Raw genomic sequence first — 144,179 nt, forward strand, 5'->3', positions numbered from 1 at the left:
TTGCTGCCTTTTCATAGGCTCTGGCTGGTTGCAGGAGGTGTGGCCATTGTGGTGACAAGTCTCTCAGTGGTCACCCCCACCACATAAGGATGGTTAACATCATTTTCGCTAGATTTAAAAAAAAAAAAAGCAGCAGAGTTTTCAAGATTCTGCAGCAAGTGATTTCAAATTTCATGGCACATTTGTAACATGGCCACTTATCCTAGAATTTTATAGAGACAAGTACACTTCTGCTTGTCGTCACAAAATAAGTTTTAAAATTTGCCTGAAAATGGGCTTACAACTAGGGCAGTCTTGTAAAATTACCTTCTTAAGCTATCTAGAGTTGCCAAACCAATACAGGAGCAGATGTTAATGTATGTACCCGTAATTTTTAAATGCATACATTGATTAGCAGAATTTATAATCTACATGCGTGCTTCACTCAAATTCCGCACTTTTACACACCAACTGGCAAACTTCATATTACGGTGTCGAAGCATGTACTTTTCTGCTGGGGGGAAATTTATAAGGGGCCATTTATATATGAAAATGACTTTATAAAATTGCCTTTTTAATATCAGGTAAAGTACCCATAAATTGTGGCTTGAAGGTGACAGGGAGCCATTGTAAACTCAACAAGACAGGTAAGTTGACATTGGCTTCGCAGTCATGTTGTAAAGTCCTTGCAGGATCGACCACTTAGTAAAAAGTGCTGTCCTTGGATTATCCACTCTTTATTTGTAACTTTTCCATGTAGATGACTGTACTGTGAAAACACTGATACAAACTCCTTTTTTTTTTATCCTCAAAGAGCCCCTAGTTTATAGAACTCATCTGTATGCTATTATTATTGTGCTAAGCCTCTATTGCAGGGGTTCTCAACCCAATCCTCAGGATATACCTAGCCAGTCAGGTTTTCAGGATACCCACAATGAATATGCATGAATATATTTGCATACAATGGAGGCAGTGCATGCTTATATATCTGATGTATATTCATTGTGGGTATCCTGAAAACCTGAGTGGTTAGGCGTGTCCAGAGGACTGGGTCGAGAACCCCTGCTCTAATGAATGCTCAGCCCACTCCTCGGGACACACAGAGCTGATCAGGTTTTTAGGATACCCATGATGAACAGGCACAGGCTAGAATTACATACAATGGAAGCAGTACATGCAAATTTATCTCATACATATTCAGTGGCGTTCCTAGGGTGGCTGACACTCAGCGTGGAATGCCGATGCGCGCCCCCCCGGGTGCAGCGCGCCCCCCCCACCCCCCGGCAAGAGGCCATCTCCCCCCAGCGAAAGGACACCCCCCCCGGGTGCATTTTTACCTGCTGGGGGGGTGCTGCGCGCCTGTCGGCTTCGCTCGTTCCATGCTCCCTCTGCCCCGGAACAGGAAGTAACCTGTTCCGGGGCAGAGGGAGCACAGAACGAGCGGAGCAGACAGGCGCACGGCACCCCCCCCCCAGTGGCATGCACCTGGGGCGGACCGCCCCCACCGCCCCCCCTTGGTACGCCACTCTGCATATTCATTATGGATATCTTGAAAATCAGACCGGCTGGATCTCCCCTAAGGACTGGGCTGAGAACCCCTGCTATAGTAATATGGAAGATAAGTGTTTTTTTTTTTTTTAAAGATGTTATTTCACTGTTTCTTTTATAAGGAATCATGTAAATCACAGCAGAATGAACAGCCATCCAGTATTTTCATTTAAAAATGTGATTATCCTTATTATGCTCTTGTAGGTTTCAATATAACATTGTACTTTTAAGTCATAATTAATCCTAGGCATATGGGGGGAATTCTATAAATGGTGCTCAAAATTCAGTGTTAGAAAAAACTGGCGCTATGCATGATTGCAGAAAGGGTGCAATCAGCAGGGGAAGATCTCAGCAGGTGTGTGGCAGAAGGGTAAGAATCCTGTGGTGGAGGCGGAGCTACAGGACTATCTGCTCAGTGTTGAGTGGTGATCAGCTGGCAGGTTGCAAACAATTTAGTGCAAGCCCCAGTGGTATTCCTAGGGGGGCTGACACCCGGGGCGGATCGCCGATGCGCCCCTCCCCCGGGTGCAGCGCGACCCCCCCCCCCCCGGTGCACACCGCTGGGGGGGGTGCCGTGCGCCTGTCCGCTACGTTCGTTCTGTGCTCCCTCTGCCCCAGAACAGGTTACTTCCTGTTCCGGGGCAGAGGGAGCACAGAACGAACATAGCGGACAGGCGCGCAGCACCCCCCCAGTGGTGTGCACCCGGGGTGGACCGCACCCACCACCCCACCCCCCTTGGTACGCTACTGGTAAGCCCTGATCAGACTGCAGCAGCTTCAGAGCCAGACTTGGAGCGATGGTGAGAGGTTCAGCTGCACACACTAGTGACTTTTACGCTCTCGCTGACTCAGTGTGCAGCACACGAGGCAGGTTCTGCACACAACACTAACTCAAGAGTCACAACACGAACACACCAGTAGATTAGGGGACCTGCTTGCTGTTGGCACATGCCTGTGTTGGGCCTGTCTCTGAGCTTAGAATAGTTTTTTTGGCATCTCAGCTTTCCACCATTACTGCTGTGGCTCAATTAAATATTGTGAAGATACAATGCAGTGAAGAACAGATTGTTGTTCTAAAGAATATCATGAATGATTATGAGGCTAGTCTAAACAATGTACAGGTGTTAAATTTGGTTACTTAAGCATAATTATGCTTCAGGGAGGAAGCTAGAAATTTGGAGAACTCTGTTAGAAAGTGTTGTGTGTATGTTATTAATGTTCCTAACATACCAATGATCTTCCCCCAAAGGCAGAGGTTCCAAACCTAGTCCTGGAGGCACCCCAGCAAGACAGGTTTTCAGGATATCCACAATGAATATTCACAAGACTCGCATGCAGTGGAGGCAGTGTATGCAAATCTCTCTTCATGACTAGTAATTGGTATTTATTATTTTGGTTGATAAACAATTTACTTCAACTTACTATAGCAGAAGTGTTAGTTTAGCATAATTTTAATAAATATGTGTGAATAGTGCTCAGTACACCCCCATCATTCCAAAATTGGAACAAGATGGCTATTGGATGAAAACCATAGCACCCACAGCAACTATAATCAGTTATTCAAATAAAAATAAAAATTCCACTTATCGTTATAGTCGACCAATAATGATAAAGCCGATTGCTTGGATCATTCTCAAAACTTGCAAACGTTCTTGTTCCAGGTACACAAAACTCTGCAGTGGCCGGTATGTTTTGGGAATTTTTACGTATGACATTTTTGGAAAGGTTTTTGTTAAACTTACACTGCTGTGATTTTCACAGGTTGATCTCCTGAAGAAGCATTAAGTGAAACATGGCCAATGTTTGGAACAAATGAGACAGAGACACAATTGTGAAAACCAGTTAAAGACTATCCAGCTTATTTTCGAAAGAGAAAGACGCCCATTATTGCTACCCAAATCGGGAGATGGGCGTCTTTCTCCCGTGGGCGAACAAATCGGTATAATCGAAAGCCAATTTTGGTCGTCTTCAACTGCACTCCGTCACAGGAACGAACAAAGTTGATGGGGGCGTGTCAGAGGCGTGGCGAAGGCGGGACTGGGGCATGGTTATCGGCCGAGGAGAGATGGGTGTCTTTAGCTGATAATCGAAACAAGAAGGGTGTTTTTAACGAGAATTTGGTCGGCTTTATTTGGACCCACTAGCTTGTGTTACATGCTCACAATGTTGGTAGTTGGTAGGCTCTACTCCCATGGTGCTTTTCCCTCTGCTTACTGGGTCAGAGTGTGCCCTGTTTTGTTTCCAGTAGTCCATGAGGTAGTGGCCATTTTTGTAAGTCAGTTTTAGATCCCTTTCATGTGTTAGCCACGTTACAGAACTTAGTTCTTACCTTGAATGTTGCTGAAAGAGGGCATTGTACACCATTCTGCCAGCTCTGACCTACTGCTCATCTCAGTACCAGGGAGACTGTTTGCCAGTGGGGCACAACCTCTGATCTGCAGTTAACTGTGAGTAAACGTGCTTATTCCAATAAAGGACGTTTTCGGAGACATTAGTCTTCAGGTGTCAACAGGTGTGCCAAGATTATACAGCAGCAACAAGTCCTAGAGACCTGCGTGTATGCAGGTCCCTGGAGCACTTTTAGTGGGTACCGCAGTGCACTTCAGGCAGGCGGACCCAGGCCCATCCCTCCTACCTGTAACACTTGTGCTGGTAAATGGGAGGCCTCCAAAACCCACTGTACCCACATGTAGGTGTCCCCTTCAACCCTAAGAGCTATGGTAGTGTTGTACATTTGTGGGTAGTGGGTTTTGGGGGAGGGGGTTGGGGGCTCAGCACCCGTGGTAAGGGACCTATGCATGTGGGAGCGTTGTCTGAAATGACCTCTAGGGTGTCCAGTTGGTGTCCTGGCATGTCAGGGGGACGAGTGTACTACGAATCCTGGCCCCTCCCACGACCAAATGGCTTGGACTGGGACGTTTCCGAGCTGGGCGTTTTTAGTTTCCATTATCGCTAAAAAAAACAAACGCCCAGCTCAGAAATGACTAAATCCATGGCAATTTGGTCCGTACAAACCATATTTTCGAAGCGGAAGATGGATGCCCATTTTTTTTCAAAAATATGGTCTGTCCCACCCCTTCACATACCCATTCTCAGACATAGACGCCCATGGAGATGGGCGTTCGCATTCGATTATGCCCCTCCACGTGACTTGTGATCACGGAGGAGAGTGGTTTTACATTGGTTTCTCCGGAGAAGCTGGGAGGGGGTTTATTGTGCAAATGCCAGTTGAAGGACTTGTGGAGTCACTTGAAGGATATGTAGAGCTGTATTACAATTTGGAATTGGTGTGTTTGAATTATTTATGAACAACCATTGTTTTTTCATCATGTCAAGATCAAAGGACAAGAATTTTTTCATTACTCCAAAATCGGAGAGAAGTTTTTTTTGTGGGTGACTTGTTCTGTATTTGGACAAGCCTTTGTAGAGTTTTGTTTACCTAGAACAAGAACGTTTGCAAGTTTTGAGAATGATCACTGAAATCAGAAGAGACAGTGGATAGAGACATTTTGATATACATATATCTTCAGGCACAATAAGAAATCCTTTCTCAGAGAAAAGAATGCTCTAGGTCAAGAGATCATGGGTTGAAACTTGGGGGTGCGGGGGGTTCCTCTTCATGGATGCATGGAAACAGGTTCCCAGAGGAGGTGGAGAAAATAGAAATGGTAACAGAATTTAAGGAAGAATAGGAAAGCACAAAGGATACTGATTCCCTTATTACCAAAATATGTAGGCCAATGTTGGGCAGATATCTACAGTCTGTGCTCTGGAAGTGGCGGGGTCAAATTAAGATAAAGTATGCTACTTTATCCAGCGAGAATAACCCTGCACATCTGTGTGTTATGAGGAGAGGTTAAGAAGGCTAGGACTCTTTAGCCTGGAGAAAAGGCGGCTGAGGGGTGATATGACAGAGGTCTACAAAATAATGAGTGGGGTAGAGCGGACAGATGTGAAGCGTTTGTTTACGCTTTCTAACAATAATAGAACTAGGGGACACAAGATGAAATTAGAATGTGGTAGGATTAAAACAAATCGGAGAAAGTTTTTCTTTACTCAGCGCGTGATTAGAATCTGGAACTCATTGCCAGAGAAGGTAGTGACGGCAGCTGGCCTTGCTGAGTTTAAAGGGGGTCTGGACAGATTCCTGAAGGAAAAGTCCATTGATCGTTATTAAATTCTGGGCTTTTGCCAGGTTCTTGGGGCCTGGATTGGCCGCTGTCGGAGACGGAGTGCTGGGCTTGATGGACCTTTGGTCTTTTCCCAGCGTGGCAGTGCTTATGTACTTATGTAGGGGAAAGACAGAGCCTGAGTTGGGTACATAAGTATTGCCATACTGGGACAGACCAAAGGTCTATCAAGCCCAGCATCCTGTTTCCAACAGTGGCTAATCCAGGTCACAAATACCTGGCAAGATGTCAAAAAGTACAAAACATTTTATGCTGCTTATCCCAGAAATAAGCAGTGTATTTTCCCCCAAGTACAATTTAATAATGGTCTATGGACTTTTCCTTTAGGAAGCCATCCAAACCTTTTTAAAGCTCCGCTAAACTAACCGCCTTTACCACATTTTCTGGCAACGAATTCTAGAGTTGAATTACATGTTGAGTGAAGAAAAATTTTCACAGATTCATTTTACATTTATTACATTGTAGCTTCATCGCATGCCCCCTAGTCCTAGTATTTTTGGAAAGCGACAACAAACACTTCACATCTACCCATTCCACTCCACTCCACTCATTATTTTATAGACCTCTATCATATCTCCCCTTAGCATTCTTTTCTCCAAGCTGAAGATCCCCAGCCTCTTTAGCCTTTCCTCACAGGGAAGTCATCCAATTACCTTTATCATTTTCATCGCCCTTCTCCGCTCCTTTTCTAATTCCACTATATCTTTTTTGAGATGTGGCGACTAGAATTGAACAATATTCAAGGTGTGGTCGCACCATGGAGCGATACAAAGGCATTATAACATCCTCATTTTTGTTTTCCATTCCTTTTCTAATAATACCTAACATTCTATTTGCTTTCTTAGCCGCTGCAGCACACTGAGCAGAAGGTTTCAACGTATCATCAATGACAACACCTAGATCCCTTTCTTGGTCAGTGACTCCTAACGTGGAACCTTGCATGATGTAGCTATAATTCAGGTTCCTCTTTTCCACATCCATCACTTTGCACTTGCTCACATTAAACGTCATCTGCCATTTAGATGCCAATCTCCCAATCTCGTAAGTCCTCTTGCAATTTTTCACAATCCTCCCTCAATTTAACTACTTTGAATAACTTTGTGTTGTCAGCAAATTTAATTACCTCACTAGTTACCCCCATCTCTAGGTCATTTATAAATATGTTAAAAAGCAGTGGTCCCAGCACAGACCCCTGGGGAACCCCACTAACTACCCTTCTCCATTGAGAATACTGACCACTTAACCCTACTCTTTGTTTTCTATCTTTTAACCAGTTTTTAATCCACAGTAGGACACTACCTCCTATCCCATGACTCTCCAGTTGCTTCTGGAGTATTTCATGAGGTACTTTATCAAACGCCTTCTAAAAATCCAGATACACAATATCAACCGGCTCAACTTTATCCAAATGTTTGTTCACCCCTTCAAAGAAATGTAATAGATTGGAGAGGCAAGCTTTTCCTTCACTAAATCCATGTTGGTTTTGTCTCATTAATCCATGCTTTTGAATATGCTCTGTAATTTTGTTCTTTATAATAGTCTCTACCATTTTGCCTGGTACTGACATAAAACTTTTTAAAAAACCAGCGTTACATTGGGCACCCTCCAATCTTTTGGTACCACGCTCGATTTTAAGGATAAATTACAGCTTTTATCTGTAATAAAAAGGAACCGACTATATGGACCTAATGGTCCTTACCTGCTGATAAATTCTATCTAATAATTTTACAAGCTAATGAATCTGAATAGTTAACATGAAGGATGCTCACACTTATCCCCTACCAAGAGCTAAAGTTAGGGTGACCATATAGCTAGCTCTCAATTTGTGCCACTGCAGAACACACATAGAGGGGCATTTTCAAAAGAAAAGTCCAAGTTGTGATTTGGACGTCTTTGCAAAATGTCCAAATCCAGGGGCAGGGAAAACCGTATTTTCGAAAAAAAGATGGATGTTTCATTTCTAAAATACCTTCAGAGACATCCAAATCCTTAGATCTGGATGTCCCTAGACTGGACATTTCTGACTTTCGGTGATTTTCGAAACCAACGCCATCCATGTCAAAAACGTCCAAATGCAAGCCATTTGGAGGTGGGAAGAGCCAGCATATGTAGTGCACTGGTCCCCCTGACATGCTAGGACACCAACCGGGCACCCTAGGGGGCACTGCAGTGGACTTCATAAAATGCTCCCAGAAACCTAGCTCCCTTACCTTGTGTGCTTAGCCCCCCCCCCCCCCCCCCCACACAACTGTACACTCACTACCATAGCCCTTACGGGTGAAGGGGGACACCTACATATGGGTTTGTAGTGGGTATTGGAGAGCTCGCTGTTTCTTCCACAAATGTAACAGGTAGAGGGGGTATGGGCCTGGGTCCACCTGTGTGAAGTGCACTGCAGTACCCACTACAATTGCTCCTGGGACCTTCATGCGCTGTCATGGACCTGAGTGTGTCATCTGAGGCTGGCATAGATGCTGGCACGAAAAGATTTTTTTTTAGGGTGGGAGGGGGTTAATGACCACTGGGGAGTAACGGGAGGTCATCCCCGATTCTCTCCGGTGGTCATCTGGTCATTTCGGACACCTTTTTGTGCCTGATAAGGAAATACTCCTGCTATGACTACAACACAAACTCAAATGACCCTCCCCCCATACTTGAAAGTATTTTTTCCCCAGTAAGAATGAACTTTGAGAACAGCAGAGCATGTGATAATCATACCATCACGATTCAGACAAGTACATTACTGTGCCCATTTCAATTATGCTATTCATTTTTAACACGTTTGATTTAGTTTATTATAAAACCATCTTTCTGTGTGAACAGAGCAGCTCAATTTACACAGGATTAGCTTGTGTTTAAAAGTTTTGGTTTTATGTATCACAGGACTATTAAAGATGGCCAACCTTTAGCTTTTTCTGTTTTAGAATGAAGTTAATTTGCAGATCATGTGTACTATTATGAAAACAAAATTGCAATACACTTTTGAAGGCATGTTTACAAATATGTGGGTGAACTTCACAGGAAAACAGATTAGATTTGCAGAAAGGAGATGGCATGGTGTGCATTAGAGTAATAAGACTGCTATAACCAGTACTGATAGAATCACTGAATTGTCAGGAACCTTCCACACTGGGGAATACAATTGTACTGTGGTATCTGTCACCACCTAGTGGTTTATTCTGAAACCATGTTAAACAGAAGTGAGAAACGTTAACAACTCTTACCATTGTCTGTTTCTCCAAAAGAAAGAAAATAGTATGGTAAGAATTTTTTTTGTTTGTTTGTTTGGTCTGGTCTAGGGGTTCTCAAGCCCAGCTCTTTTCACTCACAACTCTGGTTCAAAGTATCCACAACAAATATGCATGAGGATAAGATGATTTCCTTATGAGCAAAGGCTGAAACGGCCAGGGCTCTTCAGCTTGGAGAAAAGACAGCTGAGGGGAGATATGATAGTGGTCTATAAAATAATGAGTGGAGTGGAACGGGTAGACGTGAATCGTTTGTTTACTCTTTACAACAATACTAGGACTAGGGGTCATGCAATGAAACTAGAAAGTAGTAAATTTAAAACAAATCTGAGAACATTTTCCTTCACTCAATGTATAAACTCTGGAATTCGTTGCCAGAGAATGTGGTAAAGGCGGTTAGCTTAGCGGGGTTTTAAAAAAGGTATGGACGGCTTCCTAAAGGAAAAGTCCATAGACCATTATTAAAATGACTTGGGGAAAATCCACTGCTTATTTCTAGGGTAAGCAGCATAAAATGTATTGAACCTTTTTGGGATCTTGCCAGGTATTTGTAACCTGGATTGGCCACTGTTGGAAACAGGATGCTGGGCTTGATGGACCTTTGGTCTGTACCAGTGTGGCAATATTTATGTACTTATGAGATAGATTTGCCTGCAATCTAGAGAATCTGATTGGCTGGTTTTGTTCCATGGAATGGGTTAAAAACCAGTGGTCTAGCCTATGATGAATCAATATAACAGGTGGCAGCTTCAAGATTTTTAAAAACTGTAAAAGCAGAACAAACAGCTACATGAAACAGCAAAATTTGTCAGGTACATGTGATGTGTGTCTAGTTTAGAAAATTATGAGCGCTTTTTTGCTTTCTGGGATTATGATACCCTAACTTGAAAATAGTTCAGAAAGCCTCATTTAAAACTTTTGGCGGCCTCTGAATACATACCTGAGAGACACATTTTTTCCATTCTGGTTTCCTTCACCTGCCCCTTCCCCCACCACCATGAATATGGGAGTTCAGTGACCAAAGGACTTTCTTTAATACTGGATTAAGTGTGAAGGACACAATGGATACCACCAAATAATTATCACTGAAAGTCTTAATTACAGATGTGGTATCTACAACTATCTTGAAATGACTTTTCCTGTACATAAAAAACTAAGGGGGTCTTTTGCTAAGCCATGGTAGTGTTTTTATCTCGCAGTAGAAATCAGCTGGCAGTAAACGCTGAGACACCCATTATATTTCTTTAGGCATCTCAGCATTTACCACAAGCTGACTTCTACCACAAGCTAAGTAGAGGAGTGTGGTAGCCATGTTAGTCCACTCTTAAGGTTATCAATAGAAATCAAACAAAATAAAACATGGAAAAGAAAATAAGATGATACCTTTTTTATTGGACATAACTTAATACATTTCTTGATTAGCTTTCGAAGGTTGCCCTTCTTCCTCAGATCGGAAATAAGCAAATGTGCTAGCTGACAGTGTATATACAGTAAGTGAAAACATTCAAGCATTACTATGACAGTAAAATAGATACCATTGGAGATTCTACATGGAATGTTGCTACTATTGGAGATTCTACATGGAATGTTGCTATTCCACTAGCAACATTCCATGTAGAAGGCTGCGCAGGCTTCTGTTTCTGTGAGTCTGACGTCCTGCACATACGTGCAGGACGTCAGACTCACAGAAGCAGAAGCCTGCGCAGCCACATTGGTGATCTACAAGGGCTGACTTCTACATGGAATGTTGCTAGTGGAATAGCAACATTCCATGTAGAATCTATAGAAATCAAACAAAATAAAACATGGAAAAGAAAATAAGATGATACCTTTTTTTATTGGACATAACTTAATACATTTCTTGATTAGCTTTCGAAGGTTGCCCTTCTTCCTCAGATCGGAAATAAGCAAATGTGCTAGCTGTTTGATTGATTTTGTTTGATTTCTATTGATAACCACAAGCTAAAAATGCTACTGTGGCTTAGTAAAAGGACCCCTATCATATCTAGTGCAGATATCATTGAATAGATTTTATCTTCATTTAATCCCAAATAAGTACACAAATTTGATATTTACACTAGAAATCACCTTTTGCAAGTAGAAATTCCAGTGGTAAACACCATTTAACAATACAGTATTAAAAACCAAAATACAAATGTAACAAGCCCATTTCATAATCCAACCCTTCACCCCTTCCCTTTCATTTAGGCTGGAGCAGGACAACATAGCACTTATCTCAAATACTAGCAAATGAATTGCTCTTCTCTTCCTCAGTATCCAAAGTGTTCCCCCCCCCCCCCCCCCCACTTCCATCATTAGACCTCACTGAAACTTTTCAGTTCACCCTTAAGTGGCAATCCATCGCCAGAGCCAGTGGTGGGAGGCGGGGATAGTGCTTGGCAGACTTATACGGTCTGTGCCAGAGCCGGTGGTTGGGAGGTGTGGTTGGGAGGTGGGGATAGTGCTGGGCAGAATTATACGGTCTGTGCCAGAGCCGGTGGTGGGAGGCAGGGATAGTGCTGGGCAGACTTATACGGTCTGTGCCAGAGCCGGTGGTTGGGAGGTGTGGTTGGGAGGTGGGGATAGTGCTGGGCAGACTTATACGGTCTGTGCCCTGAAGAGCACAGGTACAAATCAAAGTAGGGTATACACAAAAAGTAGCACATATGAGTTTATCTTGTTGGGCAGACTGGATAGACCGTGCAGGTCTTTTTCTACCATCATCTACTATGTTACCCCTGCTAAGCCAGACTTTATAGCAGTCTATGATAAATCTAAGTGGTAGGAAAAGCATCAACCAACACACTTTTCAATAGCCCTAAGGAAAAACCTTCCCTCCCCACATCACAGCTAGGCAGATTTTCCTTCAACCCTACTGCCTCCTCCTAGAGTTTGCCACCCTTTATGGCAGCCTTTGATGTCAGTGGGAGTTACAAGAACTGAAGCATCAGAAAGTACATAAGATTTATAAATTATAAATTGTAAAAATAAGTCAACAATGTAAACCAATATTTGTATAAAGTCTTTACCAGATGTTGCACAAATACATTTTTTTCTCATGCAAAATGTCAAATCTCTGCAATTCAGCATTTCTCTTCTTTTGTTTTTTATTTATGCAATTTTAAACAAATTTACACAAGCATCCACTTGTTACAGAAATATCGAGGGAAATATTCAAAACTGGAAAAAAATCCCCAGCTTAAAAAAAAAAGATTAAAAAACAATAAAAGTCCATATGATGAAATCTTTCATTCTTCCTTAGACACAAAACAGGTGCAAAAGTGGTATCACAAAGGAGGACATCCCAAAGCAAGAAAAATACAGTTCTTGTGTTTTATGATTACAGTTATACAATTTTTTTTGTAAAAGCACTCTGTGTTGTCAGCATTACACTTGAATAAAGTTTACCAATTCATTGTATGCCCATTAATTGCATAACATACTTCATAGAATGGTTATTTTTGGAGATACCACAATGTCCGATTCTACTACTCTGCTGTGATCAATACCTACTTGTGGTGAGTACAAGTGGTTAGGGTGGTGGACTTTGGTCCTGGGGAACTGAGTTCAATTCCCACTTCAGGCACAGGCAGCTCCTTGTGACTCTGGGCAAGTCACTTAACCCTCCATTGCCCCATGTAAGCCGCATTGAGCCTGCCATGAGTGGGAAAGCGTGGGGTACAAATGTAACAAAATAAAAAATACAAGTTTTATCCCTTTCTTTCCCCCTAGTCCCACACCATTAATCTCTACCGCTGACAAAAGAAAAAAAATCTGGTGACCTCATATTTAGCCATTGAATTTTACAAATGAGCATTTTTATAATATATAAAAAATCAAATTAAATCCATACATTCTTAATGGAAATCTCCAATACTATACATTTTATTTATTTATTGCATTTGTACCCCACATTTTCCCACCTATTTGCAGGCTCAATGTGGCTTACATGGTACCATCAAAGGCGTTTGCCCAGTCGGTAATACAAAGTTGTATAGTGATTGTATGAGGTATAAGTGGAGGGTCGGAATGGATGAAGATTGCTTGATGTCTTGTTCGATCATAGTCATGCTGTGTTGGTAGGTGAAGAGGGTTACGTGGGGTCGTTGGGGTAGGCCTTTTTGAAGAGGTAGGATTTTAGTGATTTCCTGAAGTTCAAGTGCTTGTGGATTGTTTTCACAGCTTTTGGGAGCCCATTCCATAGTTGTGCGCTTATGTAGAAGAAGCCGGCTGCGTAAGTTGTTTTGTATTTCAGTCCTTTGCAATTTGGGTAGTGTAGGCTTAGGTAGGATCTTGACAATCTGACTTTGTTTCTTATTGGTAAGTCTATAAGGTCCATCATGTATCCTGGGACTATGCCGTACATAATTTTGTGGACAGGTGCAGATTTTGAAGATGATCCGTTCTTTGATTGAGGGCCAATGCAACTTTTCTCGGAGGGGTTTGGCACTTTCGAAGCATGTTTTGCTGAATATCAGCCTGGCTGCTGTATTTTGGGCGGTCTGGAGTTTTTTTAATGAGTTGTTCTTTGCAGCCCGCGTAGATTCTGTTGCAATAATCTGCATGGCTTAGGACCATTGATTGTATTAGGTATTGAAAAGTTGCTCTTGGGAAGAAAGGTTTTAATCATTTGAGCTTCCACATTGAATAGAACATTTTCTTTGTTACAGAGTTTACTTGGCTCTCGAGGGTAAGGTTGTGATCGAGTGTGACACCGAGTGTTTTCAAACTGTCCGAGGTAGGGAGGGTATGTTCTGGAGTATTTATGGCTGTGGGTTTGTATTTGTTATATGGAGAGGAGAGGATGAAGCGATGTGTTTTTTCGGTGTTCAGTTTCAGTTGGAATGAGTTTGCCCAGGAGTCCATGATGTTGAGACTATCGTTGACTTTGTTGGTTATTTTTGTCAGATCATGTCTGAAGGGGATGTATATTGTAACATCATCTGCGTAAATGAATGGGTTAAAGCCTCGGTTGGATGCATCTGCTCATCTTCCTCCACATTTGGGTACCCTTAAAAAGGGGGGGGGGGTGAGGCAAGGCTAAATCAGATATCCACAATCATATTTAATATGATATTTTAAAAACATCTGTGCTTTGTAATGAGCAGGTCTACCTTTTCTTCTGGTGTGAATTGCTTCTCAGTATGATAAGGGAGCAGTAGCTTGCAAACACAACTGTGGCGGCTCTAAATAGAAATAGGTTTTGGGGGGGAGGGAAGCCAAAGTGACATTTCTGCACATCCCAACCCCCTTTTCCCCCACTTCTACAGTATGCATAAAAGAAACTCTTCCCCTTCCAAGCCAGTTTCCACTACTGAGTAAATCCGCCATTATAAGTGATAACATCATTCAACAAATTCTTTTATGTGGGTGTGGAGTTTGGATTCTCTACCGAGTTGGTCAGAATCTCAGTATAAGTCCAGTTGTGTATTATAAACTCCATATTCCCCAACAATGAAGCTTTAGCCTCCTTACAACTCATCACACAAAAATATTCAAATTATCACCTCAGGGCCAGCAAACGCTCCTTGTGTGGCAACTCTAATTGGATGTGGAGATCCATAGTCCTGAGCATTATTAATTTTCAGGCTACAAATTACAACAGACACTACATGCTAGCAGAATCCTTCACCTCAAGTCACAGGAGCAGAACATGACTCATACTTGATACTATGGAACTGGGAAAGTTAGAGTTAACATTTATATTTTAAAATGTTAGAAATTGTCTTAAGCGAGAAATGCTAGCTTAGCTGACCTTACAGGAAGGCCAGTAAGTACAAATAGAAATGTTTACTACAGACCTCTCTATCTATATTGACAAAGAAAGGCCTTTAGATAAGAGAGGTTAAAGAAGATCTGAAACTGACCAGTATTTGTGATGTCTTCTTTTGGAAAAATAAAGCATATGGTGTGTTTAATTAAAGAGAACAGGTTAAAATGTTAGTCTAATATTAAATCTAGTTGAGAAATGCTACGTAACAGGTTTTTTACTTTGTATTATACCATTATAAATTTAGACTTTTAGCATTTGATTAGGTTAAGTTCAGCATTCTAAAAAGATGTCTTGCTGATGCTGTGGAATTCTCTGTAGATGGATCAATAACCCCATATGTGGTTGAGGGTATAAATATAAACACTTGGGTTGCCAAACTTCAGAGAGACTTGAAAGGGGAGAGGCTTCTCTCCCCGTCTTCCCTCCTTGTTGCAACAAGATATATTATGCAGCTCTAATAAAAAGACCATTTTTATTGATCTCGTGGTATGAATTTTATTTTTACAAATTTATGTATATTCCACAAAACAGGGGGCCACATACAAACAAAATTTGAAACCAGAGATACTTGATTCTGCATGTCATGCAATACCACAGAAATAGAAAGAGATTCATATCCTTCTGTACAGTGCAAATTAAAGCAGACAGATGTAAATTCCTCAACACTGACATAATTCAAATCTCTAAACTGAAAATAAAAGACATTTTCCTACCTTTGTTTTCTGATTGGGAACAATCTGCTTCCGCTTCCCTCTTAACTGGTTCCAGGGCATCCTCTCCATTTGCTATTTCTTTTCTAACTTCCTGGCCTATGTCTGTATTTGGCACCGATCTTTTATGTTTAGCTTTCTTCCATTTTTTCTGCCTCCTTCTCAAATGTATCTAGTTTTCCATCTCTCTTCCCTGCCATCCATGTGTGGCATCCCCCCCCCCCCCCCTTCCCTTCATGTGCCGCATGTCTTCTTTCTTCCATTCCCTTCATATGTAGCATTTCACTCTTTTCCCTTCCCTTCATATACCGTATCTCTTCCTCAGGGCATTTTGTTTCTCCTCCTTTCCACCCGTTTCCTCCCACGGGTCTAATCTTTCCCTCTCTTCTTTCTTCTCAGGTCCCGTACCTCCCTTCAGCTGCGACTTTACAAACCTGTGGTGATTGTTGGCAGCAATTAGATCAGACCTTTCTCTGGTTGCTCTGCCACATTCCATCAACACAGCAAAAGAAAGCTGCGACATAGGGAAGGATCCCGGGGCTGGACAAAGGAAGGTTTAATCTAATCACTGCCAGCAGCTATCACGTTTGTTAACTCATGGCTGAAGAGTGAAAGACCAGACCCAAGGTAGGGCGATGATGCTGACCTTGCCTAGAAAGTGAACTGATTCTGGTTGGGGTGATAAAGGAGTGGCAAGCCAAATATTTGGGGTGGCAAATGAGAACCCAGTGACACACCTATGCCGCCACCACCCCCATCACCAACAAAAAGTATATTTAACGCATAAGTGTTATGCAGCATAGAGACAATTGGGGGATAATTATATAGAGCTTGTACTATATATGAGCCGTTTTACAAATAAAAAAAGGGCTTTCATAAAACTATGCAATCTGTGTCTAGGTGCTTTCAGGGCATAGAGTTTGACCAGAGATGATGGGGTTGCTTGTAGATGTGTACTTCCTAAAATGACCCCAAACATATGGCTCTTTTGGGAGGATGGCAAGGAAACCATCGTTGGAAAGTCATATACAGTATATTGTGCAGTGTTTACAAAAATGCATAGGGGACACTGCATGCATCCAGGAGAAGGGTTTGTGGTTTGATGAGACAGAAAGCGAATGTTTTTGTTCTTAAAGTGAGTGGAGGAGTGGCCTAGTGGTTAGAGCACCGGTCTTACAATCCTGAGGTGGCCAGTTCAAATCCTGCTGCTGCTCCTTGTGATCTTGGGCAAGTCACTTAACCCTCCATTGCCTCAGGTACAGACTTAGATTGTGAGCCCTCCTGGGACAGAGAAATATCCTGCTTACCTTGAGCTACTACTGAAAAAGGTGTGAGCAAAACCTAAATAAATAAATAAGCACTATATATAGCAAAAAACTGTGACATGAGATCAATTTATGCAGCAAAACAAAAAAAAGGAAGTCCTATACTCCAGAAGGAAACAACAGCAAACAAGGGGGTTGAGTATAAACACGTCAGTCGAAGTGCAATTCAACAAACAGCCTTTATTAAAATGACCTGACACAGTCACCGGGTTTCAGCTCAACAACCTGTGTCAGGAATCTAAAGGTCAACTTACATAAAATATTGACATTAATAACCAACATATGTAAATGATATTAATAACCATAGATACAATAAGTAAAATAAAAGTCAATTGCATAAGAACATAAATAATTAGCACCTTTGTTAAAAAATATAAATGAATAGTACATTAGAAACAAATAACCAAAACATAAAACAAATGTAAGTACTTATTAAATAACCACAAAGATGTGTAATGCATTAAAAAAATCCAAATATTAAACAAAATACAAATGCAATTCATAAAAGGAAAAGGACATACCCAAAGCACTCAGGATGATGTTATAATGGAAACAGTTTCAGTCTGGGAAGTAACAAAGTAACCTGTATTATTTGTGTTAAAAGAACAAACATGAAGAGATAGTATATGAATGGTGTGCGTGGTGTGTGTGCAGTCCCAAAATTAAAATGATAAAAACTTCCAATTGTGAAAAAGTACATCATTGAAATGAAATAACATGAAGATGAATGGCTAGAAAGCATTGATAAACTAGTACACTTCTTTTTGTCACCATTTTCAACATTTTTTTTTTGTTTTTGATGTTTTGATTGCAGTATGCTTTTTTTACATCACCATATGTATACTGACATATCATAGTTTACTTTTTACTTCGTTGTTTCATCTCTTGGCAACTTTGGTTTGTATGCAAGCTCTCCATCGCTACCGCTCACTTTTTCCTTTTCAGTGCCATGTTTAATGTTGTTTTCACATACGTTTCATTATGGCTATCCATGTGTCGCACGTCAGCACTGACGCACTTTAAATAGCTGCCGGCAGTGAGCATTTTTGGATGGTTATATGGTGAGTAGTTATAACATTGGCATTCACAATTCCCATCTGCCACATTCATTCTCAAATCATTCTACAAAATTACTACTTCACACAATTTCAATTCGAAATTGGTAAGACCTTGGCTGCAGCTTTATTAATAAACATCAACTCAGAAATACACAACTTGTCATAAACTTCAAACACCCCTACAGGTAGACTGTACTGTAACGCATTAGCTGTACCAATTACTTCCCTTCCATAATAACTCCCATCCCTCCCACGACCCGCAGTGCCACAGGGTCATGCCCCAATCTCATGGTGGTGACCAAAACAAGAACAAAAACTTTTTAGGCCTCCGTTGGGCCCTAAATTTGACAATTATTCACAATAACCAACCTAAAAATATTTCTTCCCTGTCAAAAGCCTGTCTGCCTTTAAAATAAGTCTCCAATAAATCTTGAATATCACTCAAAAATATATCAACCTCAATATCGGATAAATACACCCCATTCGGGCGATACAGCCCAGGGCAGTCTCGTGACGGCAAATCAAGAGACAGAACTATTCCCTGTAGAGCGATAAGAAAACAAACTGCTTCAACATTAGCCTGTTTTCTCAAATGCTTTATCGCTTTAACTTTTTGAGCATCTTTCCACACCAACCTAGGTACAATAGTAGACCACACCAAGCCTATGAAAGGCAAATAGCAAGTCACAACAAAGTTCTCTTAATCAGTCGTATTAATCAGTCGCATCAACTCCACCTCTTTAATATAACACAAATCACTAACCCCACCATGAATTACTATTAATTCAGCAGAAGAAAAGTGCCTTGCTTGCAGTAACAAAGGCAGAAGTTGTTCCCACTACATGCCATATAGACCAAGCCATTGAATCTGCAAACCAAGCACAGCTAATCCCAAATTACATCTAGATCTCTTCTCAGCCATTCACAATGATCAACTGGCAGGACATCTGGAAAAGAAGCTACAAAATATGAAATTAGTATGTGTTATGTCCAACTCATCCACTTTCACATATCTTTTAAAGCAATTAGATTTCCAATGACCCAATTTCTTTAACTTAGCTGTAGGACCCCCACCTTTTGAACAGCAACAGAAGCTGCCCCAATACAAAAAGAATGGGTCCCATAAACACTTGGGTACCTACCTATCACACTTAATCCCTTCTTCAGAACAGATGAAAACTGAATGCATGACTCAAATATTCTCTTCCTAACTGCACAGGGCAAAGAGAAAAGGAAGGTGCATGCTGCAACACAACCCAGTTCCCTTTTCCACACTGATCAGTCTTAGATCTACGAATATAAAGTCATATCTTATGCTTTTCAACCACTACATCATTCGGTAGCAATCCAGACTCCCCCAATGCAGTTTTACTAGAAGCACCTAACTCTCCCAAATGTCAAGCTTCAAAAAATGCTACTGTAAAAGCCAGTTTAAATAAACACACTTTGAACAGTGAAAAACACACTTTCTCCATTGACTTAATAAGGATAATTAATAACTTATAACTAATTGGTTGTCAAATGAAACTAACTGGAGCACGCTGTTGACAATGCACATAACCGCTTAATATCTTTTGAGTTATAAACTTTGTGGTAAAGTTACCAGCACCTTGCAGCTGAGAAATGAAAGCTGCACATGCTAAAGACTGTCGTACCACACCATACGACCACTGTTTTGTCCTAGCAAACAAAAAAAAAAACAAACCTACAACACACGATACTGGAATAGGAAATTGAAATCCCAAGTTCTGATTGTGTAAAAACAGCAAAAATTGCTTCCAACCACTTTTGCAAGCCTTCTGTGTATTCTCTGCCAATGAATTCCTTAACAAATCATCAAACACTTCAGGAAACGTCTCCATAACTCCTGTGGCATAACCGTTGCTGCACCATCTGCTGAAGAAGCCAATGCTCTGAAACAAGCCCACTATAAATGAGAAAGAGTCTGCTATATCATTGTGCACACCAAGAATTTGAGAAGCAGAGATCAAATTATTCAGTTTCAGACATCTCATCACAAACACAGCACCTCTACTAACAAAGGACAACATGCATATTGCTGCTGCAAATTCAAGTCACTATTCGTCACCATAGAATGTTGTCATATAGTCATTCCATTGAAGTGTGATAAAAGAGTGAGCCAGACTCTCAAATCCTCCCATACACCCTTAGTAATACAAACTAAATGATGCTTCTTTTTCAAACCTTTCAATAACACCTAGCAAAAATACTCTCCCCAAAGGGATCACCTGTGCAACAAAACTAAAATGCTCTATATCTGACTGAATATCTTTCAAAGCTAATTTCTTCCGCTTCTGAGTGTCTGCAATAGCCTCTACTAATTCCTCCACTTTTTTTCTTCAGTAACCTTGACTCCATACACACTGAGTCAAGCTCTATTCCCAGAAAAACCAGCCACAACATGGGCCCTCAGACTTCTCATAGTAACATAGTAAATGATGGCAGATAAAGACCTGTACGGTCCATCCAGTCTGCCCAACAAGATAAACACATTTTACATGATATGCGATACTTTCTATGTACAACTGAGTTTGATTTGTCCTTGCTATTTTCAGGGCACAAACCGTAGAAGTCTGCCCAGTGCTCTTCTTGTACAAAAAGTTCTGAAGCTAATGTCGAAGCCCCTTAAAATTTACACTCTAGCCCATCCATATCTATTCAGTCACAATCAGTCCCCTTTCTCCTTTGCCAAGGGGATCCCCATAACTCTCGATATACATTGCAAAGCTGATAACTAACTCGGCACACTGAGTACTAACTAAAGAGAGAATTAGTTTCTACAAAGCGGGGAGAGCACCCCTTCAGGAAAAACAGGCCATTTGGACAGATCTGAAACTGTCTTTCCAAGCATGCCTAGTTTTTCAGAGTTTTTTTTGTCTGCAGCGTGGTGAGCATCCACCTCTCCTCTAACCTGGACCAATCATAGGTGCTGCATATATGCTGGAGACTTGTAATTGGGTATTTCATATGTGCTGGAGACTTGCAATTGGTGTCCTTGCCATACCTCTTCTCAGTAAATTACTTTTGTAACAGGATATACCAGGTATCTGAGTTGCCTTAGAACGGTGACCATCAGAGTTTGTGACCAGCCAGAAATTCCTGCATGTGGCTGATAGGAAAAGAAAGATGGGGGATGGGAAATAGTACCACATATCTGAAGTAAAACATTATAGCTTATAGCTAAAAATTATAGACAAGACTCACCAGCATGAGCTTCTGACACCAGTTTGACTCCCTCCAACTGCCTTGTCTCTCCTTGGGTGAAAGTAGGATCCAGTCTACTAACGGCCCTAGACCCTTCCTCCAAAGGCCCAGCCACTGCATCCTCTTTATAACTTTGGCCATTAGTGCCTTGCACCTCCCTCCCTTCCCTATTCATTTTTCCCTTTCTTGCTTTTGAAGCCCTTTGAAACTTTTTCATAGATTTGCCCAAACCTTCATTACTTTTAGCAATTCTTTTATTTACTTTACCTTTCCCATTCCCCCCCCCCCAACTTCTTTTCCTCTGTGACTCCCTTTCACCTTATACTTTATAAACCCCCACAGAACTTTTCTTACTAGCCCTTTAAGTAAATCAAAACAATTGTCCTTTCCACCTAACTCCTACAGGAAACCCCACAGCCTACAGCAATTTCCTGCCTCTTCTTGTCATAGAAAAACAGCTCCAGGAAACTTTTACTGCTGCACAGGGCTCAGCACTTACTGCCTGCCACCTTCCTGTTTACCAACTACCTTTCCCCCAACATTTCATTCAACGAGCACCTTACCACATCACTTTGTGTTTTGACGAACCAACAAAATTTAAAACTCCAGACCTGCCCCACTCCCCAACAGGGATTCCCTACAGTACTGCCTCCAAATCCAGATCCAAGGCTGAAGTTAAACAGGTCAGAACATGTATTATTCCCTACCACCACATATAACCTCAGTATGAGGCAAGTTCCCTTTTAAGTTTGTCGGCACTTCACATATCTTGGCATTGTATTTTATTGGTGCATGCTTTTTTTTTTTTTTTACTGTTATGTTTACCATAACACATTTTGGCATGTTCCATTTTTGCTTTAGAGCACTGGTATACTAGTTTATCAATGAGGTCTAGCCACTTTCATGTTATTTTATTTCATTTACATATTTTTCACAATTGGCAGTTTTATTATTTTAACTTCGGAACTGCACACACACTATCTTTTCATGTTTGTTCTTTTTAACACATTACATACAGGTTACTTTGTAGCCTGAAGGTGTTTCCATTATAGGATCAGCTTGCTTGCTTTGAGTATGTCTTATTTAAGTGATGGTAAAGACCTGAACGGTCCATCCAGTCTGCCCAACTGTCACATTATCAATTCAAAATTAAAATCAACAATGAATGTGAGATTATGAAATGCATTTGTATTTTATTTGGATATTTATTGTTTTTAAAGCGTTATACATCTTTGTGTTTATTTAACATGTATTTACATTTGCTCTTTTTATATTTTGGTATTGTTTCTAATGCACTATACATTCTTGCAGTTACTTATTATTTACATGTGTGCCCTACTTATGTTCCATTTGTATTTTTTAACAAAGGTGCTAATTATTTATTTTTCCTATGCAATTGATTTATTTTAACTTATTTCTCTATTTATATGGCTCCAATTGTATTGGTTTATGGTTAATGTCATCATTTTACATCCATTGGTTATTAGTGTCAATATTTTATATGCTGCCTTTTAGACTCCTGACACAAGCTGTTGAGATGGAACAAGGTGACCATGTCAGGGCATTTTAATAAAGGTTGGTTGTTGAATTGCACTTTAGCTGATGTGTTTTTACTCCACCTCCTTATTTGCAAAGATCAATTTATAAACATGTCTTCTCTTAAGTTTCCACTACCTTAACAAATGGTGTACACATCTCAAATTAATGTCATAATAGTGGGCTATGAGGAAAAATACACATTTTCAAAACAGAAAAAGATCTCAAAGATTATTATTAGCATGTAAATGTTTGCATCTGTGTGTTAATTCTTCTAATCATAGATCACTTACATTTATTTAAGTCACTGAAAAATGGGAGGTTTTTCAACTTGCATTAAAAAAATGTGCAATTTACCTAATCAATCCATATCTCAAAGTAAAAGTTCTAATCTTCTTTCAGGTCCAACTCAGAGTGGGCTAGAATTTCACAAAGCTGCTTCAAGGTTGTTTTAAGGACCAAATATTCATTTTCAAAATCTCTACTTGTGACATAACATAAGCATTGTCATACTGGGACAGAACAAAGGTCCATCAAGCCCAGCGTTCTGTTTCCAACAGTGGCCAATCAAGGTCACAATTAAATGGCAAGATCCCAGAACTGCAAAACAGATTTTATGCTACTTATCCTACACATAAGCAGTGGATTTTCCCCAAGTCCATCTTAATAATGGCTTATGGACTTTTCTTTCAGGAAATTATCCAAACCTTTTTAAACCCTGCTGTTTTAATCACATTCGCTGGCAACAAATTCTAGAGTTTTAATTACATGTTGTGTGAAGAAATATTTTCTCTGGTTTGAATTTACGACTTGCCTCCTAGTCCTAGTATTTTTGGAAAACATAAACAAGCAATTCACATTTACCTGTTCCACTTTAATCAGTATTTTATAGACCTCTATCATATTTCCCCTCAGTCATTTTTTCTCCAGGCTGAACAGCCTTTGCTGCTTTAGTCTTTCCTCATAGGGAAGACATCCCATCCCCTTTATCATTTATCACCCTTCTCTGTACCTTTTCTAATTCTACTATATCTTTTTTGAGATGCAGTGTCTATCAAACTGTTTGAAAACATGTGGCTGTGGAGCTCTTTAGTGTCAATGCTAATCGATGTGCAAAGCATAGCATATCTGCTTCCTAACACCTCCCCTACAGTAAAGCATGATGATGACAACATTATGCTGCAAAGATGCTTTGCAGTAGCTGGACAGGGAGGCTTGTGGCGATTGAGGGATGAAGAAAATCTGCCCAATCTGCCACAGTCAGGGACTAGTGAAAGAATCATTCTCCTGTTGAAAGGTCAAGTTTAATTGCAAGCTTAAAACAGCAAAGGTAAGCCCAGTAAGAAATGAGTGTCGAGCGGCCCAGTGGAATCCCAGATCTGAAACCAACAGAAAACATGTGGCAAGACTTGAAGACACCAGTCCACAGATGATTTCCAGTCAACTTGAAAGAGCTCGAGATGTTCTGCCAACAAGAATGCAGAGCAGGATGGTGCAGTTGGTAGATGCTTATCCTAAATGATTCATGATTTTGTATTACTGCCAAAAGGGGCTTCCATCAAGTATTAAGTCAAAGGGGATAAAGACTTATGCAGTCATGAGACTTTTAGATTTTTTTTTAATTTACTTTTGAATGTTTATGTTTAGCACATTCTGTACTGTGTGAAAAACTGTGCAGACAGTAGAAACTCTTATTTTTAATGAATTCTGAATTATGTTTCCAGTCAGCAAAATGTGAAATATGTGAAAACCTTTTACAAAAGTGCTACACCTACTGCATCCAAATGGAACTCAACTTCGGCTACCAATGAAAGGCATGTATAGTGTCATTAAATTAAATGACCCCTAAAAAAAAAACCTTACTGTAATCAGCCTTATCCAAGTTCTTCCAGACCCTCTGTGCAATAGCCTGTGTTTAGTTATATATATGATACACAAGTTTTCTGAACAGTCCACAGCTTGTCAGCTGGACAACATGCTTGCAAGTGGAAAAAACATTTAAACAGGAGAAATGTCACAAGATCTTTCATCAGGCTTGTGATCTCCTCTGTTTAGCAATTAAGGATTACTTGAGTAAATGTATTCCTTTATCATGTATTTTGAACTTTAAATGGACATAAGTGTATACATTCAAAATGCCCTAATAAATTTATGCACATTCATTATGAGTTCATCCTCTTCACTGGGTTTGACTGCAGTGTTGTGTGAACCATCTTAAATAGCAGCTACTTGTATAAACATGAGTACAAATCAGTTCCCATTATTCTAAATGGTGGCTATTCAAAGACTGGAGGTTGCCCTCTCTATTTACACTTTTTGTACTTAAGCAAAAATTTTAATAAAAGACAAGTCACAACTAAAGTTTCTCTTTTTAATGTGGAAATTATTTTCAGAGGGATAATGTAAACAAAGTTCAGTGTAAATCTGCATAGTTATTTTTCATTAAGTAGTTTTCAATTCCATGCTTGCCAGCTGAATGTACTGCAAAAAACGAATGGATTTTGTAAAAGAAGATAGATAGCCCTGGAAGGCAATCAGAAATACTAGGGCTCTAACTGCAATGGTCCCCAATCCTAAGTAACTCAGAATTACAGACAAAAGATAAACTTATTTGACAGTGTAAGATCCAAAGGAGAGTTTGTATCATTTAAGACCCATTCATTGTACTACTGGGATAAGCTGAAAGATGACCATACTGGATATGTGCACATTTCGATTTTTCACATTTCTAGACAAAGTCACAAATATAGCAATCTAGCAAGAAATATTAAAACCTGCATAACAATTGAAAGTATACTCAGAGAAGCTGGAAAATTGCATCTCAGACTCTTGCCGTAGGAGCAATACAAATTTATCTCCAACAAATATGCTCAGTGAGAAAAAGGCCTTCTACAAACAGTCCCAAAACATTCTAACTGTATTTTAACTAGATCATGGTTGTTTTCAGGCATGTTAAACAAATTAAGCATAAAATAGTTTACACATTGGCAAAGCAAAGACTAGACAATATTCCAGCATTCTATACTTCCACAGGCCAAAATAACCGCAATTGTTGAAGGAATCAATATGCAGAATTTACACAGCCCTACAGTTCTGTAATGGGGTACCCTACCACCTTTAAAGGAAAGGGTCAAAAAGACTGACATTATCAAGCAACAGTGTTATCCTAGCCCTTGGTTCTCAACTATGTTCCTGTAAAATGGTATCTTTCCATTGTCCTTAGGCTCCCCATTTGCCTTTAAGACAAGCAAACGCAGCAAAAACACTAACTTTTGAAAACTATTTTTAAGTGCTGAACCAAAGACCAGTTTACAAATGTGATGGAAAGGCTCAATAGGCAAACTGGTCAGTTTCTGCAGAGTCTACTGGGACAACCGATCTGGAAAGCCACAGAGCTGACCATTTTGCACACTAGGACTTTTCCAGCATTTAGTAAACTAGAAACAGAAGCACAGAATGGGTTCCATGCTTCAAAATACAAAAACAGAATATTTAAGAACCCAGAATTGTGTTCACTGGGCTTCCTCCGCTTGTTCTTTTAAAAGGAGAAGGGTAACTCACTTACAATGCAGGAATGCTAAGGAAGAATTCAGGCAGAGTATGGACCACTACCTAAAAACTACTCAAATTTTACACATTTTAGGTACAAACTTTGGAGTATACAACCCAATACCATAGCTAATATGGATATGTGAAAACTAGTTTTCTTGGGGTAATAAACCTATGTAGGTACTCATCAATATTCAGACAGAGAAAACATGCCAAGTAAATTTCTTAGCCTTATTCAATTGGTGTGGGGGTGTTGAGGAGGGCAGACTTGAAATTACACTTAAATTCTTTAATATTGACTAGACCATTCCCATAGGTTACAGTAGCATTGCATAACATTTTCTAAGGCTGTCACTTTAGTTTTACTCATGGATTCTTAAGATGACATTTTCTTCTTGCACTCTACAGAGCAGAAGACCATTTTTTCAACTGGCATGAACTTCTGCCCAATCAGACACTTGTTGCAGCAGGAGCAGAGAAAGCATTCAGGTGTAGCATGCCAGTGGAAGCTGTTGTAACTCACACGTTGCACTTCTGGGTCGATAGCGTTATGACACCCTTGACATAGCTGAATAGGTGGAGGACCAAAAAAAATATATGAATGGATACATAGATGCAACTTTTGTTTCTGGTTAAAAACATACTGATACTATTCTTATAGGTCTGACTTTTCAATTTTAGCATTTAAAGACTCAAAAGAATGCCACAAGTCAGTCAATCTCAATCTCTGCACCTTCCAAAAACCAAGAAGATCAGAAATGAGCAGGTTTCCTTTGCTGACCCCTTTCACTTTTTGTCACATGCTTACAGAAAAACACACACTTCCATACAATCTCTTTGTATTAGAAAATGTTCATTAGTTGAATAGTATCACACTTCTGCATCAGGCATCTGAAATTGGTAATATTCATGAATATTACCAGATCCTACAAATATGCAGCATACTTTTAAAATATTTGCTCAGGAATCTGGAAACATATAATTTAATGAAATTTTGCTACTTATAACATTCTATTACTGAAAACAAGGCCACAAGCATAATGTTTTATCAGTAGATGTACAGATAAGAATAGGAGGGGAGAAACAGTGGGACATTTACTAAGGTGTGTTAGAATTTTTAGCTGGCACTAAACGCCGAGACGCCCACAGGAATATAATGGATGTCTCAGCATACTGCTCACAATGCAAAGTGATTGCACAAATAAATTCTGCCATTGTAAATATGAATCACAAGCGAAGACTAATCTTTTCTCACTCAGAATGCTGCATTTAGCAACTCCAAGTAAGGACTTTATTTGTTTACACTGTCACAATTTTCCTTTAAAAAAAAAAAAAAAAAATCTGTGTACTGCCTGCTGCTACCCAGTTTTTCCTAGTGAGATAATCTTGGGCCACCATAAAGGGTGTCCTACCATGGGAGGAAAAACAATGCTGAAGAAAAGATCTGCATGAGCTGCCATGTGGGAAATGAGGGACAGACTTTACCATCTCACCCCACAGATAGAAGTGTCCTTGCCTCATTGGTAGAAACTATGCTACTCGATACTGATCATGGCTCGGCCCCTCCACTGAGGTCACTACAGGTTTCCATAAAGGACAGCCTGCCATAAGTGATGGGTTAACAACTTAAGGTGAACTGAAGGGTGTTTTCACTTGGGGAACACTGAGGTCTATAGATGAAAATGTTGAAAGGGCATTTTTCATTGTTAGTGGTTGGGGAAAGTGAAGAGCAGTTATTTGATTTTATTTAGATTTTTATTTACATAGTGCTACTCCACCCCTAGTAAGAGCAGGCTGGAACTGGGATTATTAAGATTGTATGTGTGTTAATATTGTATTTGAAATATTAATATTGTATTTTCATTTTAATGCTGTAAACTGTTAGTCTATCAATCTAAGCAAACAAAAGGATGTAGTCTCACCACAATTATAAAATGTGGATGGGAAACAAGAAAAAACAACAGATGATGGAAAATATTTCATCACACCAGTCTTTGGTGCTTATTTGAAACGTGCAGTCTTATGGCATAAAAGGAGTCCATGGCATCAAGTAACACCAATCCGTGACCAGAAAAAAAAATGGTAACTTCTCAAACAAAGCAGAAACAAAGGCAGGGTGCTGGCTCACAATGGTGCTGTTTTGCGGTAAAAATAGGGTCCCGGGTTCAGAAAACAGAAAGAGAAACTGTGTGACATCACCGGGGGGGGGGGGGGGGGGGGGTCTGTCAGATATGTGACGGTAGGATAAATCGAGATTGTACTGTATTCCTATTTATATCTGATCAGTATAGTAATATTTATTTTGCATACAGTTTTACATTTTGGGCTTTGATTTTTTAGTATTGTTTCAACCTTATGACTTGTTATTTGTATATATACTTATGTTGGTTTCTATAACATATTTATTTATTCACACATAAATATATATTTGCTTATTTGTACTAAACCACGTTTTTCTTGTTGGATGTTCTGTTGTAGTACTGCTGACTCCTGACACAGGCCAAGTACCAAAACACGGCTGTGCTGAGTTTTCTGTGCCATGGATTGGTATTACTTGATACCATGGACTCCTTTATGCCACAGACTGCATGTTTCAAATAAACATCAAATAAAGACTGAATGACGTGAAAGACATCTTCCTTGATCTGTTTTTCCTTCCTTCCCATCCACAGTCTATCAATGTAAAAAATAAAGGAAGTTTTCCCTTGCAGTATCTGCTTTCACCTGCCTGCCCTTCAGTATTTACTATCATTACACATCCTTGCTCATGTGTGTGTATCCAGAGACCGTGATGGATAGCTATTAAGGAGGTGCATTTATTAGCACTCTCAGTGCATGCACAATTGATTTAACACACTTTAAACCTACGATGTAACATACCTACAACTGATTTGCACATGTTAAATGTAGACACATTTTAGAACTTTAATAAAACATGTGACATGTCAATGAAGATTTTCCAAAAGTGAACAGAAAATGGTTTTCCTGTGCAAATCCTTAATTTCTATGATGACAACATAAGAGTCTGCTGAAAATCTGTGTTAAATATCTACCTTAAATTTTGCTAATTCCTTTTGAGGTGGCAGTAAGTGCAACAGCACTAAATTCAGCGGTCATAACAGCTAGTACACAATAATGACCTGTGCGTTAGCCGTCACAGTCAGCCACTTATTCACCTGCCCAGTGTGGGTTTGTGCTGTCTACCACGTGGTAAAACTCACGCTAATTTTACTCCCTACTTTCTCTCACCTCCTACTTCAGTTATTTTTTTCCATCTGCATTAGCAGATTAAACACAGGTGGCCTTTATCTTCAGTTACAGACTTTTACAACTAGGCAAAGTTTAATTTAAAGTGATTTGATCCAAAAGAAGGGTTACCTTTGGAAGCTAATTAAAAATGTATTAAGTAGTCTAATAAAAAGGTACCATTTTATTTCTATTTATTACCTTCAAATGAAATATAAAACTCAGCTGTTAAGTCAAATCAACAGTTCTTTATATTGTGCAGCTGTAATGTCCAACTCATTCTTTTAGTATCTGTCATCTCTCATTGATACCTGGAGTTGAAATGCTGCAAGTTGAAATGGACTGTTTATCAAAGTTTCCAAATGTGGTAGCAAAAATGGATACTCTTTAGACATGTGCAGACTTACTCTCTTCAGGAAGGTTGCCGATTCAAATGTGAGCAAATTGATTACAACCGAGGGGGAAGTGACGCCACCGAGAGCAATGGCCACTCGAGCCCTCCCCCCACCCCAGCCCTATTCTTAATATCATCCCAGGCATCAAACATAGCAACAGGTTAACTTTTGCTTGAGGGCACTAGAAACATTTTCTGGAGAGGTGCTATGGTTTCTAAAGCAAAAGGGAGTAGACAAAGTTCTCCTCTCTGAACACAATCAGAACCTGCAATCCGAGACCGCCAATATGACTAGCCATCAAGCAGGAGAGGAGCTGGTAATTGCAATGGTTCCCATGCACCCTTCCAATAGTGAATGATTGTATCAGTCACTAATGGTTGTTATCTGGCTCTTCAAATAGAGCTTCGGGACATGCGTCAAATGATAAATCAGAGGCAGTTCTATCTAGCTCTAGAGCACACACTTATTCGCTGGACTAGTGGTCTTTGGGTGACAGGGTCATATTGAAATCCCCCTAGACTCCTAAATTAGACTCCACAGCTCAACAATACTACAAACATTTACTACTGATTTTCTTTTTGTAAACTTATAAATAAAAAAGTCTTAATAAAAAATAACCCCATTGCTAAAAATGCCTGGACAGAAGGGCTTTCAATGAGTTTCTATAACATATGCACCACTTGCATGAACACCCAAGCAGTATATACTTTCTATTCTATACCCCACGCCTCTTACTCTAGGGTAAGGGATCTGGAAACCTGGGATCATATCTGCAGAAACAGAACCTATAGTGTGGTCTGATCACATGAGCCTTTGGGTCCTCTGTAAGGGGAACTACCAAGATTGTAAGCTCCAATTATGGAGATTCAATGAGAATATATTTGACAAGGACACTAATACAGGACTTCAACCAAGCTATTCCTGAGTTTTACACCTGATGTATCTCTGGGAATGGCTTGGGACAGCTTTAAGGCATTTGTCAGAAGGTGTTTTCTCATGTGGGATAGCAAACAGCAAAAAGAACGGGAGTAGCGGGATCAAGATCTCAGGAGCAACACTCAGCATCTTGAAGGTCAATACGCCCATGATCCCAAACCAGCTTTACTCAACAGATTGTGGAAACTCCATAAGTCTTTGGGCTAGCAGAGAAGATGGCGTACGACATGCATAGTTTAAAGCGGGTGTATTTTAAGGAGGGGAATGGGGCTAGCAAGTTATTGGTTCACTAACTGAAGGCACAGCAAATGCAGATGATGACACTGGGTATGGAAACCCCTCCAAGATATTCCTCTGAAGTACAAGCCTCAAAACTTGAGATGTGGTAATAATTGGATCAGGCTTACTTATCTGCTCTCATGGAGGATCACAGCCTCTCTTTAGATCTGGAGATCCAACAAGTTGAGGAAGTGCATGATGCTATATGGTATCTCAAGCTGGGTAAATCTCCTTGCCTGGATGGTTTGATATCTAAACTTTTAAAGAAAGACTTTCTCTGGTCTACTGGCTCCCTTTCTGACCTCGGTCTTCAATCCTTTATGCTGGAGGTGGGTATAATTTTAACCTAAACCTTGGAAGGACCCTAATCTTTGCAGCCTAGACTGACCAATTTCCCTCCTTATTAGCCAGTATCCTGGCTAAGAGACTCAATAGATACAGAGGGCACATAAGATATCTGAGAGTCCCCATTAGCCCAGGGTATGAGGACCTACATAAATTATGGCAAACTACTGTAAGATCTTTCAGTGGACTTGGATAGATGGCATGAACTTACACACACATGGTTGGGGTGCATTGCAATTACTAAGATGATAGCCTTCTCTAGGTTCTTATAGTTATACCAAAATCTTCCTCTCCCAATACCAAAGCAGGCAATAGATAGATTACAACAAACTTCTCTCAATCTGAAGAAAGCGCCCCCCTCTCCCCCATGGGCTTCCAGGCTGGTGCTAATGAGGAAAAAGCAGGTTGTGGGAATGGGAATACCAGTCTCTAAAATATACAAAATCCCTCCACTGCCAGATACTGTAAAGCAACACAAAACCTGCAAATAGGATACTCAGAAACTATATAGCAAACAGAGCCTGTGGACAGCTGACCTACAACACGTTCAACTGGGTCATAGGGAAGCAGAAATAGGGACCAGTTACAGGGATTTCTTAAGATTGCTGGTCTTCCCAGCTTGCAGACAGCAATTGTTGTAAAGTAAACAAAGGCTTGCTGTGTACACCAAATTTTTTGTGACACACCTCCCATCTCTTGGAGACATACTGGTTGAGACCCACTTGTCAAGAGCACGTGTGCGCTAGTAGAGGTCACTGTTAAAGCACAGAGACACATACTGTATGTTGCCTTTATAAAATAAGCGCTTTGCGGACATTTCATACGGAAAGTAATTTTCTAACAAGTGGCCTAGTTTAGAAATAACATTTTCTTGCCCTTTCAATCTGTGTCATGTATATTTATAAAGCACTAGTGATAAGCTGATAGAAACTGTGGCTAGATTGAAACTATGGACATTTATGCTTGCTCAGGGGCAGGAGTAAATGCTTTTGCACTGAATGTGCATGCAAATCGCAACTCCATCCACGCTTAGCCCAAACTCCAACCCAAAATAACCTACAACATGGGTCAACACTTTCCTGCTGTGCGTTCTTTCAATGCACATAACCTATTGGGTAAGTTTATGAAGAAATTATAAATCAAGCCACTAAAATGGCAAGAGTATTCAACATTAACTTTTTTTTTTGACCTTATCCCATGATCCTCTATTCTTACGCTTTTATGATCTTGGAATGTATCGGTCATTATGGAGAGAGTGTAGGTACTTACCACAGCATAATTCTTTACATAACAAGGCTTGCAAACAGGCTTATCATTCACCATGACGTAGATCTCCCCCGCCAGAACACAGTCGCAGTCAAAACAGCAAAAATGCTTCAGGTGCCAGTTCTGACCTTCTGCCTGTGTATACTCATTGCTGAATATTAGCTGAAAAGATGAAAAATGTTTTCAACTTACAATTTTTTAAAAATGTCCTTCTTAATGGTGACCATTTTGGTAATTTCTTTGTGTTCCACTGTTCATAAAAATATTTTTGTGAAGGTAAGCATAAGCCCGGCTCAGGGAGTGAAGAGTAATAGTCAGTTTGTAAATTAGGAAAAAATGTGCCTGAATATACTTTTTAGTCTTGCACACTGAAATCTTTCAGAAAATGTAGGATCATTTTTTTCATTTACTCAGATCACACATGACTAGAGAGCAACAAACTGGGATAACATGTCACAGAAACCATTACTATGACCATGTGATTCAGCATAATCATTTCTAATCCTAATGGACTACATAAATGGAGAAATTATGCCTTACCTGATAATTTTCTTGTTAGTCAGCAACATTGTTCTAAAACAAAGAGGTGTTATCCCTTCCTACCAGCAGGAGGAGGTAGAAAAAAAAAAAACCTGAATTCTTCCAGTGACATCACCAGCATAAGCTAAGATGCTCCCTAGAAAAATCCAGTATGTATCTGCACAACAGTGGTGTCTAGACAGAAATATTTGGGGAGGCAGTCAAAGCGACATTACTGCACATCATGTCTCTCCCTCTCTACCTTTCCCTTCTCTTTTGTGTGTAGTATGTCTCAACCTCAACACAACACAATCAAAGATCGTACTGGACAATTTACTATCCTCTTTCCCTTGACCCATGACGCCTGATTCACCTCTATCTCATCTGACCACAACACAATCTTGTATTTGTTATCAGCCGAAATGGCAAACGCCTTTACGGTACTTTGTAAGCCACATTGAGCCTGCAAATAGGTGGGAAAATGTGGAATATAAATGTAACAAATAAATAAATACCTTCCTGTGCAGCATGTCTTTCCTATGATAGTGTTCCTGCTATCACCATCATTTTCTAATATATTAAGGCAGTAAATGGATTTGGGACATCGGAACGTAAATTGTTAGAGGTTTATGAATCATTTATTGATAAGCAATGCTTTACTTTAGATAATGAAAAATTTTTGCTAATCATTTGTATTTTAGTGGACTGGACCCAGATGTAGTGTTTCTGCGAAACATGCCTCATGTCGGCTATTGGTCCTGCAACTATTAAGCTAAGCAGCATTTATGCACTTGAAATATATACAAAAAGTTAAAAAATATATTTTGTACTATGAATAAATGTTTAAATGACCAATGAGGAGGCAGGACAGCCAAGAGTTGTTTGGCTCTTGTGAAGCAAGTCACCACCGAGGTAAAAAATGTTAGCGTGTTTGTTGCCAAATTGAGAAGTATAAAAATAGTATATTAGCGCTGGGTGTATATATGACTAGTTTTATAACCTGAACCCCTGCTGTTTGAAGATTATTTTGACCAGTTAATTAGATATATATTTTATCTGGACCATATCTACTGCTACCAGTTTTTACTTTATTTACTTAAAATCTAGTGGAGAGGAGTAGCCTAATGGTTAGGTGCAGTGGGCTTTTAACTGGCTATCTGGGTTCAATTCCCACTGCAGCTCCTTGAAACCTTGGCCAAGTCACTTAACCCTAGATTGCCCCAGGCACAAAAACCTTGAGCCCTCTAGGGACAGAAAAAGTACCTCCATATAATGTGTACATCTAGTAGTGCTATACAAATGAAATCTTCTAGATTTTCAACATAAGAGAGCCTCGCAGGATCAGCTTTGCTTACCTCATCGCAGCCAGCACAGCGTGGTTTCTCGCTGTCGCAGTAGTGCCTGCCACAGTACAGCTTCCCGCCCTTCCAGAAGTAGATCATGTCTACAAGCAGCTCCTTGCAGACTGAGCAGATGAAGCATACAGGATGCCAGAGTTTGTCATAGCCAGCCCGCTCTGCATACACTGCAGGATCACCCTCTTTCATGTTCAGTTTGCAGCGGTAACAGGACTGTAACAAAGCAGGTTCGCTTTAAATCACAAAGCACATAACTTCTTAAACATAAATGGAATCATCATGTAACTTGTGATCAGTTTGCTTCTCTGAGAGGCCCTTTTTACTAAGCTGCGGTAAGCACTAATGCATGCATAACACTTTTAAAAACCACTACGCTCAGGCATCCCACAGTAGCTTATGGAGCTGCGTGCACTTCTAAAACCCCTGCCACACTATGTGTATTCAGTACATGCTGACCTAAGAATTTTAATTAAGGTTTAACAAAATGCTAGTCAGTCATTTTGTACTGGAGCAATTCATTTCTCCCTATAAGGATGTGATTTTTCAAACAAAAAATGACCTTGTTCCTAGGGTACTAGCATTAGGTGTTTGGACAAACTCAGGGCTTTTATGTAGGGAGTACTCTGAGGTACCAATACTTGCACCTTTTCCACTGCATGCTAAAATAGACCCACTGACCCCAAATATTAGAGCCCAGGCTTTGCAACCCCCCCTCTCCAGAGTAGCTGGCATCTCTATTTAACACAATGTGGAATCCCACTTTAATTCTGTGTTGCACGTTTTCATTAGTCCTAGTAATCATCATCAATCTTTGGTATGTTATGTAGTCATCTAATGACAAAAAGTTCACAAAAGCCAAAAGATCAAATCTGAAAATCTAACAAAAATCCTCTCAACAGCACATGTGCAATTACACTGAATGAGGCAAATATCTTACAAAAAAAGTGGAGAAAAAAAGGCCTCAGTAAAGCCACTCAGCCAACCAAAGTTTTAAAGCTTAAGCCTCATTCAGCTTAATTGCACATGTGATGTTGAGAGGGCTTTTGTTAGATTTTCAGATGTTATGTAGTCACACAAGAAAAGTACCACCAGTGGTCCCCAAACTCCAGGCCTCATGAACCACCAAACCAGTAAGCTTTCCAGCTGAACTGTGATGAATTTATAAGATACTTGTATACATCTGATCTGTGAACAGAGTTAAATCTGCAGCCTGTTATTAGCCAGAACACCATACTAAGAATCACCGATATAAATCAGCAGAAGACAAACAGATTTACTACCATATTTTGCACTAGTCCCCGTGTTGCCAGTGATCCAGTTTTCAGATGAATTTCTTCAAGTATGCTTCCAAAACCCATGTTAACTGAAAGAAGTTCCTATGGCTTATAAAATTCTTACCAAGTGCCTTTCAAGCATATGAAAGGCTTTAAAATCCTTTAAACAGCCAGATAGCAAGAGACGTCCAGCACTAACCAGTAGTAATATCCTGCAATTTTAAAACTTTCAGAACCTGAAAAATGGATTTGTTCAGATCTAGTAAAGGGTATGATACATACCTGTAGCAGTTGTTCTCCGAGGACAGCAGGCTGATTGTTCTCACGACTGGGTGACGTCCGTGGCAGCCCCCACCAACCGGAAAGAAGCTTCGCGGGACGGTCGGCACGCAGGGAACGCCCACCGCGCATGCGCGGCCGTCTTCCCGCCCGTGCGCGACCGCTCCCGCCAGTTGAATGACTAGCAAAAAGATGAAACACACAACTCCAAAGGGGAGGAGGGAGGGTAGGTGAGAACAATCAGCCTGCTGTCCTCGGAGAACAACTGCTACAGGTATGTATCATACCCTTTCTCCGAGGACAAGCAGGCTGCTTGTTCTCACGACTGGGGTATCCCTAGCTCTCAGGCTCACTCAAAACAAGAACCCAGGTCAATTGAAGCTCGCAACGGCGAGGGTACAACAGAAATTGACCTACGAAGAACAACTAACTGAGAGAGCAGCCTGACCAGAATAAATTCGGGTCCTGGAGGGTGGAGTTGGATTTACACCCCAAACAGATTCTGCAGCACCGACTGCCCGAACCGACTGTCGCGTCGGGTATCCTGCTGGAGGCAGTAATGTGATGTGAATGTGTGGACAGATGACCACGTCGCAGCCTTGCAAATCTCTTCAATAGTGGCTGACTTCAAGTGGGCCACCGACGCTGCCATGGCTCGAACACTATGAGCCGTGACATGACCCTCAAGAGCCAGCCCAGCCTGGGCGAAAGTGAAGGAAATGCAATCTGCTAGCCAATTGGAGATGGTGCGTTTCCCCGACAGCGACCCCTAGCCTGTTAGGGTCGAAAGAAACAAACAATTGGGCGGACTGTCTGTGGGGCTGTGTCCGCTCCAAGTAGAAGGCCAATGCTCTCTTGCAGTCCAATGTGTGCAACTGACGTTCAGCAGGGCGGGTATGCGGCCTGGGGAAGAATGTTGGCAAGACAATTGACTGGTTAAGATGGAACTCCGACACCACCTTCGGCAGGAACTTTGGGTGGGTGCGGAGCACTACTCTGTTGTGATGAAATTTGGTATAAGGAGCATGAGCTACTAGGGCTTGAAGCTCACTGACCCTACGAGCTGAAGTAACTGCCACCAAGAAAATGACCTTCCAGGTCAAGTACTTCAGATGGCAGGTGTTCAGTGGCTCAAAAGGAGGTTTCATCAGCTGGGTGAGGACGACGTTGAGATCCCATGACACTGTAGGAGGCTTGATAGGGGGCTTTGACAAAAGCAAGCCTCTCATGAATCGAACGACTAAAGGCTCTCCAGAGATGGCTTTACCTTCCACACGATAATGGTAAGCACTAATCGCACTAAGGTGATTCCTTACTGAGTTGGTCTTGAGGCCAGACTCTGATAAGTGCAGAAGGTATTCAAGCAGGTTCTGCGCAGGGCAAGAACGAGGTTCTAGGGCCTTGCTCTCACACCAAACGACAAACCTCTTCCACTTGAAAAAGTAACTCTTTTTAGTGGAATCCTTCCTAGAGGCAAGCAAGACCCGGGAGACACCCTCAGACAGACCCAACGCAGCGAAGTCTACGCCCTCAACATCCAGGCCGTGAGAGCCAGGGATTGAAGGTTGGGGTGCAGCAACGCTCCGTCGTTCTGTGAACTGAGAGTCGGAAAACACTCCAATCTCCACGGTTCTTCGGAGGACAACTCCAGAAGAAGAGGGAACCAGATCTGACGGGGCCAAAAGGGCGCTATCAGAATCATGGTGCCGCGGTCTTGCTTGAGCTTCAGTAAGGTCTTCCCCACCAAAGGTATGGGAGGATAAGCATACAGGAGGCCGGTCCCCCAATGAAGGAGAAAGGCATCTGACGCTAGCCTGCCGTGTGTCTGAAGTCTGGAACAGAACAGAGGCAGCTTGTGGTTGGTCTGAGAGGCGAAAAGATCCACCGAGGGGGTGCCCCACTCTCGGAAGATCTTGCGTACCACTCTGGAATGGAGCGACCACTCGTGCGGTTGCATGACTCTGCTCAGTCTGTCGGCCAGACTGTTGTTTACGCCTGCCAGGTATGTGGCTTGGAGAAGCATGCTGTGCTGGCGTGCCCAGCGCCACATCCCGACGGCTTCCTGACACAGGGGGCGAGATCCGGTGCCCCCCTGCTTGTTGACGTAAAACATTGCAACCTGATTGTCTGTCCGAATTTGGATAATTTGGTGGGACAGCCGATCTCTGAAAGCCTTCAGTGCGTTCCAGACCGCTCGGAGCTCCAGGAGGTTGATCTGCAGATCCTTTTCCTGGAGGGACCACATACCCTGGGTGTGCAGCCCATCGACATGAGCTCCCCACCCCAGGCGAGAGGCATCCGTCGTCAGCACTTTCGTGGGCTGTGGAATTTGAAATGGACGTCCCAGTGTCAAATTGGTCCGAACGGTCCACCAGCGCAGTGAAGTGCGGCAGCTGGTGGAGAGGCGGATGACATCTTCTAGATTCCCGGTGGCTTGGAACCACTGGGAAGCTAGGGTCCATTGAGCAGATCTCATGTGAAGACGAGCCTTGGGAGTCACATGAACTGTGGAGGCCATATGACCCAGAAGTCTCAACGTCTGCCGAGCTGTGATCTGCTGGGACGCTCTGGTCTGCGAAGCCAGGGCCAGGAGATTGGCGGCCCTCGCTTCGGGAAGATAGGCCTGAGCCGTCTGGGTATTCAGCAGCGCTCCTATGAATTCTAGAGACTGGGACGGTTGGAGATGGGACTTTGGGTAATTTATCACAAACCCCAGCAGCTCCAGAAGTTGAATAGTGCACTGCATGGACCGGAGGGCTCCTGCCTCCGAGGTGTTCTTGACCAGCCAATCGTCGAGATATGGGAACACGTGCACTCCCAGCTTGCGTAGGTAGGCCGCTACCACCACGAGGCACTTGGTAAACACTCGTGGGGCAGAGGCGAGCCCAAATGGCAGCACACAATACTGAAAGTGGCGTGCGCCCAGGCGGAATCTGAGATACTGTCTGTGAGCTGACAGTATCGGTATGTGAGTATATGCGTCCTTTAAATCCAGGGAACATAGCCAATCGTTTTTCTGAATCACTGGCAGAAGGGTGCCCAAGGAAAGCATCCTGAACTTTTCTTTGACCAGGAATTTGTTCAGGCCTCTCAGGTCTAGGATGGGACGCATCCCCCCTGTTTTCTTTTCCACAAGGAAGTACCTGGAATAGAATCCCTGCCCTTCCTGCCCGGGTGGTACGGGCTCGACCGCATTGGCGCTGAGAAGGGCGGAGAGTTCCTCTGCAAGTACCTGCTTGTGATGGGAGCTGAAAGACTGAGCTCCCGGAGGACAATTTGGAGGCAGGGAGGCCAAATTCAGGGCGTATCCGCACCGCACTATTTGGAGAACCCACTGGTCGGAGGTTATGAGAGGCCACCTTTGGTGAAAAAATTTTAACCTCCCTCCGACCGGCAGATCGTCCGGTACGGACACTTGTAGGGCGGCTATGTTCCCGTGGATCCAGTCAAAAGCCCGTCCCCGGCTTTTGCTGTGGAGGCGCAGGGGGCTGCTTAGGCGCACGCTGTTGACGGGAACGAGCGCGCTGGGGCTGTCCCTGTGCCTGACGAGGCCTTCGGGCCGGCTGGGTGTACCTACGCTTTGCAAAAGAATAGGGTGCAGCCTGCCGTGCCCGGGAAAAACGCCCACCAGTGGGGGCGGATGCTGAAGGCGCCCGGTGGGAGAGCTTGTCGAGAGCGGTTTCCCGCTGATGCAGTTGGTCCACCATCTGCTCGACCTTCTCACCGAAAATGTTATCCCCCCGGCAAGGGACGTCGGCCAGTCTCTGCTGGGTGCGGTTGTCCAGGTCAGAGGCGCGCAGCCATGAGAGCCTGCGCATCACTATACCTTGGGCCGCAGCACGAGATGCCACGTCACAGGTGTCAAAAATACCCCTGGACAGGAACTTTCTGCATGCCTTCAGCTGCCTGACCACCTCCTGATAAGGCCTGGACTGCTCCGGCGGGAGCTTCTCGACCAGGTCCGCCAGCTGTTGCACATTGGTCCGCATGTGGATGCTCATATAGAGCAGGTATGACTGGATGCGGGTCACGAGCATGGAGGATTGGTAGGCCTTCCTCCCAAACGAGTCCAGAGTGCGAGACTCCCGCCCCGGGGGCGCCGAGGCGGTATCCCTCGAACTCCGTGCCCTCTTGAGAGCAGAATCCACGACCGCTGAGTCATGGGGCAATTGGGGCCGCATGAGCTCTGGGTCGGAGTGGATCCTGTACTGGGACTCTGCTTTCTTGGGAATGGTGGGGTTAGTTAACGGTCTCACCCAGTTCCGGAGCAGCGTCTCCTTCAGGACATTGTGCAGCGGCACCGTGGAGGACTCTCTAGGTGGTGATGGATAGTCGAGGACCTCGAGCATCTCGGCCCTCGGCTCTTCCACAGAGACCACGGGGAAGGGAATGGTGATCGACATATCCCGCACAAAGGAGGCAAAGGAGAGGCTCTCAGGAGGTGAGAGCTTCCTCTCCGGTGAAGGCGTGGGGTCCGAGGGAAGGCCCGTAGACTCCTCTGAGGAGAAATATCTAGGGTCCTCCTCTTCCCCCCACGAGTCCTCATCCTCGGTATCGGACATTAGCTCATGTAGCTGAGTCCTGTACCGGGCCCGGCTTGACGTCGAGGCACCGAGGTCTCGGTGTCGTCGAGCGGTGGACTCCCGCGCCGGCGGGGACGGAGCTCCCTCCATCGACGTCGACTCCACCTGCGTAGCAGTCGAGACCGGCACCGCAAGCGGCGGCGGTGTCGACAGCTCCGGCGCCGGGCTAGAGCTCGCCGGCGCCACAGTCATCGGCACAGCCTGGCGCATCAGCCCTTCCAGGATCCCCGGAAGGATGGCTCTGAGGCACTCGTCCAGGCCCACTGCCGGGAAAGGCGGTGGGGCCGGTAAGGGTGTCGGTGCCGGAAGCTGCTGGGAGCCAGGAGACGGCACCGAGGTGCCGGAACCCCGACGCGTCGGTACCTCCACAACCGACGGGGACCTCTCCTCTCGACGATGACGCTTCGGCGTCGACTCCTCTTCAGGATGCACCGAGGGCGTCCGGTGGCGACGCTTTTTGTCCTTCTTTCGATGCACGTCACCGGCGCCGGAGGGCATGGAGGAGGAGGAGGTCGATCCCCCTCGGTCTCGAGGCACCGGGTCAGACAGGGTTCGGTCCCGTGGCTCACGAGCTGAGGGAGTGACCGGGGCCGACTGCCCACGCGGCCTCTCAACCCCACTCTCACCGGCGGACCGGCGGGCCGACGGGACCTGTTCTCCTGGGGTCGCTGCCATCGGTGCCGATGTCTCAGGCATCGATACCGGTACCGAAGAACCGGCCTTCGATACCGATGCCGTCGAGGTCGACGTCGAGGGGCCGGCGCAAGTTCCAAAAAGACGGTCCCGCAGAACTTGCCTCGCAACCTGAGTCCGTTTCCGGAGACCGAGACACAAAGCACACGACTTGAAATTGTGCTCCGGCCCGAGGCACTGGAGGCACCAAGCGTGGGTGTCGGTCTGCGAGATCGGCCGGCCGCAGCGACCACACTTTTTAAATCCACTCGGGACCTTCGAGGACATCGACGGAAAAATCGCGTCGGCGAAGTCAAAGTCGTCAATGGTGGCTAAAATCACACCACGAAAAACCAAACGACCGAGCGACCACTAGGCCGCAACGTAGCGTCCCCGCTGGAAGCGAGGGAAAAGGGGAGCGCGTGCTCCACACGCGCAGTCTTTTTTTTTTTTTTTTTTTTGTAAAAAGAAAAGGTAAATTAAATTAACGAAGCGCGATCCGTGTATACGCGATCGCAAGAATCCGGCGGCTGAAGTAGAGAGAGCGGCAAAGCACGACTCTCTCCAGGCGCGGAAAAAAAGGAACTGGCGGGAGCGGTCGCGCACGGGCGGGAAGACGGCCGCGCATGCGCGGTGGGCGTTCCCTGCGTGCCGACCGTCCCGCGAAGCTTCTTTCCGGTTGGTGGGGGCTGCCGCGGACGTCACCCAGTCGTGAGAACAAGCAGCCTGCTTGTCCTCGGAGAATATATAATACTATTTTAACAATTCCATTTCAGAACTGGTATGCAGTCTAAACAGGTATCTATTAAAAAGTGATAATGAAATAAATATTGCATTTCCTAAGAAACTACGTTAATATAACAAATCACCAAGGAAAAACAAAAAAAAATATTGAAATCAAAATGAGGAATCTGAAGTTTGGTCAAGAAACCAATTATCTTAAGATGGGGCTACTATGCTGCTGCGATCGTATGAATTATAATTCTATGCTTGTAAATCAGCATGCCAACTAAATCCTGCCAGACATCTTTGCAGAGTTTGGTGCCATTAAGTGTTAGGAAACTGTGTAGTATATTGGAGTTTTAATTCTCTTTATAGCATCAATGATTATCAATGCAATAACATACTAATGTACATTTTCTAATAATCAAAATAATGATAGGACATCAGACAAGCCCAGTGCATCAAATTAAAAGTACAGGTTTTATCTCTATTAAATAAGATCCAGGTCTGCTATGCAATATACTACTTACATATTGGCCTTCCTTTGGAGTTCCCAGTTGGTCACCCAAAGCTCCAATGGTTGCAGTGGTACTTTTGTCCCCATCGCTAGACTTGTTCTTTTCTGCAGGCCCATCTACCTCTTTAGGAAGCTTGACATCACCTACACCAAGCACCTCATTTTTATATTTCTTCACAAACTGTTCCATCTGCTTCACCTCGTTGGGGGACAATTCATGGCACTTGGAGGGGTCCTGGTCGTGAGCAGGCAGCTGCTTAGCCAACTGCTTCTTCCTGTACTGAGCTCCTTCTGAACCGGCCACGGGCTGCTTCTCTTTTGGAATCATTTCCATATAGCGTTTAGCCTAGTATAACAGGGATTAGCAGCATTAGACATCAGATGCCATTCCAATTAGTGAATCCAAATTTTTAAACAAACAGACAAGCTGAAGCAGCCTAGGATTTTATTTCTGAAGTTAACAGACCAAAGAAACGTCTCTTCTACATTAATATTACAGTCAGCCACCACACTTGAACCAAGGCAAAGGAGTGTTAACCTAGCTTCCCCATCCCCCCAATCATTTTTAATTAAATGTGCTCTCTTTTTTAACTATGACTATATTTCGGATTTCCTACTACTTAGGGATGAGCAAGATAAAACCCATTACTGCAATAAAAAAAAAAAGCCAAAGTAATAAAGCTAAAGTAATACCTAATTGTAAGAAAACAGCCTCCCCCAAATATAAAAATACATCACTAGCAAAAAAGCACAAGCAAAAAAGATAGCACATGACAACTCTACAAGAGTAACTAGGCAAGTAAAAAAAGATGGATATTGGACTTTAGCACAGCAGAAGCAGGTCAGATCATCCTCCTCCTGTTATATCTCATGCTGAATTCCTACACACACAGTCAACAGGTTGATGTTTTAAGCAACATGTCTTAAGAGTCTTATCCTCTGCTTCTGTATCAAAGTGGATACGTTTGCCTTTTCCTTCTTCTAACCCTGCATCTGACCCCTGTGCTACAGTCCTTACCATATACAGTAACAAAAACCACACAACTCATGAATGCTTTCTTTGGCACTGAAGCAAGACGGATTATGCAGCTTTCATCAATGACTTAAGCCATCCTAAAAAAGCATTGGGTTAAAGGAATTTGGAAAACCTTCATAGACAAGCCATCAAACTGTTTAGATTTTAGTTTTGTATCACCTCCAATCAGATGTAATCTGTTGCAGGACAACATGTGGCCTTTTAGAAACTCCATTTGATTTTTAAATCATTCAGAGAAGAATTTGGGAATGAGAAGTTGTGCAGCTCAGCAGACTTTGTTTGAGGACAGCATATGGCAAGAGTTATTTTTCTTGAAAACTCGGACAAATTAACTGGCCATGAAATAATGACTATTTTTGAGCATTTGAAGTGGAACTAAGGGTCAATCAAATTGTAGGAGATACACTGTTAGTCCAAAAACGTATCTGAAACTTTTCAGTTACCCTCTTGTAGGTCAGTGAAGAAACAATGCAATTATAGTGCATTTAAATAGAATACAAACTGATCCAGATTTTATGTTGTTTGCATGTGTTAGTATAGCTCAGTGAAAGGGGATGGAGGAAAGAGGTGATGAGATTGTTTTTACTAAGGCCCTATACTTGATAACGTGTGAGAAAACCAAATTTCTCTATCTACTTCTTTCATGTCATTCTCAAAGTATTATTCTAATTTCAAACACTTTCAGTTCCTGTGTGCTCCTGAAGTTTCCTTTAAACACCTTTATCATAAAAGGTCATCAAGGGACCTTTTTACTAAGCTGCATTTGCCGCTAACGTACACCTACTACAGCTTAAAATAACTTACCGCAGGACACGTGCACAGGCGTCCTGCAGAAAGTGTGAAGTTAGCGTGCGCTAATCTACACACTAAAAAATGCTTTTCTTTCTTGGAGGGGGTGTGTCTGTGGGCTTTCCTGCACTAATCAGTTAGTGTACAGTAATGTAACTGTGCTAAGTGATTAGTGCAAGATTATCGTGTGAGCCCTTACCACCTACAAAATGGGTGGTGGTTAAGTGCTCATAGGATATATATATATTTTTAATGTCCACAGCGCATGGCCATTAATAAAAAAAAAAAAAAAAAAAAATTGGCTATTTTACAGCTGCAGGAAAATGGTCTTACGGGCCCATTTACTAAGCCATGTAGATGGCTACACGTGCTAAATTGGAGTTACCGCCCGGACACTGCTTGGCCCTTGTGGTAATTTCAATTTTGGCGTGCGTCCACTTCACGTGTCCGAAAAATATTTTTTTTATTTTCTGACACCATTACCACCCGGTTATCATGCGAGACCTTCCTGCTAGGCCAATGGCTTGCGGTAAGGTCTCAGACCCCAAACGGACACGCAATTTTCATTTTGCCACACGTCCATTTTCGGCATAATTAAAAAAAAAAAAGATATTTTTTTGTAGGTGCACTGAAAAATAATTCTGCGTATGCCCAAAACATGCGTCTACTCTACCACAGTCCATTTTTCAGCGCACCTTAGTAAAAGGACCCCTTAGTGTGCAGGAAAAATGTGTGCAAGGGCGCTCTAAGGATACTTTTTGCCACAGCTTAATAAAAGAGACCCTAAGAGTAATTTCCCTTTGAGAAGTGTACTAGCTGTCATTTTTTTGTTGCTTTTTTCCTGTAATATTTCGTTATGTCTATGAAGATTGATGTGTCCTCAAATTTTGCCTTTTTTGTCCATTGTAGTATCCTTCTTCACATTTTTTTGCATTGGACCATATATATATTAAATATATAGAGAAGCATGAATGTAACCTATTATTTTGAATGTCTTTCCCATGTGGGTAACTCTAGGAGTTTGTGTAACTACAACTCGCATTGTGGCATCTAGAAGATTTTGGGTCATTCTTTGAAGTTTACATCTTTTAAGTTTTGATTTCAGGTTAGGTGGTTGACAGAATGTTAGAACTGGAGACAGGAAGGGAGGTAATTTTCTTTAAGTAATCCATCCTCCAGAAATGGAGGTTGAAGAAATTTTTATAAATTCATTAGGTTTACTAGTTCTGATTATTTGTTACAAGTGGTAGAAGGAAACGTTGTGTCTTACTTGATAACTTTCTTTCCTTTAATCCTATCAGATCAGTCCAATGGGTTGTGTCTGTTTACCAGTGGATGGAGTCGGAGAATGAAAAGCGGTTCAGAGCATATACTCTGCCATGCAAATATTTTGAATCAGGAGACGTGCAACATACAATGTCAATGCAATACTTCTAAACCGGTTTCCCCTAAACTAGGGTTCAACACTCTGTACGATTTAAAAAAGTCCAAATCAGCCTCAAAGCAGTTTTCTGTATAAGCTGAAGTTTGAGATATCTAGAACTTAACCCTAGATTATTTACTATTATTAGCATTTGTATAGCACTACCAGATGCACGCAGATCTGAACACCTGACATAGAAAGACAGTCCCTGCTCCATAGAGCTTACAATCAAAAAATACGGACAAACAAGACAATTAAGGGTCAGGGAAGTACTGGGTGAGAAGAAACAAGGGGGGGGGGGGGCAATTGAGTAGAGGCTAGGAGCCAAAAGCAGTGGTGAAAAGATGGGTTTTCAGCATAGATTTGAAGACAGGTAAAGATGGAGCAAGATGTACAGGCTCAGGAAGTCTATTTCAGGCATAAGGTGCCGCGAGGGAAAAGGAACGTAGCTTGGGGTTAGCAGTGGAGGAGAAGGGGACAACAAGAGAGATTTGTCCAGTGAGCGGAGTTCACGGGGAGGAAAGTAGGGAGAGATGAGAGTGGAGAGGTAATGGGGAGCAGCAGAATGGATGCATTTAAAGGTCAGTAAGAGAAGTTTGAACTGTATGTGGAAGCGGAGACGGAGCCAGTGAAGTGACTTGAGGAGTGGGCTAGTAGTCTAGGTGAGGCAAAATTATCATTTGGACAAGAAGCGAAAAAGCTTCCAAAGTAAAACGTGAATGTATCAGTCTCGGCTGTCTCAATTTGAATAATGCTTTCTTCTATAAATTGACTTGAAGGCCATAAGAATGTGCTGAATCCAATATAACCCCCAACATACGAGATTCAGTTTCAATAGCGAGTATCTTATTGTTGCCTAATACCAGGGAGGAAGGCACCACTACATTAAGTCTTTTGAACCACAAGATCTTTGTTTTACTTGGATTTAATTTCAGTTTGTTCATGGATGCCCAATACTGAATCCTATTAATTCCTGAGCTAACAATATCAGGTATCTCCCAGTGCCCAGGGTTCATCGCCGCCACCTCTAATGCTCTCTTGGGGGTGGGCTGGTCCTAGACTGGCTCTTCAGCAGCTGGAGGATGCCCTGTATGAGAGTGTAAAAGGTTTGAAATTAAGATCAACACATTCTACACTGCTTGCATAGTGGTGCAGCTGGCCGTCAGGAAGCAGGGACAACTGGGGGCAGTTATTGTTACCTGGGAGACATGTCTGAAGTGTAGCACCAATGAGATGACAGCAAGGAGCCCTGGAGGCAATGATGTCAGAGGGGTTTGTCCCCTGAGATGGTGGTCTGGCTATGGGCACACAGGATGGGTTCTGGGCCTGCTTGAGGGCCCAGGGTAAGCATGCGTTTTAGTAGGTAATATGGCACTATTTATTTATTAGGATTTATTTACCGCCTTTTTGAAGGAATTCACTCAAGGCGGTGTACAGTAAGAATAGATCAAACATAAGCAATAGGCAATTACAGCAGTAAAAATATTCAAACAATGAAAAGTATGGCATGGAGGGGCATAATTGAAGGAAAACGCCTATCTCCATGGGCGTTTATCTCCGAGAACGGGTCCGTGAAGGGGCGGACCGAACCGTATTTTCGAAAAAAATAGACGCCCATGTTTTATTTAACAATGTGTGAGCTGGGCGTTTTTGTTTTTCAGCGATAATAGAAAATGAAAGCGCCCAGCTCAAAAACGAATAAATCCAAGACATTTATTCGTGGGAGGGGCCAGGATTCGTAGTGCACTGGTCCCCCTCACATGCCAGGACATCAACCGGGCACCCTAGGGGGCACTTTTACAAAACCAAAAAAACAGGTAAAAGAGCTCCCAGGTGCATAGCACCCTTCCCTTGTGTGTTGAGCCCCCCAAATCCCCCTCAAAACCCACTGCCCACAAGTCTACACCATTACTATAGCCCTAAGGGGTGAAGGGGGGCACCTACATGTGGGTACAGTGGGTTTGGGGGGGTTGGACGACTAATAAGCATTAAGCAGCACAATTGTAACAGGTAGGGGGGATGGGCCTGGGTCCACCTGCCTGAAGTCCACTGCACCCCCTAACAACTCCTCCAGTGACCTGCATACTGCTGCCAGGGAGCTAGGTATGACATTTGAGGGTGAAAATAAAAATGTGTGAAACATTTTTTTGTGGTGGGAAGGGGTTAGTGACCACTGGGGGAGTCAGGGGAGGTCATCCCCGATTCCCTCCAGTGGTCATCTGGTCATTTAGGGCACTTTTTGGGGCCTTATTCGTGAAAAAACAGGGTCCAGGAAAAGTGTCCTAAATTCTAGCTAAAAACGCATACTTTCTTCCCATTATCAGTGAAATGCGCCTATCTTTGTTCGGCAGATAACCACGCCCCAGTTCCGCCTTCGCCAAACCTCTGACACGCCCCCATCAACTTTGTCCGCATCCGCGACGGAGTGCAGTTGAAAACGTCCAAGTTCGGCTTTCGATTATACCGCTTTATTCGTTTTGTGAGATAAACGTCCATCTCCCGATTTAGGTCGGAACTTGGGCGTTTTTCTCGTTCGATTATAAGCAGGATAGTATACTACTTACAATGTCAACATAATAGAACATTTTGATTGATAATGAAGGGTAAAGCAAAGATGGAACATATAGATATGTAAGAGAGTAAGAAGAGTTCGAAAGTAAGGTAATTTAAAGAAAGTTGAGCATGAGATCAGAGATGGTTTAATATAATCTCAGCTAGGATAGGAGTGGATAAACATGTCCTGCTGCAGTACGTGCAGCCCGTTTCACACCTTGTGTTTGTGAGTGAGACTAACAAGTCAGTTACTTCTTCCATTAAAGGCCTGGTTGAAGAGAAAAGATTTCACCTGCTTCCTGAAGTAGAAATAGTCTAGTGTTACGTGGAGCCTTTCAAGCAGTAAATTCAAGAGCGTGGGCGCTACTCCGGAGAAGGCTCACTTGCAGTTATCACATCAAGTAATGCCTTTTGGAGAGGGTGTGGTTAATGAGTCCTTGAAAGGGCCTTAGTGTCCTTGGCGGTGTGTTGTTGCATGGATGGGGCCATTGTTTCCCTTTCTGTCAGGGATGTGGGTATGTGCATCCTCATGTCTATGCGTCCTACAGCTGGCTGGAAGATGGCAGGGGACACTGTGGTAGCCGCAAATCCTTCTGGTCACCTTGGTTTGGGGGAATCTATCTGTGGGGTACTGATGCTAGCTGTTTTAAGGTCCTCACTGATGGTGATGGCTGCATATCACCCCACGACTTGTGGCCATACTTTGGGGGTGCACGGGGGGGAGGGGATTGTAGGCCTATAATGTGGAGATTTCAGGGGCCCCAGCTTGGGCCTAGAGGATGTCTCATAGGGCAGAATACTGATCTTTAGAGAAGACAACTGTACATCCAATTAGTGTGGGCTAGGAGGCTTGAGAGAACATCCATTTGAGGCGCAAATGATGCTGTGATGGCCCTCTATGGGCAGTATAGTGTCCTTCTTGAATACTCCTTTGTCAGATACATGTCTGGTGTAGGGGTTAGGGCTGTGTTCCCTGAATGCAGGGGGCGTGGGTTTGATTCTCACTGTGGGTGTTTGGGGTTACTGTTTTATTTCCCCTGCCATAGCACCTCCGATGTGCTAGGTAGATGTGTGTGACACGCTGGGCACTTTTGTATTGGTCTCTGGAGGTTACTAACCAAACAGCTTCACCCCTACCCCCTTCCTTTCTATGTTATCTCATAGGGTAGGGGGTTGGCGCCAACACATTCTAGTAGATATGGGGGCTGCGGGCACTATAAAAAGGGTAGCTGCATAACCAAGCTTTGATAGGGGACAGAACTGTTATAGGGGTGCTATGTTTGTGGTACTGACATCATGCCCTGAGGCACTCCTGCATGCACCAGATTAAGGCAGGGTCCTTACCAGAGCGACTCAAGGTCCCATGTATTCCAAAGTGTCTGCAAAATGCATGCTGGAGACAGGGGTCAGGTGATGGGCCTTCTTGGCATCACAAACATTATTTTTGACATGTTGTGCAATGCTCCTCGCATAGGCTGTGACAGATGGCAACGGGGGGGGGGGGGGGGGGGGCTGAAGGGATGGGTATGCATTGCACAGGCACAAGTGCTGCATGAGCCGAGGTGGCTATGGGGCACAGGATGGCATGGCGGCCTGTGGAGCATGTGTATGGGCAGTGGGGTAACGCAGCTGTGCCTTTGGGTGTCTCAATGTACTTGAGCTGCTGCCAAATGTTCCCATCACTATGTAGGCATGGGGGTCCCAGGTAAATGCAGCCCCATATTTTGTCTTTGCATGGTTAGTGAATAGGCCCCATAATTACTTGTCATTATATTAATCTGCACATTCTGATTTCCACAATGTTTTTATTTCTCTAATGAAAAAGCAATAATGTATTGCAACAACAAAGGGACCTCAGTGCCTACGCGTATGGTACTTGTACATCAGTGGTACTGTGATCCGGTGGGGGTGGGGGAGGGCACGACATGACAATGCTTCACTCACCTTTAGACTGCTCTTATGGATCTTCATACCCACAGGGGGACACTGTGGAGTGGGAGGTGGTGGTGATTGAGTATTTGTCTCTAGTGCCTGAGGCACAGGAGAACCAGTAGCTCTGTCTTGTCCACCGAGAAATTTGGTTCCCTTCTCAGAGAGAGACACAGCTGGGCATTTTGAAGAACTTTCCTCCATGTACAAAGGTATACATGCATGTTTTATAGGTAGTTGTCAGATATTTTTGGAACACGGGGACCAGTACCGCCGTTGAATGTTTTGCACAGGGTATTTTCAATTGGTGGAAATGCTCATCTCCAAACATCTAGAAACTTTTCGGGATGTCTTCTTTCAAAACTTTTTTTGGGGGTATTTCTGAATATCAGAAAATGTTTAGTTTCTTCTTCCATTATGGACTTTAACATTTTACGATAAACATTTTTCCATTTGGACGTCATATCGAAAATGCCCCTCCACATCTGTTAAAGGTAACTATTTACATATTTAGGAATGTCTCCCTCCAATTGTGAAATACAAAGGTTAGAGTCAGATGTTAAGATCAGAGCTGTAAGAGATAAAAACTCAGTAGTGGAAACATGGTTTTAAGAAAAAAAAAAAGGGGGGGGGGATGCAAAAAAAGACATACCAACATACTGATAGTGGCACGTGAAATAACCCTTCAGTGTAGGAAAAAAGGTTATTAAATAGGGGTGGGCAATTAACACGTTAAAATTAACACACCTAGTTCATTTTCATGTCACTCTATTTTTATTTATTTATTTTTAACACAGACCCTCCTCCTCCTCCTCCCTCTCCCCCCAAGTTTACCTTTACAGCATGGCTTGGAGCTCTGCTCAGCTTAGCATCCTTATCCCAGTTTCTCTAATGCGCCCCACACTCCCACGATGCTTTTACTTTTACAACCGAGCTACGACTTTCTACTACCTCGCTACCTCAATGTCTTTGTCTTTCCCTGTATGGCTGGGCTCTCCAGATACCTGTGCAGTGCAGGACGTTGGGGAAGTCTCATGGGACTTAAAATCGCAAGACTTCCCCAACTTCCTGAATGGTGCGGCTCAAGTATTTGCATAGCCTGGCCATGATGGGGAAGACAAAGACTTTGAGGCAGCAAGGAAAGAGAAAAAGTCCGGAGCTCAGCTGTAAACACAGGGGGGGTGAGGGTGGGGGTGGGAATGAGAGAAACTGGCACGGGGATGCTAAGCTGAGCAGAGCCCTGCAGCAGCCATGTGCGCCCCTCCATGCTGCTGTCCTTTGTGCGCCTGGTGGGGCCACTGGTGAATGGCATGTCGCTGGGCTTCATGCTCAGTCTGCTGTTACTTGGGTGGAGGAGCCATGTGGGGGTGCAGAACCTGAGAACAGAGGACTTACTGCAGCAGGGAGGAGGCAGCAGACGCAGCCAGAAAGCCCAACGCCAATCCGGTGGGTCTGGGGTCCAACAACAGCGAGAGCTGGGCACTAAGGATTGTGCCATTCAAGCTGCCCAGCCCACAGGTGGCTCCCTCAAAAAAAATCTATCATGCCTGTTTTAGAAGTAAATGCCAGGGGAGGGGAGAGAGAAATTGGGTGAATGCTGGGGAGGCTCAAAAAAAATGAATAAAAAGAAAAGAACAAAAAACTGGAATGGGTTACAACAATATCAGAAAAAAAAAAATCACTTGTGCTGCTTTTTTCAGTGTAGCATTTTCAGTTTAGTATTACATTTTGCTTGAAACTTCCCCCTTTTATCAAGCCACTCGGCAAAGCCAACACAGCCCATTCAAAGTGAGTGGGCTTTGTCAGCATTACCGCAACAGCAGCTGTTAGCAATGCTTGATTAAAAGGGGGCCTTTAGTTTTTTTACTGCCCAAAACGCATGCAGTCATCAATCACGATTAAAATTCTTAATCGTTCCCATCCCTAGTATTAACAGATCAGAAAAACCTTTAGGCAGGGGAAGTAGGGCTTGCCCTATAATCAGTGGAGAAAACTGGCAACTAGGAAGTATTGTACCTTGAGATATGTCATCACTTTCTCAGTTTGATTAAATGAATCAACTGAATTATTTTTGAAAGTCAGCTATAAGCTATTTTTAAGTTTAACAATTAAAAAAAAAAAAAAAAAAGTCTTACCAGAGCCTGATTTTGGACAGGAGGAGCCCATTCATATGTGACAGTATTAATTGAGACATCCTTCTTGGCTACCACTGGATTTGTCAGGATCATCACATTGCGCTTATATGTAGGAATTCCATCTGTTTTCAGTTTTGCAATAAGAGTTGTATATTTTGTATCTTCAAAAAGTTTCCCCACTTTCCGATCGTCTTCATTACTTGAGAGAATATCATGCTCTTCTTGTCCACATTTGCAGTTTCGACATATTTTTCTGGGAGTTAAGAAGGAAAAATCAGACTGACATTTCCAAAAGGACGATACGCTTGTCAAAAGCTCAATTAATTTTACTTGTTGGTTTTTAAAAAAGGTAAATTTTTTTTGCACAAACAAAGCTTCAGGAGTACTACACAAAGGACTAGCAAAACACATTACTTTCAAGACACTTATAAAACCTGGCTAATATCTTGTTACACAGTAAAGCAAAGCAGAAGATTCTCTATTAAAGGTCTACCAAATTATGACACTGTTCTTAATTAGGAATGAATTAATTCTCCACCAATTCCTATATAGTTTGAACATATAAGCAGGGGCGTATCTGCGTGGGGCCACAGGGGCCTGGGCCCCCGCAGATTTTGCCCCGGACCCCCCTACCGCCGTTAACTCTCCCTCCCTCGCCTACCGCCGTCACCTACCCCCAGGGTCCGCTTCCTCCGGCTTTTTAAAATATTGCTTCAGCTGGCGGGGGACCCCAACCCCCCGCCAGCCCAGCCGCGATCTTTAACTTTTTCATCCTTGTCGTGCAGCGCGCTGTGAAAGCTGCATGCATCTTTAGTTCCAGTTGGATGGAGTCTGACGTCACAGCACGTTGACGTTACAACGTGCTGCGACGTCAGACTCCATCCAACTGGATCTAAAGATGCATGCAGCTTTCACAGCGCGCTGCACGACGAGGATAAAAAGTTAAAGATCGCGGCTGGGCTGGCGGGGGGTTGGGGTCCCCCGCCAGCTGAAGCAATATTTTAAAAAGCCGGAGGAAGCGGACCTCGGGGTAGGTGACGGCGGTAGGCGGGGGAGGGAGGGAGTGTTAACGGCGGTTGGGGGGGGGGGTTGACGGCGGTAGGGGGGGGCTATAATGTGCTCCCTCACTCTAGCCCCTGCCCCCCCTACCGCCGAACCTCAGATACGCCCCTGCATATAAGTGCTTGTCACTGTGATGACTGAAGTGTGAAAAAGAAATTTTGGCTTCTAGCCTTTAATTTGAGCTAACCTGGTAGAAACATGCTCAGAGGGCTTTCTTTCTCTGACCCATTTTGGATCCGCTAGGAAGAGATCAAATCTACATATTTGAAAAGGATACAGTTTTCAACTGATAATGTATGTCCCGTATGTCCTAGGTATTTTACAGAAGACTATGTTCAGCAGAGCCTTCTGTAACAAGTACGTGTGTAGGGAAAAAGGATTGAGCATATCTTGACTTGAATGTCTAAGTTCCCCTCTCCATGGTATTTCTTAATGTATACAGTGTCTGCACAGTAGTCAAGTCCTGAGTTCAGATGAGTCGAGCCCTGGGTGCTTATCACTCTCCACAAGAAGTGGAAGAAAGCATGCAGTCGTGGCTTCAGGAATGTTTTCCCAAAAAGATATGTAGAAGGGAGAAAAAGTACATTATCCCTAACTCTCAACTTGTGTGTACAATTTTACACTTAGCGAAAAAAATTTCACAAGTTATAAAATATTGTCAATTATATACATAACTTTATTAGCTAATTGACATTAGCAATCAATTATTGGCTATAATTGGTGCCGACTGACACTAATTAGCAGTTATATGCATAACTGCCTTTAGTCAAGATTCTACAAATTGAATATGCAAATCTGTAGCATGCAAGTGAAAAGGGTCATGGACCAGCAAGGGGCATGTCCAGCACTTACATGCACATCTTGTAGAGTACTAGCACTTATGCGCTTACCTGCCTACATTCTGGCACAGGTTCTGTTTTTGAAATTTGAAGCTAAGTAGTTTTATTTTTTCCTGCAATGTTATTTAAACAAAATTCTTCAAAAATTATTTTTGATCAATTACGATTCAAAGTTGGCTGCTTAAGTTGATTCTGCAGTACCTGTATTGTTATATCTGAAGATCCATACTATCAAAATAATATGTTTTAAAAAGTAGCTAAAGATATGCGAGTTGTGTATGATGCTGGTAATAATTTGGGGCTTTGTTTTAAGGTCTCTGCACATAAAATTTTTTTGTCCTATTTACATTTTGGTGCAAGCACTTAGCACTCATCATCCTGGAACCTAACACTAGATCTATACAGAACTGCCCCCAATATGCTTCAGTACGTTTTCTGCCATTTCTATACCCACAGGGGCAGAGATGGGTGAACAGCAAGGAAAAGGAGAGAAAGCTGAATGGCATCTGTGTGTGTGAGAAGGTAAAATTATGTATAATCATACCTGATAATTTTCTTTCCATTAATCATAGCTGATCAATCCATAGACTGGTGGGTTGTGTCCATCTACCAGCAGGTGGAGATAGAGAGCAAACTTTTGCCTCCCTATATGTGGTCATGTGCTGCCGGAAACTCCTCAGTATGTCGATATCAAAGCTCCATCCGCAGGACTCAGCACTTAGAGAATTACACCCATGAAGGGACACTCTGCCCAGCTCACCACCGCCGAAACGGGGGAGGGGAATTAACCCAGCTCATCCCCACACAAGTGGGGGAGGGGAATCCGTCCAGCTCATCCCCGCAGAGCGGGGGAGGGACACCACACCCGCCGATGCGGGGGGATCTGGCTTATCCTGCAACCGCGGGAGGAGCTGACTGACCCTAACACCGCCGAAGCGGGAGGGGTACAAAGCTGCCCTACAGCCGCACGAAGCGGGAGGGAGTGCCGGCAGAATTTTAAGTCTCAATCCAGCCCCGTAAAACGGAGGGGAGAGGAATGCAGCAGCTCACTGTAACACAAACTCGTCTTAACTCTTGAAGAATCCAAGTGAAAAAACTTGAACACGAAGTCTTTCTGAAGTAACTGAAGACTAAACTTGAACCTGAAATGCAACCAGAATAAAAACAGTACAGATATCTGGGAGGGGCTATGGATTGATCAGCTATGATTAATGGAAAGAAAATTATCAGGTATGATTATACATAATTTTACCTTCCATATCATCAAGCTGATCAATCCATAGACTGGTGGGATGTACCGAAGCAGTACTCACCCAGGGCGGGACATTGAAATCCCTGACCTCAACACCGAAGCTCCAAACCGGGCCTCCGCCCGTGCAGCCACAGTCAAACGGTAATGCTTGGAGAATGTATGAGCCGAAGCCCAAGTTGCCGCCTTGCATATCTCTTCCAAGGAGACGGATCCGGCCTCTGCCATCGAGGCCACCTGAGCTCTCGTGGAGTGAGCCTTCAGCTGGATAGGCGGCACCTTCCCCGCGGCCACATAAGCCGCTGCAATGGCTTCCTTGACCCATCTTGCCACTGTAGGCTTAGCAGCCTGCAGACCCTTACGAGGACCTGCAAACAGGACAAACAGATGATCCGATTTCCGGAAATCATTGGTCACTTCCAAGTATCTGATGATGACTCGTCTCACATCCAGATATTTAAGAGCAGAGTACTCCTCTGGGTAGTCCTCCCTACGAAAGGAAGGGAGACAGAGCTGCTGATTCACATGGAAGCGAGAAACAATCTTGGGCAGGAAGGAAGGCACTGTGCGAATAATCACTCCTGCCTCAGTGAACTGCAGAAAAGGCTCTCGACATGAGAGCGCCTGGAGCTCGGAAACTCTTCTGGCTGAAGTGATAGCCACCAAAAAGACTGCTTTCAACGTCAGGTCTTTCAGAGATGCCCTCGACAAGGGTTCAAAAGGCGGCTTCTGCAATGCTCTTAGTACCAGGTTGAGATTCCACGCAGGCACCACTGAGTGCAGAGGAGGGCGCAGGTGATTAACTCCCTTGAGAAAGCGCACCACATCTGGCTGCGAAGCCAGGGAAGCACCCTTCAGGCGGCCCCTGAAGCAAGCCAGAGCCGCTACCTGGACTTTAAGGGAACTGAGCGACAGGCCTTTCTCCAGACCTTCTTGCAGGAACGCCAACACTGAAGAAATTGGAGCAGTGAAGGGAGAAAGTGAGCCTGCTTCACACCACGCTGCAAAGATACGCCAAATCCTGGCGTAAGCAGTAGAAGTAGAGCGCTTCCTCGCTCTCAGCATAGTGGCGATGACCTTGTCTGAGAAGCCCTTCTTCCTCAGACGCTGCCGCTCAATAGCCAGGCCGTAAGACCAAAGGGGGAGGGATCCTCCATCACCACGGGACCCTGATGTAACAGGCCCTGCTCCACTGGCAGCCGCAGAGGATCGTCGACTGAGAGCCTGATCAAGTCCGCATACCAGGGACGCCTGGGCCAATCCGGACCCACCAGGATTACCCTGCCGGGATGCTTTGCCACCCGGTCTAGCACCCTGCCCAACATGGGCCAGGGCGGGAACACATAGAGAAGCTCTTGTGTCGGCTACTGTTGGAGAAGAGCATCTACTCCCAGGGATCGAGGGTCCCGTCCTCTGCTGAAAAAGCGCAGCACTTGGCAATTGGCCGATGACGCCATCAGATCTAGGCTCGGCTGGCCCCAGCGCTTCGTGATGCCCAAGAACGCCTGAGCAGATAGCTGCCACTCTCCGGGCTCCAAGGTATGGCGACTGAGAAAGTCCGCCTTGACATTCATGACTCCGGCAATGTGGGCCGCTGAAAGCTGCTCCAGGTTCGCTTCCGCCCACTGGCAAAGATTCATAGCCTCCTTGGCTAGAGGGGCGCTCTTGGTACCTCCCTGGCGGTTGACATAGGCCACAGCCGTGGCATTGTCCGACAGGACCCGTACAGGCTTCAACACCAGTACCGGGATGAACTCCAAAAGCGCCAACCGAATGGCTCTGAGTTCCAGGAGGTTGATAGACCACTTTGCCTCTGCAGGAGACCAGAGCCCCTGCGCTGTCCTTCCCAAGCAGTGGGCTCCCCAGCCCGACAACGAGGCGTCCGTCGTGACGACAATCCACTCTGGGGTCACCAGAGGCATTCCCGCAGACAACTTGTCTGTCTGCATCCACCAGCTCAGCGCCTTGCGCACTGCTGGGTCCAAGGGAAGGCGCACAGCATAATCCTCCGACATCGGAGTCCAGCGCTGCAGCAAAGAGTGTTGAAGTGGTCTCATATGAGCCCTGGCCCAGGGCACAACTTCCATCGTGGCCGTCATAGAGCCCAACAGCTGCACATAGTCCCAAGCCCGAAGGGGAGAGGCTACTAGGAACTGGTCCACCTGAGCCTGAAGTTTGACAATCCGATTGTCTGGCAGGAACACTCTGCCCACTTGGGTGTCGAATCGAACTCACAGGTACTCCAGGGACTGAGTCGGGCGCAGCTGGCTTTTCTCCCAGTTGATGATCCATCCCAGGGAGCTCAAAAGAGCAACTACCCGGTCCACAGCTTTGCCGCACTCTGCATAAGAGGGGGCTCGGATCAACCAGTCGTCCAGATAAGGATGGACTTGTACCCCTTCCTTTCGTAGGAAGGCCGCGATGACCACCATTACCTTGGAAAAGGTCCGCGGAGCAGTAGCCAACCCGAAAGGGAGGGCTCTGAACTGGAAGTGTCGTCCCAGGACTGCAAAACGCAGAAAGCGTTGATGAGGAGGCCAGATGGGAATATGCAGGTACGCTTCCTTGATGTCCAAGGATGCCAGGAACTCTCCTGCCTTCACTGCCGCTATAACAGAGCGGAGAGTCTCCATGCGAAAGTGCCGCACTTTCAAGGCCCGATTGACCCCTTTGAGATCGAGGATAGGCCGGACAGAACCTCCTTTCTTTGGTACCACAAAGTAAATGGAGTAACGTCCCTTGCCAAGCTGACTTTCTGGCACCGGAACGACCGCGCCCAGGCGGATCAGATTGTCCAAGGTCTGCTGCACTGCCACAGCTTTGACCGGAGACTTGCAGGGAGAGAGTACAAACCCGTCTTTTAAGGGTCGGCAGAACTCTAGTTTGTAGCCGTCTCTGATGACTTCCAGCACCCACGTGTCTGAAGTTATTGTGGTCCACTCGCCCAGAAACGAGGACAGCCGTCCTCCAATCTGCACTGGGGCGTGGACCAAGACCCCGTCATTGGGTACGAGACCCTGGGGGAGGACCGGAGGGAGCACCTCCGGGACGGCGGTCTCTGCGAAAGGAATGCTGCTTGGGGGAGAAATTCCTCTTGAAGGAAGAGGGGGCAGAGGAACCCGACTTGCCCGGGCGGTACCGACGGGCTTCCTGCAACCGTCCTCTGGAGGTACCGGGACGAGTACTAGCCCGAGCCCTAACCTCTGGTAATTTCTTGCCCTTAGACGTGCCGAGATCGGTCACGATTTTGTCCAGCTCGACCCCAAAGAGCAGCTTGCCTTTAAAAGGCAACCTAGCCAGGCGGGATTTAGAGGCGTGGTCAGCAGACCAATGTTTCAGCCAAAGCCACCACCGCGCAGAAATTGTCTGAGCCATGCCTTTTGCTGAGGCCCTCAAGACATCATACAGCAAGTCTGCCAAATAGGCTAAGCCCGATTCCAGGGCCGGCCAATCAGCCCTGAAGGAATGATCCGAGGGGGAAGCCCGCTGCACCATAGTCAGGCACGCCCTGGCCACATAGGAGCCGCAAACTGAGGCCTGCAAACTTAAAGCAGCCGCCTCAAAGGACGACCTTAAGGCCGCCTCCAATCTTCTGTCTTGGGCGTCCTTTAGGGCCGTGCCACCTTCCACCGGCAACGCCGTTTTCTTAGTCACCGCAGTGATTAAAGAATCCACGGTAGGCCACAGATAGGCCTCACGTTCACTCACAGCCAAAGGATAGAGGCGGGACATAGCCCTAGCCACTTTAAGGCTCGCTTCTGGGACATCCCATTGAGCCGAAATTAAGGTGTGCATGGCATCATGCACGTGGAAGGTTCTAGGCGGGCGCTTCGTCCCCAGCATAATGGCAGAGCCAACAGGGGCTGAGGGAGAGACGTCCTCCGGAGAGGAAATCTTCAAAGTGTCCATGGCCTGTAACAACAGGTTGGGCAAATCCTCTGGGCTAAAAAGCCGCGCTGCAGAGGGGTCATCCGCTCCATCCGAGCGGGGATCCGTCTCCTCCAAGCAATCCGCAAAGGACCGTTGGGAGACCTCAGACACGCTGCCCTCATCTACATCGGAGGAGACAAATTCCTCCAAGGCCTGGGAATCAACCCGAGGACGTTTACCTCTGGGAACCTCAACCTCTTTACCAGACGAGGGAGCAGGGGCAGCGTTGTGCATGAGGAAGGCCTGATGCAGCAGCAAAACAAACTCGGGGGAGAAACCCCCCAGACTGTGCACTTCCGCAGCCTGGGCAACAGCCCTAGACGCACCCTCAACCGGCACTCGCAATAGCGGGGGAGAGACATGCTGCGCATCCAAAATGGCGTCCGGCGCGAAACTCCGCGAAGGAGCCGCGCGGGAAGAACGGCTCTTAACTTTAGCCGCTTCTGTGCCGTCGCCCAAATTAAGGGCGTTCATGGCATTAATGTCTCCAACTTCAAGGGCGGCCCAAGAAGAAGCCGTCCGAGCCGCGTGGCCGGCCAAGATGGCGGAGGCGAGCAGCGGGGGATGGGCGTTTATGGCGGGAAAAACCGCCACGCCGGAGGAAGGACCGGGACATTCATCGGTCACGAAACTGTCACCCAACAAGGGCGAATCAGGCTTTAAGACCCCCGCATCCCCTCTAGAAGCGCTCAAGCGACCCAGGGAGCGACCCTTTGCGCCCTCGCCCTCCGATGCCATATGCCACGAGGAGAAGAATCGGGGAACCCCCTGCCCGCTATAAAAAGGTAAAAATTACCTGCTGTCCGCTCCGAGTTGTAACGACCTGGTGTCCCAGTGAGTAGCTGCAATAGACGCTTAAATAAACGTCGAAATAAACGCCTTTAAGGACGTTCAAATTTTTTTTTTTTTTTTTTTTTAACGGAGCCAGCGGGAGGGGGGAGAAAAGGAGGGACCTGGCACCACCAGGTTTGCACTTGCTCAAAAGAGCCCTCAACCCCAGGCACTCAACAAAACCTAAAAATTAGGCTTGGAGGCCTAGCCAGAGCTGCTGCTGTGTGTGACCACCACCTGCTGAGATAGAGAACATACTGGGGAGTTTCCGGCAGCACATGACCACATATAGGGAGGCAAAAGTTTGCTCTCTATCTCCACCTGCTGGTAGATGGACACAACCCACCAGTCTATGGATTGATCAGCTTGATGATATGGAAGGGCAGTTAGAGGAATCCTAGTAAGTATTCCACTCCATAAGTCAACTCATTGCCTTTCCCCAAGGCAAAACTGAAGAATTATCCTCATTTATTTTATTTATGGTTCATTTCTACCCCACATTTTTCCGCAGTGCAAAAAGGGAAAACAGTATAACCAAATACAGTAAGAGTACAACAGGGTAGGTTTGCATGAATACATGTGGTCAAAATAAGGAGTAAATAGCATTATTAAACAAGAGCCAAATTGAGAGATCTACTGTCAAAGACCCCTATACACCAACAATTTTCGCTCTAGTTAAAGTGCTACATTAACCGAATCCCCCTATCCATCATCCCCACTCCCACCTAACCTCACCCCCTTGGCTTGCTCCTGAGCATGAAATTGTAAGTGTCTTTTAAGTTCAAATACTGGGCTTTCTTTTGGTTCCTGTCTTTCCATTCCACTCTAGTCTTAATTCTCGTTTCACCACCTCTGTCATACTCTCCACCAATCCTTGTATGATGGGGGTGTATCATTCACCTAGTGTGAGAATTCCCCTCTTTCCATTCACCACTGCCATCAGGGTGAGCTTGCTTTCCCCCACACCCAACTCAGCAGTAGAAAGCTAGAGTCTGTCGTCCCCCAGTATAAGTGCACAGAACCACTGTCAAAGGACTGCACCAACAGCTGGATAGTGTTTAATACCCTAGTATAATAGGGACATTCCACCAGCATGTGAACCAGAGTTCCCCAAATGCACTTTCATTTCGTACAAGTATCATCCTCCCAAAGCCTCATTTTTACCCCCTGGCTGAGAGATACATACGCCCTGTGCAAAAGTTTAAATTGAAGTTCTTGTGCTTGGGTACTTTTATGAATTATAGGTACCAGCCTGAAGATGTACCACATGTCTTCTGCAAGTTCTTCTACTAAATTTAATGTCCAGACATCAGCTAAAACTTTTAAAGCTTAAGTCCCCTCCAAATCCCTCCCCAATTTGTACCACATAGACACCTTGTTTAAAAAAAAACAACAACAACAACAACTCTGTTGTAAAAATTCAAACCTTAGAAAACAAGTCCAAGAGGTGCCACATATAGATAAACATAAATGAACAGTGTACTTGTCACAGGAGTAGTTTGCCTATTTTGTTTGGAGGTAGGCAAGGCATAGGAGCTCTGATTATTTGTTTGTGTTGGGGGGGGAAAGGGACTATTTTGGTCTAAAGAAACAAGGCTGGGTACTTTTCATTGGCTTCAGTCCATTCCAGATAGAAGGATATCGCTCTTTCTTGTGGTCCAAAGCACGCAGTGCACTGTGGGTATGGGGCTTTGGGAAAAATACTGGTAGAATTGAATGGTTAGATGTGATTCCAACTCTACCTACGGAAGGAACTTAGAATGTATGCAAAGGACCACTCTACTGTTGAAAATAATTGTGCAAGGTGGATCAGCTAAGGTACAAAAAAAAAAAAAAAAAGAAAACCTTCCACATTAGGTACTTCAGGTTGTTACAAGAAATTATTTATTTTGGGGAAAGAGCTCGAGAGCACTCGCTACTGTTTATAATTTAAGAGCAGATGCTGTATTTATAAGTTTTAGGATATTAATTTCTCCACCAATCACCAAAGGTGATAATTGCAATAAATTAAATAAATTAAGTATATATACTCAGAACACAAGGAGACCGTATTTTTAGCTTCAAGAAAGGTTGATTTAATATACAATTGCACACGAGAGGTAGGTTTTAAGAAGGATCTTAGAACAGAGAATCTGTGCATAAAATAGAACAAAGTAGCAGGTAGGTTAACTTACAAGTCCTTGTTACAAGCATGCTGTGGTCCAGCTGATTGATGAGCACATGTTTCAGGAGCAAGGCATCAGCAGACCCCAAAGAGAGCAGCAGGTCCCAAGAGGAGGCAGGTTCCAAGAGAGGCAGGTCCCAAGAGGAGGCAGGTTCGAAGAGAGCGAGCTGGGCTGTTTCCAGGCCTTTTATAATGTTAGCAGAGAAGCATGGTGTGTGCATGTCCTGGATATTTTGCAGGGCATTATGGTTAATGTAGTCTGTTCACATGACCACATTATAAGTCCTTCCTTTCTGCACATGTCTGAAAGCTGATGGGAGGGGCAGGTATACCTTTGACAAGCAAATGTCCTGTTTATGGTCTCCCCTCTGAAGTCTTTGTCTTCAATGGGTTCTCCAGACTTTCTGTCTCTTGGGTCTTTGGTTTTCAGAGATGTCCTGATGAGCGTCCAGGTACCCACCTTAGTCATGCTTTTGTTCAGTTCTTTTAGGTGGGAGGGCAGAGAGAGTTATATATCTCTCTTTTGTCTTTGTTAAGTGTTTGTAATTAACTATCCCTGCTATCAGAAGCTCCCAGAAAAAGAATGGGGAGAGGGGGCTTTTGGAATGAGACTATTTTCTCTGCTGCAGTGTCAAATATATATATATTTTAAAAAGCTGCACAAATATATTGGTGTATATATATGTATCTGATCCAACACAACATCATGCTGCACATTTAATTCTGATGATTGGCTTATACCATAACAGTGTGACAGGTATCTAGTGGCTCAAAAGGAGCTTTCAATGTTTAAACATTAAATTCCAATGACATTAACAACAAATGGCTGTGCAGTAAAAGCTTAGCCCTCATGCCAGATGGCACACCTCTCATTTAAAACCATAAGACCTCTTAATGGATGCTCTCCTGAAAGTCAACAGAACCCACACACTATCAGGCAATTTAAAGGAATCCAACATCAAACTGAGGACTTGGGACTGAAGACTGAAATGTAAGAGGGAACCCTGGATCCTGAGTTATCAGTACTTGAATACATTCCAGTCTCCATGTTTCCCTAGAGGAAATCATTTTTATTTTATTTGTTACATTTGTATCCCACATTTTCCCACCTATTTGCAGGCTCAATGTGGCTTACATAGTACAGTACAGACGATCGCCAATACCGGTATGAAGCAAACACAAGTGAGGTTATGACAGAGTAACGATCAGTGTGACAGACACATTGGGCTTAAGAAAGAGGGAGAGTTGGGTTATGTCCAGTCCAAACTTTTATATTGTTGTGTTGCAGGGTTGAGGCATTTAGGTTGGATCATTGGGGTATGCCTTTTCGAACAGGTTAGTCTTTAGGAGTTTCCAGAAGTTTAGGTGATCGTACGTTTTTTTTCACGGCGATTGGTAATGCCTCAATACTCCATATTCAGAGCTGTACTTCGTCTGTTCTTCTGTTTTTTTTTTCCAAAGCTTGTGTGTCTAAACTTCTTGCATTTTATGTTTATGGTTTATTTAAAAAAATACAAAATCATGTGCACATACCCTTGATGCAGGGGTCTGTCAATAGAAGGCCATGTTTGGTTTTTAGTCCAAATCTATATTTAACACTGAAAATAACAGACTGTTTCTTTTATAGCTGGGACTGGTTCTTTGTAGCCCTTTATTCAAGAAAAAAATTGGTACTTGATTTTTTTTTTGGGGGGGAGGCAGGGAAGCAAGATGGGGGCTCCTCCATTTTTTTTTAAAGAATACAACATCCAGATATAACAGATTACATGAACAACAGATCACTCACTTACCCCTACCTTCCTAGAACACCTTCCCCCAGGTTTTTTTTTTTTTTTTAAATCTGTGGGTTGGGAGGAGGATCTTAGCAGCTACAGGCTTTTTTTTCTACTCTGGGTTGCAGAGGTCACTGTGTTAAAAGATGAATCAGTGCTCATCTTACTTATCCATTTCAAGTTAAACCTGCTATTTCTATCCGTACAGTGACTAATTCTGCCACTTTATGAATTCAAGCCCCATCCACAGAACGCTCTAACACCAGCTGAAATTATACTGCTAAATGCTGGCTGTACACCAATTTATATGGCCACAATTTGGTCATAAAAACAGCACTTTCTAGTGAGAATGATTTATGTAGTCGGCACTCAATGTTAACCACATTCTGAAAAACGACCCGATCCTCATTTCTAAATCCAAAATACACTAGGGAATTTAATCATGAAAGGACAATGAAAGTTTTCATCTATTAGTTCATTGCCAAAACTGGTCTACCAAGAAATGTCTGAAAATGCCCTGAAAAGAAAAAATTTAGCAATTAAATTTAAGACTGAAGCTCTCAGTTATATATGCATGCTTATTTTTGATATAGCTACATTAATACAATTGTATTTGCTGTAATTTAGCAAACATTACAAGAATGCAATGTTGAAAAACCAAAGTGACCAGTAGTATGCTAAGAAAAAGTTCTCCAACACAGCAGATTAAAATTGTTATGTTGACTAATGCTGACAGATACTGGAATGCACAAATATTATGAAATACAGACTTCTGTGGCAAAGAAAGAAAAATGATACAGGAAATCAAAGTGACTCTTTTACAGTCAAAATGATTATATGCACCTGGAAGAGGAGCAGGTACAGTACCTGTGAAATTATATGGTGCATTCTGCTTTTAATTAAACAGATAATGGGGGGAATAGGGAACAACAAATCACTAGAGTATGTTATACAAAGTTCCCAAGTAATAACATGCTGCCTGAACTGATTTAACAGAAGGAAAAAAAAAACGGCCTCAAAGAGCTCACGGATATGATATATCTACAGAGCTGAAGTGGATCAAAAAGATCCTCTCTACATCATCGGCACGTAAAAAAACCTTCTGAAATGGAGTGTTGGCCAAAGAACTGAAAATGTGGCCAATCATAAATGATTCAACTTTAAATAATCTCCATCTAGAGCTAAGCTTTGGACTTCAGATGATCTACCATCTGTAGCTGAGCTTTAAACTTCAGGCTAAGCAACCAGTTGAATGTACTTGAATACAAAAAAAAAGGCACTTATCTTTCTGGCTGGTGCCAACAGGCTTGTTCTGTGCCTGTGTCTGCTAAATGAATCCATGTACAATAGTTGCACTGTCTGTTGTAGCGGCAGCTTAAATCTTCATGCCCGAAGCCCAAGCATTCTGCTTTTATACAATAGCTCACAGTCTAGTAATTCACTTTGGTACTCAAGCAATAGTAACAGCCATAGATTATAACCGTTGTGTCGCAGAAAGTTTTTAAAAATTGTTACTTTTTTAAAGCTGTATATGATTTCATTCTTTGTGCAATATGAGAAGGGCAAGACAAAATTTCAGGTCTGTTTAAGAGGTTTTTTTTTTTTTTTTTAAATTTTTAAAGAACAGTCTGGAAGAGTAGGGTAAAAAGATGGCTCTTCCAAAAAACAAGGAGGGGGGGGGGGGGGGTCTAAAACTTCTTCACACACAGTGTTTATTCTTACTCAACATGGAACCATGTTTCGGTACCAAATGTCTACTTTAGGATTCTGTAAACAATATGTACATTTTAAAAAATGTATATAGTAATAAAAAAAATATAAACATGAAAAATAAAAAAACAGCGGTAAAAGCGCTTAGAATAGCTTAAAAATGTTGATAACAGCTAAGAGGAAACTTCAACAACAGAGGATTATGGACTTGTCAACAGATCTAGGGCCCTGTTTAATAAAGGTATGCTATGACTCCATAAATGTAAATGATCTATGCAAGAAAACTATCTGGTTGGGGAGACATGTGGTATCTTATACAAAACCAAATCTGTGCAGATCCGATTGAAAAAAATTACTATATAAGTAATCTGTGCAAAAAACAATAAATACCCTGTTTACTAAGCCGCGTTGTAGGTGCGATATCATTTTTAGAGTGCGTCAACGCTAGAGACACCCACTATTCCTATGGGTGTCTCTAGCATTAGTGAACGCTAAAAATGCTAGTGCACATTAATAAACAGGGCCCTAAGTGATGAACAATATTTAAGATGCACAAATAAATCATACACAATTGAACTGAAGACATCAATTAAAATTAGATCAAAACATGAAAACATTAATTCTAATTAAATGATTATATCAAAAGAAAAGACATATCAAAAATATTTTGAAACTTGGCATCAACAGTAAGAAGCGTAAGACACTGGCTTCCGATACGATGAATATATGTTGAGGAAATATACTGTCTATTGGTGTCAAAAAGGAGAAAAGTATATGCTGCAGTAAAAACACACAAAATTGAGCCATAAGGGTTGAACATCATTAGTAAACTGTAAGAGAGGAACCATGAATAAATGGAGAAGAGTAAATAAAAGGAGCCAAGAGTGTCTAATAACAACAACAACAGGGAGCAGTGGCGTTCCTAGGGGGGCTGACACCCGGGGCGGATCAACGATGCGCCCCTCCCCCCGGGTGCAGCACAACCCCCCCCCCCCCCCCCCCGGTGCACGCCGCTGGGGGGGTGCCGCGCATGCCTGTCCTTCGTTTGTTCCATGCTCCCGCTCTGCCCCGGAACAGGAAGTAACCTGTTCTGGGGCAGAGGGAGCACGGAACAAGCGACGGACAGGCGCGCGCGGCACCTGGGACGGACGGCACCCACCGCCCCCCCCTAGGAACACCACTGACAGGGAGTGAGATAGAAGGAAAATGATGAAGATGAAAAAGAAATTCACTGACTTGTGTCGAGGTGTGTAAATGCAAGAAATGTTGCGTGATAGATAATTACATGAGAACAAAAAGTAGACAAACTGTGTGCCTCTTGTGCAGGGAAAACAGAATAAGAATTATGTGAAGCAGGCACTTGATGTTGAGTCTCTAAGATGCATTTGTCAGAATAAACACAGTTTTCTTTGAAGCACCATCATTTTACCCTACTCTTCTAGACTGTTCTATGTTCGTAGAGATTTGTGTTCCTGCACGTTTGTGGTCGAGTCCAACAGTTTTGCTCACAGTGCACAACCAATGGCATTGGTGTACGCTATCTGCTGCAGATCCCACTGCTTAAATGCACCTACAGAGAAAGGATGTTTAGACTGCACAAAGAACATTCCTTATTTTAGGCAAACCATTAGTATCTTTAGTCTTTGGAAATTGTAAGGTGTACTCTGTCAAATGATCACACCTCTCTCATATGGCTCTACCTGAAAAATGGACTATATGATTCTCAGCTCTTAAGGTTGTCTCATTAGCTGCATTTTGGTATTACATCCCCATCTAGTGGGAAAATGTGGTTATAATCCTATTACAACCCAACCTGGATTCCTGCTGGCTAGTTCTCATTTTTGTTTACTTTAGCTGCTACATACTTTTAATATATGGTAGAATTCTGGGATAGGAATAGAGATGAGGCTCAAGCCACAAACTTTGCTGATTTAAATTATTCTTTTTTAATCGCAGTTTTAAATTTTGTGTTGATAAAATTAGCTAGCTCATTAAAATTAATAAGCCATGAGGAAATATGTGCTACAAATTATTTGGTAGCCAACTAGTGAGGGCACCTTGAAAACCGTGCACTAGCAGAGAACAAAGCGCAACACATACTTGGCCATGGCTCCAGGTTTTCAACACTAGTTCAATGTTTCAGGGACATTTCCCAGGTTCTCCAAAGAGGGGTGGTGTAGTCGGGGAGGGGGGGGGGCACACTGATTCAAAAGTTTTGCAGAAGAGAAAAGGCTCATTCAAAAATAGTGTAAGCTACCCACACATAGCAGAACAAACCAGACTGCATAATTTAATGGGTTTCCCCAAAGTTTTTTTTTAAAGAGAAGAAAACCACATATAAAATGATTTTTAATAGCCTCATTAATGACTATTAATCCCTCGACATGTGGATTCAGTGGCATGGGGCAACACTCAAGCATGCTCATTACCCAGTCTCTGACAGCTTTAGTTTGTTTCAAGAGACTGAAGAAAGAAAATACTACTAAGCCGATCTGAAAATACAGCGCAGGTACTTACCTGTAGCAGGTATTCTCCAAGGACAGCAGGCTTTATATTATTACAAGTGTGTGACACCAACCCACGTGGCCCGGTCCGGAATTTACAAAAGTCTAATGAGAGCTTTGTAGCGCGCGAGAGACGCTCCACTGCAAATGCGCGAGTGCCTTCCCACCCACCGCGAGAACACAGTCTCCTCCGTTTAATACTATAGGAAAAAATAAAGTAAAAAAAAACTACGAAGGAGACAACTCCAAGGGAAAGTGATTGTGAGAATATAAAGCCTGTTGTCCACAGAGAACACCTGCTACAGGTAAGCACCTACGCTTTCTCCGAGACAAGCAAGCTGATAATTCTCACAAGTGGGAAATCCCTAGCATCCAGGCTCACCAAAAACAACAAACAATGATCAACTGGGCCTCATAACGGCGAGGACGTAACATGGATTAGCCTGAAGCTACATATAATCTGCATTAGAGTGCAATCTGGAACAGAATAAAATGGGTCTAGGAAGGTGGAATTGGATTCTAGACAACAAACAGATTCTGCAACACTGACTGCCCGAATCGACCGTCGCGTCGGGTACCCTGCTCAAGGCAGTAGACATTTGGTGAAGACACTGGGAGCCGACGTGAGGCCAAAAGGCCACAAGCGATAATGAAAGATGTGTTCCCAGTCAAAATCGAAGAGTCTTCTGGTGGGCTGGATGTATCGGTATATGAGTATATGCATCCTTTAAGTCCAGAGAGAATAGCCAATCATTTTTCTGAATCATTGGGAGAAGGGTGCCCAGGGAATACCATCCTGAACTTTTCTTGGAGTAGGAATTTGTTCAGGGCCCTTAGGTCTAGGATGGGACGAATCCCTCGTTTTCTTTTGCACAAGGAAGTACCTGGAATAGAATCCCCGCCCTTCCTCCCCTAGTGGAACGAGTTTGACTGTATGGTCCTTCAGAAGGGTGGAGAGTTCCTCTGCAAGTACCTGCCTGTGCTGAGAGCTGAATGCTGAGGGTGTATCCGAGATGGACTATTTGAAGAACCCACCAGTCGGAAGTAATAAGAGGCCACCTGTCGTGAAAAATCTTCAACCCCCCTTGACCAGCAAGTGGGACGAACACTTTTTCTGCGGCTAAGCTCTGCTGAAATCAGTCAAAAGCTCATCCCTTGATTTGCCAGGGGAACAGCAGTTTGGTGCACACTGTAGATGTGAATGAGCACGCTGGGGTTCAGCCCGAGTAGGCTGGCAAGCCCAAGGATTGTACCTACGCCTAGGACAGTAATAGAAACTCCTCCCTGGCTTGCCAAAAGTCCTCCTAGCCGAGGAAGCTGATGCAGAAGTCACCCATTCGGAGAGAGAAGAAATGGTATCAGTGTGTTTTTTGATTTGGTTGGTGACCTCCTCAACCTTCTCTCCAAAAAGGTTATTCCCCCGCCGTGGGGCATCCACCAAACGCTGCTGAACAGAATGTCCAGGTCAGAAACACACAGCCATGAGAGTCTGCGCCTTGCTATACTTTGAGCTGAAATCCTGGATGCCACATCAAAAGTGACGTAAGTACTCCTGGCCAAGAAATTGCGACACACCTTCTGCTGCTTGACCAACTAGCAAAATGTCTCGGCCTGCTCCAGAGGAGGGAGCATGTCAGCCAGGTTGGACAACTTTAACACAGAGTTTGACAAATGGTCGCTCGTGAAAAGTTGGTATGAATGTATTCGGGAAATGAGCATTGAAGCTTAGCACATCTTCCTCCCTAAAGAAACCAGGGTTCTAGCTTCTCCACCTGGGGGCACAGAGGCATAGTCCCTGGAACTCCTGGCTCTTTTGAGAGTGGATTCCACCACCATGGAACTATGAGGCAACCGAGGCCTATCAAAACCAGGCACATTGTGGATCCGGAACTGGGTGTCAATCTTCTTGGGCATAACAGGGACTGACAAAGGGGACTCCCAGTTCTTGACAAGGACTTCCCTGAGTATCTCATGGAGAGGTGCAGTCACAGCCTCCTTAGGAGAAGATGTGTAGTCCAGGACCTTGAGCATCTTGGCCCTGGACTCATCCTCCACTTCCAAAGGAAATGGAATGGCATCAGCCATTTCCTTAACAAAAGATGGAAATGAAAGGCTCTCTGGAGGAGACCGTCTTCTTTCAGGTGGAGGGGAGGGTTCAGAAGGAATTCCATAGGACTTATCCAAGGAACAAGTACCTTGGATCCTCCTCTGAATCCCACGAGTGCTCCTCTTCGGTGTCAGATAATACCTCCTGATGGAAGTGTTGAGACCAACCCTGCTTCGACATGGAGGAACCACATCCTCAAGAGTGGTGTCGAGAAGTTGGCTCCCGTCTTGACTCTGGAAAAGCTTCCTCCACTAACGTTGAGGGAGTACCGGCTTGGGTGGCAGTCAACACTGGGGCCACACTGCAGACTGAGGGCCAAGTGAGGCTGCAACTGGAGGCAGGGTAGGCGCAAGCACCCCCAATGTCGATGAACACCATTGCATGAAGCCATCCAGCAGCTCAGGGCCTTGCATCGAGGGCCAACACCAGGAAAAGCTGGGGTGCTGGCTCAGGCACAGGTTGCAGAGGTTGATACAGGAGCAGGGTCTTGGCTGCTGGTAGACCAAGTCGGCACCTCTTGTTTGGAGGGGGAGCAGTCCTCCTGGCGCAGACACTTCTCGGATGCCAAATCCTTCAATGCCCTAGAACTCCAGGCACCGTGCGTCGAGGGCGACCGATGACGGTGTGTTTTGGTCTTTGCCCAAAGTGTGTCACGGAGGCTCCTTGGTGCAGACGTTGAATCCACATGGCGCCTCGGGGTTGGGTCTGACAATGGTATGCAAGTAAAATACCTTAAAATTATCCCCTAGAATATTAAACACAAAAATTGGTGTTCAGAATGAGCCTTGCAGAAACTTACAATTCACATTCCAGGATTTGAAGAACAGATCACCTAATACAGGGGGTAATTAAGTAATTTTGGCACATTTATAACCTAGTGATACCAAAGTAGTGTATATGCTTGTTGCTGTATTGAAAATCCTTTTAATATGAACATGGTCAGAAGACCAACATCACTAGGGGGTTTATACGTATAAGCAGTGTTACATGTCATAAGATGTGATTTTGCTATTTACGTGTAAGTGGCCGATTCCATAAACCTGCATGCTATTAAGGAATCATCCTGCAAACTCAAACTTTTTGCAAAGTGGTTTTGAAAGGCAAAGAGGTTGAGAACAATTTCTCTCCCCTAAACCAAGGTCCAAATGAGAAGTTAACCAGGAGTTATGTGTACAACACCAATAACGAAATTTCAGAGGTATAGGTATATTGCTGTTCCAAAATAAAAAAATATGCATATACTTTGCACACAAACATGCCTCCTTTAAATCTGTGTGCTGCCTCATATGTATAAGTAATAGTAAGGGATAGTAACTTAAAAAAAAACAAAAAACTACCCTTATGATCTATCAAGCTCATCCTTCTAAAGATTAATACAAACTAGGTCCTACCTTTTAAGTTCTCTAGTCCTCTTTATGGACATGCATATGAAAGGATTTCTAACTGAATTTACTATTCAGTGTTGGACTGGGGAAAAGCAGCAAAAAAATGTTTGTAGGTAAAGTTACTATCCCAGACAGAAGAGGGTTAGTGATCTCATCCTACCTCACAAACCCTACCTGACCAATAAGAGAGGACCTCCTCTGGTTTCTTAAGTTTTCTTCCTTAAAGCTGCCTGAAAAAGTGTATGTAAATAAGACTTATCTAATGTCTTATATACTGCCTGCAACCCCTAAAGCTATCAAAATTACCTGTGGGGCAGAATAAGGACAGAGGCAGCAACTGAAGTTCTTAGTGTTTTTGTTTCCACAGCTGGATAACCATAGATCATATACACTAATCTTACTAGGAGGAGGAACAGGGTGGTGAGATTAAGATAAAGTCAGCCCTTCTGGGCTGAGGATATGTTCTGCAGCAGAAAATCTTGCTCAAGAGTCACCGATGAAAAGAAAGGCTCCTGCATGGAGACAGCTGAGCCCCAGAGGAAGCCTGTGAGATACAGTGGACACGAAGTAAAAGCGGGATGGGGGCAGGGGCCATTTCAAAATTGCTAGAGTTTGGAAGCAAAGTTCGTTTCCTCAGCTTTCTCCTACCTCCAGTCAAAAAATTGTATCAAAAGAGGTACATCAGAGTAAGACAAAAAGAATATCCTGGTAATGATTTAGATTAAAACACTGGACGGTCTTTTTGGGAGAAAGTCAGAAGCAGTGACAAAGCTGGTGCTGGTTAATCTTGTGGGGAGGACACCGTCATATTCAGAGAATGACCCAATTCGGATTTTTGTCAGTTGTAAAGACTGGAAGGTACTAAGTAAACAGAAGAAAACAGACTGCTAGAAAGAATGAGTTCTATGAATCTGGAAATTAACCCAGGAACTGAGTCCTTCACTAGTTTCTTCTTGTACACCAGTGGCATAGCTACGTGGGGCCAGGGGGGGCCTGGGCCCCTGTAGATTTGGCCCTGGACCCCCCTGCTGATGACTCTCTCGACCCCCCTCCTCGCGCCGCCAACCCGCCCTCGCCTGCCTTTGCTGGTGGGGGACCCCAACCCCCATCAGCCGAGGTCCCCTTGTTCTCGCAAAAGGCTTCCTTCGGTTTCTGACGTCCTGCACGTTGTAAGTGCAGGATGTGAGAAACAGAAGGAAGCCTTTTGCGAGAAGACGACCTCGGATGGCGGGGGTTGGGGTCCCCCACCAGCAAAGGTAGGCGACGGCGGGGTGGCGGCGCGGGGGGGGGGCCTAAAATGTGCCCCCTCATCTCAGGCTCTGGACCCCCATCCCGCCGAAGTCTGGCTACGCCCCTGTTGTACACCAATTGATCAAACCAAATCTTTACTTTAAGGATCCAATTATAGAACAGTATCAATTTATATGTTACTGATTTTTTTTTTTTTAATTTGTTGCAGACTACTGGATGTTCTTACACATATACCCCAGGATTCTATATAGCGCACTTAGCATTCCGCGCCGAAATCCAAGGGTATAACATGCATAACTTAACTGGCTTAAGAAGCCAATCAGCGTTAACAGCACTTAACAAGCAATAATGCACTAATTGACAATTAAAACTTATGCACGCAAACCGCTAAGTGTATTTTGTAATGCATAGCGCCTAAATTTGAATGCGTGCAGACAAAAGAGGCATTGTTATGGGCGATTCGTGGTCATTCCAAAATTTATGTGCACCGTTATAGAATATGGCCCTCTGCGTCTAAACCTTCTCGCTGGGATTTATGCCATGTTTTCATTGGTGTAAATCGAGGCACATAGATTTAGGTGCTAGGGTGTTCACTAATCATATTCTATATATCGTGCCTAAATCTAGGCACTGCTTATAAAATATACTTAGGCAGAAATGTTTTCCGCAAAAGTTTTTTTAGGTGGCTTATATAGAATCCTCCCCATAGTTCAACATATATAATGTATGAAGCTGTCTTATATACCTTGTTGGTATTGTCTCTTTTCCTGCTGAAAACCATTATTTAAAACTGGCTTGAAAACAAAAGAATAAAAAGTTAGCACTCTACACACCTCTGAATCCCAAGGAGCATCACTATCGGGCTCATTTTCGAAAGAGCATGCCCGTCTTTCGATATAAATCGGAAGATGGGCGTTCTTTCTCACAGGGTCATCCAAATCGGTATAATCGAAAGCCGAGTTTGGACGTCCCCAACTGCTCTCCGTTGCAGGAACGGCCAAAGTTCAAGGCGGCAAATCGGAGGCATAGTGAAGGCAGGACTTGGGCGTCCTCGACCCATAATCGAAAAAACAAGGACGTCCCTGACAAACACTTAGACGACTTTACCTGGTCATGTTTTTCTTGCAACCAAGGCACAAAAAGGTGCCCGAAATAACCAGATGACCACTGGAGAGAATCGGGGATGACCTCCTGTTACTCACCCAGTGGTCAGTAACCCCCTCCCACCCTCAAAAAATATCGTTGAAAATATTGATTGCCAGCCTCAGATGTCATGCTCAGGTCCATCACAGCAGTATGCAGGTCCCTGGAGCAGTTTTAGTGAGTGCAGTGCAATTCAGACAGGCGGACCCAGGCCCATACCCCCCCTACTTGTTACGTTTGTGGAGGAAACAGCGAGCCCTCCAAAACCCACTGTACCCACATCTAGGCGCCCCCCCTTTCACCCATAAGGGTTATTGTAGTGGTGTACAGTTGGGGGTAGTGGGTTTGTGGGGGGGGGGGGGGGCTTGGGGGGCTCAGCACACAAGGTAAGGGAGCTATGTACCTGGGGGCAATTTATGAAGTCCACTGCAGTGCCCCCTAGGGTGCCCGGTTGGTGTCCTCGAATGTCAGAGGGACCAGTGCACTACAAATGCTGGCTCCATCCACGACCAAATGGCTTGCATTTGGTCGTTTCTGAGATGGACGTCCTTGGTTTCAAATATCTACTACTACTACTACTATTTAGCATTTCTATAGCGCTACAAGGCATACGCAACGCTGCACAAACATAGAAGAAAGACAGTCCCTGCTCAAAGAGCTTACAATCTAATAGACAAAAAATAAATAAAGTAAGCAAATCAAATCAATTAATGTGGACGGGAAGGAAGAGAGGAGGGTAGGTGGAGGCGAGTGGTTACAAGTGGTTACGAGTCAAAAGCAATGTTAAAGAGGTGGGCTTTCAGTCTAGATTTAAAGGTGGCCAAGGATGGGGCAAGACGTAGGGGCTCAGGAAGTTTATTCCAGGCGTAGGGTGCAGCGAGACAGAAGGCGCGAAGTCTGGAGTTGGCAGTAGTGGAGAAGGGAACAGATAAGAAGGATTTATCCATGGAGCGGAGTGCACGGAAAAGAGTGTAGGGAAGGACGAGTGTGGAGAGATACTGGGGAGCAGCAGAGTGAGTACATTTATAGGTTAGTAGAAGAAGTTTGAACAGGATGCGAAAACGGATAGGGAGCCAGTGAAGGGTCTTGAGGAGAGGGGTAGTATGAGTAAAGCGACCCTGGCGGAAGATGAAACGGGCAGCAGAGTTTTGAACCGACTGGAGAGGGGAGAGGTGACTAAGTGGGAGGCCAGCAAAAAGCAGATTGAAATAGTCTAAAGGAGAGGTGACAAGGGTGTGGATGAGGGTTTTGGTAGAGTGCTCGGAAAGAAAGGGGCGGATTTTACGGATGTTGTAAAGAAAGAAATGACAGGTCTTGGCAATCTGCTGGATATGAGCAGAGAAGGAGAGAGAAGAGTCAAAGATGACCCCAAGGTTTCGAGCTGAGGAGACAGGGAGAATGAGAGAGCCATCAACAGAAATAGAAAACGGGGGGAGCGGGGAGGTGGGTTTGGGAGGGAAAATGAGAAGCTCGGTTTTGGTCATATTTAATTTCAGGTGGCGTTGAGACATCCAGACAGCAATGTCAGACAAGCACGCTGAAACTTTGGTTTGGATGCAAGGTGAGATATCAGGGGTAGAAAGGTAGATTTGGGAGTCATCAGCATAGAGATGGTAGGAAAAGCCATGGGATGAGATTAATGAACCAAGGGAAGAAGTGTAGATAGAAAAGAGGAGGGGACCAAGAACAGAACCCTGAGGTACGCCGACAGGCAGAGGGATAGAAGTAGAAGAGGATCCACCAGAGTGAACACTAAAGGTGCGGAGGGAGAGGTAGGAAGAGAACCAGGAAAGGACAGAGCCCTGGAATCCAAGTGAGGACAGGGTATCGAGAAGTATGCTGTGATCGACAGTGTCAAAAGCAGTGGAAAGATCAAGAAGAATGAGGATGGAATATTGACCTCTGGATTTAGCCAGTAATAGGTCATTGGAGACTTTAGTAAGCGCAGTTTTGGTTAAAATCAGATGAAAATCAGAAACGACCAAATTTCAGGATTTGGACGTCCCTGACTGTATTATCGAAACGAAAGATGGACGTCCGTCTTGTTTCGAAAATGCCCCTCCACGTGTACCCTGTCACAAAGAAATCACTTTATCTGACACCTACTAGTGAGCCTTCTCATAAGTAGCCCCCACAAACTCAATCCTGGATGGGCTATGGCTAACTCAAAACTACCTCTACTTTAGGAAGCAGGTGAAAGCCTGACTTTTCTCAAACCTAGGGCACATGTGGAAATTATGCATCCAGACTAGCTTGCAGCACACTTTGTAATGAAGATCAGTTCCACATAAATTATATATACAGTTGAATAAATTGTCTTCAACCTATTCACCCATCTATTTATCCTAATGACTTTGTCCTACCCACCTTGTCTAGCTATATGTTTCAACTGCATTTGTTCCACTTGGCTGCCAATTAAGGTGTTTCTCTTATAACTGCTCATGACAGCAACAATATATTCAGGGCCGTGCCTAGGGTCTCTGGCGCCCCCCTGCAGACTATCAGTTGGCGCCCCTACCCCCCGTGAAAATGATCAGCCCCCCCCCCCCCCCCCCGGTGAAAATGATCGCTCACCACTTGCCACACTGACAGGAATTGTCAGCAATATTCTTAGAAACAAATTGCTATACATTGCAAAATAAGATAGCAGATGTAAATTCTCAAAGTGGACATATTCCAAACGCTATTTAGACAAAAATTAAACTGAACCCCCAAGATGCCAGACTCTGCATACAATGCAACACCACAGAAACAGAAAATGTCCCCTAGTACTGTGAAAAATATAAAGACTGCAGATGTAAATTTGAAAAAAACTAACAAGAACCAATCACCACTTTACAAATTAACAAATAGAAATAAAACAAATATAGAAAATAAAATAATACCATTTTATTGGACTAATACATTTAGCTTTCAGAGGCCAAAACATCCTTCCTCAGGTCAATACAGTATAGTGCTGTTACAGTATCCTATCCTGACCTGAGGAAGGGGGTTTTGTTCTCCGAAAGTTAGTCAAAATGTATTAAAATTAGTCCAATAAAAAGATTACCTATTATAAACATTTATTAACACAGCTACAATACTACTATATCCTAAAGCAAAAAAATAAAAGTAAATATTTTATTTACAGTTTGTCGTCTCTGGTTTCTGCTTTCCTCATCTTCTTTTCACTGTCTTCCTTCCTTCCATCCAGCATCTGTCTTTGTTCTCTCTCTGCCATCCAGTGTCTGCCCTCTCTGCTGTCCCCTTCATCCAATGTCTGCCCTCTCTCCCTACTCCTTCCATCTACATCTGCCCTCTATCTCTGCCCCTTCCATCCACCATCTGCCCCTGTCTGCCCTCTCTCTCTCCCCCTTCCATTCACTGTCTGCCCTTTCTATCGCTTCCATCCACTGTCTGCCCTTTCTCTCTGTCCGCTCAATCCACCATTTGCCCTCCCTCTCCCATCCATCTAGGGTCTGCCCTCCCTCTCACTCACCCTTCCATCTAGGATCTGTCCCCTCTCTCAGCCCCTTTTTCTCAGCCCCCAGTTCCAGCCTCACTATCCCACCAGTCCCCAGTTTCAGCCCTAGCCCTTTTCTCCCACCAGTCTTGAGCTTCGGCCCACAGCCACTTCTCCCTGTCCCCTTTTCAGCCCCCAGTTTCAAACCCAGCCCTTTTCTCTCACTAGTCCCGAGCTTCGGCCCACAGCCACTTCTCCCTGTCCCCTTTTCAGCCCCCAGTTTCAAACCCAGCCCTTTTCTCTCACTAGTCCCGAGCTTCAGCCCCAGCCACTTCTCCCTGTCTTCTTTTCAGCCCCCAGTCCCCACAGTTTCAGCTCTTGTCCCTTTTCAGCCCCCAGTCCTAGCCCCCTTATCCCACCTACCCTCCTTTTCAGCCCCCAGTTCCAGCTCCCTTCATCCACATGCCTTGCATTAGGGCCTCCCCTTTCAGCCCCAGACCCCATCTGGGCACCCCACCCCATCCCCTTCTGTCATCTGGGCTCCCCACCCCACCCCATCCCCTTCTGCCATCTGGGCTCCCCTCCCCATCCCCTTCTGTCATCTGGGCTCCCATCCCCTTCTGTCATCTAGGCTCCCCTCCCCATCTGTCATCTGGGCTCCCCTCCCCATCTGTCATCTGGGCTCCCCTCCCCATCCCCTTCTGCCATCTGGGCTCCCCATCCCCTTCTGCCATCTGGGCTCCCCTCCCCATCCCCTTCTGTCTTCTGGACACCCCATCCCCTTCTGTCTTCTGGGCACCCCATCCCCTTCTGCCATCTGGGCTCCCATCCCCTTCTGCCATCTGGGCTCCCCTCCCCATCCCCTTCTGTCATCTGGGCACCCCTGATCCGACCCGACTACCAGCTCCGTCGAGATGACAGCGGGTAGGGGGGGGGGGTGCTCCGCTCCCGCTGCTCCCACCCTACCTTCTTTTAAAAAATAAATCAGTAAAGCGGCGTGGCAGGCAGCGCAGCTTCGCGTCTGCCCTGCTTGTAAAACAAGTAGATCTCCTCGTCGGGCCTTCGCTCACTGGGTCCCGCCCTCCTCTGAGGTAACTTCCTATTTCTTCGAGGGCGGGACCCAGTGAGCGAAGGTCCGACGAGGAGATCTACTTGTTTTACAAGCAGGGCAGACGCGAAGCTGCGCTGCCTGCCACGCCGCTTTACTGATTTCTTTTTTTTTTAAGAAGGTAGGGTGGGAGCAGCGGGAGCGGCGCACCCCCCACCCGCTGACACCCGGGGCGGACCACCCCCACCGCGCTCTTGGTTCCCTCAGTGTCCGCCTTCTTCTGACGTCAGAAGAAGGCGGGACACTGAGGGAACCAATGAGTGCAAGGGAAGGGAGATGTCGGCAGCACTTTCACCGACGCTGCTGCGACCGAGGTAAAAGATTTAAAGTCCTCGGCGGCGCGGGGCGAGGGTAAGCACCGCGGTGGCGCCCTCCAGAGGTGGGCGCCCCCCTGCGGCACTTACCTCGCTTACCGCATCGGCACGGCCCTGAATATATTTATGTTATATGAATGTTTCTAATATGTTGCCTATTAAGGTGTTCCATTTGTGTTGTATGGACATCGTCTAAGTATCATATGTGCTATAGGTATATGAATATTCTTTCATGCTGTTTATTATGGAATATCATTTGTATTCCACTAACATTTATCATATTTGCTATAGGATTGCTCTACCGTACTATTTTAATGTGTATCATTCAGATACTGTAACGTTATTCCCACTGCTAGGATTTAATTTGCCTATCCCCAAGTTTACCTCATTTTTTTATATTTATCCTTATATTTGATCATTTAACAGCATAACAGTAGTAAACATGATCATAAATTAGTAGCAAGGGCAGAGAGATACTGCCTAAGTGTAAATATATGATTACGTTGGAAATCTATGCCTAAAGTCTCCAATGACCTATTACTGGCTAAATCCAGAGGTCAATATTCCATCCTCATTCTTCTTGATCTTTCCACTGCTTTTGACACTGTCGATCACAGCATACTTCTCGATACCCTGTCCTCACTTGGATTCCAGGGCTCTGTCCTTTCCTGGTTCTCTTCCTACCTCTCCCTCCGCACCTTTAGTGTTCACTCTGGTGGATCCTCTTCTACTTCTATCCCTCTGCCTGTCGGCGTACCTCAGGGTTCTGTTCTTGGTCCCCTCCTCTTTTCTATCTACACTTCTTCCCTTGGTTCATTAATCTCATCCCATGGCTTTTCCTACCATCTCTATGCTGACGACTCCCAAATCTACCTTTCTACCCCTGATATCTCACCTTGCATCCAAACCAAAGTTTCAGCGTGCTGGTCTGACATTGCTGTCTGGATGTCTCAACGCCACCTGAAATTAAATATGACCAAAACCGAGCTTCTCATTTTCCCCCCCAAACCCACCTCCCCGCTCCCCCCGTTTTCTATTTCTGTTGATGGCTCTCTCATTCTCCCTGTCTCCTCAGCTCGAAACCTTGGGGCCATCTTTGACTCTTCTCTCTCCTTCTCTGCTCATATCCAGCAGATTGCCAAGACCTGTCATTTCTTTCTTTACAACATCCGTAAAATACGCCCCTTTCTTTCCGAGCACCATACCAAAACCCTCATCCACACCCTTGTCACCTCTCGTTTAGACTACTGCAACCTGCTTCTTGCTGGCCTCCCACTTAGTCACCTCTCCCCTCTCCAGTCGGTTCAAAACTCTGCTGCCCGTCTCGTCTTCCGCCAGGGTCGCTTTACTCATACTACCCCTCTCCTCAAAGGCCCTTCACTGGCTCCCTATCCGTTTTTGCATCCTGTTCAAACTTCTTCTACTAACCTATAAATGTACTTACTCTGCTGCTCCCCAGTATCTCTCCACACTCGTCCTTCCCTACACCCCTTCCCGTGCACTCTGCTCCATGGATAAATCCTTCTTATCTGTTCCCTTCTCCACTACTGCCAACTCCAGACTTCGCGCCTTCTGTCTCGCTGCACCCTACGTCTTGCCCCATCCTTGGCCACCTTTAAATCTAGACTGAAAGCCCACCTCTTTAATTGCTTTTGACTCGTAACCACTCGCCTCCACCTACCCTCCTCTCTTCCTTCCCGTTCACATTAATTGATTTGATTTGCTTACTTTATTTATTTTTTGTCTATTAGATTGTAAGCTCTTTGAGCAGGGACTGTCTTTCTTCTATGTTTGTGCAGCGCTGCGTATGCCTTGTAGTGCTATAGAAATGCTAAATAGTAGTAGTAAATAGTAGTAGTAGTATGCCTATGTATCCTCCATTGTGGAGGCTCTTAAGATGATTACTACTACTACTAAACATTTCTAGAGCGCTACCAGGGTTACGCAGCGCTGTACAATTTAACAAAGAGAGACAGTCCCTGCTCAAGGAGCTTACAATCTAATAGACAAGTGAACGGTCAGTCCGATAGGGGCAGTCAAATTGGGGCAGTCTTAGGGACGCAGGCAGTATACAAAACTCATATAGAAAGTTTTAATGTCAAGCTATACCTGTTGCACACCACCTGGAGTGAATTTCTTCATAAAACAGTGGTTAAATAAATACCAATAAAAGCCTGAAGTTGGTCCTTGACCATTGTGTTTGGTGAGGGTATAGGATTGGTTATGCTAGAAGTGTAAGGATAACTGCATAAGTGTGTGCTCTTTGGGCAAAGGCTCCCCCCTGCTCCCCCACCCCCACCAACCAGACATGATGGTCCCGCTTCCTAGAGCTCTAAATCCAGGCCACATGACTAAGTAAACCAGCCTCAATTGCCTTGATGTAGTATTCTGTCCCTTTCAGTAGGTACTCCCCCCCCCCTTTAAAAAAAAAAAAAAAGAGAGGAAGGAAGACACCTTCTACATGCATCTTTACGGTCAAAGTGGTTTAATTTTAGTATATGCTAATCTAGCACATGCTATTTTAGTGAATTCTAATATGAAACAAAAATAAATGAAAGAAAAGTAAATTTATCCCTTGCACATCTCTAGTCTTCTTTGCAAGATTCAGCCACTTCAAACGTTTACTCTGAGCATCTTCAAGGTCATAAGGCTTTCTGATATTTCCGAGGACTTTATACAGGTCCAGGTTACAAGTTACTCATATAAAAGCTAGAAGTAAAATAAAGTATTAAATATTCCCGGGCAACAATTTTGCCATACAATGCTATTTTGGGGGGGGGGGGGGGGGGGGGGGGAAGAATTATCAAAAATAAGACCATCTGAATGGGAAGAAATGTATTCAAAAGTGTTGAATTGCACTAACCTCCAGAAATGTAGCTCAAATCCTTCACATTTATCTTTGCATTTGAGACACGGGGCACCAGATCCTTGTTCATGACCTAACGTTATCTGTTAGAGACAAAATGAAAGCGTTAACAGATTCCTGACCCAGTTCAAAAACATTTACAACAGTGCTACTGAAATTTACTTGGTACTGGGGCGGGACCTGGCAGCAACAGCTTTCATTCACAACTACCCGGGTAACTTATTCCCTTAAATTACAGTTGCTTTCAATGTACTTTAGTTATTCCGTGCTGAACTTTAACCACAGGCACACAACTCAACCACTGGGTGTCACTGTTACATAATGACCAACTCCTTCACCTTAATTCCTCTCCAACCTGCCAGGGACTTGGAACACTTAATTTCATATTATTGCCAGCTGCGGCCAACCCAGAGCGCCAGGAATCTGTACTGCCACCTTGTAATCTTGAAAAATATATTATTAAGCTGGCATCAACTAAGTAAAAAAAAAAAAGGTACTTGGGCAACTTATATGAAGTTAATAATTTCTAATATCAAATTCTGATCATGCATATAATACAACTGTTAACTATTTTTGTTTCTCTCTACAATGACCTTGATATTCCTACAGCTATCAAGATGCTTCATGCTTGAGTAGATTTTTGTCATTAAGAGTAACAAGGAGCATATTTTCCATACCAGTTTTTATTTACTATTGTGCCTTGAGGCACTGTTTTATGACCAGTTAAGTATGTTAAACAACCAAGGAATACATGTTGATTAACAGTGTATGCGATGTTTAATAGAAGCTTGTGTTACAGTTACAACAATATTACTAATAGATACAAGGGTAATCACACATAATTTATGTGGATTGCAACAATGTCTATTTTAGAAGACAATGTGCATTTCTAAAATATAATCCCTGACTGTTCAAAGAAGTTCATGCACAAAGTTACATTTACTTCAAGGTCAGTTTAACTACTGGGTGTAAACTTTGAGGGTATGCATGTATCTTGCAATGTTGCCCACAACACCTATACACAACCTACAGAGGTACTTGCAATGCGCACAATTTTACATGCGTACTCCCTGTCATACTAAGGAGATGGAGAGAAAGGAGAGCAAGACAGAGCTGCTACTACCATAATGGCTCCTATTAACGAAAAGATCAGCAAGGCTGTATTTTAAGGAATCTGTCTGGGCTCCCTTGAATGTGAAAAAGAGCGAAGGGACAAATAGAAAAAAAGGTCTATGGCAATTTCCAGTTGACTATGCAAATCTTGCTAGTATTGTTCTTACTTGTGTCAAACTCTGCTGTTTATGCTTATGTTGGCCAATTTATCTATAAACTGTTACCACTGAAAACAAAAAATTCACAGCCCTTACGAGACAGGGAGAAGAGTTTGCTCATTGCTCTGTGGCGACACCTACTAGCCAGGATTCAGTATCCATGGCCTTCAACTGAAGCACTGTGACTAGGTAGGATCACGGGAAAAGAATTTACAAAAATAGGAGGGAAAAAAAACCCCTGTTAGTCAACACTGGGTTAACCATGGGCAGTAGCTTCTAGGAGACAGAAAACAAGCAATTATAATCAAAGCAAAAAACAAACAAAAACCTCCAAAGAACCATCAACACCCACCCACCAAGAGATGGACAATTTGCAAAATAGGTGAGGTGTTCAGAGGGGAGTTTGAAGACTAGTGTAGGGCAGCTATTAGTCTTGCTCAAGTGTGTGGATATGTAAAAATCTATTTATAGATTTATGTGGGGGGTTTTTGTGTGTGTAAGATTTGTTTGTGCTGAATGTTATTTTGTAATCTGCCCTGGACAGTCGAGCTACTTAGATGATTTAGCAGAATATGAAAATTATATATATATATATATATATATATATATATATATACATACACACAAAAAAAAAATAAACTTCAGGTTTAGAGAACTCTCTCCCACTAAACACACAGATTTTGTGGTTAGTATTAAAAAAAAATGGTTTTAAGACAGCGAGTCTTAAGTATTTAAAAATTCATTCACCTAGTTTGTAGGCTATTTATAAGGATTACTAAAGAAAGTGTACCATAAAATGAACATGGTTCCAAGATGCAGGGACTAATCACCCTAATTCTTACTCATTATGGATAGTTTAACACCAGAACAGTTAAGGCAGTGGTTCATCCTGGGGCACCCAAGCCAGTCGGGTTTTCAGGCTACCTGAAATAAATGTTCATGTGCTAAGGAATCCTTTACTAAGCTGCAGTAAAATTAGGCCTTAGCAGGCCCTTCCCATACACCAAGGTTTATTTTTACCATGGCTGTAAAAACCCTTATTTTCTACTTTCCCCCCATTAATAGTTATGCACTAATGGTGATATTAGTACGCAGCCAGTTTTTTAAATTACTATGGAAGCACTTACCAACACCTATTTTGTGAGCAGTAACAGCTTCTGCGTTATCTGTGCACTAACCTGTTAGCATATCTACATTACTGTGCATTAACAGGTTAACTACTCTCTGCCTCTGCCACACCCCCTCAAAATTTTTTTTTTAAATTTTAGAGCACAGTGCACATGGTTAAAAATACCTACAAGAGGGCCATGGATATTTCTACCGAGCTGCTTCCTCCCATTGTCCATGCTCAATATCTACCTGGAATTGGTGGAGGAAGGTGTCTTGGATAAGAGATACCACTACATGGTTCAAGAACTGTAAAAGAATTTAAATGAATTTTTGGAGAGCTCAAAGGATTTAATAACTGACCACACTACAGTCCGGATAGAAGAATATTCCTGTTATACTTCAGATATATGAATGCAATTTTTAATGCTCAAACACTGCACATTTTAAATGTGATGAAATAATTGTCCCCTTAGTTACCCAACTGACCAAATTTATTGATGATTAGATTCAGCTGATTGCATCCAGCCCTGCTGACTCTAAACCTCATTATATATTGAACCTTAACATAAGGTTTCTACAAGAATACTATATTGTGATCAAAGGAAATTCCAGAAGAGATGAGAATAAAAATTGTTGAAATAAGTCAGTCTGGAAAGGGTTACAAAGCCATTTCTAAAGCAATGGGACTGCACTGAACCACAGTGAGAGCCATTATTTCCAGATAGAGAACAATGGTAGTGAATCTTCCCAGGCGTGGTTGTTCTGCCAAAATTACTCCAAAGCACCTCAACACTTCATCTAGGAAATCATAAAACTGCCCAGAACATCCAAAGAACTGTATGCCTCTCTAGCCTCAGCCAAGGCCAGAGCTCATGACTGAGCAAAATAATGGGATTCATGGTGAAGTGGCAAGGCATAAACCACTGCTAACATCAATGCTTGCCTCACATTTGCAAAAAAATGCACCTGGATGATTAAGACTTTTGTGATAATGTTCTATGGATAAATGAGTCAAAAGTGAACTCTTTGGACAACACAGGTCCCATTATGTCTGGCCTAAAGCAAATACAGCATTCCACAGTAAGAACAACTTACCAACAGTCTAACATGGTGGTAGCAGTGCTTTGCTTCCTCAGGACCTGGAAAACTTATTACTGAAGGAACCATGAACTCTGCATTGTACCAGATAATTCTTAACGAGATGTCTGGACATCTGTTCATGAGCTGACAATACTCAAAAAAAAAAAAAAAAGAAGGACAGGACTCTGCTGCGTACCTAAAGGAAAGAAAATTTTTCATTCCTTAGCATCAGCAGCAGATGAATCCAGAGACCTATGGGATGTAGCAGAGCAGTATCTAAACATGGTGAGCAGAAGAAAGCCCAGCAGAAATAACTGCAGATCCAAAACCAGAATCCGCCTGGGCTGAAATGTCTACTCGGCAATGTCTGACAAAGGTGTAGCTGCCCTACAGATCTCTTCCCAATTCCCCACACGGGTCTCCGCCCAAGAAGAAGCCAAAGCACACGTAATGATCCTTCAGATGCTCCGGAGGGGAATGGCCAGCCAAACAGTATGCAAATTCCAGGAAGCCCTTGACACACCGCGCTGATTCACTCTGATGAAATAACAATACTCCGAGAAGAGAGCTGGAGAGACTTTGTTGTGAACATTGTGCTCCCGTTTTGATGTGATTCATGAGATTTTCATGATCTATAAAGACTACAATTTAAATCTTTAAGGACAATAAGATACAAGTGGAAGATTTGAAACTGAGGAAGAAACTTCAATGTGTAAAATAAATGGGGAGAATGTCACAGTTTGTGGATATATAGAAATGTTCCCACATAAGGTTTATATGAGTGGGTGGTGAAGTGAAAGGTGTGACTGGATGAGTTCTGGAACTTGCATGATATAAGTTGTTTTATATGATATATAAATGACAAATATTTGTAATAAAAGAAATGAAATACTCTAAAAGAAGAACGTTTTTTTGTGATATAGCTTTGAGATCTGTTATTCTAGTTTAAATATTTATCCCCAGCAATATATATAACAGCCAAAACATAAGCCACAGAGATAGCCTCCCGTAACCACCAAGCAATAGTGGGCTTTGAAACAGCCTTTCCTTTTTGAGGACCCGTGAAAAGCAAAGAGATGATCCTACTGACGACAGTAGCTAGTTGTTTCCAAATACTGAATCAGGGTACAGCGCAGATCCAGACAGTGTAAGCAGTGAAATTCCTTCAGATATTGATCCACACCAAAGGAAGGAAGAAATGACAGCCGATTAAGATGGAAGGTTCCACCTTTGGGAAGAACGAAGATACAATCCGAACTGTCACTTCTGCATTCGAAAAACTTAGGAAGCTGTTTCTACAGAGCCTGAAGCTCTTGACACTGTGGACTGAAGAAACGGCCACCAGAAAAATTTCCTTGAGCGATATCTTCCACTGTGGTGGAGCAAAGAGGCTCAAAGGGAGGAGCCTGAAGCGCACCCAAAACCAGATCCAGGCTCCAACTCGGGTAAGGCCGAATAAGTGGATGCCTAAGACGGGTGACCCTTTAAGGAAATGGACTATATCTGGATGAGAAGCCAGGAGGAAGAAGAGCAATGCGACCATGATAGTAGGTCAGAGCACTGAGCTATACTCTCAGTGAGCTGGCAGCTAAACCCTTCTGTAGCCTAGACTGCAGAAAGGCTAAGATATGCGGCAATGAAGCCTGAAAGGGCAAAACTGCCTGCTCGGAACACCAGGCCTCAAAAATGCACCAGACCCGTGCCTAAGCCACAGAGGTGGATCGCTTTTTGGATTCAGTGATAACTGAATCAGAATAACCTCTCTTCCTGAACTTTGACCATTCAAGAGCCAAGCTGTACAGCCAAAGCAAAAGGGATCCTCCATGGCTGAAGTCCCCCAGCATTGAACAATCAAGTGAAAGGCCATCGGCGAGAGTCCCCATTTGCCTGGATCCAGAGTGGTGTGGCTGAGAAAGTCATCCTGTATGTTTTCCACCCCAGTGATGTGCGCTACAGGCAACTGAAGACAATCCTCCGCCCAACAGAGGAGCAAGTCCACCTCCTCCGTCAGCAGAGGACTACTAGCGCCCCCCCTGACTATTGATATAAGCAAACCGCAATCATGTTGTCCGAGAGGACCTGAACTGGGTTCCCCCAGAGAAGATCCTGAAAGGCCAGAAGTGCCTTGGGAACTGCTCAAAGCTCTAATCGATTGATGGACCAGAGCGCCTCCATTGGGAGACAATGAGGCATATTTTCAAAGCACTTAGCCTTCCAAAGTTCCATAAAAACCTATGGAACTTTGGAAGGCTAAGTGCTTTGAAAATGAGCCCCCAATGTGCTCCTCATCCCACAAGACTTCGGTGATTAGCACCACCCAGTAGAGAGCCAACAGAAGAACACTTCAGGTCAAATTGCTGGACTGGATCCACCACTGCAGGCTGCGGCACACCAACGGTTGCCAAAGCAGTCGCCTCAAAGGGGAGCACCAACCTCATTTTGAAGGCTTCTCCTTTTTAAGAGAGAGAAAGGGAGAGAAAGAGAGAAAGAATGAATGAGAATAGGCGTCTAGTATAAGAGGCTTGGGGAGGCTTCTGTAAGCCGACCCAAAAGCATCCCCAAAGGTAACCAGAGCAGCTTACTGCACAGCAGAACACCACAGAAAGAGAAAAAGGAGCCCATTAGAGCTGTGGCCACAGGACCTCCCGCTGCTGCAGTGCACAGTTGCCCACCGCAATGATAGCCAGTGCTCGGGACTCCTATTCCTCCTCCCCTGACTCTCACACTGCTACCGGTAGTGGTCTCCACCCTCGCGATTACAGCAGGCCTGCCTTGGTAGCTACTTGGCCTTCCCCCTACGATGCATTCCGCCCTCTTTTTACATGACTTCTTGCTTCTGTGAGGGTGGGATGTGTTACAGGAAGACGTCTGTAATCACTAGGATGAAACTGCTACTGGAAGCACTGTATGCTGCAGACTAATCCACATCTAAGAAAAGTATCCGAGTTTGACTGCTTCTTTGGAGGAGGGGGGTGGGAAGGAGCGAGACAGAGGCAGAGACTGGAACCGAGGAGGGAGGAAGCAGGAAGGAGCAGGGCTAAGGGAGAGAGCCTGCTCTATCCACGCTGTCATTCTTTATTATTGGTAGCATTTTTATTTGATCTCGCTTATATTTTTAAACATACCAGCTTGTGCAGCATAAGGATGTACATAGAGGAAGTACTGGTTTTATCAGTTAAGAGTATGTAATTTGTTCTAAATTGTAATTCATTGTGTCTTTTGGAGGTGCTAGCTATAGGGACTCCATGTATTCATGCAGAGATGTTTTCACTTAGTAAAAGGCCTCAAACAGACATCATGTTATGAGAATCAGGTGCTTAACAATCAGGCCTACTATTTATAAGTATAATTAAAAAATATAACTAGGTTAAAGGAGCATTTAACATACATTTTTTTCCTGTGCCTACATCAAAAGAAAAAGATGGCATGTGAGAACTTGCTCCCTTTTTTTGTGGATTGCCTTTTTTTATTACTAGTATTTCACAGAGAGGTATTGAATAACGAGGGAAGGGCTTCCTTCATGCAGAAGTTCTGTCGAGTCAGTCTAAATGTGCCAACATTGTCCAGTTCAGCACACTATTAGCTGCCAAGTTCATACAAAGTTAATTATGTTCAATGGAAAATAAATCTGTTGGCTCAGGATGCTTGCTATGTGAATATTCCATCACTGTTTCATTACTGCTATCAAGTATTACATTTTAAGGGCAGTGGCGTAGGAAGGGGGGGGGCGGTGGGGCGGTCCGCCCCGGGTGCACACCACTGGGGGGGGGGGGGGGTGTCAGCTCCGCTGGTTCCCTGCTTCCTCTGCCCCGGAACAGGTTACTTCCTGTTCCGGGGCAGAGAGAGCAGGGAACCTGTGGAGCCAATGCAGCACGCAGCTCCCAGTGACATGCACTCAGGGCGGATCGGCGTTCCCCGCCCGCCCCCACTTTCGTATGAAAGTAAGAATGCGCTCCGGGGGGGGGGGGGTGCGCAGCGGCGACCCGTCCCGGGTGTCAGCCGCCCTTGCTACGGCACTGTTTAAGGGGACTTGCTTTGAACTTTGTTTTAATTTGTTTATCCAGTCCTTGCATGCACATGGCTTTGGTTTTTAAACCTAAAGGTGAATCCTAAGGTTGGTTGAACAATGAGGTATAAACTATGTTGTTTCTGATTTTACTTGTTTTGGACTGCTTTGGGTCCTGCTCGTCTGGAATTTTGGAAGATGGAAATGAGAAAATAAAAATTAAGCTTTTGATGTACTCTGTAGAAGTTATGGATGTAAGCTCCGCTCCTGACCCCTTTAGCCTCCACAAACAGCTGGGCCACCAATCGCCTATGAGAGAGAGAGAGAGAGAGAAAGAAAGAAAGAGAAAGAGAACTACAGCCTGTGCATCTCTGAAACTCTGAGGCAAGCTACATTTAATTAACGTGAATTCTTGCTATAAAGTCAGTTATTGGTATGTACAATGGGACCAGAAGTAAATATATATAAAATTATGTTAGTGTATCACTAGCTAAATCAAAAATAAATTCAGCCCTAGCTGAGTTCCTCCCCTTCGTCCTCTCAGCCATCCCTCTAGAATGTCCTGTTTTTGTGTGGTTGAATATGGCTACCTAAGTGTACAATGTTTTGACATTTCATTCTACCAATGCTAATGATCCCACTAACAGCACATTTTAAACAAGGCTTGTTAGGAACAGAGTTGGAATGGAGTTCAGACTCAAAATAGCAGGCCACTTGACTGAAGTGCCTTTGCAAAACTGATGGGAACTCATCAGCTTAAATACTCTATAGCCTTTTTCTCAAGACTAGCTATAAGTAAACATGAAGCTGTCTTAGTTTATAAATGGACATGCTACTGTATAAAGAGCATAAAACACGAGTACCTAAAAATGTCATGGGGGCGGGTGGAAAAGGTCACACTTAACTGTATCACTAAATGCTACTCAAGTAAATATAAAGCTGCCTTTAAAAGGATGAGAAGAGTCAGGTCAAATTCCATTCTCTATTCAGTGATGGAAAAGAACCAGAAGATATATTAAAAAGGATATGAATTCACCTTTATGCAAATCAAATCAATATAAAATGAAATTTTCTGAAAGAGGTAAGCCTCCTTTACTGGCTTCTGCACTCTATGGATGAAGCACCCCCTTTCTGACTTCATGTGTAACTTTAAAGGCCCTGTTTACTAAGCCGCGCTATAGGCGTGTTATCGTTTTTAGCATTGAATATGCATTGTACTAAAAATATGGTTCCGCTATGCCCCTTACAATGGAAAAACCCTAGAACTTAATATTTTATTATAATTTCCTGAATTATCCAAAATGGTGGAAACTTAAGCTGTAAAGTCACTTAACCCTACATTGCCCCTGGTACAAAATAAGTGCCTGAATATATGTAAACCACTTTGAATGTAGTTGCAAAAACCTTTGAAAGGCGGTATATCAAGTCCCATTTCCCTTTTATGGGAAGTGAAATATATATACCCAAGGGCAACTCTTCATTTAAAATGGCAGGGGAGGTTGGACACGTGGAGGCGTATTTTCAAAAGCACAGACTTACAAAGGTACATAGAGGTGAATTTTCAATATTGCACCTAAGACTTTGGAACTCTGAATAAGAAATATAACCATTTTCGAAAAAGAAAAAAACTCTTTATTCAAACAGGGTTTTGTGCATTTCTTTTTATGACATTTTCGGGGGGGGGGGGGGGAAATCGCAAAAGTTAAAAATGCACAAACAAAAACCAAGCCATTGGAATGTAAGAGGAGCCAGCATTTTTAACAGACTGGTTCACCAGACATTCCAGGAGGGCAATGGTGCACCCTAGGGGGCACTGCTATGGATTTCATATACAGTGAAACCTCGGTTTTCGTTGACTTTGGATTTCGTCGTTTTTGGTTATCAATTTTTGTCTCAGTTTTCGTCGGTCGCCTTGGATTTCGTCGGCGTGTCCACGCTGCTAATTTTGCGTTCTCACGAGTCGTTCTTCTGGGGCGTTGTTTCCGGTTGTGGGATCACACTGCTGCTTCTGGTTCAGTGCCTGTACAAAATCGCCAGCTCTTTAATCAGAAAAATTTCGTCGTTTAGCCCACACTGCTGCTTCTGGTTCAGTGCCTGTACAAAATCGCCAGCTCTTTAATCAGAAAAATTTCGTCGTTTAGCCCACACTGCTGCTTCTGGTTCAGTGCCTGTACAAAATCACCAGCTCTTTAATCAGAAAAATTTCGTCGTTTAGCCCACACTGCTGCTTCTGGTTCAGTGCCTGTACAAAATCACCAGCTCTTTAATCAGAAAAATTTCGTCGTTTAGCCCACACTGCTGCTTCTGGTTCAGTGCCTGTACAAAATCACCAGCTCTTTAATGAGAAAAATTTCGTCGTTTAGCCCACACTGCTGCTTCTGGTTCAGTGCCTCTACAAAATTGCCAGCTCTTTAATGAGAAAAAATTTGTCGTTTAGCCCACACTGCTGTTTCTGGTTCAGTGCCTGTACAAAATTGCCAGCTCTTTAATGAGAAAAAATTCGTCGTTTAGCCCACACTGCTGCTTCTGGTTCAGTGCCTGCTGCCTCGATTTTCGTTGATATTTTTCGGACGAATTATCAACAAAAACCGAGATTTCACTGTAAATGCTCCCAAGTACACACCTCACCATTGTGCTCTTATCTTGTCTGCTGAGCCCTCCAAAACCCACTACCCCCAACTGTACACTACTACAATAGCTTATGTGGGTACAGTGGGTTTCTAGTCAGTTGGAGGGCTCACCATTTCCACAAGTGTAACAGGTAGGAGGAGATACTCCAGGGACCTGCATGCTGCTCTAATAGACCTGGCTATAACATCAGAGGCTGTGGGATGGGGGTCAGTGAATCCTGGAGGAGTAAAGGGGAGGGGGGTTCATCGCTGAGTTCCTCTAGGAGTCATCTGGTCATTTAGGGCACCTTTTGTGTCTTACTCATTAAAAAAAAAGGTTTAGACCAAAACATTGACGTTTTTGCCCTACATGTTTTGGTTCTCTTTCAATATGGCTATAAAACGTCCAAGTGTTAGGCACTTCCTAATACTAACTTTGAAACACCCAACACGCTCTCTTGTGATTTGGAAACATTGCAGGCGAAAAGCAAAAGCATAGACAGATGTCTGCAAAACAGGTTTCAAAAACACTGATTTGGACGTTTTTCTCTTTTGAAAACGAGCCGCATATTAACCTATGGAACTTTGTAAGTCTACGTGCTTTGAAAATGAGCCCCAAAGTGTTAATAGCTCTGTGTGGAACATACATTTTTAAAATAAGATACACAAAGCATGCATTACAGTCTATAATCCTTGGCAGATAACAAGAAAACATATACAATATCAGTATGACTATCACATATAGGGCTAGATTCTATATTATGACTTAAAAATCAGCACAAAAAAAAAACTACGCCTAGATGTATTCTATAAACTACACCTAAAGGTAGACACGGTTTCTACAGTATGCCTAAGGCCTGTCCGCTTAGTTACAGGCATTTGCACCAATGCCTATGCTTAAGTTAGGTACAGAGCGGGTATAACAGTATGCATAGTTTTTAGAAATGCTCACGACCAGCCCATTCCCACACCCCCTTTTCCAATCTGTATCTTAAGAATTTACATGCAAATGTACACACAAATTCTAATGCCAATGTGTCAATAATTAAGTGGAAATTATTGGCACGGATTGGTTTAAGATAATTAAAATGGGAAAATTAGGTTCTTACCATGATAATTTTCTTTCCTTTAGTCATAGCAGATGAAGCCATTACGTATGGGTTGTGTCCATCAACCAGCAGGGGGAGATAGAGAGCACTCAACTTTTCTCAGTGCCTCATGGCCAGCTAGCTCCACTGCCTCTTCAGTATTTGAAGCTTCCAAAGCAGTATGGCAAACCGCAATGGGAATCACAAGAGCTTTCCTCACAGCGAACGATGGCCCCTTAACAAGGGCATGAACTCAAAAAAGGAGGGAATGAACTCATCCTCCTGAAGGGAATAAACTCGTCCTCCACTTTGTATAAACGGAGGGAATACTTGCATCCTCCTGGAGGGAATAAACTCATCCTCCCGAAACATGAACTGGAGGGAATGAACTCATCCTCCTATAACTGTAACAAGAATCCTGAAGACTGTTTTCCGACTCCCCAAGGAAGGAATATAACTTCAGGAAACAAGAACAGCACCTAAAATCAGAATCACTGCAATACAGACAATCATACAGGGAGGGCTCATGGCTTCATCTGCTATGACTAAAGGAAAGAAAATCATCATGGTAAGAACCACTTGTAACCACTCGCCTCCACCTACCCTCCTCTCTTCCTTCCCGTTCACATTAATTGATTTGATTTGCTTACTTTATTTATTTTTGTCTATTAGATTGTAAGCTCTTTGAGCAGGGACTGTCTTTCTTCTATGATTGTGCAGCGCTGCGTATGCCTTGTAGCGCTATAGAAATGCTAAATAGTAGTAGTAACCTAATTGTCCCTTCCTTGTCATCAAGCAGATGAAGCCATTACGTATGGGATGTAACAAAGTAATCCCTAAATAGGGTGGGAACAAGCCACACCACGCGCTAGCACCTGTGCTCCAAAACGCGCATCCCTCCTGGCAGCCACATCCAGCCTGTAATGTCGGGCGAAAGAGAGCTTAGAAGCCCATGTTGCAGCACTGCAAATCTCATGAAGAGATAGTGCTCCAGTTTCCGCCCAGGAAGAGGAAATCGCTATTGTGGAATGTGCCTTAAAGGCTTCAGGGGGAGCCCGGCCAGACAGCAGATATGCTGAAAAGATAGCTTATTTGAGCCAACGGGCAATAGTGGCTTTAGACGTTGAAGACCCTCTGCGAGGACCTGCAAACAGCACAAAAAGATGATCAGAGGTCCTGAAAGAATTTGTAATTCGCAGATACTGCAACAGAGTCCTGCGCACATCCAAAAGGTGCAACTGCCCAAATGAACCTGGAAACTCCTCCTCAACAAAGGAGGGAAGAAAAACAGGCTGGTTTAGGTGAAACGCTGAAACCACCTTAGGCATGAAGGAAGGCACGGTCCGAACCGTGACTCCCGACTCTGAGAATTGCAGAAAAGGGTCTCTACAGGACAGCACCTGGAGCTCTGACACCCATCTCGCCGAGGTAATGGCCACTAAAAAGATGGCCTTCCGTGTCAAATCTTTCTCTGAAGCATGCTGAAGCGGTTCAAAGGGAGCCCCCTGAAGGGCCTTCAATACTAACCCCAGGTTCCAAGCTGGACAAGGTGCCCGCACGGGAGGACAGAGCTGAAGCACCCCTCTAAGAAACCGTGCCACATCTGAATGAGCAGCTAAGGACACGCCTTCAACCTTGCCACGCAGGGAGGCCAATGCTGCCACTTGCACCCACAGGGAATTATAGGCCAAGCCTTTGTGTACACCATCCTGCAAAAAGTCCAGAATCGGTGAGACAGGAGCCCGCAACGGAGAAAGCACTCTTGAAACACACCAGACTTCAAACTGGCGCCAAATCCTGGCATAAGCCACAGAAGTGGAGCGCAGAAATTAACTTGAGTAGCCTTTATCTCTCAATTGCGCCCTCTCAATCGCCATGTCATAAGACCAAAGCGGCAGGCGTCCTCCATGACCACCGGACCCTGTGACAACAGGTATGGAACCAGAGGTAACGGAAAGGGAGCCTCCAACAGCATCTGTCGGAGGTCCGCATACCAAGGCCTCCTGAGCCAATCCGGGCCGATGAGCACCACTTCTCCTGGATGCAGCCGAATCCGCAGGAGCACTCGCCCTATCAAGGGCCACGGAGGGAAGACATACAGCAAGCCCAGGGGCCAGGGTTGAGCCAAGGCACCCAACCCGGCAGAGTGAGGATCCCTCCGTCTGCTGAAGAAGCACGGGACTTTGGCATTGGAACTGGTCGCCATAAGATCCATCACTGGCTTGCCTCATTTGGCACATATCTGCAGGAATACATTGTCTGCTAGTTCCCACTCCGCTGGATCGATCTGATGCCTGCTTAGATAGTCGGCTTGCACGTTGCTCTGACCTGCAATGTGAGCTGCTGACAGGGACTGTAGATGCAGCTCGGCCCAGTGGCAAATTTATTCGGCTTGTGCGGCTAGAGCTCTGCACTGAGTGCCGCCTTGTCGATTTATGTAGGCCACTGCTGTCGTGTTGTCCGACATCACTCGGACAGCCAATCCTTCCAGGATCACTTGAAAGGCCAGAAGAGCCAGAAACACCGCTTTCAACTTCAGGTGGTTGATAAACCACTCCGACTCGTCGGGCGTCCACAGACCCTGGGCATGCTTCCCCTGGCAATGTGCACCCCAGCCCTTCAGGCTGGCATCTGTCACCACTAGGTACCAATCGGGGAGTGCCAGCGGCATTCCCTGCCGCAACATGCTGTCCAAGAGCCACCACTCCATACTGAGGCAGGCTGCAGGGAGCCAAGAAAGTCTGCACTGATAATCCTGAGATACTGGAGACCATTGTTGAAGTAGAGAATACTGTAGAGGTCTCAGGTGCGCTCTCGCCCATGGCACCACTTCCAAGGTGGCCGTCATCGATCCCAACAGCTGGACAATGTCCCAAGCTCGTGGGCGGGGCATCCTCAGGAGCAGACAGACCTGATTCTGAAGCTTGCACCGCCTTTGCTCGGGAAGAAACATATAGCCCGAGGCTGTGTCGAACCTGGCCCCCAAATATTCTAGAGATTGCGAGGGTGTCAGGTAACGTTTGGCCATATTGACGACCCAGCCCAGAGATTGAAGGACTGAAACCACTCTGGCTGTAGCTAGATGACTCTCTTTTTCTGAGTCTGCTCTGATGAGCCAGTTGCCTAGGTACGGGTGAACCCGGATACCCTCTCGCCTGAGGAAGGCAGCTACTACCACCATTACCTTGGAGAAGGTTCGGGGAGCTGAGGCGAGGCCAAAAGGCAAGGCCCGAAACTGTAAATGTTTTCCCAACACCGCAAAAACTTCTGGTGCGGGGGCCAAATTGGTATGTGCAAGTAAGATTCTTTCAGGTCCAGAGATGTGAGAAACTCTCCTGGCTGTACCGCCGCAATAATGGAGTGCAGAGTTTCCATGTGAAAATGCCGCACTCTTAAGGACTTGTTTAGCTCTTTTAAGTCCAGGATCGGGTGAAAAGACCTGCCTTTTCGTGGCAAAGTAAATGGATTAGCGGCCTAGACCTTGTTCGGCGGGAGGCACAGGGGTCACAGCCCCTATCTGGCACAGACTGTGCAGTCTCCTCTACCGCTGCCCGTTTGGCGGCAGAACTGCATCGGGACTCCACAAACACGTCTCTCACCGGGGCATCGAATTCTATACGGTATCTGTCTCTGATCAGGTCCAAGACCCAGTGATCTGCGTCGAAAAAGAGGGAAAGTCTTCCTCCGATGACAGGAAACGAGGAGGGGGCCGGCGCACCATCATTGAGAGGGTCGCCCCTGAACCGGCAGCTGCGGAACGTTTGTCCGAGCGAAAGGAGTTTCTCTGCTGAAAGCGGGCACGTGAAGTGAACCCAGCAGCACGCCCTGGGCCGTACCTTCTAGCTTCACGGAAGCAAGGTCTGTAAGAGGAGCGGACCGCCTGACCCTAAGAGGAAGGCTTCGGCCTATCTTCGGGCAAGCGCTGAGGTTTGGAATCCCCCAGGCCTTTAACAATGTTTTCCAGCTCCTCACCAAACAGGAGAAGGCCTTGAAAGGGCAACTTCACCAACCTTTGCTTAGAGGCCATGTCCGCCGCCCAATGTCGTAGCCAAAGAGTGCGGCGAGCCGCCACTGCTACAGCCATTTGCTTAGCCGAAGCTCTGACGATATCATAAAGGGCTTCAGCCAAAAAAGGACAAGGCCGACTCCATCCACGGAGCCACTTCAGATAAGGTCTCTGCTCCATCACCGGGCTGTTCCACTGCTTGCTGTAACCAAGCCAGGCAGGCTCTAGCAGCATAACAACTGCATGCAGACGCCCTAACAGTGAGACCTGCCAAATCAAAGAACCGCTTCAGAGTTGAATCAAGCCTGCGGTCTTGAATATCCTTCAGGGCAACACCCCCTTCAACAGGGAGGGTAGTTCTCTTTGTCACAGCCGTGACCAGGGCATCCACTTTAGACATTGCAAAGCGAGCCAAAATGTTCCTCACTCAGAGGGTATAATTGCCTCTTAGCCCTGGCAACCTTCAAAGGTCCCTCGGGGTCAGCCCATTGAGCCAAAATAAGCTCTTGGATGGAGACATGCAAAGGAAAGGCTCAAGCAGGCTTTCTGGTACTAGCCATCCTTGGATTAACCGAGGAGGCTGTGCCACTCCCAGGATCTTCAATCGAGAGGGCTTGTAAGGCACCTGAAATAAGTGCTGGCAGCTCCTCGCGGTGGAAAACCCGACTCTGGCTCCTCAGCCCAAGAAGTTCTGCCAGACCCCTCAGAATCCTCATAGCCTGACCACGGGGGGGGGGGGGGGGGGGGGTGCGCCACACTCAGAAGGGGAATTAGCCCTTCTGCGTTTATCAGGAGGATAAGAAACAGGCAAAGCCAACTCCAAAAGGCCAGGATCCACCGGGGGGGGGGGGGGGGGGGGGGGGCAGGCAGAGGGTCCGAAGATCCCTGTGGAAGAGCTCTTTTAAGCATGTATGCCCTATGCAGCATTAAAACAAAATCAGGGGAGGAAACCGCTCCCTGACCGCCCGGATCCTGCCCAGGGCTATCAGCTCTATTATTAGCCTCACTCAGAGGACCTCCCCCAGATTCAGGGCTCTCCATCGCAATGGAGGCCGCGCCATGTGGAAAATCCAAAATGGCGTTCGCTGCCAGCTCAGAGTGCGAAAGATCGCCGCTCGCCATGCTCGGGCCGGCTCTACTGTCTATACAGCACGAATTACAGAGCCCCACTGCTGATTTGCGCTTGCCACATTTAGAACAGCGCTTTACAGTCTCCGCAGACATCGCCGAAAACGGCGGTAAAATTAAAAAATGGCGGTTTGCACCAAAAACGTCTCGATCGCGGGCCCACCCCGGAGGAGTCAGAAAACACTCTTACCTCACTAGACCGAGTATCACAGCTCCGGTCCTGCAGAAGAATATCAAGAAAAAAACCTCTTTTCCAAGATCGCTGGTCTAAAGCATGACGCAACTTTAATTATTTTTAATTATTTTTTTTAATGCTGTGAGGAAAGCAGAGGCAAAAGAGGTAAATAAAAACACTCCGGCGGCTCAGATAAGTGGGAAAGGCAGGGAAAGGCGAAACAATGTGCCTGCATCCACTGAGTGGGAAAGGACAGGGAAAAGCAAGCTAATATGTCCACATCCACGGGGGCATGGGTAAGGCAGGGAAAGGGCTGACCTATGTGCCTTCAAAGTGAAGCTGCTATAGCCTCTAACACCCCGGCTAACAACTGGCAAGCCAGGAGCCACCCCCAGCCAGAATTTTGATGGAGCTCGAAGAAGCTGCAGCCACCCTGCTTGGGGAGATAGAGAATACTGAAGAGGCAGTGGAGCTAGCTGGCCATGAGGCACTGAGAAAAGTTGAGTGCTCTCTATCTCCCCCTGCTGGTTGATGGACACAACCCATACATAATGGCTTCATCTGCTTGATGACGAGGAAGTGCACATTAATCAGAATATGACCAGGATTTGCACTGGCAACTCAAGTCAGACTATACAGAATCTGGGGGATAATACATAACAAAAGCTATTATTGAACCAGCATATATACCCCTTTCCAAACTTTACCCACTCAATTTTATAAGGAAATTGATTTAAAAACAAAAAACTTCTAGGCTTCCTTTTTATGGAAAGGCAAAAAAAAAAAAAAAAAAAAAAAAAATAGAATAGAATAGCATTGCATATCTTACAAAGAGCTAAAGATCATGCTGGGAGGGGGAGGAGGAAGATAAACTTACTGCACTTTTTTGAATCATCGCCTAGCTTTTATCTCCAGACAAGGGGTTCTATGGATATGACAAGGAGATTTGTTACTTATGCCAAGGTGGCTGCAGATGGAAGCACCCCTAGTGGAACAAATATCATTCCCTTACCTACTGGGCGCTTGCATAACACAGAGAATCTGGGGACAACCCTATTCTTTTGGCCACCTGGTAGACCATGAGACATCTTGATGCAGTTATTCCTCATAAGCTCTTCCAGGAAATTTCCTTTATGCTCGAACAAATATTTCCAAATTGCTAGTTCCCACATTCAAAGGTCCACTTGTATAAATGCTAATATCACCTTCCATTCTTGCAATGCTTCAAATGGATGCAATTTGGACATGTATGTAATAACTTGAAATCCTGACTTGACTTCTCTTACTTTGCAATCTAGTATACACATACTCTGCTCCATGATGGATGATGTTCAAGTCTCCGCCTCTAAAAATCTACAAATAGTTACATAATGGGTCTAGAGGGTTTAAACAAGTCACTTAAGAATAAATGGGCAGCAGGATTAAGGAGTACCATATCAGATATTCAATGGAGCTCCTTCTGATCACAGTATGTCCACTGTTCAGCGTCAGTGACATTGATGCAATCCATATTTTATGGCACACAGGGTGCTTTGGACACAAGCCTGGCTATATACTGAAAATTAGTCATGCCAATATGTGATGATATTGTTCAACAGCAGCTAGCATTGAACCAAAGGTCAGAAAATAAAGCAAATGATCCAACTGCATTGGCAGCAAGTCTGGTCTCAAATGTGTCTTTTTTTCTTCACTGAAGAACCCCCTAATGCTTGCTTCTGTTTTCAATTTTGATGATGGCATGGAAAAGAATGGAACATTATATAGAATTATGATTGCAAATACAATTCAAGATATACTTGGAAATTGGAAGCATCTGGACAAACTAAACATCAATTTACGGCGGAATTCATTGTGCTCGATTTATAAGTATGAAACTATTGCTGCGAAGTCCAGTTGTTTTAAGAAGTTTGATGAAACAAGGTCCTCTCTGCAAGAGTATATAAAGACTTCTGTATAACTCCTGTGAATATTATATGGCTTGGGGATGGGATGGGTGGGGGGTGTTCTCACTGTCTTGCATCTGTGTTTTTTCTTTGTTGAGTGAATTGTTATATACTTGTATACTGTTGAAACTTTAATAAAGTTGTGACCTTAAAAAAATAATAATACATTGTTCTGTAGTGGGATGAAGTATCCTAAATGAAAAATTCACTCAATATGTGGACAGGCATTTGAACAAGAGGAAGGCGGTGTCAGATGGAAAACACTATATCCCACTTCTAGGTCACAGGGAACCATATCTCTGAATGCCACTAAATCCAATTCAGCCTCATCTCTTACTCATTGCATGAATTTTAAAATAGCTAAGCCCCATACAACATCAACTTTTCAGCAGCATGAAGCTCTTTATCTAGTTAAAAATATTTGTACAAGACACACATTTTAGATAAAGGCAGGAGTATTTTCTATAGAAGAAGAAGTCTCCTTGACAACAGCTGCAAAACAAAAACATTATGTATAACAGAAGTGAATGTCATGCTGTTACGTGTTGCTTAACTGGATTGAAAAGCCATTTTATCTTTTCTCCAAGGGTGCAGTTTAATACGTCTAAGAATCAAAAATGTACACACAGAGAATACTGTGTTTTGTTGAATGTTCCAGCCTGGACCATTATATTCCTTCACAAACTTCATGCTGAACATTAGGTCCCCTGAAGGATGTTTTCAATAGATTATAAAATGTCCTTGGAAACAGGTCAAGTTCCATAGGACTGGCAAGGGGCCGACATCTATTCAGGAAGGATGACTGGCTATCAGGGCAATTCTACAAAGGGATGCCTAAAATTCTATAAAAAGCGAAGTAGGAACCTCCTTTTCTTTATTGAATACTAGTGTAACTGAGTGTATACACACACACACACACACAAGTGCTCAGGTATGAGCACTTACAATAGCCATAGAACTGGTATAAAAAGTGTTTACCCTTAAATGCTGGAGATAATAAATACTTTTTAAGTTTATGCACATAAGTTGCGCATGTTAAGTATGAGCCATATCCATACTCTGCTCCATGTGTATCCCACCTGTAAAATACATACTATGGAAGACTCTTTAAATACACAAAGTTTTTGGCATTTAGATGCATACATACACGTGCATATGCTAGTATTCTATGTTCTTTATAACATATTTACTGTGTAAAATGTTAGCATCTCCTTGTAGAATTATATCCATATGTTAAAATATCAGAACTGCAGGGCTTACAAGATAAGGAGGAAGCACTTTGGGTTAATCTGGTAAGAGGGAATGGTAGTTGGCATATTTAATTGAAAACATTTACAATATTTCTATGAAGACTGGGGGGAGGGAGGGTACTACTGATAGGCGATTTCAATATACCGAATGTTGATCGAGACTTCCTTTCTGCAGTGTCATCTAGTAGGGAGATCCTAAATTCTCAGCAAGGAGAACTGTTGTGACAAGTGGTAATGGAACCCAAATTGGACCTAGTGCTAATGAATAGAGGAAGTTCCCGATATTACAGTGAGTAATCACCAGATAGGGTGGTTCAATATTAGGACACAGGAAGAGATGGTTCATTCAAAAGTGAAGTTCTTAGACTTTAAGAAAACTAACTTTGTCAAGATAAGGAATATCTCAAGTAGTCATTAGCTGAATGGAGATTTTTTTTTTTTTTTTTGGGGGGGGGGGAAGAGTAGAAGAATAGATGAAACTGAAAAGAGAAAGACTATGATCATGAGGTGTTAGCTATAAAAAAAAAAAAACACACACACATATATATATATATATATATATATATATATATATATATATATATACATACATACATACATACACACACACACACAAAACAGGGTCAGAAGGGAATATATCCAAAAAGTATTGAAGGACTCTAGATAAGTTGATGACTGTTGTCTGATGTTTTCCAATGCCTCTGAGTCTTGAGTGTCTCCAGAGGACTAGAAAAGGGGTGGATGTGGTCCCTTTCACCCACTAGGGACAGAGAAATGTAAACTGCTTTGGTTGTACCACAGAAAGGTGGTATATCAAATCCATAACCCAAAAAATAGGAGGGGGATTAGGAACTACAGGCCAGTTAGTCTGACCTTGGTGGTGAATACATCAATGGAAACACTGCTAAACAGAATATGATGTAGTTTCTGAGATAACAGTTTTCTACAGGGGGTCTTGTCAGATGAATTTGATTAATTTCTTTGACTGGGTGACCAGAAAACTAGATCAAGGACATGTGCTGGATGTAGTCTAGTTTATCTAGATTTTAGCAAAGCCTCTGAGACAGTTTCCGACAGGAAGGGTGTTAGATCTGGAGTAATTAGATTCCACATAGATAACTTGGTGCTCCTGGTATATATGGACCTAAAGTGATTGTGCAGGTGAGAAACTGTATTTAAAACATGTATTGATTTTAACATAACCTCACTCTGTAAGCCACATTGAGCTTGCAAAAAGGTGGGATAATGTGGGGTACAAATGCAATAAATAAAAATAAAATAAAAACCAGTGGAGTGGGCAGCAACCGGCAATAAAGGGTAAAAATAAATGGAGTCCACGCTGATAAGGGTGTTACAGCGGTGTGCCACAAGAATCGGTCCTTGGTCTGTTAACATTTTTCTAAGCAATAATGCAGGGGGCTAGCAGGTGAATCTGCCTTTTTGTGGATGATATTAAAATAGCACACACACCCTGGTGGGTGTACATAAAATGAGGGATCTAGCAAAGCTTGAAGAATTTGGCAGCTAAGATTTACAAGGACATCCATTTGTACCACTCCCTTGGAGTTTTGTGGCTCAGTGTATGCATGAAAGAAGAGTAGGACATAGGATAGGGTTGATCATATCTGATAATCTAAGGTGGCCAAACAAGTGGAAATGTGACAAGGAGCATACAGAGAACGGCCAGCTGGAAAAAGGAGGCAATACAAATGTTACAGAGAGGCACTATGAGGCCTCACCAGATTCACTCCAGCTACTAGTCAGAAGGTCTTAGTCTACTTACTATGGATGTGCATTTGTTAGCAAACATTTGGATCATTAGCATGCCCTTAGAAAATGTGTGTAAAATCAATTTTAATGTGAATTTTAACCTACAAAGTAAAGTAACACATTAAATAAGAACACATTTAAACTTTTAAATTAATGCATGTAAGAAATTTGAGGGGAAGAGCCCAAATAAACAGAAAATAAACCAACAATGTTGGTCCTCTACCCATCCTTACTACTTACCATCATAACCTCTCCTATACCACTGATACAAGTCTTACTTGGCTTAGAAGCTGAGAAGACTTGGAGATGTCGTTAACAATGCTTCCTTAAAGAAAAGTGTAACGCTATTTCTTTCTAAGAGGAGTAACCTACACAGAGCAGGAGGTACAACCCTGGCCACCAAGATTTGTAACAGAGTGAACACACCGGAGAGAGTAAAAAGCACAAAAAAGGATCAGCGAAAAAGTTAGAAGAATGGTCTAAGTGTTTGGCAATTAAACTTTAATTCAAAGAAGTGCAGAGTGATCCACCTGGGAAGCAGAAATTCAAGGGAGCCCATATGTGCTAGGAGGTGAGAGAGACCTTGGGGTGATTGTGTGACAAGACGGTGGCCATAGCCAGAAGGATGTTAGGCTGCATACAGAGGCATAACCAACAGAAAAAGGTGTTGATGCCCCTCTACAAGTCACTGGCAAGGACTCACTTGGAGCACCGTGTTCAGATTTTGCTAAGGATGTAAAAAGAAGAGAACCAAAATGTTATGGGGCTTGTGCCAAAAGATGTATGAGAAGAGACTGGAAGACCTGAAAATATATATTTATCCTATAGGAAAGAAGGGACAGGGGAGATATGATATAGACATTTAAATACTTGAAAAGTATTAATATAAAAGCAAATCTTTTCCAGAGAAAGGGAAATGGTAAAACTAGAGGACATGAATTGAGGTTTTGGGGTAGTAGACTTAGGAGTAATGTCATGAAATTCTTTTTCACAGAGAGAGTGGTCGATGCCTGGAATACTCTACCAATGGAGGTGATCAAGACAGACTGTGACAGGATTCAAAAAGACATGGGATGAACACAGAGGATCTCTAATTAGAAAATGGATAGTATTAAAAAGCAACTATCAACATACATGCAGCCATCTGAGTAGCGTTTAGATGGCGACCCTGGTTGTGAAGAACTAAGGTTTGTGCACTGCTCCTTCCTGAAAATACGTTGGGTTCTACTGCTCAAGAATAATGTAAACTCATCTAATGTGGTCCCCCCCAATCTCAGGTCTATCAAGTATGCGAAGAGTAAACCGTGGACTGGAATGTCAAATTCAGTGGAGACGTTTAGTTGTACCTGGAGTTAATGCCTGACCTATCTGCTTGCATATGCACTCCTTTAACCGATACCAAAACTAAATGTTTCTGAAATGCCTAAAAGAATGACATTAGAAAAGATATGTCGAATATTTTCCTGCAAATCTTTAATTTTATACAGTGCTCATTGTAAGAAGATTACAACGCCCTACATTTTGGAACAGCAAATTTTGTGATGCCCCCAGGATATATTTCCCATGCCACAAGATGGTTCTTGTCTGCTTAAAAACAAAGATGGCTGCAAAGTATGTTAATACTTGATATACTGCTATGCATAGGATCACTGACTGTCCTGCCATATCCAGAACTGGTTGTTATTAATTCCTACCAATATTGTTACAATCAGTATTCCTGAACTAGGCAATCACTGAACCATGTAGGATTAATGTTTCAATATTTTTGATGTAATTAGGCACCTTGACTTTTTATCACTTGAAATTTGGCTCGTATTAAAAAGTTCTGTATTATAAAATGTTCTCTTTATGGAGCTATCCAGTGCCTATGGTTTTTAGTGCCTTTGTAGTTGGGTTTTTCTTTTTCCTGCTGCTCATTGGTCTTATTTTTTTTTTTTTTTTTAAATGCTCATGAGGGTCTGCTTCTCTGGTTGTATGATGTTCTTTTTTTCCTGGCACTCTAGTATCCAACCCCCCCCCCCCCCCCCCCCCCCCACTAAGACAATCTTCCAGTCTTCCTGCATGGCACAAACCTTTGGAGGTCCTACAGTCTGTCAGGTGATTTGGGAGGATCTCTTGGGACTGTCAACACATGCTGAAAGATCTATTATAAGAATGTTTTGAAGACTGAGTTACAACTGTTCTTGCTACACATTAAGAAAAAAAAACTTTACATTTATTCATTACAGATAAAGTCTCCCTACAATGTAATGTTTCATCCTAAAATATATTCTCATTAAAATGTTTCCCGATGTCCGTAAGTTGTACTGAAACAAGAGAAAAGGATGTGCCCAATCAGAGTACACGATAGGATAAAACATCTGGTACAAGAGATATAACCCATGGCTAACATCAGTTGCTCCTTTTATCCTTTATGGCACTCAAAAAAAAAATGAATGCCCATATCTATTTTGGGGATGTTTAACATTTTTTTAATTTATGCTTAAAAAACCCCCAAACTATGCTAGTTTCCTAAACACTTTTTATTCCAAATATACTGAAATATTGGGAAGTCTGGGTGTTTGACCTAGAGAAAAATACAAATAATTTATGAACCTTGCTTCATAAGACAAGAATTGTACCACAAAAATGCAAGTCATGAATATCTGCACACTGCAACTGACATCATGAGAGCAAATTGAAAATTCCATTTAAGGACATTTGCAAACTATTTTTGCATCTGTAACACCAACAATGTTTCTTTTCCAGTTTTGATATTTATCATGGAGAAGAAAGAAAAGAATTACATAGTGACTTCAGTTTAAACTGGCCAGCTGGCATAAGTATAAGCATGCCACATGCTAAGCTGTAGCACACAGGCTGAGAGCCAAACACTGGATTTTTACAGACTTATTAAAGAAGTATTTAGCTGTGGTAAGATTTTCACACACTTGTGATAAAAATTAATTTTACCACAGCCAATACTACTTGTGTGTTACTCTGCTAGAACCAAGATTTATTAGTTAGAAAAGTACAAGAACTCAATTTATTTTACTTGCAGGGTTTAAATCCCCACTATAAACTAGCAGATTTTACTGGCTGTTTCTGCCTTAATCTTAACAGAATACAATTTATAGTCTTTGTTAATTTTTGTTAATTTTCATTGTAAACCATTTTGAATGGCATATTTAGTCCAAAATAGGCAATGTATAAAATGGGTTATAAATAGTTTTAATCACCTAAAGACCTGCAGAACTAACTGTTCTGACAAAGGCAAACTGTCAAAAGGTACATCTAGCTCAGCATCCTGCCTCCAACTGGGAAAGATACCCTTATCTGTGCACAATTGGAGGGAATAAGCTTTTCTGCACAGCAGGTGAGAGGGTGGAGAATAAGCCTTTTCTGGCAGTACAAAGATGATGCACTGAAACACACCAAGCAAATACACAGCAATTATCAAGGGTAACTAGAGCTCCATGAAGCTTCTGCAGTGATGTAGCCTAATGGTTAGAGCACTGAACCAGGGAAAACAGGGTTCAAATTCCACCAAATCTCCTTGTAACCCATGGGCTAGTCACTTACTCACAAATTCTATATACGGCGCTCAAATTTCCATAACCGTAGCCAAGAGTGGAAGAGTGGTCTAGTGGCCTAGAGTGGACTTTGGTCCTGGGGAACTGGGTTCGATTCCCACTGCAGGCACAGGCAGCTCCTTGTGACTCTGGGCAAGTCACTTAACCCTCCATTGCCCCAGGTACAAATAAGTACCTAAGCCGCATTGAGCCTGCCATGAGTGGGAAAGCGCGGGGTACAAAAAAAAAAAAAAAAAAAGATATGGACGTAAATTAATTGGCTAACAAGCTCTTAACCATCAACAACTGGGGGCATCTGGCAGCATGCTATACGGCTGGGAACCTAACTCCTATAACATGTATCTCAAAGCGGGCACAGCCATGTCAGAGGTGTTCTGAAAAGTTCAGTGCGTAGTTATAGAATACCAGGTAAGCATGCCTAATTTAAGCACTAGCATTTACATCAGGTTTCAGCGGAGACATAGGTTTGGCACCTAAAGTTAGCCATGGGAATTGGCACTAAGAACGATTCTATAAAGGGTGCCTATCTCACTTAGCACCAATTTTTTAGCACCATTTATAGAATGCCCTCCGTAATTCTCTATTGCCTCAGATACAAATTTAAAACTGTAAGCCCTCCATGGACAAGGCAATATCTACTGTACCTGAATGTAGCTTGCCTTGAGCTGCTACCAAAAACGCATGAGGAAAAGGGAATGAGACTTATATATCGCCTTTCTGTGGTTTTTCCAGCTACATTCAAAGTGGTTTACATATTATATACAGGTACTTATTTGTACCTGGGACAATGGAGGGTTAAGTGACTTGCCCAGAGTCACAAGGAGCTGCAGTGTCGACCCCAGTTCCCCAGGATCAGAGTCCACTGCACTAACCACTAGGCTACTCCTCAACTCCAAAAACCAAACCCATGCAGCTCTTTGCTAGCTTTCTAAGATTAAAATTTTGAAGTTTTAACTTATCAAGAACTGGAAAAAGGGACATTTACCATTGCTGGATAATCTATTTACTGGGCTAATTAAATGTTACAAGGGCCTATTAAAAAAAACCCCACAGTTTATTCCAAGACCAATTGCTATTAGAACTCAAATATTCGTTTTCCAGGAATAGACATGCAAATATGCCAAGGCAGTGCATGCACATATGCCAAGTGTATTGAAATCCCACTGGCTGGGGGCCACTTCCCTCAAATGACAAATTTCAGAATTTGTACTGCAAAAGACTAAAGGCAGCAATAAAAGAAGGATTTCATTAATGCAGACAAATAATACAACCATTGAAAAAGATCTCAAATGGTATTTTAAAAGTACAAAAGGCCAATTCAACTTGCTGAATACTTCAAAAATACCTGACAGTTTAACTCTATATAGTCCAGACCAGGGTTATCCAAACTGTGGGACGCAACCCCAAATGAAGTAATGCACACCACTTTCAGGGTTGTAATCCTGGCTAAAGTACATGGACGCATCATTGCGATGTGCCTCGGTGGGGTCACCGGGAACACTACAGCCATGACCATGAGGTCGCTGCTGAAAAAAAATTGGTAAGCTCCGATACAGAGTTTCTCTCACAAATTTATCCTCAAAACTGAATTCTGGTTTTCCTTAACTTTCAACCAAGAGTTTTTCCTCTACACCTCTGGGATTTCAGCTCATTTGGAAGCGGCCTCTCGAGCTACTGCTTCATAAGCCTTTATTCAAATACCAATGATTTTCCCCCACCCTCCTTATGGTCGCAATGGCTCTCAGTCTACCCCCCCTCCCCCGCAAAAACAAAAACCCCACACAGTTCCTCCGGAGTCTAGTTAGCATGATCCCTACATACACCCCAGTGAAGACTAGTGGCTAAAATGACATCACTAATGTCCATAGCCAACCTGGAGAATAGATATGATACGATCCTGGAATGAAGGTCCTCAGTGTTGCAGTACACTGAGCTCCCATTGAGTAAATCAGCAAATCATAGTTCATGTATTTAATATACCTCAAAGGAGGTCAGAGACATCAAAACGGTTCACAATAAGTAAATAAAATACAGGAAAGAAAACCATACAGGGGATTGTGAGGGTACTTGTGACCTGGATTGGCCACTGTTGGAAACAGGATGCAGGGCTTGATGAACCTTCAGTCTGTCCAAGTATGGCAATACTTATGTACTTATGATCAATAAATAAAAGGTTAACACATAAGGGAATAATTGTAACATCATAATAAAATGCTTTTACAGAATAATAAGGGAAAGGAAGAGAAAAGATTGTGACTGATTCATGAAGTGAAGGGCAAAACTGTCAAACAGCGAAGATATCAGGAATATGGTTAGTCCTTGGGGGGAATGCATGACAGAAATAAGTTTTCAAAGAGAATGAAGTTCTTAGAGGAAAACCTAATGTCCAGAAGTAAGCTGTTCCATAGAGTTGGGTCAAGCACAATAAATCAAGAGGTTCTAGTGTAATCCAGATGAACTGATGAAGCCTTTTAGTCAAGACAAGTGACAGTACATCTACAAGATTTTAGCAGTTGTACACTACAGGAAGCAAAGTACCTTACAAGGTCCCACCTTTGCACTTTCATCCAAGTTTGAGCAAGGTGTGAATAAGTATGCTAGATAAGCATCTGTTTATTACTCAGATGTATAGTAAGCTGCCTTTTTTTAAATAAAGGGAAGTGTTTTGGATTTCATTTCATGTCAGATTATACCTGCTGTACACCATAAAGGTGGTCAGTAAATCCCAATAAATATACAAAAAGCTATTCACTTTAACCTTCTGAAATATATATATAAATAATTTCAGAAGGAGTGGAGGAGTGGCCTAGTGGTTAGGGTGGTGGACTCTGGTCCTGGGGAACTGAGTTCGATTCCCACTTCAGGCACGGGCAGCTCCTTGTGACTCTGGGAAAGTCACTTAACCCTCCATTGCCCCAGGTACAAATAAGTACCTGTATATGTAAGCCGCAATGAGCCTGCCATGAGTGGGAAAGCGCGGGGTACAAATGTAACAAAAAAAAGGTTAAATTGAATAGCTTTCTCTCTCTTATACATACATATACATATAAGAGAGAGATTACCCTGATAATCAGATATAATAAAAGCAGGTTTCTATTTATAATTCTGGGATAAGAAGAAAACACTATATAAATATTAGTTAACAACTGCCAGGTTCCACAGGCATTAACAAACAATACAAGTTCACTGACTGAGCACTAATACAGGTTTAAAAAAGTTTTAACACCAGAACCCCCAATGATAAGATCCACCAAGCAAGTCCCTTCAGAGAAATTTGGGGACCTACATGCAATGCTTTGGGAAGTTCCCATCCCATTCAAATAATCCAGCTGAGCTTTATTCCTTACAGATAGCCACATGTTTTGTTGTTATCCCTTGAGAGACCTTCATACAAATCAATCATGTGAACAGGGTGATCATGATTTCTAGACTGTACTAGGCAAACAGCTTCTGCAGTTTATTAAAGCCAGTGTTACTTTAGGTGCCTTCCAGATGTTGAATTTTAAGATCTTATGCTTTTTACAGCAAATATTTTGCAATCTTGACATTTATATTTCTAAATACATTTTTTTTTTACAATTTTAATACCCTGTATCGAATACACTAATCTCGTACCATAAAAGACCGGAACTCTGGAACCTGTCTCTGGTTCACACAATCTGAAAAAGTCCAATTTGTAAAGCAATATCGAAAAACATTAGAAATATTTAGCGATGATGCTTTTTAACAACGTTCACCAGTTAGCCCTTCCCTATACACCAGTCATTGTTACTACTACAACCATCATCACCACTTCCCAAATAACCATGCTCCATGCTATCTTGGCCTTGGGTTTTATAAACCGACAGTTAACTGTAAGGGCAGCTCCTCTAGGTGATGACGGTGCGGTGTGGGAGAGGAGGAGGTTGCTCGGGCCAGGCCGGACAGGTACCTTATCGACGAGCAACTCACCTTCTTCACCCTGCTTTCCAAATCCATGGTCTCTGGAATGCCAACAGCCCCTGAGACGAGGTCGGACCAGTGGAGGACCCCAGAGTAGTTCGGAAGTGTTGGGGAGTACAGGAAAACACTAACAGAAGCCGAAACCCTCCGCCTTAGCTGGCTCGCTCTCTGTTACTTTTAACTCAAACTTCCGCAGTTCCACAACAGCTGAGCAGAACAGACCCTCGGGGAAACAAAGGCTGCGTCTCAGCCAATCAGCGCTCGAGCGCCTGCGGGACGCCTGCCAATCGCTGGCCGACGCAGTTAGCTTTACACTGGAGCGCCGCCACTGCCACCTCGGCGCTTGCCAAATGCAGAGAATAGGCGCGGCTGGGGTGAGGCACAGCAGAGTCCTCCTGTTGCGTTCAGCGGGGGGAGGGGCTGTCCCACTGCAGCACGTCCTCCTGTGCAGACAAAGTTTACCTTCATCCGGTCCTCCTAATCATCTCTCATGAAATGCAGACGAGAAAGGTTACATTAGCACAAGTCTGAAATCTGTAAACAGTGGATCTACTCGATAAGGCTTCAGTACTGGTTAGTAGTTTATACACACTGGCTTTAAAATGAAATAATAAAAAAAGCAAGAACATGTTATCTGTTACAGAACAAGCAAACCTTTTTTCAAATGAGACAGTTTATCTAGTTCCAGGACTGTAAGTACCTGCTTATACTGTGTGATTGTTCTCCGCCTTGAACTTGATAGTTAAGCAGATTGTATATGCAGAACAACCAGCAACTTCACCAGCCCAGCATGAGATCTTGACATGGGTGGGTCAATATCTGCTTGTATCTCCTCATATAGCTCATAATATATAGCCACTCGGGACAAGCGGTAATCAGCCACGATTTTCCTGTCTGACTCAGTAGGGTTACCATATGGCTCCAGAAAAAGGAGGACACATCCAGTGGTGTGCTGGTAAATTTTTAACAACAGGCTCTCTCCCCGGTCCACCTCAGCGCCCCCCCCCCCCCCCGTCCACCTCTGTGCCCCCCCAAAATTGCAGAGCTGGCTATAGCAGGGGAGGGGGGCAATGCATTACTCTCTCCAGGAAAAAAATTAAATGATCAACAGGTTCCAATCTAATTCATGTTTAATGTGGGATAAAATGCCATAAATAAGTAAATAAATATAAACTTTTAATGTTGAGCATCTGATTCTCAAAGTGAACATATTCCAAACACTATAATGAAAATAAAATGATTTTTTTCCTACCTTTGTTGTCTGGTGACTGTTTTTCTGATCATGCTGGCCCAGTATCCGATTCTGCTACTATCTGTCCTCTTAACTCCGTTTCCAGGGCTTCCTTTCCATTTATTTCTTTCCTCCTTTCTTCTTCATTTATGGTCCTCAGCTTCTGCCTATTTTCTTTATCCATATGCAGTTTTTCTCCTCTCTTCCTTTTCCCTCATCTCATCTCCTTCCTCACTTTTCTCTCCCCTCCATCCATGTCCAGCATTTCTTCTCTCTCCCCTCCTCTCCCCTGCCCTGCATGCACCCATGTCCAGCAGTGACCCTCCTCTCCCCTGCCCTGCATGCACCCATACCCAGTGACCCTCCTCTGCCCTGCCCTGCATGCACCCAGATGTCCAGCAGTGACCCTTCTCTCCCCTGCATGCACCCATGTCCAGCAGTGTACCCTCCTCTCCCCTGCCCTGCATGCACCCATACCCAGCGACCTTCCTCTGCCCTGGCCTGCATGCACCCAGATATCCAGCAGTGGCCCTTCTCTCCCCTGCATGCACCCATGTCCAGCAGTGACCCTCCTCTCCCCTGCCCTGCATGCACCCATACCCAGCGAACCTCCTCTGCCCTGCCCTGCATGCACCCAGATGTCCAGCAGTGACCCTCCTCTCCCCTGCCCTGCATGCACCCATGTCCAGCGACCCCCTCCATCCACCCATGCCCAGCAGCGACTCTCTTTTCCCCCCTGCCACCCCCTCCCGAGCTGTTTTATGAAATTCTTCTTCTCCTCCCTCCCTCCCGCCCTCCCGATCCGGTCCCTCACCGCGCGCCCGCTTGTTTTTTAAATTCTTGGCTTCCAGCGCCGAGTCGCCGACTGTCTGAGTCCTCCCTTGCCGATTCGCGCTTCAAAATGGCCGCCGAGACTTCAGCCGAAGTCTCGCGAGGCCGCCTCTGGAAGTCTCGGCGGCCATTTTTAAAGCGCAAATCGGCAAGGGAGGACTCAGGACAGTCGGCGACTCGGCGCTGGAAGCCAAGAATTTAAAAAACAAGCGGGAGGTGAGGCGGATCCGAAGGGAGGGAGGAGGGAGGGAGGAGAGCCAGAGCCGGCTCGCTATTTTCAACAACCGGCTCACAAGCCGGAAGAAAATTTAACAACCGGCTCTTGCGAGCCGGTGCGAGCCGGCTCCAGCACACCACTGGACACATCTGACGTATCTTCCAAGGCCACCTGAGGATAAAATGCACAGGGGCGGGACCGGGGATGGGCAGGCGGTGGAAGCACAGGTTGCCTTGGCTCCCATCTTGGCTTGTCAGCTTGGTTCTCTTCTACAAAGTCCATCTGTGCCAGGTAGAATCAGTGCATTTTATCTAGCAAAAAAGGTGCCGGTACTCAAATGCTAGGCCACCCTTCAGGGGTGGGGTGATCACTGAAGGACCCACCCCACAATAGCCAGGGCCCCTGCAACCAGTCACAGAATCTATGACAAGGAAGAATTGGTGTGTAGAGCCTGAGCTCTTTCATTAAAACTTGCAATCCATGGGTCAATTTTAGCAGACAATGAAAAAGGTGCCGGTACTCAGTACCCCCAAGTACCCCCCTCAAAAAAAGCCCTGGGTAGAATCCACCATCTATTTTACGATCACAGCAAGACACGTTTAAGACAAATGCACAAGTGGCATGCTCAGGTTGGTACGTCGCTTTTCTATGATGTGAAACCTCCCTAGTCTTTGTTGGCACAACCTCTATTGTCACGTGATATGCATGCGCCCACACAGAGACATGATGAAATCAACAAGTTGAAGCTAATTGGTTAGTCTATGTTTTCCCTCCCCTGCGCAGCCGTCATGTAGTACACTCACAAATCAAGCAAACCTATGAGATGCTGCCTCGTCATTCTTTATCATTGGTAGTATTTTTATATCTCACTTATATTTTCAAACATGCTGGTGTGTGCAGCATACGGATGTGCACAGAGGAAGTATTGGTTTCACCAGTTAGAGTTCTCATTTGATCAACATTTTAAATCTGGAGGGGCTGGCTATAGGGACCCCCTGTAATCATGCAGAGATGTTTTCACCTAAGTCCAGTGTACCCAAAATGACACAAACCAAATTAGGATACAGACCAGGAATTAGGAAAACAGACAGTCTTGCCAAATCTGAAAAACAGTGTATTATCAAAATCTCAGAACCTAACAAACAGATCCCTATTCAGATACTTGACCTGCAGTAACACATGCAGAACAGAGATAGCCCCTCTTCAAATTCTTCAAAAATTAACCTGAAATCCTAAGAAGCTAGACTCTGCATGCAGCACGATACTAGACAAACAGAAAAAAAATACATTGCAAAATAAGGCAGCAGATGAAAATTCTCAAATTGGACATATTCCAAACACTAAAATGAAAATAAAATGATTTTTTTCTTTGTTGTCTGGTGACTTTGTTTTTCTGATCATTTTGGTCCCAGTCTCTGATTCTGCTGCTCTCTATCTGTTCTCTTAACTCTGTTTCCAGGGCTTCCTTTCCATTTATTTCTTTACTTTCCTCCTGGTGGAAGGAGGATAACCAGTGGGACACTGTCTTACCGGGGTACAAAGTATATCGTAATGATAGGGTGGACCGGACTGGTGGAGGGGTAACATTGTATATTAACGAGATCCTTGACTCAGATAGATTACAAATTCAGCAGGACACAAATCACACCTTTGAATCATTTTGGGTTGAAATTTATTTATTTATTTATTTATTGCATTTGTATCCCACATTATCCCACCTCTTTGCAGGCTCAATGTGGCTTACAATACATCATGGGTAGTGGAAATAGAAGTGAATATACATTAGGTTTACAGAGGGTTTGTGTTACATGGTGGTGAATTACATGATGGTGTTAAAGCAAAAGACATAAGACAGCACTAAAGTTCAAAAGATTATACAGTTACATGATGGTGTTAAAGCAAAAGACATTATAAGACAGTACTAAAAGTTCAAAAGATTATACAATTACACATGTTGATCTTTGTGATATATCGCGTCGAAGAGATAGGTTTTTAATAATTTGCGGAAATTGGGCAGTTCATAGACCGTTTTCAGGTTACGTGGCAGCGCATTCCAGAGCTGCGTGCTCATATAGCAAAAGGTAGATGCATGCATTGATTTGTATTTCAAACCCTTACATTTGGGAGGATGAAGAATGAGGGGTGTGCGGGAAGATTTTTTTGCGTTCCTGGGTGGTAGTTCTATTAGATCTGACATGTAGGCTGGAGCATTACCATGGATGATTTTATGGACTAAAGTGCAAAGTTTGAACGTGATGCGTTCTTTTAGTGGGAGCCAGTGTAGTTTTTCTCGTAGGGGTTTCGCGCTTTCGTATTTTGGTGTGCCAAATATTAGCCTGGCTGCCATATTCTGAGCTGCCTGGAGTTTTTTGAGTATTTGCTCTTTACAACCAGCGTAGAGTGAGTTACAGTAGTCCAGATGACTGAGTACCAGTGATTGTACCAGATTGCGGAAGACAATCCTTGGAAAAATGGTCTAACTCTTTTTAGCTTCCACATTGAATGAAACATCTTTTTGGTTATGTTATTTGCATGGTTCTCAAGTGTAAGATGTCGATCAATGGTGACTCCGAGGATTTTCAGGGTGTCCGAAACTGGTAGGTTTAGTTTAGGTGTGTTGATGGTGGTAAATTTATTCTTATTGTATTGCGAGGTGAGTACCAGGCACTGGGTTTTCTCAGCATTGAGTTTCAGCTGAAATGCATCTGCCCAGGAATTCATAATATGTAGGCTTTGCTTAGTTTCATTGGAGATTTCCTTTAAATCTTGATGGAATGGGATGAAGATCGTTACATCGTCAGCGTATATATATGGGTTTAGGTTCTGATTCGATAGTAATTTGGCCAAGGGTGTCATCATTAGGTTGAATATGGTCGGTGAGAGGGGGGATCCCTGTGGAACTCTGCATTCAGGTTTCCATGTCATTGATGTAATCGAGTTTGAAGTCAATTGATATGAGCGTGTGGTGAGGAACCCTTTCAACCAATTGAGAACATTGCCTCCAATTCCGAAGTATTCGAGGATGTGTAATAAAATTCCATGGTCGACCATGTCGAATGCACTTGACATGTCGAATTGTAGCAGTAGAATGTTGTTGCCATTTGCTATCAATTGTTTGAATTTGTTCATGAGCGTGACTAGTACGGTTTCAGTACTGTGGTTAGAGCGAAATCCTGATTGGGAATCGTGTAATATCGAGAACTTGTTTAGATTCCATGTATAAAAGGGAAAAGGACGGTGATAGGTGTGTACTACCGTCCACCTCGCCAGGATGAGCAGGTAGATGCAGAAATGATAAAAGAAATCAGAGATGCAAACAAAATGGGCAATGTGATAATGGGTGACTTCAATTATCCAAATATAGACTGGGTAAATGTAACATCGGGACAAGCTAGAGAGATACAATTCCTTGATGAAATCAAGGACAGCTTTATGGAGCAGCTGGTGCAGGAGCCGACGAGAGAAGGAAAAATTCTAGACTTGGTCCTTAGTGGAGCGCATGATCTGGTGAGGGACGTTATGGTACTGGGCCGCTTGATAACAGTGATCATAATATGATCAGTTTTGATAACAACCTTGAAGTAACCATACACAGGAAGTCAAATACGTTAGCGTTTAACTTTAAAAAAAGGAGACTATGATAAAATGAGAAGAACAGGTAAAAAAAAGCTTAGGGGGGCAACTGAGAGGCTAAAAACTGTACAACAGGCATGGACGCTGTTCAAAAATACCATCCCGGAGGCCCAGGCCAAACATATTCCGTGAATTAGAAAAGAAAGACGGAAGTCCAAAAGACAGCCGGCGTGGTTGAAAAGTGAGGTGAAGGAAGCTATTAGGGCTAAAAGAAATGTCTTCAGAAAATGGAAGAAGGAACCGTCTGAAAATAACAAGAAGCAGCATAAGGAGTGTCAAAGCAAATGCAAGGTGCAGATAAAGAAGGCCAAGAGGGATTACAAAAAAAAGATAGCATTAGAGGCAAAAAAACATAGCAAAAATGTTTTTTGGTATATTAAAAGCAGGAAGCTGGCAAAAGAATCGGTTGGGCCGCTGGATGACCGAGGGGTAAAAGGGGCGATCAAGGAAGATAAAGACGTAGCGGAGAGATTGAATGAATTCTTTGCTTCTGTCTTCACCGAGGAAGATTTGGTGGGATACCGGTGTCGGAAATGGTATTTCAAGCGGACGAGTCGGAGAAACTTACTGACTTCACGGTAAACCTGGAGGACGTAATGGGGCAGTTCAGCAAACTGAAGAGTAGCAAATCTCCTGGACCGGATGGTATTCATCCTAGAGTACTGATAGAACTGAAAAATGAGCTTGCAGAGCTACTGTTATGCAATTTATCCTTAAAATCGAGCGTGGTACCGGAAGATTGGAGGGTGGATAATGTAACGCCGATTTTTAAAAAAGGTTCCAGGGGAGATCGGGGAAATGAGCTTGCAGAGCTACTGTTATGCAATTTATCCTTAAAATCGAGCGTGGTACTGGAAGATTGGAGGGTGAACAATGTAATGCCGATTTTTAAAAAAGGTTCCAGGGGAGATCGGGGAAATGAGCTTGCAGAGCTACTGTTATGCAATTTATCCTTAAAATCGAGCGTGGTACTGGAAGATTGGAGGGTGAACAATGTAATGCCGATTTTTAAAAAAGGTTCCAGGGGAGATCGGGGAAATTATAGACCGGTGAGTCTGACGTCGGTGCCGGGGAAAATGGTATAGGCTATTATCAAAAACTAAATTACAGAGCACATCCAAGGACATGGATTACTGAGACCAAGTCAGCACGGCTTTTGTGTGAGGAAATCTTGCCTGACCAATTTACTTCAATTCTTTGAAGGAGTAAACAAACATGTGGACAAAGGGGAGCCGGTTGATATTGTGTATCTGGATTTTCAAAAGGCGTTTGACAAGGTACCTCATGAAAGGCTACAGAGGAAATTGGAGGGTCATGGGATAGGAGAAAATGCCCTATTGTGGATTAAAAACTGGTTGAAGGATATGAAACAGAGAGTGGGGTTAAATGGGCAGTATTCACAATGGAGAAGGGTAGTTAGTGGGGTTCCTCAGGGGTCTGTGCTAGGACCACTGCTTTTTAATATATTTATAAATGATTTAGAGATGGGAGTAACTAGCGAGGTAATTAAATTTGCTGATGACATAAAATTATTCAAAGTCGTTAACTCGCGACAGGATTGTGAAAAATTACAGAAGGACCTTACGAGACTGGGAGACTGGGCGGCTAAATGGCAGATGACATTTAATGTGAGCAAGTGCAAGGTGATGCATGTGGGAAAAAAGAACCCGAATTATAGCCCTGGGCCCTTGGATACTGCCCAGTTGCCTGAATGGTCAGTCCACCCCTGCCTTAAGTTATTTTTATTTTTGTCTCTAGATTTTGTCTGGTTATTTCTGATTGCAATCCACACTGAACCTTTCATGTGGTAATAGCAGATTATCCTCCAGATCCTATATATGGGTTAGTCCCATTTATGTGGTTACCCTGGCCAGTTAAGTGTTTAATATCGACCAGCTGCTGAATCTGCACCCAGAATGTCCCAAAATAGCTGGTTTTCAATTAGGTTCAGCAGCGATAACCAGTTAAGTACCACTGAAAATTAGCAGCCAGTTAAATTGTTTTGAATATCTACCAGTAAACTTCTATGTCTTGTATTGTTTGTGAAGTATTATGCACGATCTGTCTGTAACCAGGGTCTCACTCCCAGCACTAGCTCAGTTCCTGAGGTTCTGGACATCCTCCCTTAGACCCGGGCCACATAGAGAAACTTCTATCGGTTTCTCCACTCAGTCTCTCCAACTCACACAGTCACTAATGTCACCATTTGAGCTTGGGTGTGGACCAAAGGCCAAAACAGAGATCAGGAAGTAATGGGGAGTAAAGCTGGGGCTTCTCAAGGGTACTGTGGTAGTCCAGGAGAGCAAGCATCCTCACTCCCAGAACCACACGATGTTCCAAGGATTTTATTTTATTTTTTAATGAAAACTCAACTTTACTAACTTTCTGCAACAGGCAATTCAACCGGTTATGACTCCATCTGTACAGTCATCAACTTATCTTAGCAATCTTCCTTCTCGTTCAAGATTGTGTATTACAGTCCCAACCATTTTCCAGACTTGACTTACTTTGCAAACTGCATGTGTACAGCATCTGTCCTTTCCCCATCCCTTTGGGCTATCAATAATCCAGGGCTGCTCCTGATACTCCTGATCACAGTCCAATTCTCCTTCAGGCACAGACCCTTTTGGCTGTCCTACTTCCAGCGATGCACTTCTCAGAACTGCACCCTGGCCTTGAACAGGCTTCCCCTGCTCTGACTCCTGCTCCCCTTCTGGATTCCCCTTACCCACCCAGAGCTTCTTACTACTACTACTACTTAACATTTCTAGAGCGCTACTAGGGTTACGCAGCGCTATACAAATTAACAAAGAAGGACGGTCCCTGCTCAAAGGAGCTTACAATCTAAAAGACAAAATGTCAAGTTGGGGTAGTCTAGCTTTCCTGAGTAGAGGTGTAGTGGTTGGGTGCCGAAGGCGACGTTGAAGAGGTGGGCTTTGAGCAATGAATTGAAGATGGGCAGGGAGGGGGCCTGGCGTATGGGCTCAGGGAGTTTGTTTCAAGCATGGGGTGAGGCGAGGCAGAAAGGGCGGAGCCTGGAGTTGGCGGTGGTGGTGAAGGGTACTGAAAGGAGGGATTTGTCTTGAGAGCGGAGGTTACGGGTAGGAACGTAAGGGGAGATGAGGGTAGAGAGGTAAAGAGGGGCTGCAGATCGAGTGCATTTGTAGGTGAGTAGGAGAAGCTTGACCTGTATGCGGTACCTGATCGGAAGCCAGTGAAGTGACTTGAGGAGAGGGGTGATATGAGTATATCGGTTGAGGCGGAAGATAAGACGAGCAGCAGAGTTCTGAACGGACTGAAGGGGGGATAGATGGCTAAGTGGGAGGCCAGTGAGGAGTAGGTTGCAGTAGTCAAGGCGAGAGGTAATGAGAGAGTGGATGAGAGTTCGGGTGGTGTGCTCAGAGAAGAAAAGACGAATTCTTACTCCTTCTCAGTTGCTACTGTTAAGGGTAACAACTACTTCTTAAGTGCAGCCCGGGGTTATTCAGCCACTCTGGGACCCTCAAAGGTCCCAGTAGGGGTACAGGAAGCCAAAGACCCTGTATTCCCCACTGAAATCCTTGTTATTAACTCCTCCCCAACTATCAATCATTCCCCAATAACTCTTTTCCTCTGCAACTTATCCCAGATACTTTCATTAGACCATCATGTCAAGACTAGTCAAAGGCGCTTCCCTGTTGATGAGGAGTCTAAGGAGAGTTAGAAATTGTTTGAAGTAGTACAATTTAGATTATTACATCCCAATATTCAGTGCTACTTAACTGGCCAGAATGGCTGCTGACAGGTTAGCACTTACCCGGCTATCTGCCGATATTCAGTGGAGGATAACTGGCTATCCCTTGCTGAATATCCCCAGTTGTAGCTAGCAGATAGCAGATTATATTGCCCGATATAACCAGCTATCTGCTGATTTTTAAAGTCAGTTTAGCGGCCATATTTGGCCACGTGAAAATGTGGGATACCTTTGGCTAGTTAAAAGATAACCGGCTAAGTCTGAATATTGACTTAACCTGTTATCTTTAAACCAGCCAAAAATAAACCGAATATTTAATGCCGGTCACTGGAAAAGGCCTGGCATTGAATATCCATGCTCAGCGCCAACCGCAGGAGTTAGAGGGTCTAACTCCCATGGTCTGAATATTGGCTCCTAGTACAAGCATTGCTACTTGATCTATTTGGGTTCACCAAAGCAGTTAATTCAAAAACTGCAAACTATTCAGAACACTTCAGTCAGCCTTATTTTCTCTCTCCTTGCAGAAATTTGATAGAATCTCATCTTACTATTTGAAACTACACTGGCTAGCTATACAAGCTAGAATTCACTTTAAACTGTGTTATATGTTATTTAAAATCTTATCAGGAGGCTGTCCAGAGTACTTAGTTTCTCTTATCGAATTTGGTAAATTCAACAAGCTTGGGAGAATGTGTAATTTTTCTAAATTACTTGCTGTGCAAACAACCAAGATACAGAATCTAGTATCCTCTTGTTTTAATTAGTTGTCTATGTACTAATTAGAAAAAAATTGAAAACATTACAAAAGATTTCTGGACTCATTATAATGTCTAGCTAATATTCAGACAAAATTTGTATGAAAACTGTTAGTGATTGTATACTACTTTGTACTTTCATATATCGCTTTGTATATTTTCAACAAGTATGTTAATCTTTCAAGGGTTTTCCTTGGTTCCCTTATTGTAAATCGCTCAGAACCATCTGGTATAGAGCAGGGCCACCGAGAGGGGGGCACGGGGGGACAAAATTCCCCGGGCCCGGCGCTGGGGTCAGGCCGCCAGCACTGCAGTCCTCGGTCTCACCTGCCTGCCCTCGGCTCTGTCTGCCACCGGGCCCCCTGCATTAAAATCGGCAGCGCCTCAGCTCCGTTTGGAAAGGCAGATCGCCTCCCTTCGGGCCCTCCCTATGTGGAAGTTACATCAGACGAGGGCGGGACACAGTGAGGGAAGGCCCGAAGGGAGGTGATCTGCCTTTCCAAACGGATCTGAGGGGCTGCCGATTTTAATGCAGGAGGCCCAGTGGTGGATGGAGCCGAGGGCAGGCAGGTGAGTCCAGGGACTGCAGTGGGGGGGGGGGGGGGGCAGCGAGGGGGGCGGCCTTGCTCCGGACCTGGCTTAGTCTCTCGGCGGCCCCGGTATAGAGTGGTACATAAGCCTGATGCAAAGTATATAAAGTATGACATAATATGTTATGTTATGGACCAGGCAAAATACAGTAGAGGAACAAAAAGGAAAACCTCTCACAGATGGTGTCCAAAAAACTTTATTTCAGTAAATTTCAAGAACAATAAAGGAGACCCGACACGGCTTGTGTTTCAGCCCTACTGGCCTGCATCAGGGGTCTAAAACAATAAAGAAAAATATAAACAAATAAAAACCTATACCATATAAGTAAATTTAAAAAGACATATGAATACATTTATATACAAAGAAGCTTAAGACATATAAAGAACTTAAGACATATAAATCATCCATGAAGTGTAAAAAAGAGTTCCTACCTAGGAATTTTTCATATCTTACATATTCCCAGAAAAATGAATCAAAAAAAGTCTCCTATGGACGATACAAAACAAGATGTAAAATGTAAAATTTTATACATATATACTTATTGCATGGTGCATCCTATCCAGGGAGTTTTTTCTTCTGTTTGTGGCATGTTATGTTATGGGCCTGGACATGACATGACATAACATGGCATATCATTATGTTATGGGTCAAAAATACTCCAGGTATGCAGGAAAATAGAGAGAGAAAAAAAGTAATTACATTCAAAAAAAATAGGAGTCTCTCACCATTACTCAAAGTAACTTACAAAGATTTTTATTTAGAAAAATCAAAATTTCAAAAAATGCTTAGAATATATCTGTTCATCAAATCATAGCTCAAACTCAAGCGTTTAAAACCTTTCTTCCCAAGAGATGTTTTCCGTAATTTCAATCAATGGTATTATGCCACGCCGATTATTGCAATGGAATCTATGCGGGATGTAAGGAACAACTCACAAGGAAACTCCAGACTGCACAAAACACAGCAGCCAGATTGATATTTGGTAAGACACGATTCCAAAGCGCCACACCACTCCGTGAGAAACTGCACTGGCTTCCTATGAAGGAACGTATCTCTTTAAAAATCTGCACCTTAGTCCATAAGATTATCTACGGTGCAGCCCCAGGTTACATGATTGACCTAATCAATCTCCCAATCAGAAATAGTACCAGTTCATCACGGTCTTATCTGAATCTCCACTACCCTAATTGCAAAGGACTAAAATACAAGACAACCCATGCGTCTAACTTCTGTTACATAAGCACGCGCCTGTGGAACGCACTGCCACAAGTGGTGAAAACAACTTATGATCTAAAATTCAGAAAATTATTAAAGACTCACCTATTCTGAAACGCATATCTGAATGACCCAACTTAGGTGACTCAACCCTGCAACACTTCACTATCACCTCTCCTTCAATTAGCCCATTCTCTCAACCCTCCAACCTCTGCCTCCTTTTCTTCCTTTTCTGAAATCACTGAAGAGGAAACTACACATCTTATTTCCTCCTCGAAACCAACTACCTGTTCCTCTGATCCTATTCCCACCCATCTACTTAACACTATCTCTCCTATTGTCATCCCTTTTATCTGTCATATCCTCAATCTTTCACTGTCCACTGTGACTATTCCTGATGCCTTCAAACATGCCGTAGTCACACCACTCCTTAAAAAACCTTCATTGAACCCTACCTGTCCTTCCAACTATCGCCCCATCTCCCTCCTCCCTTTCCTATCCAAGATACTTGAACATGCTGTTCACCGCCGTCGCCTTGACTTTCTTTCATCTGAAGCTATTCTTGATCCACTTCAATCTGGCTTTCGCCTCCTTTATTCAACTGAAACAGCGCTTGCTAAAGTCTCCAATGATCTGTTCCTGGCCAGATCCAAAGGTCTCTATTCTATACTCATCCTTCTCGATCTATCTGCTGCTTTTGACACTGTTGATCACAGCCTACTCCCTCTCCTTCTCTGCACATATTCAGCAGACTGCTAAAACCTGTCGTTTCTTTCTCTATAATATCTGCAAAATTCGCCCTTTCCTTTCTGATAACACTACCAGAACCCTCATCCACACTCTTATCACCTCTCGCTTAGACTATTGCAGTTTGCTTCTTACAGGTCTCCCACTTAGCCTTCTCTCACCTCTTCAATCTGTTCAAAATTCTGCTGCACGACTAATATTCCGCCAGTATCGTTATGCTCATATTAACCCTCTCCTCAAGTCACTTCACTGGCTTCCTATCCGTTTCCACATACAGTTCAAACTCCTCTTATTGACCTATAAGTGCATTCACTCTGCAGCTCCTCAGTACCTCTCCACTCTCATCTCTCCCTACATTCCTCCCCGGGAACTCTACTCACTGGGTAAATCTCTCTTATCTGCACCCTCAGTGGCGTAGCTAGGGTAGTTGACACCCAGGGCTGGTCATTTTTTAACCCCCCCCCCCCCCCCCCCCCCCCCAAATCCAGTACTAGGCATACCGAGAATACAAAACACTCAGGACCTATAGAGCAATTCTACCATACCATAAGCAGTCATTTCTACGAGTCACACAAGGAAAAGGAAAGCATCTTAAACACTACAGTGAGCACTAGAGCATCAATTCACCTTTTGTAAAACGAAAACAGACAGATTAGTACAGATCGTCGATCCTGCACAGTCAATGCCAACCAAAAGCCATGTCTTTTTCACAAACACAGATACACCCTAATCCACTATAGAATAAGTAATAATAAACTTTCTATTTAGACAAAAATTAAACTGAACCCCCAATGCCAGACTCTGCATACAATGCAACATCACAGAAACAGAAAATGTCCCCTGGTGTACTGTGCAAAATATAAAGACAGCAGATGTAAATTTGAAAAAACTAACAAATACCAATCACCACTTTACAAATTAACAAATAGAAATAAAACAAATACAGAAAATAAAATAATACCATTTTATTGGACTAATACGTTTAGCTTCCAGAGGCCAAAATCTCCTTTCTCAGGTCAATACAGTATAGTGCTGTTACAGTATCCTATCCTGACCTGAGGAAGGGGGTTTTGTTCTCTGAAAGTTAAGTCAAAATGTATTAAAATTAGTCCAATAAAAAGATTACCTTATTTACATGTTCTATTTATAAACATTTATTAAACACGGCTACAATACTATATCCTAAAGCAAAATAATAAAAATATATATTTACAGTTTGTTGTGTCTGGTTTCTGCTTTCCTCATCTTCTTTTCACTGTCTTCCTTCCATCCAGCATCTGTCTTCGCTCTCTCTCTGCCATTCAGTGTCTGCCCTCTCTAATGTCCCTTCCATCCACTGTCTGCCCTCTCTCTCTGCCCCTTCCATCCACCATCTGCCCCAGTCTGCCATCTCTCCCCCCTTCTATCAACATCTGCCCTCACTCTCTTCCTTCCATCCACATCTGCCCTCTATCTCTGCCCCTTCCATCCACCATTTGCCCCAGTCTGCCTTCTTTCTCTCTCCCCCTTCCACCCACCATCTGCCCTTTCTCTCTGCCCCTTCAATCCGTCTGCTCTTCCTCTCCCATCCATCCAGGGTCTGCCCTCCCTTACACTACCCCCTTCCATCCAGGGTCTGTCCCCTCTCTCTCTCTGCCCCCTCTTTTCAGCCCCCAGTTCCAGCCCCTAGTTCCAGCCCCAGCCCACATCTCCCACCTGCCCCCCTTTTCAGCCCCACTATCCCACCAGTCCCAGGCCTTTTCTCCCATCAGTCCCAAGCTTCAGCCCCCAGCCACTTCTCCCTGTCCCCTTTTCAGCCCCAAGTTTCAACCCCAGCCCTTTTCTCTCACCAGTCCCGAGCTTCAGCCCCAGCCAGTTCTCCCTGTCCCCTTTAAAGCCCCTAGTCCCCACAGTTTCAGCCCCTGCCCCTTTTCAGCCCCCAGTTCCAGTACTAGCCCCCTTATCCCAACTACCCTCCTTTTCAGCTCCTAGTTCCAGCCCCCTTCATCCACCACATGCCTTGCATCCCCCTTTTTCAGCCCCAGACCCGTTCTCCCACCTGCCCCAGGCATGGACCCATTTTCCCTCCTGCCCCCTTGTCAGACCCCAGTTCCAGCTTCAGACCCCTTCTCCCATCTGAGCTCCCCCACCCTCCCCAATCCCCTTCTCCCCTCTGAGCACCCATCTGAGCTCCCCCACCTCTCCCCAATCCCTTTCTCCCCTCTGAGCTCCCCCACCCCTCCCCAATCCCCTTTGAGCACCCATCTGAGCTCCCCCACCCCTCCCCAATCCCCTTCTCCCCTCTGAGCTCCCCACCCCTCCCCAATCCCCTTTGAGCACCCATCTGAGCTCCCCAATCCCCTTCTCCCCTCTGAGCTCCCCCATCCCTCCCCAATCCCCTTTCAGCACCCCACCCCTTCCCAATCCCCTTCTCCCCTCTGAGCTCCCCCACCCCTCCCCAATCTGAGTCCCCCCTCCCACCCGACCCGACCCGACCCGACACACCTACCAGACACCTCCGTTCGCCTGCTCCCACCCTGTCCTCTCTTAAAAAAAAATCGAAGCGCCGGAGTGGCAGGCAGCGCCTCCCGTCTGCCCTGCTACTAAAAATCTCTTCAACGTCGTCGTCGGGCCTTCCCACATTCAGTCCCGCCTGCCCTCGCGGTAATAGGAAGTTACCTTAGAGGTGGGCGGGACTGAATGTGAGAAGGTCCGACGACGACGTTGAAGAGATTTTTAGAAGCAGGGCAGACGGGAGGCGCTGCCTGCCACTCTGGCACTTTGATTTTTTTTTTTATAGAGAGGACAGGGTGGAGGCAGCGGGAGCGGAGCACCCCCCCCCCACCCGCTGACACCCGGGGCGGACCGCCCCTACCTCCCCGCCCTTGCTACGCCACTGTGCACCCTTCTCCTCCATTGCTAATTCCAGACTCCGTTCCTTTTATCGTGGCGTAGCCAGACAGCCAATTTTGGGTGGGCCTGAGCACAAAGTGGGTGGGCACCAAATTTTCTCTCTCCCCCAGCACTTCCCAGTTCAAAATATAAATACTTTAGCAGATGAGGATCCCCAATCTCTGTCAGCTGAAGGCTTCCAGTAAAGATGGCCAGAACTCCTCTCCACCAAGCCCAGTAGGCAGCAGCAACTCCTCGAGCCACTGATGCCAGCACCCCATACATGCTTAGTTGTCAGTGGCTCCAGGATGCTGCCCCCATCTGCCAAGCTCAGTAGAAGAAGGCATCTCTGGCCAGCTTCAGAAGAGACCCCAGCTAGTAGGGCTTGGTAATCTCCACTAGCTACAGCAAAGGTCAGGGCTGCCGTTAGCCATGCTGGTGACCAGGGCAGAAAATAAAGCCCCTCCCTCAATTCCCTCTCCTCTCAATCTCCTCATCTGCAGTTAAAGTCACACTGACAGACCCTCACAAATTACAGAACAAGGGATCACAAATTAGAAATAAAAATATATAGACAAAATTGAACTGGGAACCTTAGCATGTACTGCATCACTGGAGAAAAAAACCCCAAAACAAAACAAAAGCGCATTTCCTTTTCTACTTAACACAATAAAAAGACATCCGCTATGCACATTTTCCAAAGTTAACATATTCCATTTAAAATATTCAAAGTAAAATGATTTTCCTACCTTTATTGTCTGGACATTTTATTTTTCCATCATGTTGGTTACAATTTCTCTTTCCCGCTTTCCTATCTGTCTTCTGCTAATTCTTCAAGCAGTTGTCCATTTGTCTTTTTTCTCCTGTTGTTTCATTTCCTCACTATACCTACCTCTGAAATATTGATCCTTCCATTTTAGCTCTTTCCTTTCTTTTTTTTTTTCTTTTCTGCCTCTGTACATTCAAATTTCATCCTCTTTCTAAATCTTTTCCTTCTTTTTACTTTTCAGATATCTATCACATTTCCATCTTCTTTCACCCACTAGCTCACCCATTCCCCATCTCTCTCCTTCTCAGCCTTCCATTCCCTTCCATCTTCGATCTACATGCCATTACCATATTTCTACCCCCTGTGATCACTATTCTCTCATTTTTTCCTTGCCATCTCCACTCCCTGGGCCTCTCTCCCATGCTTTCCACCATTCCCAGTGTCTCCCTCCCTCCACCCTTCCAGCCCAGCATCTGTTCCCTTTTTCTACCCTCCTCACCCTCGTAGCCTGATATTTCCCTATCCCTTTTACCTCCCACCACCAGCATCTTCCTGTCCCATCTCTCTCTCCTCCCCCATTGTCCAGCATTTGTCCCTTTCTCTTCCCTACCATCCATTGTCTATCTTCTCTCCCTGGATCCATCTTCCCTCTTTCTCCCCTCCCCTGCTTGTGCATCTCTCCTTTCCTCTCCTCTTCTCCACCTTCATGTCCACCTTTTCTCCCTCTCCCTGCCTTGAGCCCCTGGTTTGACATCTCTCTCCCCCCCCCCCCCCCCCCCCACCTCTCCATCCTTCCTTTCCCTCACCTCAATGCCATGTTCAACATTTCCCCTCTCATCTCTCCCTTCCACTTCCTTGTCCAACGCATTTTTTTCTCTCATTCCCTTTCCCTCCCTCTCCCCATCCCACCCATATCCAACAATTCTCCCTCTCTTTCCCCTTGCAGCATCTCTCCGTCCCTCCCCCCACCTAGCTCTACCCTGTCTCTCTCCCTCATCTCAACAATGCTCTTGTCTCTCCCCGACGACCACCCCCATCACACACACACACACACACCAACCACCCGCCAGCCAGCATGTGCTGCAGCTACAGGTTTCTGGCACGCTGGCTGCAGGCCTTCTTTCCTCTCCCTCCCCTTCGGGCAGCGCCGCAGTCTAACTCTTCAGTTGAGAAAAGCTGCACGGCACCGCTATGCTGCTGCTTCCAGTTCTGTTGTCATCTTTGTTCTTCTGCTGCTTATCTGCAGCGAATCCACGCGCTGCCAAGGCTGTCTGTATGCTGCCTGCAACTGCTTCCTTCCGGCCGGCCTCACCTTCTCCGATACTCCAGAAGAGATTGCTTCCTGCTGGCCCCGCCTCTTCAGAAAGAGTATCGAAGAGGCGGGGCCAGCAGGAAGCAGTCGCAGGCAGCATACACACAGCCCTGGCAGCGCGTGGATCCGCTGCAGATAAGCAGCAGAAGAACAAAGATGACAACGGAGCCGGAAGCAGCAGCGTAGGGGCAGGACGGACCCGAGCGGTGCCGTGCAGCTTTGCTCAGCTGAACAGTTAGACTGCGGCGCTGCCCGAAGGGGAGGGAGGGGAAAGAAGGCCTGCAGCGTGCCGGTGGCGGATCAATTCTTTTGGTGTCTCTCTGCACCATTGCTGGGTGGGCCTGAGCCCAAAGTCCAGGCCCACCCGTGGCTACGCCCCTGGCACCATATGCCTGGAATAGACTTCCTGAGCCGGTACGTCAAGCTCCATCTCTGGCCATCTTCAAATCTAAGCTAAAAGCCCACCTTTTTGATGCTGCTTTTAACTCCTAACCCTTATTCACTTTGTTCAGAACCCTTATTTTATCATCCTCACTTTAATATTCCCTTATCTCTTGTTTTGTCTGTCTATCTGTCCTAATTAGATTGTAAGCTCTGTCGAGCAGTAACTGTCTCTTTATGTTCAAGTGTACAACACTGCGTATGTCTAGTAGCGCTTTAGAAATGATAAGTAGTAGTAGTAATACTATCAAAGATCGTATTGAACATTGACAAACCCTTTTACTTCAAACCCAACTTGATTGAATCTTGTTTTCCCTATCCCACTATAATATTTTGTACTATTCCCATACCGGACTTGGCGAATGCCTTCACGGTATTATGTAAGTCACATTGAGCCTGAAAATGTATGGGAAAATGTGGAATACAAATGTAACAAATAAAATAAATAGCGTTATGAATCCCACAAATAGCCAGTTTATAAGGTTCTTTGAATCCTTCATGTTTGCAGTAGAAAATTCAGTAAGAAGAACTGACACTCTGAAAGGCCCTTTTACTAAGGCGTGCCGAAAAATGGCCTGCGCTGGTGTAGGCGCATGTTCATTTTTCAGCACGCCTACAGAAAAGGCCTTTTTTTTGTGGCCGAAAATGGACCTGCTGCAAATTTAAAACAGTGTGCATCCATTTTGGGCCTGAGACCTTACCGCCACCCATTGACTTAGTAGTAAGGTCTCACACATTAACCGGGCGGTAACAGTCAGTACATGTACACTGCCGATTACCGCCAGGTAAGCGCCACGAGGTAGAAAATTTGTACCGCGTGTTTTGGATGCACGTCAAAAATGGAATTACCACCCAGGACAAGTGGTAGCCAGGTGGTAGTTCCAAATTGACACAAATTGGACACGCGTAAACGCCTATGCACCTTAATAAAAGGACCCCTAAGTCAGCAATCAGTCCTTGCAATTGCAAGATCCTTTATTTAAGGAGATTTAAAGCGCTTCAGAATAGCCAGATTTCAGAACAGATCATAAAGATCTCTGCACCCGAAACAATGAGGACCCATTTCACCATAAACTGGCTTTTTCAGGGTCTTCAGGGTAACAAAGCAAACTCAGTTCTAAAATATATGAAATGCAAAGATTAGTTAAGTATCCAGGGGCCCTTTTACAAAGGCACGGGAGGGCCTATGCGCATACAGCGCATGCCAAATCAGTACTATCGCCTGGCTAGCACGTGAGCTGGGTAGTAATTCCGAATTTGGTGCACGCCGAATCCCATGGTAGAAAAAAAAATTCTATTTTCTACCGCAGGCTGCTTACGTGGCGGTAAACAGCAGTTGGCACATGCTTCATGTTTACGGCACAGGTAGCACATGAGACCTTACAGTGAGGTCAATGGATGGCGGAAAGGTCTCAGGCCGAAAATGGATGCACGCTGGTTTCAGTTTTAGCGTGTGTCCGTTTTCTGGCCCCTTAAAAAAGCCCTTTTTCCTAGACACAGTAAAAAATGGCCTGCATGCTCCCGAAAGATGCGTTCACACTACTGCAGGCCACTTTTTACTGGGGCTTAGCAAAAGGACCCCCAAAGCTGGCAAGAAATGCAAAAAGGAGAATATATATAAAGTACTTAATTGAAGAGTGCTGCAAATGACTCTGAGTCAGGATGCAATTTAGAAAATGGCGCTGCTGATTCAAAGATGCCAGAGCATGTGACTGCGACACGTTTTACCTCAAAGAAACTTTATTCAAACACTACACACTATAATTAACTCTTTACTTGAAAAATTTCTAAATGCAGTTTTAAATGCAATTTTAAACCAAAGTCAAGTGGAAGAACTTAAGAATATGCCTCTAACACCACTGTTAGATTTTGAGCATCACCAAATGAGATATCAGGGTGCCTCAGGCCTGGGGGAATGACTTTTCTTCAACTGTTGCTCAAAGCTTTTAAGCTGTGGATGAGAACCATAGGTATTTGTTCCAAGCTATCATCTAGAGGCTTAGATAATATAAATACACACCCAAGTCCTTCTACAATGTGGATTAGCCATGTTAGTTTAGTTCATAAAAGTCAATTCAGCACTAAAAATGGTAGCATTGGCCTTTATGTGATTGTAAATGAAGTGTAAGTAAGAAGAAGCAATTTACTACATGAACAAACAGAACTGCGTATTCCATTCACTACGGAAACTTCTAGTGCTTGAGCCTAGTGATTGAACTGAGGCCGTGCAACCGTAGCATAGCATAGCTCTCGCTCCAGACATAACAGGGATTAGTGCTTTAAAAATATTCTATAGTGTAAACAAATAAGAATGGCCCAAAAAATAAGCCAGGAAAATACCAAATAAGGTCAGCTTTAATTCTTAGTTCTCTAATAAATCACTTCCCTTATAATGTTCCCTAACATTTCATGTGGTATTTGACAGCCTGGCAAGGTTTTATCGACATCTCTGAAGACCAGTCAACATGCTGGGATTAGAGAAAGGTCAATGAGCTCATTGTGCTGGTTTTGTTACCTAATTCCGTCACCATTTCTTTATGCTTTTGCTGCTTTTTATCAGACTCTCACATTGTTTTCAGTTTTGTGAATTTTCTCTGGCGCTTTTAGCAAATTAATTCCATGTGTTTTCCTAGTGATCCTAGGGTGATGTATTTCCCAATAGAAGATTTTTGAATGACCTGGAGCTCTTTTGAGGCTTTTTCCTTTCCTTTTTCTATTTGTTTAGATTAAAATATTATTGCTTCCTGTGATTTTTGAGGGATTTGAAATTGTCTAATTTTTCTGTAGTTTCACAATAGAAAGCTGTCAACTTCTTTGTTTATCATTGTAACATGGAGGGGCATAATCGAACGGCGCCGCAAAGAGCAGTGCTGAACCGTATCATCGAAAAATATGGCCAGCCATCTTTCGTTTCGATAATACGGTTGGGGCCAGCCAAATGTCCGGGTTTGAGATGGCTGGCACCGGTTTTCGCCGATAATGGAAACTAATGCCGACCATCTCAAACTCGGCCAAATCCAAGGCATTTGGTCGTGGGAGGAGCCAGCATTTGTAGTGCACTGGCCCCCCCTCACATGCCAGGACACCAACCGGGCACCCTAGGGGGCACTGCAGTGGACTTCAAAAATTGGTCCCAAGTGCATAGCTCCCTTATCTTTGGTGCTGAGCCCCCAAAATCCCCCCAAACCCACTCCCCACAACTCTACACCACTAGGATAGCCCTAAGGGGTGAAGGGGGGCACCTACATGTGGTTACAGTGGGTTTTGGGGGGGGAGGAGGTTAGGAGGGCTCCCATTTACCACCACAATTGTAACAGGTAGGGGGGATGGGCCTGGGTCCACCTGCCTGAAGTGCACTGCACCCACAAAAATCTGCTCCAGGGACCTGCATACTGCTGTCAGGGAGCTGGGTATGACATTTGAGGCTGGCATAGAGGCTGTCAAAAAATTGTTTTTTTTAAATTTTTTTTGGGTGGGAGGGGGTTGGTGACCACTGGGGGAGTAAGGGGAGGTGGTCCCCGATTCCCTCCGGTGGTCATCTGGTCAATTGGGGCACTTTTTTTGAGTCTTGGTCCTAAAAATAAATGGACCAAGTGAAGCCGGCGAAATGCTTGTCAGAGCCAGCCATCTTTTTTCCATTATCGTCATAACCACGCCCCCATCCCGCCTTCCATACCCTTCCGAAACGCCCCCTTAACTTTGGCCGGCTCTGCGATGGAAAGCAGTTGGAGCCGGTCAAAATCGGCTTTTCATTATACCGATTTGGCCGGGTTCAGGAGATGGCCGGCCATCTCCCGATTTGTGTCGGAAGATGGCCGGCGATCTTTTTCGAAAATAAGCTGGAAAGTAACATAATAAATAACGGCAGATAAAGACCTGCATGGTCCATCCAGTCTGCGCAACAGTCATATTCATTATCAAAGCAATATTGAAACCACAATCCAGTAGTATTATTAAAGCATTTTATTTGTTAAGTTCCACTAAATGATGTCTTCCCCTCCCCCACTGAAATATACAAGACCTACACTAATATGATATGAATGTGGTATAAAATAGGCATACTTGTTCCTGATCTATTCTTGCCATTTTCAGGTCTCAGACTGTAAAAATGTCTGCCCTGCACTGGCCCTACTTCCTGTTTACTGGAGTTTTCGTCAAAACCCACTCCAGCCCATCCTGATCTGTCTTGCCATGTATGGGATACAGACCATAGAAGTCTGTCCAGCATTGGCTTCACTTCCCCACTGCTGGAGCTGCCATTTAAGCAACACTCCTGCATATCATAAATGAACTTATAGCTGTTGTGCTATGTTTTGTTTTGATACTATCCTCTTTCTATTTAAGGATCCTTTCAGGCTAATTTTCGAAAGAGAAGGACTCCCATCTTTCGACACAAATCGGAAGATGGGCGTCCTTCTCACAGGGTCGTCCAAATCGGTATAATCAAAAGCCGATTTTGGACGTCCCCAACTGCTTTCCGTCGCAGGGACGGCCAAAGTTCCCGGGGGCGTCAGAGGCGTAGTGAAGGCGAGACTTGGGCATTCCTAATACATGGACATCCTCGACCCATAATGGAAAAAAAAGGGCGTACCTGATGAGCACTTGGACGACTTTACCTGGTCCTGTTTTTCTTACGACCAAGACACAAAAAGGTGCCCGAACTGACCAGATGACCACCAGAGAGAATTGGGGATGACCTCCCCTTATTCCCAAAGTGGTCACTAACCCCCTTCCACCCTCAAAAAACATCTTTAAAAATATTTTGTGCCAGCCTCAAATATCATACTCAGGTCCATCACAGCAGTATGCAGGTCCCTGGAGCAGTTTTAGTGGGTGCAGTGCACTTCAGGCAGGCGGACCCAGGCCCATCCCCCCCACCTGTTACACTTGTGGTGGTAAATGTGAGCCCTCCAAAACCCACCAGAAACCCACTGTACCCTCTTTGTGTCTATCCCATGCATTTTTGAATTCCGCCACCAGGAGGGCATTCCAGGCATACACCACCAATTAAAAAAGAAACAACAAAAGAAAACAAAACAAAAACCCCCCTCTAACATAGCAGTGTTTCTTTCTCACTAACCCCTCTGTTTCAAAATTAATTGGTCATGACAATTTTAGTATTAAGGAGCCATTTTACTTAGCTGTAGGAAAAAGTGGCCTGCGGCAGTGCGAGTGCATCTTTTGGGCGCGTGCTGGGTCAGTTTTTGCCACGTCCTGGAGAAAGGGCCTTTTTTAAGGGTCCCGAAAATGGATATGTGACAAAATGAAAACCAGCGTGCATCTATTTTCAGCCTGAGACCTTACCACCACCCATTGACTTAGTGGTAAGGTCTCATGCGCTACCTCAGCAGTATGCATGCAGCATGAACCGACTGCCATTTACCACCGGGCAAGCGCCACGTGGTAGAAAATAGAAAATAATTTCTACCACGTGTTTTCAGCACACACCAAATTCAGAATTACTGCCCGGGGCCCGCTGTAGCTGGGCAGTAATGCTGATTTGGCCTACACTGGACACGCATAGGCCCTTACACGCCTTTGTAAAAGGGCCTTAATATTAGATCACAATTTACCGGCAGCCAGTTAGTGGAGTCTTCAAATTTTACTTTTAGTGCTAATGGGAATCCGGTGGATATGATCTAGAACGATTTTTATGAAGTTAGTTGGACGGAAAATGAACCCATTGTTTAACAAACTTGCTAGAGCACACTATCAGTTGGACTCTTGCCCTTCGAGTTATATGAAAACAGTCTCTTTACAATTTAAATTTAAGATCAATGAGTGGTTGTCCATTTTATTATCACAAGGTTCTTTTCCTTCCTATTTGGATGATATCATTTTAACTCCCATTTCTAAAAACAAATCAGAATCTCGGGCAGTAATTATAGACCGGTTGCTTCAATTAACATTATACTTGGACAAATTTAATATATTACATTCCTCGCAATTGGGTTTTCGATCTAACTTTAGCACAGAGACATTATTATGTATGTTAATATCTGATATTTACACTCTGGGGCCCTTTTATTAAGCCGCATAAGCATCTACGTGCACCCGATGCATGCCAAAATGGAGTTACCGCATAGCTACCATGTGGCCCTTGCGGTAATTTCATTTTTGGTGCACGTCCGCTATGCACGCCTGAAAAATATATTTTATTTTATGATGCGTGTCAACAATGTGCTCCAAGTGGCATTTGGCACACGTAGGTCATTACTGCCCGGTTACTGTGTGAGACTTTACCGCTAGGTCAATGGCTGGCGGTAAGGTCTCAGACCCAAAGTGGGCACGTGGCAATTTTCATTTTGTCGCACATCCATTTTCGGCAAAAATGACCCTACTAGCCAAGTCCTTATCCAACCAAGGCCTTAACCCCTTCATCTATGCAGAAGATGTCAAAATATACATTCCTTACAAATCTAAACTGACAGAAATCGCCAACGAAATCAAAATCAGCTTGAACATCATGGACTCTTGGGCAAATGCATTTCAACTATAACTCAAGAAAGAAAAAAACACACTGTCTTATCCTCTCATCCCAACACAGCACGGATAATCCCACAATTATCAACACCCCAGATTACATCCTCCCTATCTCAGACAGCCTGAAAATCTTCGGCGTTACATTGGACCGCAACCTAACACTGGAGAGCCAAGTGATATCCACAACAAAGAAAATGTTCCACTCAATGTGGAAACTCAAACGCGTGAAACAATTCTTCCTGAGGGAAACATTTTGCAACCTTATACAATCAATGATACTAAGCCATGTAGACTACTGCAATAGAATTTATGCGGGATGCAAAGAACAAACATTAAAGAAACTTCAGACCGCTCAAAACACGGCAGCTAGGCTTATCTTCGGAAAAATGTGATTTGAAAGCACAAAACCCTTCCGCGAAAAACTACACTGGCTCCCAATCAAAGAATGCATTGCTTTCAAAATCTGAACTCTGGTTCACAAAATTATCTACAGTGAAGTCCCGGGATACATGACAGACTTGATTGACCTACCAACTAGAAACACATCCGAATCAACACGGACGTACCTAAATCTGCACTACCCAAGTTGCAAAGGACTCAAATACAAATCAACTTACGCATCCAGCTTCTCCTACATAAGCACACAACTGTGGAACACATTACCAAAATCCTTAAAAACTACGTACGACCACCTAAACGTCCGGAAAAAAATAAAAACTAACCTGTTTAAAAAGGCATACCCTACCAATCCAACATAAATGCCTGATCTCTGCAACACAACAAAAATAAAGTACGTAATGGACGTAACACAACTCTTCCGTTGTACGATTCTCTAATGTGGCTATACCACATGAACTTTATCTTACCACAACATCACTTTGTATTTGTTTACACCGGAGTCTGCAAACGCCTCTCCGGTACTATGTAAGCCACATTGAGACTACAAATAGGTGGGAAAATGTGGGATACAAATGTAACAAATAAATAATAACTAAAATAATTTTAAATAATTTCTACAGGAGCGCTGAAAAATGGATTGGCACGCGCTCAAAACCCATGCCTACATTACTGCAAGTCATTTTTCAGTGCACCTTAGTAAAACAACCCCTCTGTTAAGTGCGGGAAAAAACGACTTATAATGCAGCTTGATTTATCAAGTGCGTTCGATCTTGTAGATCACACCTTATTATTGAATATTTTGAGTAACATAGGTATAACATGGATTGTTTGGAAATGGTTCTGAGGACTTTTGGTAACAAGAGCTTATGCAGTAAAGTTGGCTGGTGAATTATCAACAAAATGGTATGCGATGTGTGGTTGTGTATGCCCTGTCACAGTTTTGCACTAAAGGTCAGATTCAGTAAATGTTGCTCAAATTTATGCAGAAACAGAAAAAAACAACACTGGGCCTTCAGGATAGAGATAATAGTTGTCCTTTAATTTGAAAATGACCCAGTGCAATTGACATCTAATAGAATTCTGTGTTAGGTCAATTAAATTGTTCCATTGGTCAGCCAAGGAGTCCTCATTCTCGTCCTCAAACACATCTGGTTCCTGGAGGAAATGATGTAGCTGGTCCGCTGGATAACTTAACACATTATCCCAATTCCTGAAGGCCATCCCTCACTTATGCATACACAGTCACAAAAGAGAGGGTAAAACAGCATACAAGCATAAATTTATGCGCCAGGAAAAATCCGCACTAAGCGCTATTCTATAAGGGACACACTGGGCTGAGCACCCTTTACAGAATACCACGTAGGATGGATTACTTTGCTAAACTTTAGGTGGAAGAACTTACGCCTGCTGAAACCCAGTGTAAATTCTGGCATGCAAGTTGGGTGCATAACCCCGGTATTCTATATCAGTGTGCCTAAATTTTGGGAATGCTTCTGACCCACACATGCCCCTCCCATGGGCACATCCTCTTTTGGTTTGTGTGCAAGTCAGTTGAAGTGTGCAGTGTGATAGAATAGTGCACAGGCAGATCTGCGTGCAAATCTGAATCAGTGCCAATGAACGTCAATAATTGATTGTACACATTTCGTTAATTCATGAATTTGCCTATGAACCTGCCCTTTGTGCCCATAATTAGGTGTCCAACTGTGGATGACATTTATAGGATCCAGGGTAAGTGACTTTGAGGTGTATGTTATGTTATAGAATAGCACCTACTCTTACACGCATAACTTCCAATTATTAGCGCCTCTGACACGTGGAAATGCTGTTTATTCTATAAAGTATGGGCCCAATATTCGGTCAGAGGTCAGTCTAGATATTCATTACCGAGCCATTTCCGATGACCGGCATTGAATATCTGGCTTATTTGCAGTGGCGATCCTAGCCTGCATGACACCCGGGGCGGAGCGCCGATGCGCCCCCCCCTGGCGAAATGACACCCCCCCGGGTGCACGCCGCTGGAGGGGGGGGGGTGCTGCGGCGCGCGCCTGTCAGCTGAGTTCACTGACCGCTAACTTCGCTGCAGCTCCCTCTGCCCCGGCCGGAACAGGAAGTAACCTGTTCCGGGGCAGAGGGAGCTGCAGCGAAGTTAGCGAAGTCAGCGAACTCAGCTGACAGGCGCGCGCCGCGGCACCCCCCCAGCGGCGTGCACCCGGGGCAGACCGCTCCCACCGCCCCCCCTTGGTACGCCACTGCTTATTTGTAGCCAGTTTAAATGCAGTTTTAAATGCAAATTTAAACCAATATCAAGAGAAAGAACTTAAGAATGTGCATCTAATGCCAGTGTTAGATTTTGAATTCTCAAAAATGTAGTCAATCCCTACGTGGGGACTGAGGGTGTTCAAGCAGAAGAATCCCAAACTCTAAATCAAAATATGTATTAAATAGAAGGGCAGCCCCCTACCCCCCAATTCATGAACATTAACATACAGCCGGACCTTGGAGCAAGCGAACAAGCAAGCAAGCTAAGATAGGCATTTTTTTGAGAAAAAAGTTTTTTGGGCCTAGGTTCGTCTGTTTTAGTTATCCGGTGCTTTACTACTTCTGTTTATTCTTTAGATCACAAATTATGGTGTGTAGATTTGCAATAAGAAATTTGAAAAAAAAAAAAAAAAAACTCCTGAATGGGAGGGGGGGGGGGGGGGGGAGGGGTAGGGGGCTGTTCATGAAAGTTTCTCTTACTCATTTTGGATAACATATATTTTGTAACCATATGCATTAAAATTGGGTAGAAGGGGGGGGGGCTTTATTTAAGGAGTACTGATGATGTATAGAGCATTATAGTGAGGCGTTTCAATACGGGTAGTCTCTCTAAAATATAGATCGGCTGAAGGAACAGCCTATACTGAATTCTCTTGCCCTTCTATTGAATACATATTTTGATTTAGAGTTTGGGATTCTTCTGTTTGAACACCCTCAGTCCCCAAATAGGGATTGATTACATTTTTGAGAATTTTATTGGAGTGTCTCTCCCTTTAGGGATTTATATATAGAGTGTTAGATTTTGAGCATCGCCTTCCCCCCCCCCCCCCCCCCCCCCCCCGCCAGATTCCATTATAGAATACTATTGTAACCCAGCAGCAATATGCCTTACATTTACACCAGTTCAAGACCTGGCGTAACTGCAGAGGCCCAAATGCAGCATGGGCATGCATAAATTGTAACCTGGGATTTTTAGCACACTGGCTGTATTTAGCCTTCAGTAGCTATTAGCATGGGCACATGGGCCAAGTCAGTATTAGAAGATAGCCAGTTAACTTTAAACCGGCTAAAGATAAACCAGCTATTTAAGAGGCCTGATGTGGCCGTTTAAAATAGTTGGATATGAATTGAATATTCTGGGCTAGCCGGCTATATTGCCAGATATAGCCAGTTATCTGCTACGCGCTAATCAGGGATATTCAGTGGGGAATAACCGGCTATTCCTCGCTGAATATCGCTGGATAGCTGGTTAAGTGCTATTTAACCGGTCAGGTGCCATTCCTGTCTGTGAATATCAGGGGGTACGTTTGCACTTGGGACTAAATTCTATAAATGATGCCGAAATAGAGCCAAAAATATTACTGCTAAGCGCTAGTCTATAAATCAGGCTCAAAGTTAGATGCTCTTTATAGAATAGAGCTTAGTGAGGCAAGATGGCGGCTGAGTAAGTTGCAAGTGAAGTAGCTCCTGTCTTATGTTTCGTTTTACCTTGAATTTTGATTTCCTGATGCCCAAAAGAAGAGGCAGACAACGCACCTGCCCGGCGGTGCAATCTATGCCCCCTCTTGGAACTTTGGATTGCTTCATGGTGCCGAGTATGATTTTGGGAGCGTCGCCTTCACTGCCGACGAATATGGAGAGAGGTCTCCCATCTTCGCGTCTTGAAGCTGAAACATCATGGAGCCCCGAAGAGCGTAATCCTCCCCCAATGCCGGCGGAAACCCCGGAAGCAACTCAGGAGACTCAGGATGCTCGGACGTCGACGGGGTCTCCTGGCACGGGCGCTGCTACGGGATCACAGACGCCGATGGACCCCGCGATTGTATTAGCGGGTGAACAAGGGGAGAGTGTCTCTGGAGAAAATCTGGCGACAGGAGGAAGCCATTCACTTTGAATTGGTTGTGTTGGCATTGCCGCACGACTTAGTAAACAGGGGGGTATGAGAGAGAGACTTCAACTGCTGCAAAATACCTCTGCCAGACAGACATTCAGTTTAAGAAGATATTCTGAAGCTACTCCTTTGTTAAGTGATTTACACTGGCTTACCATAGATAGTTGTATCCATTTTAAGCTTCTATGTCTATTCTACAAAAGTTCCTATGAATTAAATTCTGCTGATCTGGAATAGTATTCCGATTCAGCTTTGTCAAAATACATCTTATATCTTATTTAGAAAGGCTGTTAAAACTTAACTGTTTTCAAAGAAAAGATTATAGTCATGCTAACTTGAGTTGAGGAATTGTGATTTTATTTTATTGCAAAGATATTCTTGTTTTTGTACCAGATTAAGTAATTAATTTTATTTCTGATCTTATTTGTAAATTACTTCTAATGTGAATCTATTCTTGTTTGCAATCCGCTTTGTAGCTTCTGGTTAAAAGCAGAATAGAAATCTACTAATACAATAGAATACAATAAAAGTTATTAGCCAGGCGGCCGTGGGAAAGCCATTGTTCATCCCTGAAAATTAGCTAGGGGAAATAGTTGTATTTTTTGGGATTTGCCAGGCATTGTGACTTGCACTGGCCACTGTTGGAGTCAGGATGCTGGGCTTGATGGCTCTTGGTCTGACTCAGTATGGCTTGTCTTGGTCTTATGTAATTATGTAGAAAAACTTAGCCTAGTTTCTCCTAGTCACATCTACTGAGTTGAAATCCGATAGCCATAAAGATCCAGGAATCTGCATTGGCCATAATAGCTGTTAAAGTACTTGCCGAAAAGATGTAATACATGAGGTTTGTTCTGTTCATGTTCAAATGCGCTGTGCTCCAATACTGCCTGAACATCTCTTGTTAGAGAAGAGATCTGCTACCATCTGGTGGATTAATGAGGTATTTGTCTCTCTTTTGTAGTAAATGATAAGGATAATATTTCTTGATTCTGAGAGGACCCTATTTGTGAATTGTACGTTAAAGACCCAGGAGCCAGGGGGACCAAGATGGCGCTGTGACCGGACGCACCTGAGTTTGCTGCCGAGGAGACTCTGGTGTTCTCTGCTGATTTCGCTGCCTTTGAGGTCTCCTAGATGGGGAAACGAAGGGGGAAAGTCAAGGAGCATTCCTCGGCTCCTGGGGCGTCCTCAGCGTTGCGACAGACGACCCTGCAGTTTCCTAGACAGCAGCCGGGACCTCGGGGAACTTCGACCCCCTCTGCCGCTCTCGACGCGTCGGCGTCGATTGAGAGCGCTAACGGGGCTTCTCTGAGCCCCGTAGAGCGCATTGCTCCGCCTCAACCCGGAAGGGAATTACTGGCAGCCCAAGCAGGAACGGCGAACGGTGACGCTCAGCCCAACCTCCTCGAGGAAAGGTCTGCGGTGATAGAACATGATTCCCAACCTAGAGAAGTACTTTTTCAAGCAGCCATACAGGTACTTCCACTGGATACTGTTTCAAAACTATCTCAGGTTGGTGAACAGGCTCAATCCCTTCCTGGAACTTCTGGTGTGGTAAGACCTGCAATTGTGACCTTAGAGTCACTATGGGACATGGTACATGATATTCAAATCTCCATGCAACCTACTTTAAAAAAGAATACTGAAAATATAAGAACTCTTTCTGAAGCTGCGTTACTCCAAGCACAGGTAGCTGCACAACAGGCCACTAAAATGGAAAATTTGAATCTTAAATTGCAAGAGATGGGAAGTTTAGAGAATGCCTTGGTTAAAGATAATACTTTTCTTCATAAACGGACTGAATACCTTGAGAACCAGATTCGTAGGTTTAACCTTAGGTTCCTAAACTTCCCTAAGTCTCCTTTAATTTCACCTCTTGAAATGGTTAAGAAATATATGGTGGACATTCTTGGAATGGACAAGGACTCATTGCCCCCCATAACAAGGGCTTATTATATCTGGAACCCACAGGGAGATGGTCGAAATCTCCCAAGGGTGGGGGATGAAATGAATTTAACTTCATTCCTTGAGAGCTCACTGGAAATAATTACACAGAGGTCTACTATGCTTGTCACCTTTGTGTTGGAGCCTGATCGCAATGCTATATTGAGACTTTCTTTAAGACACTTAGATAATTTGTTTATGGGTTCAAAGGTTCGTGTTTTTCCTGACCTCTCAAGGCCTACTCAGGTTAGACGCAGGGCTTTTTTAGAACTGCGTCCCAAAGCGTTGGCATTGGGGTTTAACTTTGTATTACGTTTTCCTTGTATATGTAATTTGATGCTTGAGGGTAGTCAGTTTCAATTTGTAGACCCTAAACAGTTAAAGGAATTTCTTGATGCTAGAGTAGATACGAATGTTATGTGCCCCCCATAAATAGCAGGCTGGGATCAGTAACCCCGAGATATGCAAAGGGTGGTTTTTTTTTTTTTATTGCTGTTTGTAATATAAATTCTAGTATCTTGGTACCAATTTCTTAAATTGTGGACGAACAGGCTTTATATCTTATTCTTAGTTTTGTTATTTCCTTTTCAATGCCTAATGCATATTCATAATTTGTTGTCAAATAATGATTAATATCAATAAAATAAAATTGAAAAAAAAAAAAGACCCAGGAGCCAATTTACCCTAAAGCACACTAATGGTAATGCATGTGTTGACGAATGTTAAATATCTGTATCATCTATCATTAGCAATTAGAGGGAAATTCTATAGAGGGGCATAATCAAACGGGTACAACCATCTCTAAGGGCGTCCATCTCTAAGGACGTTCCGGCGAAGGGGCGGGGGAAACCCTTATTATCAAAACAAGATGGCGATCCATCTTTCGTTTTGATAATACGGTCGGGGACGCCCAAATCTCAACATTTAGGTCTACCTTAGAGATGGTCGTCCCCGGTTTTCGGCCATAATGGAAACCAAGGACACCCATCTCAAATACGACCAAATGCAAGCCCTTTGGTCGTGGGAGGAGCCAGCATTCATAGTGCTGTCCTCACATGCCAGGACACCAACCGGGCACCCTAGGGGGCACTGCAGTGGACTTCACAAATTGCTCCCAGGTGCACAGCTCCCTTACCTTGGGTGCTGAGCCCCCCATCCCCCCCTAAAACCCACTCCCCACAACTGTACGTCACTACCATGGCATTTAGGGATAAGGGGGGCACCTACATGTGGATACAGTGGGTTTTGGGTGGGTTTTGGAGGGCTCACATTTACCAACACAAGTGTAACAGATGGGGGGGGGGGGGAATAGGGGGGGTGGGTCTGGGTCCGCCTGCCTGAAGTGTACTGCACCCACTAAAAACTGCTCCAGGGACCTGCATACTGCTGTCATGGAGTTGGGTATGACATCTGAGGCTGGCATAGAGGTTGGAAAAAATGTTTTTTTAATTTTATTTTAGGGTGGGAGGGGGTTGGTGACCACTGGGGGAGTAAGGGGAGGTCATCCCCGATTCCCTCCGGTGCTTATCTGGTCAGTTGGGGCACCTTTTCGAGGCTTGGTTATGAAAAAAAAGGGACCAAGTAAAGTCAACCAAATGCTCGTGAGGGATGCCCTTCTTTTTTCCATTATCGGCCAAGGTCGCCCATCTCTTAACCACGCCCCCGTCCCGCCTTCTGTACACTGCCGACACGCCCCCGTGAACTTTGGTCATCTCCGCGACGGAAAGCAGTTGAGGACGCCCAAAATCGACTTTCGATTATGCCGATTTGGGCGACCTCGGGAGAAGGACGCCCCTCTCCCGATTTGTGTCGAAAGATGAGCGTCCTTC

At 44.0% G+C, this 144,179-nt stretch overlaps 1 protein-coding gene across 1 annotated transcript; it reads right to left on the reverse strand.

The window, feature by feature from the left end:
* Positions 1-24,949: 24,949 nt before the first annotated feature.
* Positions 24,950-111,336, reverse strand: TES (testin LIM domain protein). The gene is made up of 7 exons (XM_030216127.1): positions 111,035-111,336; positions 82,073-82,158; positions 52,399-52,651; positions 42,547-42,879; positions 34,483-34,698; positions 32,612-32,770; positions 24,950-26,709 (listed from the first exon to the last, which is right to left on the reverse strand). Exons 1-7 carry the CDS (start codon positions 111,059-111,061, stop codon positions 26,518-26,520), a joined length of 1,266 nt encoding a protein of 421 aa, XP_030071987.1. The 5' UTR covers positions 111,062-111,336; the 3' UTR covers positions 24,950-26,517.
* Positions 111,337-144,179: the final 32,843 nt, after the last annotated feature.

Source organism: Microcaecilia unicolor, chromosome 10, assembly GCF_901765095.1.
Source record: "Microcaecilia unicolor chromosome 10, aMicUni1.1, whole genome shotgun sequence".
NCBI classification, from domain to species: Eukaryota; Metazoa; Chordata; class Amphibia; order Gymnophiona; family Siphonopidae; genus Microcaecilia; species Microcaecilia unicolor.

Excerpts from the sequence above, each read along its gene's own strand:
- TES (XM_030216127.1), bottom strand. The coding sequence starts at position 111,061 with ATGGATTTGGAAAGCAGGGTGAAGAAG. Across the intron at positions 34,699-42,546 it reads CTCCAAAGGAAGGCCAATAT|TCCTGTTACCGCTGCAAACT; the intron begins GTAAGTAGTATA and ends GCTTTGTTACAG. Across the intron at positions 32,771-34,482 it reads GCTGTGCTGGCTGCGATGAG|CTAATATTCAGCAATGAGTA; the intron begins GTAAGCAAAGCT and ends TCATCTTTTCAG.